The 144,179-nt window shown below is 44.7% G+C and overlaps 4 protein-coding genes across 4 annotated transcripts in view; all 4 read right to left on the bottom strand.

Annotated features, from left to right (window-relative positions):
- Window positions 1-9,395, bottom strand: part of LOC139649836 (teashirt homolog 3-like) — a 17,045-nt gene extending 7,650 nt beyond the window's left edge. Inside the window, exon 1 of the mRNA XM_071526341.1 lies at window positions 9,109-9,395. Coding sequence (XP_071382442.1) covers window positions 9,109-9,148 — 40 coding nt within the window. The 5' untranslated portion in view covers window positions 9,149-9,395. The remainder of the gene's footprint in view (window positions 1-9,108) is intronic.
- A 30,041-nt stretch (window positions 9,396-39,436) lies between these two features.
- Window positions 39,437-107,344, bottom strand: LOC139649991 (neural-cadherin). Its single transcript, XM_071526516.1, has 33 exons — window positions 106,345-107,344; window positions 88,680-88,877; window positions 86,476-86,701; window positions 84,814-85,018; window positions 83,091-83,202; window positions 81,390-81,639; window positions 78,607-78,749; window positions 76,880-77,052; window positions 75,364-75,532; window positions 74,461-74,631; window positions 73,665-73,837; window positions 70,674-70,841; window positions 69,240-69,489; window positions 68,321-68,448; window positions 67,713-67,899; window positions 66,100-66,243; window positions 64,305-64,588; window positions 62,131-63,739; window positions 61,241-61,334; window positions 60,250-60,434; window positions 59,010-59,239; window positions 57,991-58,268; window positions 55,504-55,718; window positions 52,999-53,126; window positions 52,617-52,744; window positions 51,830-51,953; window positions 50,597-50,780; window positions 50,118-50,284; window positions 47,326-47,590; window positions 46,355-46,538; window positions 45,096-45,346; window positions 40,923-41,077; window positions 39,437-40,021 (listed from the first exon to the last, which is right to left on the bottom strand). The coding sequence occupies exons 1-33, from the start codon at window positions 107,342-107,344 to the stop codon at window positions 39,437-39,439; spliced, it is 8,763 nt and encodes a 2,920-aa protein (XP_071382617.1).
- A 5,987-nt stretch (window positions 107,345-113,331) lies between these two features.
- On the bottom strand, window positions 113,332-136,801 carry LOC139649825 (protein MTSS 2-like). Its single transcript, XM_071526332.1, has 15 exons — window positions 136,733-136,801; window positions 133,676-133,737; window positions 133,473-133,546; window positions 121,459-121,543; window positions 121,214-121,305; window positions 120,960-121,034; window positions 120,457-120,465; window positions 119,592-119,749; window positions 119,324-119,431; window positions 118,655-118,752; window positions 116,972-117,104; window positions 116,174-116,248; window positions 115,209-115,385; window positions 114,882-115,047; window positions 113,332-114,729 (listed from the first exon to the last, which is right to left on the bottom strand). Exons 1-15 carry the CDS (start codon window positions 136,799-136,801, stop codon window positions 113,918-113,920), a joined length of 2,193 nt encoding a protein of 730 aa, XP_071382433.1. The 3' UTR covers window positions 113,332-113,917.
- A 6,371-nt stretch (window positions 136,802-143,172) lies between these two features.
- LOC139649933 (mitogen-activated protein kinase 12-like) overlaps window positions 143,173-144,179 on the bottom strand; it is a 2,628-nt gene continuing 1,621 nt past the window's right edge. The window contains exon 5 of the mRNA XM_071526446.1: window positions 143,173-144,179. This exon is cut by the window's right edge and continues 208 nt beyond it. The gene's annotated coding sequence lies outside the window, so the exon portion shown is untranslated.

The following is a 144,179-nucleotide window of genomic DNA, read 5'->3' as shown; positions in this document are numbered from 1 at the left end:
AAATACTGCAGTGCTGCTCTGACGATCAGGAACAACAGACAGGGCAGGGACAGGGGGTGATTAAGCAGGAAGGTGCTGTGGCTGCCTGTAAACCAAAGCCTTTCAGTGTCTCTCTCCGTCTCCCTCCTCCTATCCCACGGGTTATTTCTCTTCATGTGTAGTTAAAAGCATTGTCTGTTTTTGTTTTTTTGTAAATGGGCATCATACGCACAAGTGATTACACTGAGACAAAGAAAAAAAAATCAATCATCTGTCTCTGAAGTAGAAAGCTTTGCACTCCTATACTTCCAAGATTATTTCTGTTGAAACAACAGTTGACTTGGCATATATATATTTAAATATATATTTTTAGTGGATGGGAATTTGTGAAGGCGCAGTGTAATGCCTCTTCATCGAGCTACGACTGAGTCCTGCACCCCCCCTCCTTGACTCAGCCCCTTGATGACCTGAGTGCATCTTCCTGGTCTGGTCTCCACAGCTGGGGAAACAGTCTGGCAGCCAGATCACACCCAACAGCAGCGGGGTAAACAGGATGTGTCATTAAAACTCTACCTGAGTCTGCCTCTCCAACACCAATGGCCGCATGCTCTCAGAAAAAAAGAAAAAGAAAAAAAAAAAGGTACAACCTTGCCACAGGCGTAGTGATATAAAAAAGGTACGTCCTTTGTACGGTTATCATGAGTACAATGTTTCCTCTGTGCCTTCTATGCTAAAAAAAGATGCTGCGCAGACAGCAGATGTCTGTATATTATGGAATAAAAACGTACCTCTGCCTTTTTTTCCTCAAAGTATGGTGTAAGGATGTAGTGGAGGGTAAGCCTATTTAAACCCACTATATTTTAAAATGTGAAATAATCTCTGAAAATGGTTTTTGCCCACGTTTTTTTTTCTAAGCTGATGTAAACCTGTAAATTCACAGTGCACATTACAGTATACTATGCAGAGAGAAGAGAGGAATAACTAGTATCAGACTTACGTTACATCATAACAGGATCTTTAAGAAAATAAAACATAAATGAATACTGTTGTGAAAATAATGTTTTGGCCGTTTATATGGGCGGTTGTTTGCCTTGTTGTTTACCAACTGGATTTCATAGTTTGCCCGTGTCTTTTTTTACCACTTGTATGCACAGAGAACTGTACAGAGCGTGAAGAGACAACAGGAATTCAAGGAGGACTAAAAGGGAGTGATTCGACCAGAGAGAGGAAGTCGTCTACATGGGTGGTCCTATATAGCTTAACCTAAAGTTAAAAAAAAAAATATGATGCATTCAAGGAAAAAAAATCAAAGGAGAAAAGAGGAAAAAAGGAAGCAAAGAGATCGCTCTCTATTGTTGCTGCTGATTTAAGTAATCCTAGTATTACCATTCCATAACATGAGATTTAGTCCTATAGAAGTTCTAACAGTTGAGGAACAGAGGAGAAGAGATTAAATTTAGATGCCAGGGCCTTTAGATCACACATCGGTTGGGGATATTCTGAGTCAGATCGGGAGGGTCGGGCCCGAGAGGAGAGAGTTAAACTGTGTCACAACATGACGAGTGTTTCTTAGCCCTGACATGTGTACAGTACTTTAACTGGACCCTGACGCCCTTAAACCAACACGGCCCCTCAGCGGGGGGCTCTTACTGACAGGAAACGGCTCCAGAACACTGCAGGGCAGGAAGTCACCTCAGTCTCAATCAAAAAACCGCAAACCACCGACTTCCACTCACTCTCTCAAGTTTCCCAGCAGCCAAAAACACTTTAAATAGATTAGAATAATTTCAGCCCAAAACAGCCCCATTCTGTCAAAATACCAGCAGATCAGTAAGATACCTAAAATGCCTTTCTGCTGTACACATTTGTCAAAGTAACGCACTCAATCAAACTTAGTTCTCTCTCGGTTCCCTTTGATCCTTACAGACCCGCTCAGAGTCCCACGAGAAAATATGTAACAGGTGATCAGTGGTCATTTGAAAAATTAACATGACCTGACATAAGTCGCTTTTTCAAATAGAGAAGGCCATCTTGTGCTGCTCACATTTTGGGCCTTTACCGGCTATCATACACAGCATTGCAAATACACTAAGCTTATACAAGCTATCATGGATGTCATTGTCAGTTGGGTTTTTTTTTTTTATTATTTGTGTGTGTTCTCTACCCCCTGATGGCATTGTGAATACATTGTGTCCGCCGATTGTAGTGCAGGATGTGTGCTATGGGAGATGGGAAAAACAGAGAGATCATTCTGGCCCCAGGCAAAGCTTAGGGCTGAACCTTGTCAGTGCACATGGTGAGAAAAGAGAGAACGAGAGAGAGAGAGAGAGAGAGAGAGAGAGGGAGGGAGAGAGAGTCAGACGCACACCCGAACAAAGACAGACACTGGGTAGCTCCAACCCTCGGCTGATTGTTGTGTTATGACTGGACCTCAAAGAGCCAGCTGAACATACAGACCTTCAGGACCTGACAATCGCTCGTTTATCTGACATGAAAATAGCCACAAACATATAAAGGTCTCCCTCACTAACTCTAACATAAACAGCTATCGGGTGAGCAAGAGACCGACTCATAAAGTCCCGATCCCAGTGTTTGGAACTTGATGCAGCCACAATAAGTGATGAACAAAATGGAAACAAACGGAAGACCAACATACGCAGCTTCCACAGGTGCAGAACCAAGGGCAGTAAGGCCAGAAGCTTCATGGGGATTTACTCTGTGGGAAGGCTGTGTTCCAGTCCCACATTCAGCATCAAGACTATCTTGTCTGATGACATGTAGTCAGTCAAACTTCCCTAAGCTATCCCACATCTTTGGCCCCTTTCCTCCATCTCTCTCTCTCTATGTGTCTCACTGATGCAGTCCTCCAGCTCAGCTCCATGGATCATATCTTTTAACTGCTCTTTCTTTCCCCTGATCTCAGATTAATGAGGCCTCCTGGCGATGGTGTGACTCTGGCCCAGGTCACCAGGCTCTGCTGGGACTGGAGCTGGACACTGGGGGAGAAGGTTAGGCCGAGGCTAGGGATGAAGCTACGGTTAGGGGTGAAGCTAGGGCTGGGACCGAGGAATAGGGTTGGGGCTGAGGCTTGGATTAAATTTAGGGCTGGGAGATGGGGTTGAGGCTAAAGGTAGAAATGGGACTGAAGCTGGGACTACATTTGGATTTGGGATTAAATTTGGGACTGTGGTTTGGGCTGAGGCTGGGACTATAGTTGGGGCTGAAGCTAGGACTATAGCTGGGGCTGAAGCTGGGGCTACATTTGGAGCTGGGATTAAAATTGGGTCTGGGGGATAGGATGGGGGCTGAAGCTGGGAATAAAGTCAGGGGCTGTGGCTGGGAGTGGGACGACCAAACCCCTCTCACAACAAACAGCTGCTGCCATGATCGCCTAGCAACGAGGAGGTGATGGACGCAGCCTGAAGATGGATGGCCACCATAAATCACACCAGTGTGTAGGAGGAGGAGGAGGTAGGAGAGAGGGAACAAGGGGAGGACAAAAACAAAACAACCGTTTTTTCGCTCTCTTCTGTAGTCACAGCAGCGGCAGCAGAGCTGGCCTTGCCTTGACCTCTCACTGTACTCTTTTATTCATGATTGTTGGGGAATGACGTGGAACTGGGGACTCTTCTGGGCGAAGCTCAATGGAAAGTTCTAGGTAATCATTACAGTCAGTTATACTGGATCCAATAGATCATTTTATAATGTATAATTGCAATAAACTCCTTTGAGGCTTTTACGTGTCCTTCAATGTCTAGAAATTAGGTTTTTTTTATGATTCCACTAACTTTTTAAAGATGATAATAATGACAGACTATACCTTTCATAAAGCTACCCTCCAGGCAAAGCAATCTGGGTAGTGTAGTTGCGGGATAAACATCCCTGGGCTATCTGATTATGGCCGACTGCTGTGGCGCTGGTGTCTAGTAACACTCAGAGAGAGAGCTCAACCATCCATCACACAGTGAGTGTCTGTCTAAGGCTTTCCACCCTGCTTCTTCTCGTCCTGGCTCTCCAGTTACAGCCATACACGGCCGGCCTAAATAATATTCTCCATGATAAATGGCACTATAAGCCTGGTATCCATCATTAATCTGATTTTTAAAGAAGCATCCATCTTGGAGAGAGCCTGTTAGGGCCACGGGAGAGCAGAGCAGCTCGGGTTCATTTAGAGGCCAGCCTGCTGCATGAGTGATACCTGTCAGCCCCGCTCATCAGGGAGCAGCGCGCACACACACACACACACACACACACACGGACACACACATACAGCATTAAACACTGATGCCATATGGCCGCACGCACGCGCAGGCACACACCTCCGCGCGTGTTCGGCGTGCATACATTATGAGCGCGCAACGACAACAACACACTCACCAACTTGTATACTCACAAAGCAGATTTCTCCCCTTCATACAGACATCTAGAGACATGTCATGGAAGAACATTCTGTCACTCATCAAAACACAACTCAATGTAACTCAATCCTGCCTGTCATCTCGAAAAAATCTCCCCTCCCAAACGCCTCTCCTCGAGGGTTTCAGGCAAACTCACTCTTCCCTGGAAAAAGTCTCATACACACGCACACACACACACACGGCATTTCCTAGCTCTCCATTTCTCTGTCTCTCTCCACTGACTCTGCCCCTCTTTCCCCATTCCTCTCCTTCTCTTTGTTTCTCTCAGTCCCCTCTCTGTCTAGTTTTCTCCTCTTTCATTCTCCCCCTCTGTTTCTCTCTCTCTCCCTCTCTCTCTCTGCCCCCTATCCACCTCCCCTCTCTGTGTGTCTGGTAAAGCCTGTTTGATAAATGACACACGTCAGCGTGTCAGAAGCGAAGGGTGGGTCAGTGATAAATGACTCTGTTGAAAAGGAAATCGGCTCTCTGGCATGGCCAGGCTATTCTCCTCCTGGATTGGGTTTCAGGACCCCTGAAGACCAGAGCGGCTCAGTTTCACGAAAAGAGCACACATCCCACCAGGCTCTGACGCTCTCTACCTCTGGGAGGGGTGGCGGGGCTGGAGGGGTGGGGGGGGTGGGTGGTGGGTAGGGGTGGTGGGGGGGTGGTAGGAGGGAGCCAGCCTGCCCCAATTGTCGCCACAGTGCAGCTGCATCTATCACAACAGCGGTGGGACTATTTTTACAAAGCCTCCGACTCACTGCCCAGACAGCAGTCCCGGCTGAAAACCTCAGCTGAAAGCACACTCAACAGTCAGAGAAAGAGAAGAGTAGATGGCTAACGGTTTTCTATTTGTGACACTACTACAGCAGTTGCACTCCTCTTTCTCTCCTGGAGCCCAACCCTATGGCTTGACATCTGCCAAGTGTGTGTTAAAAAGGAGAGAAGGCCCATTTCACCGCCCCCGCTCTTCTCCTCATTACCCCCCCTCCACCACCTCCACCACCTCCTCCCCCTTTACCCTCTCTCTCTCTCTCTCTCTTCTCTCTCTCTCTCTTTCACTGACTCGTTGGCAGGGTGGCATTGTTATCATTACACAGGCAGGATTTATGGAGTCAGGGCCTATGGCAAAAACAAAAAGGCATCTGTCAATACCTGTGGGAAACACTCTGTCAGCCCTCCTCCTCCCCTTCCACTGGTGCTCACAGCCTCATTAGGTATGCACTTATCAGACACATAGATCACAGACGTGACTCAACCGCGCCGGAATCCAGCCACAGGACTTTCATTAGCAACGGGGCCTGCAACGCCAAAACATTCGCCGCGCTCACACCTGCAAACAACGCCAATGGAGGCTTATTGTTGTTTAGCTCGCCACTCAGCCAGTCAGTTTGTCTGTTGAACAATTAAGTTCCAACGCACGCTCCCCCGCCGCTTCCGTAACGACATACTTTTCACACATAAACAACAGGAAGACAGATAGATATAATAAAAAAACGGCTTACTTCACTTCACTTAGCGCTTTTACAACCCAGTCACAACATGTGTGCATGTGTCTGCAATGTGTGCTATAAATGCGTGGGTCTTTACTAGTCTCGCTGTTATGAGTGTAAGTGTTTCCACTGCGTGTTTGTGTGCTATGCCGGTCTTATCTGAGCTGGTATATATATGCTGTATATACCAGAGGAGAGGGGCGAGAGAAGGGAAGAGGAGATGAAACCGCGCAAGGTGGGAGGGCTTTCAGGGTTCAGAGAATTACGGCCTGCGACTGACTTACCCCATCAGGTGCTCTATGGTTGCAATTCCTTTCATCACTACCACTAGCCAAACCACAGATACACACACACACACACACACACACACACACACACCCAAACCCAACAAATCCAAAAGCGGATGCACACTGATTCGAGCGTACTGATGCACACACGCACACAAACACACACACCGACACATGAGTGATGGCTGCCAGTCTGGCATAGCTGACCTGGCAGCTATAATCCTGACCCTGCAGAAAGAAGAGACCGTTGCTGTGGAGCCCGGTCCAAACTAGACAAACTCCCCCACCCCTCTCCTTCTCTCCCCCTCTTTCTCACTCTCTCTGCCCCTAAGTGACACAGAAACTTCTGTACTCTGCTCTCTAACACACAAATGGACCGGACCACAGGTTATAGTAGAGCAAAGGGGGGCTGGATTGCACTATAGTGGCCTGGTCAGGAGACATGATACCCGGAAGAGGCAGCACACTGAAACAAGCTCCGGATACTGTAAACACATCCACAGCAACAGGCCGTGCATTCCCTAAACATGCTGTACATACATTCATGCTAATAGGCTTCACATTCCACCTAAATAGACCCGTCTTTACCCACATGCTGTAAAGCCTATGTTGACTTCCTGTTAAGTAGGTGGAGGATTTCAACTTTCTACAGTCATAGCTGCGTATCAGCAGCTTCGGGCCCTGGGCTTGTGGCGAGCCTGATCTCCAGTCGTGCAGGAGGGCGGCTTGTATTTCCACAGCTGTGAGAATCTCTTTCTCATGTTTGCTCGGCTGTTTACGTGGCCAGCTGCCCTTGGTTGTTAAGAGCACTCAGACCTGACCCAGGTACGCGGGCCCATTTGTCACCTGCAGCGGAAAATTGAGTTACAGCACAACCAAAGGCGAGCGGCTCTGTGTAATATCAAGTTGATTACATCAAAGTGGTGGCAAACCTCATTGGGCCGGGCACCCCGAGCTTGTCATCTCCAATCACAGGGGCTGTCAGGACTCCATCAGCCTCACGGCTAATTGGACCAACGCTAATGAAGCAGGCAAAACAAGTTTTCTACCGCGGAGAGAGAGAGAGAAACCCTCTCAGCCAGAGGAAAGGGAAGGAAGGAAAGAAAGAGGGAGAGCGAGAAATTGGAGGAGAGAGTGTGTTTGGGAGACAATGAGAGAGCGGGGGGGGGGGGGGGGTAGATTTTTCATGCAAGTCTCAAGGTTGCAGTGGGCTGACTCTCCCCCTAAGTCCCTAATCAAGGCCCATCATCTGTCATCCTTTTCTTTGCTCTCTCTATCACCATGCTCTGTGCTGCAATCAATTCATCATCACCCTTTGTGTGCCACTGAACAGTTGACAACTTTATAACTTGCAGCTGCACAGGCTGACTGACGGGGGTGGAAGGGGAGCATGAAAAAATGAAGAAATGAATAGATGAATGAATGAACAAAGAATTATGCTTTCAGGGAAAAAAAGTTGTTTTCTAAAAACACAAAACGATCCATATTACAGCCTTTTATTCTCCTTCGTCAACAGAGAAACAGCAATGTGGAAGGGAGGAGAGAGGAGAGGAGAGGAGAGGAGAGGGAGGAGGAGATGAAAAAAACAAAACATCCTTCTCGCTGATCTGAAATCAGAAAGCTTTCAGTCATTCTTTATGTGCTCCCCGCGGCCACTCTGAGCCAGTGAGCATGTACATTAGGCTGGGGCATTTTGATGAAATAAAAGCCCAGGCCAGCTTATGGCTAAACAGAATGGGAGCACTCACTCAGCCTGTCTCTGATTGACCATTAAAGCCATTGATGAATGGGCCTGTCAGGGGAGAGACAATTAAATCAAACATGAAACAAAGCCGTTGTGACGGCCCGGTCTGACAGAGCAAACCCATTCCTCCCCTCCATTACATAGCACACGGCTCCTTTTACAACCCCTAACCCACTCCTCCCGCCCCCTCGGCCCACTGTGCGTGTGTGTGTGTGTGTGTGTGTGTTCAAAGAGAACAAGTGAGGATGTGCACATGGGAGTGTGATATTCTCTGCTGAAAGTGTGTGTGTGTGTGTGTGTCTGTGTGCGATGTCTCACTGTGAAACCACTTTATCCACCCTTTTACTTTTTCGTGAGTCACTTGACCATCAGAGAATCAGAGAGAGAGAAAGAGAGAGAGAGGGAGAGAGAGAGAGAGAGAGAGAGAGAGAGAGTAAAAAGTACACAGGGCCTTTCAAAGTGGTTTAAACGTGACGTCAGGGGCCTGCAGCACATGGTGGGAAGTGATTTTCTGATGCAAATCGGGAAGGAGCAGATCAAAGCCGCATGACAGCCAATCAATCAACCGTCAAATCAGACATGGCAACTGTCGATTATGGCTCCTTCCAGTCCACGAAACCCCTTTGTCTGCACTCAAATTGTTTATCTTATCCCAAGAAAGGAAAAAAAGGGGAGAGGTAGGCCTGTTTCGCTAGTGCAAAGAAGTTATGCGCTCGGATCAAATGCGCACAAAGCCCGAGTCGCCCTTATGGCACGCCTCGGGCACTCGCCATAAACAAGAAACGCCGTTTTTTCCCAGCGGGTTTTGCTGTTAAAATGTACATTTAGACGGCAGTTAGGATCAGTAAACTATACGGGATTCAAGTTGGGAACAATAGGAAGCGAAAGTTTACAGCAGCCAACTCATCCGATAGGACTGCTGTAGCGAAACATACAGCGTGGAGAGCGAAATACGCAAAACACAACATCACAAATGATTGTCTACTAATCTAATTCCTGGTAATTATGCCTCAACAGTTTCTATTTCGTCTCGGTGGTGGAAAACGAGAGTAGGAAGGAGTAGCAAAGCGCATCGTTAGAGAGGAAAAAAAAGAAAGTGGAAACGGAAATGCAGTGACTATAAAGTGAGCTTTACAAAACAAAGGTAACAGCCACAGCTTTATCATAATAAACCTTTTTCTACGCACATAATAGTGAGATCCACATACCTGCTGCGCGCTTGGGCGCTTCTTGTTTCCTCCTCGGCATTTTTATTTTGGGGATTTCCGTGAAACTCTTCTTTTTTTTTTAATTTAATATACCCTCGCCGTATCCGGGAAGATCCACCTCTACTCAAAGATTCACGCCTTCATGTAGTAGACTACACAACATCGGGGAGTCCGATGGAAAGGAGAACTAAAAATCATCGTTGGGGAATAGAAGCGTGTGGAAAAGTCAGCGGAAAAAAATGGGAAATAGACGAGGAGGGGAGGGAGAAATGTGGTCAGATCGCGTAAGACTGTCAGTGGTGATAGTCAGCGTCCACCTCGGCTGCCTGGTCTGGCAACAGGCAAAGTTGAGGGATAAGAGAGATGATCGCGTCACTCACAGCAGGAGAATGGGCAAACCCACCGCTCCGTTAACTCTTTACTTCTCAGAGAGGGGCGGTCACCGCGGATGGGAGTCCTCCTGCCTCCCTGCTCTTCATGTATGAATCACATCCCCGGAGAGTTATTACAGAGCTATTGCTTATTACACACCGTATGGTAATAATGGCCAAACCTGCTTTATCGCATTCCCTATGACGAATGATCACTATAATATTCCAGTAATGATACTATAAGGGAGTTGCAGTATAGTAGGTGTGACAGTATAGTAGGCTCATAGTAGCCTTGTTTTTGTTTTTGTTTGTTTTGTAATTTAATCTCTTACTATATTCCCATTCATTCTAGTGTATATGGACTTGAAGTTTTGCTGTGATATTTATATAGTATCCTTCTAAAATGTCTTATAGAATTACTGTAGTTTTTTTTGTAGGGGATTATAGTTTAGTGATAATGACTATCAGACATAGCTAATTGTTCTAGAAATGGCCTTCTTATGCAAAATCCACCAAATTCCTAATAATCGAAATTAATCCAATAAGTGTTTTAATCAGGATGATGATTATATTTGGCTTTCACTTGTTATTGTGCAATGACAGAGTAAGCCTTCATGTATAAAAGTAAAATGTTTTTACAACAATAATTACTATATGCACTAGTGCTACAAATGTAGCGAAGCAGTTCAATTCTTACTGCTGAAATCATATTTATATTTTTATTTGTTGCCAAAAATAAGCTCTCATATATCTTTAAACTGTTAAGGAAATTTGTTGTAACCGTCCCCCCCCCCCCCCCCCCCCCCCCCCCCCCCCACACACACACATATACACACACAGTCCCCAACATGCATACACTCCATATACCCTTCCCTTGCTAATTTAATGGCAGCACTTTAATGTGAGCCTTCATCACAGTAAAAGCAGCACTTCTTCCATATATCCACATTAGGTAGAGATCAAAGCCAGTTCAAGGAAGAGGCGTTAAGTCTCAGTGCCAAGGTAATGATCACATGGTCGTGTTCATTTTTCACCCGCTCCCTGTCTTTTCTTTCGCCAGCGGTATCTCTGGAGAATGGGATGGTCCTTGGTTTCCCCTTGTGCCTCTGATGAGTGCTGACCCCTGCCAGCAGAAGACACATACAGATACCAAAACATGCTGCGTGAGAGCCGCATACACACACACACACTCACACACACATATGAGTGTGCACATAGTCAAGGACCCGCTCTCTTTCTCTCTCACACGCAAATGTGCGAACACACATACACACACACCTACACATACACACGCACACTTTTTGTCCGTCATTGACACATGCTGTCTAATTTTCCCACATATAGGCCTTTTCATGCTCTCTCTCTCTCTCTCTCTCTCTCTCTCTCTCTCTCACACACACACACACACACACACACACATGCACTCACAAAAACATACTCACTCAGAGAACAAGAATTAAAGGCCTCTCTGATCTGGTCTTGCCCCTGCCTCCCTCTCTCTAACAGCACAGAGGCTGGGTCTCTGTCACTTTAACAACATGAAATTACAACCCAAATGGGATGTCAGGGGTTAGCAGTGTCTCTAAGAGAACTATGTGAATATATTTCCTCCCATGGACTTACCCCCATCATGACCTCCCCCAGGAACAAGAAGTAACCCGGTGATTGGCATTTTTACAGCCAAATTAAACCGTCTCGGAGCCGGCTAAAGGCAGGAGGGGAAAGCAGCCTCTCCAAAATTAGTGAGCCATCGTCATGACAGAAAGTAGCGGGGACATGGTGTCATCCAGCTACTGTATCGATTAACCCATAAATAGTATATGGCCTCCACCTCACACTGTAAAGGGGAGTTATCTCTGCTGTGCATCTGTCTTACTTTGCTCTGCGCATAAAGCCCTCGACGTCTAAAGAATGCAACCTTGTGCGTATTGTATTGAGCAAAGCATGGAGAGGGACATTATGCATTAAATTAGTGAAATGCAAATTGTATCTCAGACGCTTTAAAGTGTGAAATGTGAAAATTGATTGTGATATTTAATATTATTCTCCTGAAGAAGGTGTGAAACGGAATGTGAAGTATTAAGGATTTAATTAAAGATAAAAAATTAAACAAGGCAAATTCACACGGACGTCACTACTCCGTTGTTTCTAGCAATATAACTTGTTACAGGAAGCGAGCGACTTTTTTCAGATGATTCTGATTTTTTTTCTACACAGGACTGTATGTGATTTTCTCGTGTGTCAGGTAGCCTCACTGCATTATTCTCTCCTCCTTGTTCCTGACACCAGGATTATCATAAAAGAGGACGTCTGTCGAGCCTGCATTGATTTGCACACAAGTTCGTTCAATCAATCTAAAAGTTGCGATTAAAAAGCACGAGCTGCTTCTTTTCTTCTATTGAAATCTTTGGCAAAAAAGGGAGAGGCCTTTCAATTTCATAGCCTCCAGAACACTCAAGTATTCATTGCGCTCTACTTTTCTCTTTCAACCTCTCTGCGGGAGGCAGAACTCATGACATGTATGCTGCTCCTATTCACGATGCTATTCAGCCTTCAGATGTGTGCTGCAAGTGATCCCTCAATACCATCAGATCTTTCTTATTGGCATGCACCCAGTTGTGGGCCTGTCCAGAAACACAGCACAGCGCAGTGTCAGAGTGCAAGCTGACAGCTCTGCTCTCATAAGGAGCGGGCGAGACAGTCCCATTTAGCAGCGCTCTGTCCAAACCAAAGAGCAATCGTCAATTGTGTGATAAAGTTTTGCCAGTTTTCACAAAAAACGTCTCTGCGGAAAACTAAAAAGGCAACACAGTGACATTGAGTAAGATTTTCATTTATTTTCTGCAAATAGATGTAATGCGTGTGTCCGTGTGTGTGTGTGTGCCCTGTATGCTGATCTGTGTATTCATGTGAGTGCGTTCATGTGTGGGTGTGGGTGCGTAATGCATGGCCCTGTTGAGAAGAGTGATTGCTTTATTCCTGCCTTGTAGGTGCTATGGGGGCCAGGGCCGTGTCTTTGGGCAGCTGTATGGATGGCTTGAGGAGGTCTCCATCATTCATAAAGCGCACTCCTACATGTAGAATTGATCTAGCAAAGAAACAGGGTGGCAATAGCAGTTCATCAGTCTTCCCCGACCACAAATCACTCGGAGGTGTCCCCCCAAGGGAGAGGTGACACCATTGTCAATGCAGCGGTCCCCTCGGACAACAGAAGGGGCAGGGCAGGAACTCTCCCTCATATAGTGGCCCCAAAGTGTCCCGTCAAATGTGAACAGCGTTTTGGTTCATGTGAAAATATTACAGGATCCGCGTTAAAGCACGAAGAAGATCTGTGCTATAAATAATCAGAGAAGACTAATACTATCCCTGCCAAAGTCGAGCCATAACAATAAATAATTGCGTGGTTCTTCTTCTCTTGACTATTTGATATACATTCTTTCTTAATGTAGTTTTGATGTTCGTATACAGTTGAATTAATAGGTGTAATTCAAAAGGGAAGGTGGGACAAAAACCTGTTTCTTTATTCACCCTCATTTTTCAATGATCTGATTAATGTTGGAAATGCACCTACATGCTGGGCGCTGAAGTCAAACAGGTTTTATAATGGATGCATAATTAAAGCTACCTTTACTCATAGTGTTTAATATATGCATCTCTGCCTATTAATAACCCAGGTCATTAATTTGTATAAATCAGCTATGTATGGCACAGAGTAATTTCCATTCTGGTAAAGAGAATTGGTGAAATGAAGCTCTTGCCTTTGGCCTTGGGTTGCACATTACACTCGTCTTACATTAGGGCATATGCTTCCCCTGTTCCTCCTCCTCCTCCTCCGCCTCCTCCTCCTCCTCCTCCTTCTCATACCGTTTGGACTTTGTCATTGATCTTCATTCTAAAATAATCTCTTATCATTTCTCATTGTAAGCCTGCAGAGAAACCTTTTCCAGATCCCAATTCATTAGCTTCACACTGAAAATAGAAAAGCTCAGGGAAAGGTGGACATGTGATGAGAGTTCAGGGTAAGCACTCTTAAAATATGTCCACCAATCCACCTTAAACACTCACAATCCCTTTTTTTATGCTTTTGACATCCTACATATTTCACTTTTTGGCCATGTGTGGCCTGAAGCATGAAGCACTCACTGTAACAAATTACTTTTCGCCTCTAATTTTGTCATTCTCTTCTTGGTTTTCAAGCCTTTTCCCCTGTTATCAAGCTGTATAGTTCAGAGTTTTCAGTTCATGTCTTCATTAAAAACATTAACATTCACAGACTGAATGGGCCAGGCATTGAAAAGGTCTCCTTAACATTTCTCAGCGGTTCTCCCCAGACAGCCAGCAACCAACTCTTTCTCAATCATTGTCCAGACAGAGAGAGAAGATGCATATGTGAGAAGAAAGTAGATTTTAGATTCATGCTGTAAATTATTATGAAAAACCATACTAATCTGACAAGGTTCATCCTTTAGGGGTACTAGATGACTCCACACCATTTCAATTAGCACACTTCTGATTGTAGAGGCAGAACTCAGACGATTGATCAAGTCTCTCTCTCTCTCTCTCTCTCTCTCTCTTTCTCTCTCTTTCTTTCTCTCTCTCTCTCTGCCTCATTGCCCAAAAGAACCTTTTTAAATATTCAGGTAGATTATGAATGGTTACACCCTTATCTATTTATATCTCTTTTATTGACAGAATTACATTTATATGGAGTCAAGGTGAGGGATTTAATTTAAGACTCTTGCAGAACTGCTCAGAATATTTAGAAAAAGACTGATTAAGGAACCCAAGATTTATACCATTAACACTTTTCAGAAAAAGTTCAATGCAGTATCAGTTGTAAGCCTAATATGCAACTTGCCAGGTTTGTGCCTGCATTGGCGATATAACATACAAATTCTGAGGTATTTTAATAAGTTGTAAGACCTGCGTGTTCATTGAGTGACTAATAATTGTGGTGTTACCTTGTTATGGAAATTCTGAGCTACGTCTGGCACATCGCTCCTCTGATGTCACGTCAGTCTGCTTAGTGCTGTCAGCTTGTGTTTGGGAGAGGGCTGATTTCTCTCTTTCCCCTTCCTTCTCAGGCGGGGAACATAAAAGAGAGGATGTTTATGATGGACGGGCAGCTTTTTAAAGAGAAGCATCACAGAGTGTTGGATGGGAGGGATCTGAATCGGGACGGCTGTGATGTGACGAGACAGACAGGAACATCCTTCTGCTCGTGTCGAGATGTCAAGCAGAGGGAGTCTTAGCAGACTAGACAGTATCATCACTCCTCCCGAGTGAAGCAGGAATCCACAGGGGAGGAGAGGAGTGAAGGGACAGTGGAGGAGACTGGACATTACCCCCGACGTTTTGGCCTGACTTTTGTGTCAAGTTGCCCTTTTTGTTTGTTATCCAAATATCAGAATAATATATTTAAAGTTGTAGAAGCATTGTTTAATTTTAATTATCAATATGTAATAGCATGTAAATGATAGTGTTTATTTGTAACAGCAATTCCACATGTAACCTTACCATTTGTGTACAGCAATAACACAGCACTATGGAATAACAAAGTACAGTATATGAAGGACTTTTAAGAATATTTTATAATATTAACAGGTGAGGTGGTAATCAGGAAGAGGATTCTCATGCCACATAGTATGATACTCATTGGATTCAGATTTCCATGATTTTCTTCAAAAAAACCAAAGGTAAAAGACAAAGCAGACGGATGCTGTTGAAGTTTGCCCGGCACGTATCCATGGATGCACTTCGGGAGGAATCTCTACCTCTTGAATAATGGCTGAAAGACATCCCTGTCTTAGAAATAATCTGCATAAATTCACACCCTCTAAAAATGTGAATTTTCTGTCTTTCTCCTCCCCTATCCCTTATCCTGTTTGGTAATTAGCCTTTGATCCTCCTGGGCTTAGGCAGGCGTGAAGACTGAAGGACGAAGATAGTTTAAGCGATGGATTTGTCATAGAAATATCTCATCAGTCTGAATCTGAGGGCAGAGCTCCCAATTTATTACATTACAGAGCACATCTTGTAGCACTATCACTTAGAAAGGAGGTGTCAAGCAGAAGCTGGCTTTGACTGTCGTGCCAACTCCATTTGCCTGGGTTTTACAGCGTGCCCCTTGACTTTGCCATGTGTGGAGAATCACTAGACGCTGGTGATGGGCGGTAATTCCCCTGCCTATATGAGTGAGTGATCAGAATTCATATTAGCATCTTTACACGCTGATGGCAGCCTGTCACTCCAGGTGCCAAGTGGTCTCCTTGGACTGCAGTCAGTCACTCACAGGGAGAAAGCAGCATCCCATTTTATCCGGTTGGCGAGAGCAACATGGACTGGGTTCCATCTGGATCGTAGAAGAGGATATTCAGCTCAGTCTTAGATTTTAGCACAAAGAAAAATGTTTGTACTGTAGCAGGACAATGTAAAAGTTACTGTTTTATTTTATTTCTCAATTCACATGAGGTATGTGACAGTGTGGCCATGCCGGTGGTGTCTGTAACCTATGTGCATTTACACAGGATATGTCCACAGTGGGTCTTACAGTGTGCATTTTCTGTTAGCAGCCTGTGGTTCTGTTGTATTGGTTTCTCTGTCTGTGATATCATGAGATTAATGACACTGTCACACACTTCTGAAGCGTCCTTAACTAAGATTCAGCGGCGTAATGTCCACTCCATCTTTGTTTCATTTTTCCCATTCAAAAGGCATTCCAATCAGCATTAGGCCATCTTGAATCCCTCCTCGTTCTGGCTACTGCACAGTGATGGTGCCAGTATTGGAGGGGGAATGTTTTGCCAAACAGATGGAAAAGCATCACTGTGTTGCACACACACACATACTTTCCTCTTGGTGATTTCACGGCCTGCTTTGACATTCAGTCATTCATTACAAAGTGAATTAATGTGCCAGAGTTGCAGTTTCCCTTTAAAAACAGATGTCTCCGGAACATCTAATTAAGCAACACACCAAATCGTTGCCTCTCGGTCATCTCCAGCCATTTTGTCTCCGCACAACAAAACAGTCCAAAACAAAACAAGGCCCAGTCAGATGCCTCTCAAAATTAAACTGTATCTCATCTGGATCTGGCTAGGTGTTGTGGCTGTGACCTCAGCGCCCAATAACCTAAATCACCATTTAAATTATTCACACAATAACGACCTCAGAGCACTCCATTATGAACATTATTGCTGAGAAATGGGCTCGACTGAGGTGAAGGATGAGTCTTATCTTTCGCTGTCAGTCGGGGCATTAGTCATGGTAACGGGTCCCTCAGACCTGTGTTCAGGGGTTTCATTGAGCTTTACATAGCAGATTTATCATAGATCACCAGCTGATGTCAACGTCCCAACAATGAGATGAGATGACCCTCTAAGGCTGTCTCCCCTCAGTGTTGTAATTTAAGGTCTGGCTGATAGAGTGTGTATGGATATAGGCAAGTGATCTGTGAGATGGTATTGAGTATATTGAACATATCCCATATGGTGTAACACAGCATGAAACACACACGCAAAATCCCACGTCATGGCTCCTTAAAATAGTAACGACACACACACCTAAATCCACCCGCTACACGACTTTGACATTAACATCTCAATCTCACACTACAGCCCAGGAGAAAATGAAACTTCACTGACAGAAAAACTTTCCAGTCGAACCAAACACGAAAGAAGAACGGAAAGTGTTTTCTCTGTCATTGCTCTTTTTTTCCCCTCAAGAAGCCAAACTCAATTTATGTCAAGCAAGGTTTAAAGGACCTTGGGATTAAAGCCATAAACTGGCTGCTGTCAGACCTGAAGCCCTGCTAACAATTTAGTGCCAAACCAGCGTTGTTCAATATCATTTCATATTATATCATGTCACGGCACAGTGACAGCTACACATCAGCCCAGTCACAGCTGGTTTGCCCTGAAGAACTCCTCCGATGTCTGCTCCAATCGAAGCTGACTCCACTTTGCTCTGATCTAAAATGGGAAATCTATCTGAAGTAGTCTGCGGGGAGCTGGTCCAGCTTTTGGTAACGAATGCCCCGCTAACAGGTCGATCAGGTAATGAGAAGAGATATTTGGGGGGGTGGGGGGTGGGTGTTGGCGCTGTAATGGGCCTGCCAAAAGCCTTCACTGGCTCCATTATAACGGCTGGAGACAGCGCTAATGGAGTAGTCACCTATACAGAGATACAAAATAACTGACGGCGAAACCAACAACACACACCACTGGAATGTTTCTCCTTTTTTTTTTTTCTTCCCATAGATGTGTTTGCAATGCCAATTGAGCGTAGTCCCATTTTAAATGAAGGTGTCTAAGTGCGTCTGCAACCTCTTGATCCACGATTGCTTTCTCTCAGCAAATATCAGGTAATCTTCTGGTTGTTTACATGATGACACACACTTCCTTTTGAAAAACTAGCAGGCCATTAGGATGTTGACTCAGCTAAATGGCCACAGTGGAGTCTCACACTGAACTGAACTCAATGTCTCCGTTCAGCTCACACTTTTCTACTCTCCGTTCAGTGGAGTGGACTTAGAGCAGAAGAGTAGATGCCCTTAGATGTTTATTGGTCAATAAAAAGTGGAGACTACTGACACTTGCTGAATCACTTGCTCTTGTTCTATCTACATCCCTGCTTCTGTCTATCTCTTCATATCTGCGGGTCAAGTCCGCATTCATCCGCACCCCGAGCAGAACCTCTTGAGTGAAGAGCGAAAGGAGAGACGGGAGACTGCAGAACTAGAAGGAAGATGGGACAATTTGAGCAATCGTCGGAGAAGGCAGAGAGGGAGAGTGACAGAGGGAGGGTGAAACCTCCACGTGTTTGATGGTGATTGGAGACATCACTTACACAAACAATGAGGCGGAGGATGACAACATCCCCTGCATGACGAGTGTGTTTGTGAAGGTTGTCCTCACACAACGAAGTGGCACTTTGAATCATCCTCACACCCAGACACAGACGCGCGCAAACACATATAAACACACAGAGAGGCGCGCACAAAGAGATTTCACTTCACATTTTCCAGCCCTGTGTCATATAAAGTGTGCGACTACTAGGAGACAGAGGGTCAGTGTGTAAGAGGAAGGGATATGCCCTGTTTGTCAATCAATATAAAAGCACTCTCTTTCAATTCAGCCAATGGTGGATTCCAAATGGTTGACGACCGCACTCCTCGGATGTTAAGTGAGGAGCAATAGAACTGCGAGAGTGAAAGGAGAGAGAGATTAGCGCAAACTTGATTTAGGTGGCTTGATCATTCCTGTGAGAAAGATGACCACATCTGTAACAGAAAAGCACTACTTTGTTGAGAGAACTCTGCCCTCCTCCCTCCATCTTCGCTTACTCTTCCCTTTCTCTCTTTCTCGCCAAACATAAATGGCTTTGACAACTCACTGGTCTATGGCCATTCCACAGCACTGTCCTTTCATTCGCCTTCCCCGTTTAGGCTAATATGATTTTACACAGCGGAAGTGGAGGCTCTCACACGCCGAGGATTGGGGGGGGATCAGTGAACTGGGCAGACAGGCCAACATGCTCCAACAGTGGGGTCCCAGCCAGCTGCCTTAGACATGGCTGGCATTTTAGTGGGGTACAAGCAAATGGAGAGTTACTGAAATCGTTCTTTGAATTGCCTGCAGTGATAACAAAACACAAGACAACCCAGTGACATTACAGGCTCTGATTCCCCTCCTGACTGAGATCCTGAGGCAGGATCCTCTTGGCCATTTTCACAAAGTGACCAAAGAATCATTTTTAGAAAGTTCTTGGACACCTAAGTGCAGTTCCCCAGTATTTTCTTAAGATTTGTCTAATCTCTTATGAACTTCTCTTGGTTTCTTTATCAGGAACTTCTTAAATAGCAACCGTGATGTAAACAAGCAAAAAAAGGACCAAGCATTTATTTTCAGTCATTTAAAGTAGGCTAGCATGTTTAATGACATTAATGCACTCTGCTAGCTACAGGAATATAACCTTTGTTGGTTGGAAAATGACCTTTGAGAAGAAAACGTTAACGTAACAGTATCATCTAGAAAATGATTTGGAGCAGTTATTTAGGGTGGCTATATTTATGGTTTACTTTAAGTAACTTTAAGTCGTAGAAAAGGCTCAGACATAATTGATTACTGCCATATTGGCTAAAGGCCTATTGAGCTGTCTAATTTTTAGCTACTAATACTGCTAGCTAATAGTGACAAGTTAAGCTTAACAATGTTAAGCTTAAAAAGAAACATACAGTAAGTTAAACTATTAATACTTTGAAATTCTCAATTGTCTCAAATGTGTGTTTAAATGAATTTATTTAGAGGCTTACCTTTTCAGTTCAACAATTTTAAAACGATTGCAAGGTTAGAGTTAAGAAAAAAATTAAGAACAAATTTGAGAATTTTGCTTTCAAGAATGCCATTTATTCCTAAGTTTTTTCAGAAGAATGTTAAGAGAATACTACTACCAGTTGAATTTGAAACTTGATGACCCTTGAGTCCCTTAGTGTTAGAAAATCAGCTGTTACAAAGACAACTTGCTATGCTATGACAACATTTTTTATTTACAACTAGACTGAGCTAGCAGAGCAGTTATTTGTAATAGCTGTAGAATTTATAAAGTTTGGACAATGCTAATGAAACATTTTGGCTAACAGGCAACTATGATACTGAAAGTCAGCTAACCTCCTACAGTGTAGCTGCATAGTAGAGTGAATCTCTTCTTCTTGACAATACTTTGGTGAATGATGTGGTTATCCTGATTATTCCAGGACTGTAGGAACTTCAGCTACAACAGTTGATGCTGCCTAGCAAGGCGCTGTGGGACTGTACAGCATCTAGACTTGTTTATGTATTTGTTCGCCTATGAAAAAGTAGAGTGAGGCAGTCCTCTAAGTCAATTCTCCACAATTCGCCGGGAATTGTACCCAGGGTCCGGGACACAGAATAAACACTTAGAAAGCAACACAGAATAAAACAAAAATTCACAGCGATTATCTAATTTTTTCTACAGCCATTATACTATGCTATCAAAATTTAATTTGAGAATGATATACTGAGGTAAACATTCTACATGTAGGGGCCTTAACTATTTTGATTAACTATTTTACTTTGTTTAGGCTTTGGGACGCCCTTCCTGAGAAGCGTAGGCTCTAAGAATCAGTGTCACTGTATAAATTACTTATTAAAACAAGTATTTACACATAGGCATTTCTAAAAATTGTTTTTAGCTGGTTTATTCTTATTGTATGTGCCTGTTTTATTCTGATGTAAACTTGTTCATGTTTAGCATTTCTATTGTTTATCTTTTTGGCTTTGTTATATTATTATTTTTTTGTATTATTCTCTCTCTCTTTTTTTGCCTGCCCCTTCCACAGGGAGGTCAAAGTGCAGGGTCAGATGTTAGGGTGTCTGTGCTCATGGGTGCTTCAGCAGAGCAGAGTCAGCATATTGAGTTAACTGATTCAGAGACTATTATTTTGTAATGCATGGTAATATGGATTATGATCTAGAATTGTATCTTATTTTCCTTGCCTAAATGTCATATACTGTGTGGTTACTACGCTGCTACTGTGATGGCAACACTGTGATTACACTTCTAGTCATTACCACACAGTGCAGTGCTGCTACACAGGCTGTCCTCTACATTTATGAAGCCAGTCTGACATATATCCTCCTCAGGTGTGGTCCTCCCAGATACAGACCATCAGCTGTGCAATCCACCATATTCTGCTGCCAGGCTAATAAATGGCTTGTGTCAGAGGCAGTGTCAGTCTATTGGTTGCTCATTTTGAGTTTGTCTAGGGGTTGGAGAGGAGCTTTGCATTCTCTGCCGCTCTGCTCAGTGACTGGCAAAGTCCTGACTTTATTGATTTCTTTCTTCAGTGCTCTTTGTCAAAATATCCAACTGCAGACCTTAAAGACCTCCGCGGTTGCCAGACATCTACAGCCACACACAGCTCCTCTTGTAATGGTCGGCTCCAGCACTTTGTTTTTGAAGGGGGAGGAAGGGATGATAGGCTATGTGAGTGGAAGATGATTGGAGAACACAGTCTAAAGCCTCAGCAGCTCTCTCTCTCTCTCTTTCTCACTCTCTCTGTATCTCTCTCTCCTTCTCTCTCCTTCTCTCTGTATCTCTCTCTCCCTTTCCATTCTGACACAGAAAAAATATTATACACTGACTGGCTCCCATTGAATCCACGTTGTGATTCATCGCCCAATTTCAAACTGCCAAGCAGCTAAATTGCACCAGGTCTGCCAAAATTCATCCCAGGAACACGCAGGAGATGTGAAAAATTAAATGTCATCGTGGCACAGTGGAAAACTTTCACCTCTCATCGAGCAGAATATGCTCGCTTCATTCTGTACTGATGGATGATGGCCCGGGGCTATACTTAACCTACTTAGTAATGTCATGTACCGCAGAATGTGTTTACTTTTGAAAAATAGCGAGAAAACATAAACTCTATCAGAGCTTGACATCTACGCATTCTTCCTCCAAATAAAGTGGCTTTTTATGTTGATGCAGGAATGAATTTTCCCCCTCATCAGACTTGTTTGCTGTATATCATGTACTAACGCTGGAGGTGTAAAATAATGTAGGCAAGGGAAAAAGACAGATACTGTTTCTAAATACTAAGGGGTATCTGTTAGACTTCACCGCTAAATATCTGGATAGTTTACAAGCTGGGAGTGATTATTATTTTTTCAGATGGCAACTCTTTAGGTGCCAAGTTCAAGTTTTATCAAGGAAAGTTACACCATCCAGACATTTCAAAGTGAGAGAGAGAGCATGCAAGAGATAAGGGTGCATTATCGAGCGTGAATGAGAGAGAGGGTGAGAGACAATGGGTTGAAAAGCAGAGAAAGGATGAGGTTGGGAGGCAGGGAAAGGGTAGGAGGGCTGAGCGATGACTGGCTACTTTAGCAATTAAAATGTGGGGCAAAGACACAGCGGCTTGGTTTGACCGAGAGACTGCACCATTCATCATCCCAGCTGCCATAAAGCAGCAGTAGATGGAATCTTTGATTTGAGCTTCACAGGAACATAAATCAAAATCCAAACCATGGCCTGTCAGGGCCATCGCCAGAATAACCCATTTGAGAGAGGGAGAGAGAGGAAGAGAGGGGAGGTAAGGTTGGAGAGAGTAAAGGTAGTTACTTTTCTGGTTTTACACTCTATCCCACACACATGCACACATGCACACACACACATATACACATACACATACACACACCTTTGTCCCTCTGTACCTATTTGGAGTTCAGATGCAGCTGCCTCACACCCCGGCACAATATCGAATCCAGGGATCATTGATCAAGTGGCTGGGTCCTGTCAGTGGCCAGTGGTGTGCCTGACCCGCCCCGCCCTGCCAGCGTCTCCCGGTCCACCCCCCTCCTCTCCTCACACCCTCGAATACAAGGCAGAGAACAAGGAAGTGAGGTCATGCCGCGTGTACACCCATCCATCTAAATACCATGACAACGACAGCTAATAAATCATTCATTCATTGTTTAATCTATTGTCTGCCCGGGCAAAAGTCATGCGGCTCATATGAAGACAGATTTACCCCATGCAGGTGGGGCTCTTTGGAGAGGGACTTTTAGTGTTACTGGTTTCCTTATCAATTAGTAATGTGTTCATTATACCTTGGAGCAATTAAAACCGCTAATGATTGAAATAACACGGAGAGTCTTTTATCAAGTCAGTGCCAAAGTAATTTAAGCCAATTTGGTCATACATTTTATTTTTAGCTGGAGGCTTCAGGGTTTCAAACGTTGTAATTCACTGGTGCGTGGTGGAAGTTGACTGAAAGATGAATGATCGCTCATCTACAAAAATTAAAGTTAATTCAACATTACATTCACCTGCACATAACCAGGAGTGGCTCTACTTATATATTAATTCGGGGAGGGTGGGGGTGGGGTGGGGTGGGGTGTGCGTGGGGGTCTTGACTCACTAGCGAGGTCACGGAAGGTTCACTTTAAATGCAATGCGCAATCCCAGAACGATGAATATTTAGGTTCGTCTTTCCGCTGTGAACCATGTTTAATTTACTGTAATTACAGGAGGTCTGAGTGAAGGTAGCGTGTTATGAGCAGAGGTAACAACCCTGGTATAACCCTATTATGGGGATGAGGTTAGGTTTCCCAAGTGTGGAATCAATGTAAAACTCATGACCTGAAACAGCTCAGGACAGGTTAATGAGGCCACATTTGGGATGTGCATCTCATTACCGCAGCCAGGGGGAAGGTCACTAAACACCACTGTTTACCTTAGCCAGACTCATCCTTGAAAAACAGGGCAAAATGTACCAAAACACCAGCAAATCATCACGCTGTTATGGTAGAACTAGGACACAAAAAATGCACTAAACACCACAGCTCACATTCCATTCGGGAGAGGTCGTGTGCACGTGTTCCACGGCGAACACGACCGCCATGTTGACCTGTTATTAAAGCAGCACTGGCAATTGTTTCACGCCAGACGAGTCTGATACACAGTATGATTTAGAAGCCATAAAAAGCGATGAGGTAGTGTTGATCTTTCAGACAGCTATCATCTCTGATGAATGATTGAGCCAGGGAGGGGCTGAAGCCGACAATGGGAGGCCATGTGAAGGTGCCTGCTCATTTCTGTGGTGGTGTAACAGCCAAAAGCAGTGTGTGGCACTCCTGTCTGTGCCCGCATGCGGAGCGTGGCATTAGTCAGAGTGTGTAAAGCCCTACCAGTCAGACGGGAGATGGGCTGAGGGAGATGAATGGGAGGCAGGTTCACTTTATTACTGTCACTCTGCTCTCTCCCAGTCTGCCTCAACCTCCCCACTACCACCCATCCATTAATCACATGTTACTGCCTCCTCCCTTCCTCTCACCCTCTCCCTCCCTCTCTCACTGTCTATTTCTCCTCCCTCCACCTTTCTCCTCCTCCTCCTCCGCTCCGACTATCCACCCCTCTATCGTTCACAATTGCATCCCTTTTTTTTTTTTCAAAACTCTCACTTACTTTCTCTTTCGCACACCCCCTTTCCTCTTATCCTAGCTAAACCTGTCAGTTTCCAGCTATCCACTCCATCCCTAATCTTGGCAGAGCTGTGACCAGCGTAGACCTTTCCATCAAATCATGGCATTACATGAGAAAAATGAACCTCAGATATGACTTATACCAGCATCAATAACAGAATGCCTATTCTCTGGTCCATAAACATGTAGACTGCTGCGGTGAAGGCGCTACAGATCAGCGTGAAACAGCAGCATTAGCCCTGCAGTGATGCCACCAGCTCTCCCTCTGTCCCAGCAGCTATCAGCCTCTCTGCAGCTCCCTTGGGCCACACGTCAGACAGTACTGCTGTGTTGATGCTTTTGCTACATGCTGTATGTATATATATAGCCAGCCAGCTCTCTCTCTCTCTCTCTCTGGGGTACCTGGATGAGCCGTGCGCTACGTGGATACCAGGGCGGAGGGGGAGGAGGAGGGAGGAGAGGGCCCCCATAGGCTGGCCACGCCGCTGCTCCCTGGATCCTATCGGCTAATGGGTCGGCAGGGATTTGGGGAGGGGGTGGAGGTGGACAGAGACGGATGGCTCCTGACAAACTCACACTGACAGCCAGTGAATACAGGGCAGCCTAGCAGAAAGGTCAGAGCAGGGATGGATAAAGGACCGCTTGACTTTCAAAGTTTCACCCTGCTTGGTGCCACCGCACTGTCGGCATGGGGAGAAAAGTGTTTACGGCTCGTCAGTTGTTTTTCTGTCAAGTTAATCCCACGTCTCTGGAAACTGCAGTTACTTAATAGACCAGAAATATGACATTCCCTCAAACATGTGCATGGTATGTGGCACACAAATAGTCACAGGCAAAAAAAAGCATTTTTCAAAATTCTTATGTCTTTCAAATGTCCAATTCCAAGTGCAGCACACATACAGAGTAGCACTGACATTTCCATGACATTAAGTCTTTAGTAAGCTGTGCGCCTTCAAGGAGAAAGAATCAAACCCCTTCTAAATGAACTAATCTGGTGTGTACCCTAGAGGCCCAGTTACTGTGTGTGTGTGTGTGTGTTTGTGCGTAGGTGATGTGTTTATTGACTCCAGTAGGAGAGTGGATAAGAGGAGAGCCTCTGACTGAAGAACACTGATCCAGTCAGATGTCACAGGCCCTCAGAACTGCCTCTAATGGGGCCCCAGGGAATCTCCTTCTCTCTCTCTCTCTCTGTCTCTCTCTCTTTCTCTCTCTCTGTCTCTCTCTCTCTCTCTCTCTCTCTCTCTCTCTCTCCCTCTCTCCCCCCCTCTGTCCCTCTGTCTCTCTCCCTCACTCACTAGCTCTCTGGCCTATCTCTAGTGTCTGTTTCCCCCTGGCATTCTGCTCCTATTACATGTGTGAATCTGTGTTCACAGATTTTACACTGAGTTGAAAAGCAAAACAGCGTCTCCTATGCAAAACCAGCCATCAAAGTTGCCACCAACACACTTGACTACTGATTCTCTCACTCAGGCTAATGTTTACTACAGTGCTGTCACTATGGGCTTTTCAAGAGCCAAATTCAGCCAGGGCAACTGGAAGTGAAACACTTCACTCTTCTATAACTGGGCACTGTGGAACTTCATCATGATTTTGTAAAAATCAGCTCTATTCTCTATTAAGCAGTATACTATTAATACAACAAAAAGTTATATTACTGTGCAAATTTAACTATAAATCTTCACACCTTAACTATAATTTGAATCTCCCATAATTATCTTCGCGTGAATAGAGAATATACTGTACTTCTGGGTTCTTCGATTAGTTTGCGTGGAAAGCCATGATACAATGATGCATTTAGAGATGCTACATTTTCTGGTTGATTTTCTGGTTTTCTGGTTGTACGACAACACAGATTCCAGCATGTTATAATAAAGCACATTGTTGTGCTTCTATGTATGTATGTAATATGCTACTGTACGTTTGCTGACAGTGTGGTTGCTAACATTACTATAACTATCAAGCCAGGTATTACTGTATTCTTGAGAATACAGTATTGAAAAGAGATGAAGGCAGCTGATCAACTGAGATCACGTTCAAATAAAATAATAATTTGTTAGGTCTATATGTTGTTGCTACGAAAGCGCCATGGGACTGTGCAGTGTGTGTGGGACTGGTTTGGGAGTAATGTAGCTTTATTGCATTTTGGTGGCCTTATCTCACCATGTGAATAATATCTACAAAATTTTAGCAACTTTGAAAGCACCAGCGACAGCATCATGCCTGTTCCGATTAGACGTGAAACTGTCCAGACTTAACTGCATTTGATTTGCCTACTTAGCGTGAGCCTCATCATCTGAGATCAGCGAGGACACCGCTCGTCAGCGGGCCGGAGGAACCGGAAGGGACAGTTCCCGGCAGGACGTCCACCCCTCCCACCGCTCCCAGAAGGCCATGCTCCAGCCATGTGTCCATCATCTCCGTCGGGAGGCATCCATTTTGAGTCCACGCATTCCCCGTCTGAGGCACCCCTGTCTCCCTGACGAGTCGTGTGACCTTTTCCCCACGTCAGGTGTCGCGCTCGGTTACGTCAGGGCCGCGGCTGAGTGTCAAAACGTGGTCCTGTTTGTGTCTGTTGACTCTGTTAATGGTTTTACCCAAAGAGCACCGCTTTGGAGTGAAACAGGATCTGATGTGAGATGACAGCGGTGACACAGACAGGGCCGGCCTGGCGGAGGTCGGCGAGGTGGCCCCGGCGCGGTGGGAAGCATCCCATTAAGACGCGCCACACACTGTTCATTATCAATGTGGTGGCGAGCAGATGCCAGGAGTAATGCCAAAAAAATTCTGTGTATATGTGTGTGTGTGTGTCTGATGCACCCAGACTAGGGGAAGACGCTGAAGACGCAACAAGGGGGTACAGCCAGTCAACACAAGTTAGATACATCAGACAATTCACACAAAACAACCCCCAACTAAAAGAGGAAGACAACCTCCTTTGTAGCCATAGTCTCTAGCACAGTCAGTGTGAAGAAGCACACATAGTGACACAGCAAACATTCACTGATGAACAAGATGAACAACTCTTTATTTGACAACAGAGGAGCGATGGCAGCAATTATGCATCTGTATGGGAGTAAGCATTCTAAGTGTCCAAGTGTATGCACACTTTTGTGTGCATACACTTGGACACATGTGCACTCTGTATGTGTGTGTGTGTGTGTGTGTGTGTCCATGCATTAGTGTGTATATGTCCAGCTACACCCAAGTGGCTGCATCTAACGTCAGACAGACAGTGTATGTCCCTGCAGTGTGTCATAACCCTTTTTCTTCTCCCTCATTACATTTCTTAGGGTGGACAAAGCACATCGTGCTCACACACCATTGCCTGATCATGTTAGAGTTGACTGGGACACCCTAGCTGGCGTCCAGTGGCCTCCCCTGAGGCTTCTTACCCCCAACTGCTACCGTACAGGCACTGGAGCAAGGGTCAGTCCAACCAAGCCTTTAACTCTGCCCAACACACACATACTGTACAGTATAAACCCAGCGTGTATGTTTTTCCTGTACATTAGCAGCCCACAGTAACATTCCTGTCAGAACCCTGAATGAGGTTGTTGGAAAGTTAAACAGTCAGTAAAGTCTGTGGCAGACTGTTTTGAGTGTATCTTCATCAGTGTGTCATGGTTTCCTGTAAAGCACATTAACAAAGAATATAACAAATAGATGTTTGTTTTGGAATTGAATCAGCATATGGCCAATCTTTTGTACACTGTATTTGGACCCATATTTGCTCCAGTGAAACATGTCTTAAATGATGGTTTGTTCCAGCATTTAAACCTGTTTGAAAGACCTTTCAGAAGGCTGAAACATCTGGTGTTAATAGGGCAGAACGACGGGGTGTATTTGATAACCACAGCACCTACAGTATGACATCCACAGCCAAACGATGGCTACCAGCTCTGCAAACAACCACCACACCCTCGATCCATTTTTATTGTATTTGAGCAGCAGTGTTATATTTCCTGGCCTCCCCTTAGCACCACACACACAGGGCACTCCAAACAAAAAATCCATACTATCGACCCGCCAATGTCACCACAATTACTCTTCCCAAACAGCCATTGAGGACAAATTACATCTGCACTGCCTTTTCACCCGGTCACTATGGCTGAGCAGTAGCCCCCCTCCCACCACCTCCTCCTCCTCCTCCTCCTCCTCCTCCTCTTTTCCCTCCATTCCCCCTCCCCGAAGTCTGCAAAGACCTGGACGGAGATAGGGAGAGAGGGGACAGAACAAGGGGGACGGGACCGCAAAGGAGCCAGGGGCCGAGACTTACCGTTACATAGCACCGCTCCATGAAATATAGCTTCAGCTTATCACCGATCACACAGTTTCAAGCCATCTAGGCAGCTGCGGCTAAATATGCAACAATTATTCTGCGTGAGTGCTAGGTTATCAAAGCAAGATTATGTTCCCTAGATTGAGATGTAGCATGTGCAATCAGAAAAAGCCGCCTGGTATTTGCATACATCGTATCGGAAGAGGTGATGTTCAAATATCATCTCCGCCCGCCAGCGCCGGACTCAAGCTGAGAGCTGCGTCTTCCACTGCAGCGGGGCAGGCCTCCAGTGGTGAGAGGTAATCTCGCTCAGAGGTGTGAGGAAAACCACTTCCCATGTTTACATGAATACAGAAGCCCAACGCCACAGAAAACCCTCTGGTATTGATTTCCCTGTCTGGATACACTGCCAAAATCATTTATTCACTATTGGCAGCAGTGCTAGCAACAACCAGCGTTTAATGCTCTTAGCTATTAAGTTTCTTTGCGAGTAATCTCAGGGAAAGTTGTCCCTCCTCCAACAGCAGACAGGGTGATTGAATTTTCGTGATGTTACTATGGCCCAGGAGGACATTTAAATGGCTTCTGGTGCAGGTGGCGTATACCTGCATGTCGGAGTTTGATTCTGTTTTAGACAGTGTGTAGGTCTGCTTTCTGAATCAGGATCATCAGTCACCGCCCACACACACTAGCACACACACACACATACACTGCCCTTCACCTTCATCTTAAACAATGAAAGGGGCTATACTGTTTTAACACTAATAGCTCCACTGCCATCTACTCAGTTTTTCACCGCATAGCTGCTCTAACAGAAGCCCTTTCCTCTAAGGCGAATCAGTGGTTTTTCAGTGCTATTTTTCTGCAAATATTTCTAAGGCTTGGACTCAAAGCATGTTCATTCCAAATGTTTGCAATGAGATTTCCCATATCTAAAGGCACCATCTGAAACTCCACTCAGATAAATCATTCATAGGTTTAGCAAATAAAACATATAGGAAATACTCTTTTTCATAAACAAATACCATTTTTGAAGAAGAAAAAAAGACACATTTTTAATCTTTTCCCTCAATATATTTGGATACAGTTGTCAAAAATAGCTCTTCATTAGCACTCATTCTTAAAAGTCTGATCGGCTTGTACAACAGATTCTAGCTTTAAGAATATAAACAATATCCATAAACATAACAAAAGAAAATTTTTGTGTGCCTACAGGATTAGAATGTGAAAGACGATAAGAGATAACTGAAAAAGAGAGATAAGTGGGAGAAACAGATCTTTGTCTTTGTGTTTGTGGAAAACAGGTCATACATCAACAAAATCTAATATTATTTCTGCACGAAACTGTAAATTTGAATGACAGAAGATATTTGGCGCTGACAATTTGAGGTAGTCACATGTATATCACCAGGGAACTCTCAATTTTCAGTTGGGCTGGTGCAGTGGGGAAGAAAAATAAAATGACACAGAAGAGATGAAACTTGGGATTATGTTCTCCCCAGGCACTTTTGATGTGTTTTATGTGTTTTGACACACTAAGTGAGATAATAGAGGCATGCAACCATTTTAAACTGCTTTATAACACTTTTGCTAACAAAACAATAACAGAGTTTGATCCAAATAAATCAAACGCTGCATCTCCAATTTGCACGACGGCCTATAACACTTCCTCTCTCTCCATCCTACATTAATGAACAAATCTGCATTATAATATTAAAGCTCCACCTATCAAGAGCGCGCGCACGTGTGTGTGTATGATATATGGTGATCAGTCACAGGAGGGGTTTTTACTGCGTGATTATTTCTGCTGTGACACTAACGAGCTTCGGCTGCAGATCCACTGCAGACCAATTACACTGGAGAAGGGGCTGGCTGCTTATTACACTCAGATAATCAGCAGGTTTTACCCTCGCATGTTACAGCCCCGGCTACACACATGGACATTACATTTTTGTAGGATGTGTATGCTTGCGTGTGTGTGTCTGTGTGTGTGTGTGTGTGCGAATGTGTATGTGTCTGTGCGTGTGTACTGCAGCCCTGCTATTCAGATGGACAGCAGGCTATTGTCTGTGATGCTGTGCTGTCTATATTGGGGAGCTTCAGCTTGTTGATTTATCACTTCTGCATTGTGTTGCTAGCGCTCTCCACTCGATTGTATCTTTGGTGCACCAATATGCCACCTCTGCATGTGTCAGATTGTGGCTGGGCTCAGTATGAGGGATTTGTGACTGGAGGGGAACCCTGCGAACAGGAAAGCTATGAGGAAAGAGAAGATGAGGGGAGAAAGAGGGATCAAAATCTCTCTGTATTCAGTGATTGGGTTATTCCAGACAGCACTGTCAGCACTTTCCACAAAGAGTTGCAGAAAACCAGGGAGGGCGGTGGGGGAGATCTTTTGATGTATGTGTGTGTGTGTGTGCGTGTGCACGTGTGTACGTGTGTGTGCCTGTGTGTGTGTGTGTGTGTGTGATGCACTCTAATCACCTTAATTATTTCCTCTAATTACCTGCAAACAGCTAATGAATTCCTCAGGAATCCTATCATGTTGTGTGTGCGCTCACATCATCATCCGTTTTGCACGGCTGCCATTAATTTGCTCATAAACAAATACAATTAGCATAAAATGTTTCATTACAGACTCATATATCTGGTTTAGTCTCCAGTAAGGTTACGGAACGGCTGAATCACACGCACAAAAAAAATGATTTTCTTGTGTTTCCTCTCTTGTATTATAAATGGTATGATGGAATGAACGTGTTCATGTTTAGGAAGTATTTTATGGTGTCTGTTTGTTGTCCTTGGGGTGTTTATGCATGTGTGTGTGTTTGTGTGCATACGTGTATGCATGTTTGCGAGCGGCCATGTTTGCATTTGTGTGCATGTTTGTTATTTTTTCTCTTTATAAATGTTTCGTCCAAGGTCGTCCGGAGAAGCGGGACAATGGAGTCGGTCCTGGGTGGACTGATGATGAATGTGTACATTTCATGACAACAAAAGCATAATGACCTTATTCTATAATGAATGGATTCATCATTAAAAATCTCTGGCCTGCGGCAAAGTCTTTTTTGCATATTCTGATGTCACCTCCTCTCTGAACATCACATGCATTTCTAGTCTGCGCCTCTGGTGTAGTGTGTGTGTGTGTGTGTGTGTGTGTGTGTGTGTGTGTGCGTGTGTGCGTGTGCGGTTGCATTTTTGTTTGTGTGGATCTGCATGTGTGTATGTGTGTGGTCTCTGTTGTGCACCACCAGTCCAGACATAGCTAACTACACCGCCCATTAACACAGTCAGACATACTAGCTTGAACAGACTGGTGTTCAATCACTCTTGTCACAGACATGTTTATGGAAATAGTCTTGTTTACATAACTAATGCCCTCATGAGTGCAGAGAGTGTATGCAGCATTTTTCCTCAGAGAACCAGTGATGAAAACTCATGACCGGAGTCCCGTCCTACACAATGCAACCAAAAGCCAATGGCGATAATTCCTGTTTATCAAGTCATACAACACTGGGATAATTGTAGTATGAAATTCCCACTGCACAAAGTTCCTGGTATCTGAAAAAAAAAATTTCAAAGGTATTAAAAAACAGTTTTCATTTACTCTGAAGGTTGAATGTACACATGACAAATTTTCAGGCAAACTACATCACACCCCATCGCAACACAGTGGCATTGCTTTGATAACAGCAAGAGGCTGAAACCTGCGGCAGACCGCTTCAAACCGCAGATGTTATGGATGTCACTGTTCTCAGAATAAATGTTGTGAGAAACTTAATATATATAGGCTATATCAGTGGAAGGTAGTCAAAGACACTCGTGCACAGCCACTTATAATCAGGTGCTGGTTGGTCGCAGGAATCCAAAATAGTCCATATAAAGAAATTATCCAACCGCACACTGTTAGACTGGGTTGGATAATTTCTTTATATGATATACTGTATATATATATACAGAGTATATATATATATCAAGGTTCTCTTCAATCCCCTGCCTGCCCACTTCCTCCCCGTCTTCCTTCTCCCACAAAGAGACATTGGCAATGGCCCAAATGTAATGCACACACACACACGCCATTGATTGATTGACAGCGGTCAATTATCAGCGTCTCTCTGTGCAGTATTGATCCCCGGGTGAGATTAGTATCTTTCTCTAGCTCCCTGTCCTGCAGGTCATGTAACATGCTCTGACCCTGCCATGGATACAAATGGCACATACATCTCCTGCACCACTCCAAATGTCACCTGTCAGACAAGAGCACAGAGAATGGGGGCAGAGAGTGGTTTGGGGTTGACTAAACACACACACACACACACACACACGACACACAGACACACACACGCATACACAAGCTTAAAGGTACAGGATCACAAGCTACAACAATGCCTCTTGTTATAAAAATGACCATTATGCTATGTGACAGGATTCCTAGCCAACCCTTCCCACTGTTTGTCTCCTCTTCTTGTGGGATAACTCACTGCTGATGGACCGTACTGTGCATGCCCTCCAGGTATAAATTTTCAGGAGGTGAAGGAGGCAAAACTGCTTGAAAACAAATCGCCCTTTCACAAAGTAAACAATATACAATTGGAATATCTAAACACAGAGCGACGCTGCTACCGAGTCAGTCACCAGGCCGATGCGTTTCCGATATAAAGGAGCTCTTGCTAAAGTTAGAAGTCACAATGGATGTACTGTACAGCAGCCGGCAGGCAGCAGGGGAGTCTGGGTGCCAAGTTGAGAATTCAGAGCCTCCCCTCTGTCTGTAGTCAGGTGGGATGACAGGGGTGCGTGCTGGTAGGTGGCTCTCCGGCGGCTCTGACAGCCTGTCACAGGGAGATCACTGCCACATGCCTGTCTGTCCACAACACTGACGGCTGACCCGTCCAACACGGCCCGGCCCGCTGGTCATGCCATCCCTGTCTGCTGTCGGACGTCTCTGACAGCTGACAAGACACCTGGGACACGGCAGGCAGGGGCCAGAGCACTGCTACCTGTATAGACATCAAGATTTACTGCTGCCAAGGAGAAGGGAAAAAGGCTGGAGGAAGAGGGGAGGGCGAGAGAGAAAGAGAGAGGGGGGTAGGGAGAGAGAGAGAGAGAGAGAAAGAGGCCACGTACAAATTTTCCAAAAGGATCACATACTTGCTAAATTCTGTAATTATAAACAATAGGGATCCGCTTCCAATTAGCAGCTTTCTGTCATCAATTCTTGTCTAAAATACAATTAATACAGCATAACCCTTCTCTGCATTTTCCTGGCCTTCAACAAAAAGCCGTGTGTTTGCGTGTGCGTATGTGTGTGTGTGTGCGCACGTGTTTTGTTTGTGTGTGTGCATTACTCTTTCAAAGCGTAACTCCCTTTAGATGTGGAGACAAAGGAGGCTGGCGGCTAGAGTCTAAGCTGCTGAAACATATGGGCCATGTCATTTATCACGTCTGCTGGTGAAGGAATGAGAGCCCATCAGTGGCCTGGCATTGATCCCTGTATGGCCCAGCCATTGTTTCCAACAGCACCTGGTGGAGTTCTGTCTGCAGTAATGGGGAGGAGGAGAGACACAATGAGGAGAGAGGATTGGTTCTGGAGAGAGAGGTGTTAACATTTTCTAGGCTACTGCTTTTTTCTGGAGCACAAAATTTGAAACAAAGACTTGAGATGTGAATTTTGATGTTAGTTTTTCTGTTTTCGTTCATTTCAGCCACATAGAGTTTTAGAGCTTCTCTTATGCTCAGTGAGGTAGTGGTACAGTAAAAAAGACAGAAAAACAATTATATTTCCAGAAATGCATTATTTTGTTTTTCCTTAAAAGACCCCACCTCCGTATAACTTTGACTTAAGTAGTTTGCTACTACTTAGTATGGTGTATACTATGATTTTACATTAAAATTGATATCAAAGTAAATCAAAAAGGAAGATGAACTACATTTAGCTTCACTAAATCCTGGTTTATACTACTTGCACAGATATATTGAACCTAAAAGACATCTTCCAAGAAAACTATGTTGCAAGCTTGGCCCTACAGATGGCAAGATAAACAAAAAACACAAAGAGCATATGCAGTACAAGTTACATTTTGATGTCTGAAGCTTGCAAAAGAAGGCGTAATATTTTTTTTGCCCGGCTTTGTTAAAAACACATTTGCTTACTCAGCATTGTTTGTCTGCAGTAATTCATCACACAGGCTTTGAGCTATTGATGGACCCAGCATCCGTTAGCAGGCCCCTGTCAATGATTCACTCACTAAGCCCATCTGTCAGGCGCCCTCTGCTTCTCCTCTCTTCCTCCCCTCCACTGCTGTTCTGCTCCTCTTCCTCAGTGATGGATGGATAATGTCCATGACCGCCTCAAACGGCTACATTCGACACAAGAACATCTCACAGGTTGAGCCGATATTATGTAACCCCTCGGAAATTCATCCCATTATTGCCTCAGCGTCACCTGCAGTGCAACACCATAACCGTTTACAACTTTTGAAAGGAAAGGCTATGTGGGAAGGTGATTTCTAGAGGTGATTGGTAACTATTTGAGTATTCACAGCTTAGCCGAGGACAGTGATCAATAAATCAACTGCTCACAGAATCCATCACGATTGTGCCATTAAATGCTCCCAATACAGTCAATGATAAACTGCGGCCAGCGCATTTCTGGAAGGCGGCGTGGTGCATCCTTGCAGAGCAGAGGGCCGGGGCACTGAACCACAGAGGGAGGGAATGAAGTATCTAACTGTCTGTGTCTGGGAAGAAACTTGAGGATCTTGATGTGAGCACAGAGCAGTGGTGTGTGTCGCTGCTCAGGTGTGGCAAAGAGTGCCATCTGTGGACTGATGGAGTGAACTGCATGTTGGGATGGAGTGAAACAAATCAGAACTCCCGGTAAGTTTTAAGTGCATACTATACTGAATCTGTCACCTCACAATTATTCAAGAGGAGAGGGAAAAGTGTCACTTTTTTTTTTATTACTGATCTAACATTTAAGTCCCAGCAGCTCAGTCTGATGCCTATATTATGATTATCTGAGCTTATCTCATCCCTTTCTTTGTTTCCACTGAAACTATATATTAAAAACACATCATAGTACTTAAGGAGGATGGGCTGTCTTCACTCCACTTAGTAAAAATAACAGGTTTTAAAAAAAAAAAAAAGTACTTCCACCCTTTAAAGATGCTACTTCTAGCATTTCTAAAGATCAATATATCATCATCAAATTAATTGTGATACCTTTGTTTTGTTTTGTTTAGGATTAGCCTGTGTCACACACTAGTAGTAATGTAAGTGGTAGTGTTTCTTAAAATTAAGACCACATTTCCCACAAACCCTTCTACTTTCTGTTGCAAAGAGTGTGTTGCTACTTGTCCCCCTCTCCCTCCCTGACATTTTGCTGTTTGCTGTTTAATTTTACTCTAAAATTGTCTCTTTAGCCTGTAAAAAGTAAAAAAAATAAAATAAAAAAATAAAAAAAAGGAAATCTGAATCTGAAGAGGACAAATGTGTTAAAAGTGATTTTTCCATCGGCCTTTCACTTGTTCCACCATCTGCCACTGCGAGAAAGCTTCATCTCCGTCCCCCTGTTTTGTGCCGTAAAGCAATATCCCTTTGTACTATAAAGCAATAAAGAAGATTCCCTGCAAAATCTAACCCAGTGGCTCACAATGTAAAATGCAATATGGAGGCCAGTTGAGTCTACCAATCATACTAATGTCTCAAAATGAACATGGTAATGATTTATTGATGTTAAATGCTACACGTAGCACCTTCAACCATGCTAGTCCATCACTGACAAACAGAGGTTTATCTTACAGCTCCAGTATTTAGAAACAAAAGAGTGTAAGTGAGTCGCAGCCCGGTCGCTGCTGCATCTCCAGCTGTGCAGAGATCACCGCGGCTCTCAGTCACCCTGCGAGAGCCCGGCCCTCGTCTGCGACCCCCTCACATCAAACTTGACTGCTCGTGTCCTGTCTGCGCGCCCAGTTGTCGTGTAGGCTGTGTCGCTCTGTCACAAGACATGTCCCACATTTGCAGCCGCCATCGCTGGGCAGCAGGATGAGAGCGTTTGTCAGGAGAGCTGACATGCATGCCACTTTACTGGGCGACTGACAGAGGGCAACGCCACACTGTCACTTCTCCCAGATCTATTGCCTGAGGATAAACACAGCAGCGCGCGCGCGCGCGCGCGCGCACACACACACACACACACACACACACACACACACGTTGATGACACAAGGGTAAACAGAGCTGGAGTTTGAGAGAATGACTGACTGACAGACTGACTGGCTGACTGGCCGGGGCTGAGGAAGCCGGGTCTCTGTGTCACCCCTCATTCTCACAATCTCCAGCTGTCACATCAAACACTCTCCTCCTCCGTCGCCCCTCCTCCAGACTCAAGCTTACCCCCCCCCCCCCCCCCCCCCTCCCCTCCCCTCCCCTCCCCTCCCCTCCATTCTTCACTGAGATCTCATCAGACTGACTGACTGAAATACATCCTCTAGCTCAAGAGGACACACAGATATAGTATCACCCTCCCAGATCATCCCTGAATAAATATTGCCTCATGCTGTTGTCACTCTCTTGCCGTCCCGCTGAGATGTAAATATTCTGTTAGGCAGCGATCACAAAGTTAATCTTCAGGCATTTTTTTCTTTTTAAATTTCAGCGTTTTAGATTTGTTTGAATCCTTATAGAGCCTAACCTCTGATATATATCACACAGAAGATTGCCTTTCAGGGATTGCAGCAGTTTGCTCCAGTCTGCCATGCTGCTTTATGGACTTACAGTGTCCTCTAATGGCGAAAAGGTGAACTACATCAGTTGAAATGGCTTTTTACTGGCAAGATTTGTGTCTTGTCTTATGGACGTATAATTTAATTTCTCAGATAGTATTTCTACTTAAAATTCACTATTTCACTTTGGACAGTTTAATACATACAATAGTTTCCCAGCCTTTATCATGCCAGGGAAACCCAAATAGACACATTCAGCTCCAGACCTCCATTTGAAATGTTGTACAGTAGTATGGCCCCAATCCAAGATTGTTGTTGTTAAATGTGATTTAAATTAGATTACATAACTGCCTATTCTGTAAAAAAAAAAAAAAAAAGAGTGGAAGTGATCAAGTGGCCATTTTTATTGATACTATCATTTTTCTAACTGTAATGAATGGAATTAAATTGTCTTTCATCTTGCCAGACCCTTATACAAACTCTCTGTGGGAGCTTAGACCTACTTTTGAAGCAATCAGCAGTTATTTGTCTCAGTTGGATGTGGTGCTATTAGATTGCCAATAGGTGGCAGTATTTACTCATACAACAGATTTGTCTTGGGGATTAATAATTATTGAACCATTCACAACATTGGATCAATATCATGCATCTAACAATATAGTAATAATAATCCAGAGAAGCAGATATAGTGTCGTCATGAACGTGGCAATGATCTTGGAGCTCTTCCCCCTGCTCACTCTGTTATTTCAAGTTGCTTATTAAATATATTTATACAGTACCAGATCTCATAAATGTGAGATGGATAAATGTGGGGCTGCTTAAGAAACTAGAGAGAGTTGTTAGCATTCTCTCTGTCGCTTAACACAATGCATTATGTAAGGGGGAAGATAGACAGGCGATGCACATATCAAGACCATCAGCTGCATGAAGCGGCCCGGCCCGCTTCCCTGGTGGCTCGCTCCAGTGTCACAGCTGTTTAACTCCAGTAATGCCGGCCAATTAAGTATGGAGGAGGGCGGCCTGCTGGGAGCTGCGTGCTTCTGAGTTCATGTTGGAGGCTCCCAGAAGCTCAGGTCAGGAGGGTATGGGTTCTGGACATGAATGATTAATCCTGAAATTGACTTGTCCTCCTCATCAGAGCCTATTGTTGCTGAGGCTGGTAATAGCTGGCTGAATAAGACAAGAGCAGCTGTTCCGAGTTTATTTCACAAGTCTTACTCATGAATTTTGTCCTCCAACACACCGCCAGGAATAAAAGTAGACAAATGAACTGGAAATATATAGAACACATTATTGTAAATCTGTGAGATGTTTTACTTTACTTTGTGTCTGTTAAGCAGTTCGACTGCCAAGAAAAGCAGCCTTACTATTTTCCATTTGATGATGAAAGTTGGTTTGAACTTCAAAGATCGGAGATGTGTAGATCACAAATGTGAACTCAGGCGTGTTTGAACAAGATCAAGCTCAAAATATTATCAAAGATATTCATTTATTTAAAAGGAAATAGATAAAATACAAATGAAACAAAATCATTTTTTCACATAAACGATTTCATGATAGTCATTAACAACAAAAAGAAACCAACTCTGTCAAAGGAAATTCATTTGCCTTCTTACTTGCACACATTTCTCTTGTGACTTTTATGACATGAATAGTTTTGACACAGGGCTCTTCCAAAAGTGCTTTCTGTGGAATATATACTGTACAGTGCAATGCCAAGTAAACAATACATCACATCTGATCATTCATCAGTAAACATCTTTTATATCAAAGAGTTGAAATGTTCAAAGTTTCATCGATACAGTACATTTATAGCAGACTTCACATACACCCTCGGCAGCCTCCCAGTCTCGGAGTATCTCACATTTAATTATCTCCCTTTGGAGTTCCCCAACCGCCTTCTGATTAACGTTGTTTTTCACAACCTTCGGCTCCGTTTCTCCGAGCGCAGCCTTACCCACTCTTCTCACAGTTCAGCTGCCCTCTGCTCTCCTTCAGTTTGTCCCTCTGGCCCTCGGGGGTCTTGGAGCGGCCAGCAGAGTCTCCTCTCAGCTCGCTAACCGCAGCTCGGAGGGATTTGAACCTGTCCAGCCGGGGGCTCTGGGCCCCCTGAAGCCTGACTTCTGAACCCTGAGTCGCACTGAGGGAGCTGAGGGAGCGCACCGCCGCCAGGCCGCGCTCCTTTCCCGAGGGACGGCGCGGTGTGGTCATGGTACCGAGCTCCCCCGGGTGCTCCATGTCCCTGATGACCTCACACAGGTAGCGGGCCAGGTCCTGGCTGGAGAAGGACAGGCTTTTCTGGGAGCGGCGGAAGGTCAGGGGGGACGGCAGGGTTTCTGTCTCTGAGGGGGGAACGGCCAGGCGCAGGGCGATGGCCGCGTTGCCGTTCCCGTTCCCGTTAGGCACCCCCTTCTTGTTGTTGTCCTGGGGCGGCTTAGTCTGCGGGTAGGAGATGATGCATTGTGGGTAGCTGTACCGAAGTGACTGTGCCGGGCTGGGCTGGAGGGAGCGTTGCAGCTCCACCATGTTAAAGGCATTCTGAGACAGAGCAGAGAGAGAGGAGAGAGAGAAGATGAGAGAAAAAGAAAGCGAAAGGGGGCGAGGGAAGAGGCGTAGAGGAGACAGGAGCAAAGACAGAGGAGGCTAGAGACAAAGGGGAAGGTGTTTTTTTTGTTTTTGAGTATAATAGATAATGAAAAACAACATTGCCACATGACACCAATCAGTGCTCAGAGCAATGTTGCTCAGCTAATGCTGCTGCCAGCAAATGAACCTCTTCCTCTCACTGAGATGGAGATCCACGGTCTAGGAAGAGATGTTGGCAACAACAGCATCATTGATTGGCCAAGTAATTAATTATCTGATTGCAGAGGGGGGAAAACTGCTATTACCAGCACTATTAAAACAAATAGAGGCATTAACAGCTATTGGTATCTGCTTGCTTAATTTCCATTAATTGAGTCCCATTCTAGATCTCCAGGGAACCAATATTTGGTGTTAATTTCAAGGCACCCACAAACACCATTCTCTGCTTGGCTGCCAAGCACTATCAAATGTTCCTGTTTATGTTACCGTCTTGTTTTTTGTGTTTTTTCATCCTACGTCTCCTCTAAAGGTGCCACAATATAGTATGATGCCAAAGAAATAGACTACTTGCCCTGATGATTTCTTAATCAGTGAAAAAATACAGAATTTTTTTATTATACATAGATCACGTAAATGAGAACCCTTAAAAAAGTGCAGTATTTGTGCTTAGTACTATGTGTGTGTGTGTGTGTGTGTGTGTGTGTGGGGTGGGGTGGGGGGGTTGTATGTGTATGCACATGCCTCCTTCTGTGTAGGCAGTAAGCACATATGTGAGCAAGTGTGTGTGTGAGCATGAGCGCAAATGTGTATCAGAGTCTCAGTGTGTGTGTGTGTTGCTGCCTCCGTGTCATACCTGATCCTGCTCCCCTCCACCTTCCTCGTCGTAGTTGAGCACATTTTCTCGGATGTCCTCCCACTCCCCGTGGTGCGCGGACACGTGGTACACGCCCTCCTTCAGGCCCTTGTGCCTCCTCCAGCAGGAGTACAGAAACAGGCCCAGCATCAGCACTGGGGGGCGCCAGAGAGCAGATTAGCACAGCCGCTAAAGGGGGAGCCCTCTCACATAATTAAATTGAGATTCCGAGGTGGAAAAAAAGCAACAACAACATATCCTTGGGTGTGAATTAAATGTATAACGTGAGTGGAAAGTGGCAATGAGACACTGACTGTATTTTGTGTTGTTGTTTTTTTTTGTCCCTGACAGTCTGATATAACACCCCAGTCTGCAGTGTGACATTAATACATCCTTCTAAATACTTAACTCAGCATGATAATAACAGTTAAGTGTTGTACAGGGAGCCTCCATCACATTGCTTTAGCTCATTTTGCCCTGCAAGACACATTAGTACCTCTGACTGTACAGTTAGGACATACTAATGGAACATACTTAGAAACAAAAGCACCGCCTTCCCACCTATTCCCTTTGATGTTTGCTCTGTTTCCTGTCTTATCAAAGACCACAGTTCCTCGGAAACCTATTAACCGAATCTGCACTCGTCCCAGCTTAAACTCAAAGCCTCAGTGGCTCGGCTGAACGCAGAGAGGAATGCTGCGGGAGCAGAGAAGGAAAGGTCCTAAAGCATACACATCAATCACAGCTATTGTGTGCTGAATTATACAACATGCTGGACTGACCTTTAAAGTCCATTAATCTCAACCAATATTTTTCTCCCATCTGCCATCCCTCTTTCTCTTTTTCCCTTTCTCGCTATCTGTTTTTACTAGTTCACACTGACTCTCTTTCTTTTTATCTCTTTAATTCTTTTTTCCCTCTCTCTCTCTCTCTACATTGGAAGTTCCCACTCTGCTTCTCTCTCTCTCTCTCTCTCTTCCTCTCTCACTCTCGTTAAGTCTCTCAGTGTCTCTATTTCTCAGCCCCTCTCTGGCCTCTGTCTGGCCTCAGCTTTTATCTCTCACACTAGATGGGATCCATTTCAACTGGAATACTTTATTTGGTGTGTTGTAAGTATCAGTTTAATTGGAAACCCTCTGAGAAATGCAGGGTAATCACATTAGACTGAATTTTTAAAGTAATGGCGTAGAAAGAGAATAATGTACCGACTGCTCATTGGGGTCGCACAAATAGGCAGGTATTCAGAGACGAAAACAGAAAAACAACTCCCTGAGACAAACAACCTACAGAGCAAAGCCCCACCATAACAAAAGTCCCCTCAATTAAAAATCATAATGTGCTCTTTATTATCACACCGTTCACTCCCGGGAACCGTGCTGTAACACCGCAACTGCTGTTTACTACCCTTTCCATTTCTATGCGACTCTCATATCAGAGAGAAAAGTGAGATTCTGAGCTTCCCCCCTCAATCCTCAGCCAGCCATCCTCAGTGTGGGGTGGAGGCAGAGCAGTATTGATCAGCTGACCCGGCTTCTTCACCACTGTGCCGGGGCGATTCGGAGAAAAACACCAGAATCTCGATGAGGCGGCAGCCCAGCAGCGGCCGTCCCCCCCTCACCCCACCCCCCCACCCCCCACCTCCAGCATTACCTGCTCCAGGTAATTCATGAGAGCTTACATACATACAGCACAAGCGCACACTAACACACACTAACACACGCACGCACACACACACACACACACAGACGCACGCACAAGTACAGGAATGCTCAAGGCCAACTACATGTTCAAATACATACAAATGCACAAGCAATTCATTAGAGCTTGCACACATAGCACACACATAGCACACACACTAACACACACACACACACACACACACACACACACACACACACACACACACACACACACGCTCTGAGCCCCCTGTGCCTGCAGCCACTGCTGCCCTAAGTTGGGTGTGCAGCGGTGTGCAGCTACATCTCCAGAAAGATCAATATCAGTCAGGGTGGAGAACAAACATTGAAGTCATTCATCAATCCATAATGTTGCTGCCTCCTAGCCCTCCACCCACTACCATGAACACGGTGTTACGATGTTATCCCGGGCCGGACCGCGCATTATGAATGAGCGCAGTGTAAACAGCTACAACCCAGCTTGATGAAAAACACTTTACCCCTTCGCGGTGGCACAAATCTGAGGTTAATGAGGAATAGTTACAACAGGAGTTCAGATAGAATGAAATGTCAATGGAATGTTGTGAGAAAAAAAAAATGAAAGGCAGTGAAGGATATGAGGAAATTGAAATGAGACAGGTGAGAGATGGGAAGAGTTGAGAAATAATTTATTTATCAATTTCGCAAAGGAAAAAAAAAAGAGAACAGGCACTTTACATCATCATTTGGTGTCCAGACTCCATGTAGAAAAAAATAATTTCTTCCATTCTTTGAAAGTACAATATCCGAGTACAATATCAAATTCATTGGTATGATAAAGAGGGTGAACCTTCTGTTTTCAATAGGGCTAATGAAGCATGGTGAGACATCGGCACGTCTGGCTCTGACAGTGGCACATGCTGAACTCACACATTCTGGCTGGTCGGTGATGGCTTATGTAAAACTCAATAATGGATGATCAGTTTAACTTTTAATGCTGGTTGAGGCGGAGTAGGAGTCCCACTTTAATTTAGCACCCAGCCAGCAGTCCCGCTCAGTGTGTGCAGTGTGTGTGTGTGTGTGTGTGTGTGTGTGTGTGTGTGTGTATTTATGATAGTGGTTGCAGTGGTGATGAGGGTCATCATTAAACAACTACATATAACTGGCTGTTCATTAAAGCCCACAGCTGGATTTATTTCAGTTCCAGACCCAGCCATAAGGACTGTTGATCATAAGGTAGAACTGGTTTGTGTGCTTCTCTTCGTTTTTGCTTTAAAATTGAGAGAAGATTTTCTTTTTTTACGAGCTGTGAAAATGTAATAACAGTCTGCAAAGCCCCCTATTTCCAATCTGAATTATATTATGGATTAGTCGGTGATTCTTGTTGAGGTGAAAAGTTTGAGCCTTGAATATAAATGCCTCATCAGCGACAGTGGGCAAGCTTCAAATGCCTGCGCCCCCTTTTTTATTTAGCATGCAACACATGAATTTTCATGAATGATGCCAAGGCCACACTTTATCATCTTTGAATTCATTATCAAATATTGAAGACCGCTTTATAAGTTTCACTCTCAAGTGTCAGGATAACTGATGTTCCAATACTAGCCACATGCCCTGGGGGAATGTTGAGTCAGTTATAGAGGTAGGGACACTGTATTGAATTGCCCAAGCGTTTTATAAGCCTGCCTGTGACAGAAAGACTCATAAACAGCAGTGTGGCTCTACAGAGGGTAGTGAGAGCTCCAGACGCTACAGCATGCAAGACACACACACACACACACACACACACAAACACACAGAGCTCCAGACACAGTACACCACACTAAAGCTCAAAATGTGTCAGCAGTGATACGGACACATTTAGGTTGGCTGGGGCAAAAAGAAAATGACAAAGAAGTATGGATGGAAAGATAAAAACAGACAACAGGGGAGTGAAATGAGAGGATGGTGGGATATAAAACAAGTTGGACAGATAAAAAAGTAAGGCTGAGGGTGAAAATGACTTGTGTAGTCGTAGCGGAACATCGGAACAGACAGGGGACGTTAAAGTGATGAGAAATATAAAGAAACACATAAAGAAACTCCCTGATCCTCCGGGGACTTTTACAGCTTTCCTGTGAATCGCAAATTAAGAAGTACAGTGCTTCCCTCCCCTGCTTCTCCTCCATCGCTATGCTTTGTTTCTTGTTTCCACTACCTCCCATGGAGAAATCACATCCTGACACAGCTCAGGAGATCAATACAGCTGCAATACATGTGCATGAATAGATTTCGCAGCACCAAACAGGAAGGGAAAACAAATCAAACAGTAGATGTTGCAGATAAACAGGATGCGAGTCATACAGCGTGAAGATGAAAACAAACAGAGATGTTGCAGAGACAAAAACAAAAGGCGGCATAAGATGAAAAGAAAGGTATTAAAGATGAAAACACTTAAATCAGGAGACAAAAACACAGAGATGCAGACAGACGGCGTTCGGCTACCACAGGTAGAAGATGACGTAGTCGACATAGCTACCTAGGAAGGCCAGGACACAGATGCTGATGGCGAACATGGAGCTGACGCTGAGGCTGTTGCCATCCTCGTTATGAAACATGGCCAGCGTGACCTCACAGTGTCGCCCCCGGTAGCCCTCGCTGCAGTGGCACGAGTACCGCGAGGGAGAGTGGGCCACGCAGGTGCCGTGGCGGCACGGCCGGCTGGCGCACAGCGTGTACACACACACTTTGCCCAAGGAGCTCTCTTTGGTCATGTGGCCCGGGGGGCACCTGTGCAGAGACAAGACAGGAGACGGTAACTAACTAAAGCACGGACAAGGGAGACACTGGGGAACCTGTCAGATACAAAGCGCACCGAATTCAACAGAGCTATGAAAGCTAAGCTGACACCATAAAAATAAATCCCTTAGGTGCTACACCACTTATATCAAATACAAAAGCTGCGCTCTCTTGAGTCTACACTGTCTCGATTGTACGATAACCGAGAAAGAGAGACAGAGACACAGATTGGCGTTACACTAGCAGCCTCTTAAGCAAGTATTTGTACGAAATATCCCCGGCATATCATTCGCCCCCGCTCCCCGTGTCTCTCGGTGCATCGTAACCTGAGGCTGTGCTGCGAGCACAGAAGGTGGACATCCCACTGTGCTGCAGAGCCCCAAACTGGTTGTGAGTCTTAGATCACAGCCAGGGAGGAGAGGAGACATACCTGGTCCTGGAGAGTTTAAAAGAGGCAGCCAAGAGACTGACGGTCCCTGCTGTTACAATGTGGTACGTATTCACTAAGGCTGACGCACCATTAGACCTGGACAGTAACAGGAGTGAACTTGGCCGAACTGTGGCTAGCCGCTACATTATGCCATCTGGTGGACACTTCCATCTGAAGTGTTACAGGATATTGTGTTTTTAGCTTGGGAGGCTGCAGTAGGAAAATACAGGACAATGTGCCCATATCTAACCAGTCAGAAATTATTATATACAGTATGTGTTCTATGCATATAGTATATTATTTGTAGCCAGATGTATGTTTTTATTTTCTTCTTTTGCTGTGGCTTCCTATGTGTGTATTGTGTACTGAATGTCTTTATATCTTTTGTTAGGGCGATTTCTAAGCAGCCATTGTACATTTTATCAAGAGCAGGGCTGCTGTGTGCAATGTGTGTCTCTGAATGTCTGCAAGTGAATATGTAGGCCCTACAATACATTCCTGCATACTGCGAGTACTGTAAGCCCTCGTTACGAGCCCGGGTTATTATTTATTCTTTATATTTACTGCACCTGCACTCGTGCTGCCTCCAGAGATCCACGCAGATAAAGGGAGGAGAGCAGTGGTGTTTTCGGCAGGCTTCTGAAGGGCAGCCGAGGGACACGCCCTGGGAGCTGACCACCTGAAGGCCCTCTGACGGCTGCTGCTTGTCCAGAGGCATGGAGCGGCCGTTAAGCCTCAGATCCCGCAAACAGCCTGGCAAAGCGGGAGAGAAAGTTCAAGGGAGAGAAGCGGGGGGGGGGGTGGGGGGGGTGGGGGGGGGGGAGAGAGTGAGAGACCGTGGGAGGGAGAGGTGGAGAGAGAAAACTGAGTGTTTACCATGGCAAAAGAGACACTAGGACACCAGTCCTCAGGCAAAATCTTTTATGGACACACATTTACACAACGGCAGTGGCGTAAACTCGAATACACATACACACTGGTTGATACACATAAACAAACTTGCTGACACAGACCAACACACACACACATATATAAATAGCCCCAGGCTAAGCTGTCAGCATGGACTTCTGTTTTGCAGGATATTTTCTCTGCTGGTTAGTTTGCTCACTCTGTGGGGCGGATAAGGTGTAACACATCATTTATATACAGATCAGTGCCACTGACTCCAATCCTCCACACTTCATCTGCTTAAAACTAAGGCATCAAAAATACCTTTGGGCCAAACTGTGAACTGTTGAGATACGTGGGTAAGGGTAACCACTGAATCATTTATCAGTCCATGAATTTTAAGAGGTACATAAGTTATGCTGCGAAATCCACTATTTTGTCAATGGATATACATCCAGATTCAGATTCGTCCATCCATAAATTGATCTGTTAATTCATTCACTCCATCCATCTGTTGATCCATCATCCATCGATTTGTTCATTTGCTCATTCCTCCACTCAACCATTTATTCATCTGTCCACCATCTTTCATCCGAGTATTTATCCATTTCCATTTCTTTCATTCTCCACCCAAAAACAGGTGAGTACCTACCGAGGAAGCTACGGTTGTATCCTGAGGGGAAGGAGTTTCCCAGCATCACCGCCGACGGGTCAATGATAATCTCCTGGCTCCGCCCAGGAGAGGCCGTTACCTCCCGCCGCCCGCCCCCTCCGTCCAGTCGCAGGGTGAACTCTCTGCCATAGCGATCCATCTCCACTTCGTGCCAGTCTCCGTTATCAAGGTGATGGAAGGGCAGAGTGAGGTTGTAATCTCCATCTCCGAGGTTGTAGAAGACGGCCAGCAGACCCTGAAACACCTAAGACATACAGCCGAAGGCTGCTCATCTGAAATTCAGACTTCCAAACAGGCCAGTGAACCGAAGAAGCATGCACAAAATAAGGAAAATTCAATCTTTTGGTGACCTCCATTCTTGAGGAGTTTGGATTAGCAAAGCTCTGCTACTGTAGAAAGTCTAAACCAGCTGATATGAGCCGGCCTGCTTTGTCATCAGTTACAGTATCACTATCTGAGCTAGTGTGGTTTCTAGGGCTTGATACGGTTGTGTGGAAAAATAGTGAAAAGGATGATACACAAAAGCTATGAGCAGCAGTAATTTCTAAACTGACAGACTTTGGCTCCTGCCATACTATATTATATTATATTTTGTTGATGGGCAAAAACAAATTCTGAGCACAACAACATTACAAGAAGTAGGCCGGCTCCCATGGTGAAGAAAGGACGCTAAGGTGGAATTTGTAGTTTGTGTAGTCAAGAATTGTGAAACTGAACTATTTACAAAAGATTGTCTACAGTTAGACCTGCCAGAAAAATGCTATGAGAAATTCAGCGGAAAATATTAATTCAGCAATTTTGCAACCATGATGCTTAGCAAAGCTACCGTACACAGCACTACATGGCAGTAGCAAGAGTCATCCCGAAGGAGGGTATACAAGAAACAACAATTATCTTCAGCAGTTAAGGATGAGCGAACACAATGGACTGAAGCAGGGAGGGGTTCCCATAACTGCAGCTTGTACATGTCCAAGCCTTAATTGGAAACAGTGGGGCAAGATAATTCAATACAGTGTGTAATGCATTCAGCCCGGCCTGCATTAACTATTGCTCCCTCAGCATGGGCATCTCAAATGCACCCTCCCTCTGGACACACACACACACTGAAACACATACACACACAAACCGAAACACACACACACACACAGTAATAGTTGACTGTGCTCTCCCCAGTGCCTCGTCTTGCCCTCAAGTCCACAACAAAAATGAGCAAAGGACAAAGGACTCAATCAATACTTAGCAAAGAATCTGATTACAAAAACTTTCTGCAGTGCCACCAGAGATCTGCACAATCATCGCTAAAGCACAAAATGTTCTAGCGAATTTCTGAAACCTGAATTTCTGAATTTCTATTAGGCTTTTCAATGTCAAAGCGTATTTAAAAAGAAATAATACAGAAATAAAAGTGAAAGTCTGTTAGAGTTATGCTGTTGTTGGGGTTACTGAGGTTTGACAGAGTAATGCAATCCAGTGGCTTTTGAACACCTCCTTCAAGGACTGCATTAATAGATATATGTTTTTCTATATAGAGACACCATCCTCCTTCGAAGACCGCATGCTGTTTATACCCAGCTAGCCCCTGGTAACCTTTGTGTGAATGTCTGGTTATTTATTCAGTGTGCACTCTATCCCATCTCTACCCTTTAGAGAAAAAAGGGTCGAGAGACAGCCCTTTAAATTAGGGCTTGTTGTCGGCAGACACACCAGGCTTGTGCTCAAGTGTTTCTAAGAGCTTTGAGACAACCAAGCTGAAAACGCTTCAGCATGCTGCCGCAGACAGACATCAGATGTTTTATACAGCTCACCAACTCAGCTCCAGAGAGGGTTTCACAGAGAGGCTTCACAGCCCACATACAGTAAAGGCTACAGCCTTTTCCTTTCCCTGTCACTGTGGGAGTGCTACGAGAGAAAAGGACAACAGTGTTTTCTCTCATGCATTGTAAAGACCCAAAGAGGAACAAGTGCTTAACCAGTGCTGTCTAACACATACAAGCACGCACACAAGATGTTTTCAAAGACGGACCACTGGCGTGTGAGATACCATAAAGGAGACAGGTTCACTGCAAACAGATGACCTGTGAGTTAGCCAAGAGTGACAGTGCGAGCAGAGCCATTTACTCCCAGGTGCTGTTCACACTCTGCCTGTCAATGAGACGAAAGGCTCAGACGAGAAACACTAGCATCATATACACTCAGGAATGTGTCGGGGGGAGAGGCTTGCTATTATGGAGTTTTGGCAAAGTGAGGCAGGCTTGTCTGCTGAAGAAATGTTCTGTCAATTGTGTGTGAGTACCACTCCAGTTTTGGCAAGGCAACCAGCATGCATACATGACTTTGAGCTCCCCACTTAAAGCGAGTGTCAAAGGCTTGAAGCACAGAGCATGGGATTTGACCTTCTCTTAAGACCACTCTGCCCTCGAAACACAAGGGAACATTAACAACAGCACACACAATTGCTTTCTTGCCAGACTGAATTGTGCTTGCAACATTAGGCAGAGACAGAAATAACCTTGAATAGAGTAGGCCTAATTTTTGAAATCGCAGCCTCTCAATAGCAGCAATCTGCAGACTTGCTGAAAGACCTTTTTGAGAACATGATGACAGATGTCACTCATTAGCCCCCTCGGTATCCACCCCTTTGTCTCCAACCCTGATATTAGCCACTCTATCAGGCCGACAAGCCTTCACAGCATTCATTTGTCTGGGCCCTAATCACTGTGTCGGGGCCCGCAAACAACACAATAAGAGGGGAGTGACCGGCCGTGACTCACCTCCAGACGCAGGTATTCATTCTGCTCCTGGGAGAGCAGGCTGAGGATGACACCGCCGGCGGCACGCGTCCGGACCCCGACCTGGACCTGGGTCTGCCGCGCGGGCAGAGACCACAGCAGCTGGAACTGAACGTGGCTCCGTCCGTCGAAGGAGAACTCCGGAGCCGCTTGTCGATCAAACAGACAGAAGGCGTGTTCAATTATTGCTATCACGTGTTCAATTAAATGGAACACATACGCAAACATACATAAGGAGATTACAGCGTGTGCTTGCTGTTCTGTAAAGGCAATTTATGTAAGGCAAAGTTATCTTCCAGGAAATGCATTGCAGCAGCAAAGTGGGGTGGCGGAATTCAAGATTTCCCATATCACCCATTTGGATTGTATACTTCGTGAGGTTTACTTACTATTACAAAAATCCATAGACATTTAACAGGTACTTTTCCATAAAACATTTTAAAGCAATTTTATAAGCCTACCTTGGTCACATTGTGGCCCTGTATACCCCGGCTCACACTGGCAGCTGAAGGACCCCCACTCTCCGTGGCAGCGACCCCTCTTGCCACAGGAGGGGAGTTGCTCCATGGTGGTGCAGTGGCCATCAGTGAGAGAGCATCCTGGGACACTGTTGAAGGATTCAGCTGGGGAGCCAAGGTCATACAGCTGAATGGAGGAGGAGGAGGAGGGGGAGGAAGACAGGAAAGGAGACAGAAACAGACAGGGTGAGAATCTCAGTCTTTAATCAAAGTAGATGAGTGAAAGGAAACGTGATCACAAAGTAATCAACCGGAGTGAATATCAGTCTTATATAATACCTTTAGAAAAGAGAGAGGGTGAGAAAGAGAGAGAGACAGAGAGAGAGAGAGAGAGAGAGAGACAGAAACAGTAACAGTAACAGAGAGAGATAGAGATAGAGAGAGAGTCTGTTTTGTGAGACAAATGTATGTTTGCGTTTCTTTCATTTTTCTGGATGAGCAGTGCACATTTGCTTTGGCAACATTGTTACACAACTGTCATGCCAATAAAGCTTATTTAATTGAATTGGATTGAATTGAGAGAGAGAGAGAGAAAGAGAGAGAGAGAGAGAGAGAGAGAGAGAGAGAGAGACAGAGAGATTTGCTGAACACTGCCTGTGGAATACGATTTGCAATGTCTGATTTTCTTTAAAGACACAAATGAAAAGTCATTTTTATAAACAAGTTCTACAGTATGTTATTAGATTTAAATTAGATTATTATTATTACAATGTTAGCTTTAATACACAGCCTTTTAATAAATTACAAATATTGGCTTGAACTATGGGCCTAGAGAACTGCAAAAACAGAAGAAGATGTGAAGGTGTCTTAGCTGCAGACTCACAATCCGAGAGGGAGAGAGAGAGGGAGAGAGCGGGAGAGAGAGAGGGAGAGAGAGAGAGAGAGAGAGAGAGAGAGAGAGAGAGAGAGAGAATTTGACTAGAAGAGAAAGTGATGAGTGAGCGGCATCAGCATTCACCGGGTCTTCCAGCGTAGCCTTGAGGCCACATTTACATTCCTATTGAAGTGGAGTCATCCAGCACCCTTGCAGCCGGGTATCCAAACAGGTCAAGAATGAGGAGTTACAAAGGAGAACTCTTATACTGCAATCTATTCATCCATAACAGGCTTCATAAACAGGTCTCTCCGTGGCAATCTGCATGCGAGGCTGAGACGTAAACTCTTCTTGCTCCATACCTTGCTGTCAACAACCAGGTTCCGCATACATCCAGCAAAGTGTTTGTGCTGAAGCTGTGGGTATTCATACGATATGTTCTCGTTGATCCCTCCCAGCTGCAACACATGGCTGCCATTCAGGTACCTGGGGAAGAAATACAACTGTGAATATAGAGAAACAGAAAAGGATGCAACTAAAAAAAAAGCGAAGGCGGGCACCATATAAGGAGATTCCCCATTCATTCCTCTTACTGAAACTGTCATAACCGTTGCTGTTTTCCGACAACAAATATGACAACTTCTTCTAGTCCTTTGTCACAAACGCTGAAAACAAATGCATGACCATTAAATTCCACTTGTATAAAATGATTAAAATACGAACTGTCTGTCAGCACACAGCAACTCTGGCATTTTCAAAACTGGCTGCAAAAATAGGAGACAAAAACTCGCAGAATAATACAGAGTGCTAATGGTTGGATTATTTATATTATGTTATATGTTTCACTGAAACTCAGCAAAAGTCAAATTAGCAGCAATTTTAATGGTAATGGTGTTTCTATACATTGTACAACATCATAAACTCCTACATACATCTCATTTACACCACAAAACAATGAGCATAAAAGACATTACAATAGCATTTTAAAAAGTGATTCTTAAGGATTCATAAACCCTGAACCTCTAACATATGGGGGTTCATCAAGATTCTTATTGGCTGCCACTGGAACTCAGAAGAACCTCCAATGAACCCTTAGTTTTCTAGTGTGCAGCGTTGATCACACTTGTCTCATTTGACTGTAGATCATACCTGTCCCTATTGGGCGTGATCCCTCGGATTTCACAAGACGAGCGATCCTCGGTCATTGCCCACGAATCCACGCCTTCCGTTTCCATGACGATTGCACTGGAACATCGATCGAGAGTGAAGTACACTTCCTTTAAATTGGAGAGAGCAGAGCAGAGGGGTCATAAACCGCTGTGCATGTGGGTGTGTGAATGTAGGCTACATTTCTTTTTCACCTTTTCTATGGTCAGACAATCACGTCAGATGGACTACGAAGTACGCATGTTTGAGGAAGGAACTCACCAAATTCCAGCATTTTAATGTGACGTTCTCTTCCATATAAGGAGAGAAAAAGAGAGGGAGAGAATGGCAGGTAATAGGGCTAGCATGAGTGTGGTTCTCTTACTTTGCTATTACTCCTCACATCAAGGCGATGCCAGCGTCTGTCAGCCACCCCAATGTTGTTTGCCAACTGGAGGACCAGGGTCCCAGAACCATGGTTAATTTTCAAACTGGGTGTCCCGCCAATCAGCTCTGAGGAAGAGAGACATCAACATTAACACTCACTATATACTCTGACGTAAACAAAGGTCATTATTGTGCCCGAGTGAAAAGGTTAGTCAGGAAAAGTCTTTAGAAAAATTCTGTAGGTTTTAGAATGTAAGACTCATGTTTGGTTTACTTTAGTTTACATCCACGGTGTCAAAATATAGAAGCAATGTCAGGAAAAAAACAACAAAGCTAAAAAAACACAGAAGAGATGCAAATTACTAGTTTGTGCAGGCAAGATAAAAAAAACCCCAAGGGGCATATAAAAGCACAGACAAAACAACGACAAAAAATGAAGATGACAAGATGACACGACTAGATTGTATGGGAGAATCTAAATGACACCTGGAACAACATGGTGGGAAATGGCGGAACAACAATTGACAAATGACAAGGGAATTAAAAATAAAAAATAAAAAGCTCCAATGAAGGAAATGAAATCATATGGGAAGAGAATATAATGAGTTGGAGGCTGCATGTATGTGTATGTGTGCGTGTGTGTGTGTGTGAGTGTGTGTGTGTGAGAGAGAGAGAGAGAGAGAGAGAGAGAGAGAGAGAGATTGAGCATGTTTGTCCCTTGACGGCTAAAGGATTATCAAAATATTATTGATTCGGACTGGACTCATATTTTAGAAAGAATTGTACAAGAATTGCCTACTGGACTACTTAAATCATCATCATCATCATCATCATCATCACCACCACCACCATCCTGGGTCAATACCTACAACAATAAGTAGTGGTAGTGAGAGTGTGAGAATTCACTCATAATCACTCAGCCAAGGTCTACCAGCTTATTTCAAAAGATATCGCTGTCCATCTCATTCTATCAATAAGTAACATGAATAATGAAACGACGAGGCTCCTTCAAAGTCTCATTTGCTTTTGATCTCAGCGCACTTAGGGAAGCACTGAAATGTTACGCTTAAGACATCCTAACAATATTTGGGTAACACTTTACAATAAAGGTCACAAATAAACATGAATTAATACATGAATTAATGTATGAATCGACGTGAATTAATGCATGACTTAATGAATGAACTATCACAGAATTCATAAAGCTCGACACCGCCAAACGAATGAGTCATACCTTGGTCACCATTAGTTACTTGTGGTGATTTAATGGCTTTGTATATAATGATTTGGCATTAATTAATGGTGTCAACAAACGATGTAATTAATATATGCATTAAATAGGGGGATGAAATGGGCTATAAATCAGCCAACAGTGGCATATCATTCCCCTCTTCGATCCTCTTCAGGCTCAATGCGGGTCGCTGCCTGCACAGATCCACTCTACAGCTACAGCACAACACAAGCTCTCTGCAGGTTGTGTGTGTCTGTAAATGTGGCTGTGCAGCTCAATTACATGCTGTATGATACACAACTATGGGCTGATACACAAACATTTGTATTTGTCTTTTTTTTTGTATTTGTATACTTAAAATTTGTCCTCTGCATTTGACCCATCCTATACACACACTAGGAGCAGTGGGCAGCCGCAGTACAGCGCCCGGGGACCACCTCCAGTTCTTTTTGCCAGTGCCTTGGTCAGGGGCACTGACAGGAGTATTAACCCTAACATATGTACATGTCTTTGATTTGAACATATGCCTGATGATCAACTCACACACAGTTCATGGTAAGTTAATTGTTTTGCGCCCCCTCAAGTAAAGTCATGCAATGATACAAAATTTGGTAATGATTAGCAAATGAATCATTGATTGGGGGTAAGCATTCACTGACCATGAATTCACTATTACCACAAAGTGAGTTAACAAAGGTTTGACTCGAGCTTTGTGAATTCCTGATATTTCATTCATTCATTCATGCATTAATCCATGTTGATTCATGCATTAGTTAATGTATTAATTCATTAATATAAGTTTATTTGTCTACCATTATTATGAAGTGTTAACCATTTTGACTACTATACTATGGTCATGGTCTTAATTAGCATCTACTAAGCAGGTTCAAGACCCCCCCTGCTGAAGTGTCCTTGAGCAAGACACTGAGTCCCTACCAGCTGCAGGGCTGCTGCTCTGTAGCGCAGCCTGACCTCTGACCTCCTTATGAGGAGCAAGAGAAAAGAGAATTTCCCTACAGGAATAAACAAAGTATTACGTTCACATTAAACATTAAAGCAGGGTTGCCCCCGTAGCAGCGCATTAGGTGCCTATACTTCTGTAGAGTAAGTGCCCATATCCCTTAGCAGCACTCGAGCAGAGAAAATTTGCCCCATATATCTGATTAGCTACCATCCAGTAATTAAACGCATAAAATGAAGTTCCAAGCTTAAGCACAATAACAGCCCGAAGGCCCCATGGCACACATCTAATTATCGTGAATCATTCTTTACCTATGGCCATGTAGTCCTCGGGGTCTCCAGGCAGCAGAGTGGCCAGTGGGCCGGCGTACAGCAGCAGCCCGTCATCGTCCTCCGTCATAAACTCCACTGAAAGATGGCTATCAAAGCATGGCCTTATGGGGGGAAACCAGGCATAGCCGTTGCCAAGGAAACTAAGTCTCGTCTGCTGACACTCGGGACCATCAAGCTGCGGGGGGCACTGGCACCTGTAGCACATCGGAGTAAAAAACATTAAATGATAAAAAATGTTTCTTAATGGGAAAACATGGTCTGTTATATGGCTTCTTGACCCATAAAAATTGTATTTGTAATGACCATTTTGACAAATAAAAAGTAGGTAGCTGAAAGCAAAATAACAAATGCAGGGAAAAAACAATCAATGTTTTTCCAATCATATTTTCTGCTCTTAGAAATCTTCACAATGTCCTATCTCTGGATCGTTGTGTGGTGACTTTTCCTGGTGGACGTGACAGTCCTATTGATTCACAGCGGCGGGGGCTTTGGCTTGCCAGAGACTCAAACACACTGGCTGTCAACAGTCAGCAATGAACAAATGCTGGCTAAACTGAGTCGGGGGTGCCAAGCTTTAATCTGATCTTTTGCATTAGCCATGAAGCTCTGAATATTCAATTCTACATTAAATCAATTAGCTATGAACACAGCATTCCTCTGCTCTATTCTTTATCTACCACAGTTGCCTGGGCTGAGCCCTCTGGAGACGGCTCCTGCTCCGCACATCACATCTCCTTTGTTGGAAGATAATTAATTCCATTTCTCTTACTTTTCTTTGCACCATACCACTGCTGATTTCTTGGTCTCTTTCTCTCTTATTCTGTCTGTCTGTCTGTCTCTCTCTCTTAAAAGGTATTATGAAGGGGTTAGGCATTTCTGTGCGATTGCCTCTTCTTGTTCTTATCTACTTTGATGAGAGACTGTTAAGGATCGCTGCTCTCGCAGAAGTATTAACTAGAACAAAATGAGTGGTTTCATGCCTGAGTGGATTTGTGTGTACAATGGGTAAGTAAATGGTAAATATTGATAATAAAAAAAAAGAACTAAACATCATATATCAAGAAAGCGATACACGCCATGATGAAAACCCTTTCAATCACTGTGATGAAGGGGATGGAAGGGACCGGCTGATCTCATCCCGTCCCCTCTGCTGCATGAGGCATGTGAGACGAGCTGGCTTTGCTGATAATGTCAAAGCCATCTATTTTCATGCAGTGTCTGAGGAAAGCTCTGTGTACTGAGGCTGTTAGGGGCTGTTTCTCCCCAACGCTGTTTATTCTGCAGAGGGGCTACACATGTCAGGAATACTGATCCATACACAGCGAAGGGACGGCTTAGGCGGAGTGTAGCGTTATGCATACATATGCACACACGGAGTACAGCACCTCGCTCTTTCACTGCTCTTTCATGTGACTCATGAGAGCAATGCCAATCCAAATCGAGCAGTGCAGGGCATGTTTTTCTCACTTCTGACTGACAATATCTGATCAGCCGCTGTCTGAGACGGCCTGTTAAGCTCTTTCTGCAGAAGCTAGAACCAAAAATTGGATTCTTTATGCTTGTACTGCATTCACATGAGGGTCCATATAGCACATATGGGGAGATATTCTTCTTATGGTACAACAGCCTGCAGATCAACTGCAGCAGAGACAATATAGGAAGAAAAAAAAGACTTCTGGAGATCCCCCTCTCACAGACGATGCCTTGGACAAAGTCGCATGTTCATGTAAATGGTATTAAATGAGATTTTGAGAAGTGGTGAGCATGGAGGATGGCAGGAGTTGTACTAATCCCGCTGCCCTATATTTATTTAATCTGGGCATTAATATTTGCGTGAAATTAACTGCAAACTGTTTCTTCTGTGATAACCTCCCTTGTGTTCCTCTATATATTAGGCGAAGGCCTTTATATTTATAGTCAATATTCATGCTTAACACTCAAGGTCCTGCCTAATGGGCTTGATTCAAAGGTTATAGCAATTATTTATTATAGATTCCTCACTCAATAAAAAGCATGATAGAAAAGTAAAAAATTTATATTATAGTCAAGAATGTTATTTGTAAGCATAACCTAGAGCGATATGAATTTCTATCCCTTCAACCTACTTCAGTCTTCAGAATGACTTGCACATGCATGTACATCCTCTCCATGGCAAACAGACCAAAGCCTTTTGAAAGCACACACATCCTGCTCCTGTCTATTCAGCTGACAACAAATCACAGCGGTTCAGGCAAGTCAGGTCAAGTTACAGGTGAAGGAGACGTGACTCCTCATGCGGGGCGCTGTTAGGAATTCTGCGCTCCTTTTCCCAGATGTCACTCCTGAGAGTCTAACAGGAGCAGACACGAGACTGCAGCACCTCAGGAAAGTCCTGGCCTTGTTGACCTATGTTTTTTGACGCTTCCTCCAACAGTAGCCCTCCCGAACAATAACCACCTCTCTCCCTACTTGCTGCATGCCTCTCACCTGTAGCCATTGTGGGCGTCGACGCAGGTCCCCCCATGCAGGCAGGGGTTGCTGGGGTAGGAGGAGCAGGGCTGGTGGGTCATTTCCCTGGCGGCACAGCCACACACCGCCAAGGACGTCACCTTGACTGAGACCAAGGATAGACTTCCCGAGTCGACCAGGGTGGGCGTGTCACTGATGCTCAAGTGCGTGGAGCAGCCACCCGCTGCCTTGCAGTCCGCGTACACACACTCATCCACCTGCACCTGACTAACATTCACACGCAGCAGTGACTGCAGCTGCAGAGAGTGAGAGAAGGGAAGAGGGGCGTCAGGGATTGGTGACATTGGTACAGAGACATGTTGACTGACAGGGTTATCCAGCAGACACTAACATACATGGTGGAAGGACAACAGGGTTTCACATACAATGCAAAGGAGCAATGCAAGGCATACTATACATATTACCCTACATAGTTGCTTTCAATTAGAGCTGAACAATTAATAAAAAATAAATCCAAATCGTAATCGCAGAGACTGCAATTAATTGGTTATAAGAGAGAGGAGTGTGCAAAATGGATTCCAAAAAAAGGTGTTTCAGTGCACCAGGTAATCTTTGGTCCATGAATCAAGCACAATATTTTTTTTAACGGGATCACTTGTTTTTTTTTTAGTCAACATCTTTCAGCCCTACATTCAATATTCTATAACTGTGTGTTTTAAAGTAGAATGGCACACAGTTAGCAATGACAGAGGAAGGAAAAAATTATATAGAAGAATGAGTTATTTAAGTTAAAGGGTTAAAAGACTCAAAAAGTGGAAGAGAGGCAGTATGTGGGAGTGAGGAAAGAAGAGATAGACAAGAGATTGAGGGGAGAGACAGAGAGACATGACAGGGCCAGGTATTAAACAGGCAGAGACTTGGTGGGAAAATAAAAGGGCAGATAAAAGCCCTGTTATCTCTCCCCCTCAAGCTCCTCAGTGTATCACTTGATGTATGAGCACTGATCTCTATCTATAAGACGAGTTGCTATATAGTACCTTCTTTTTATGTGCGGCGAGGACACCGTGCAGTTTCTCTGGGTGCAGGTAGCCGCTGTCGGTTAGCACAGAGAAGTGGATGTCCAGGGTCTTCTCCCCTCTGTCTGCGATGCTGAAAATGTTGATGCTTCCCGGCCTGACAGACAGGGCTTCAGACAGGAAGTCCCAGAACGTCTCCAGCCGACTCTTCCCCTCGACATGGGAGTCGATAAATTCTCTAGCTGTGATGCCTTCAGTAGACAAAAAGAGAGAAGGGGTTCAGGCAATAAGAGCTACTGAACTGTCAATGACAGCTAAAGAGTTGATCAAAGTCTACCGCGTTCCCGATTCCATTAGCAGCCTAACATCTCCTCTCATTGATCCATATCCTCGCCGAGCCTCACTGACTCCATCCATAAGCCGAAACAGCCGTGATGCATTCAAATAAAATCCATCTTTTATTTCCCTTCTGAAACATATTTCTTGTCTCATGCATGAAATATTTTCATGACCCCGCCATCAATCAGATTTGTGATGCCACCTTCCAATAATATCGGGTGAATGGAGGAAGTCATCTTTAATCTCCAAAAATGATAATGACTTGGAGTCACAGGCATCCATAATAGCCTTCAACTCTATTCGCAGAATGGCTTTTTAAATGTCAAGGACTTTACCTGACACTTCCAAACTGACCTTTACAACTATGATTTGCTCCGAGAGACTGATAGAAAAATGAGGACCCTAACATAAACTTCAGAATTTTGAAGAAGAGTAAGGAAACCATTACCCATATGCAGCATGAATGGTCGCTTTAGAATGCTTAGAAACATTGAATAGTGCAAGTATAAAACGTTCTCATGACAGCCTATTATTTCAGCGTTAACTGGGTTGACAACCTGATAATCATCCAATGAAAAGTATCAATTTATTCATGCCTATGGCAGATGCTGTCTTTTTCAATATTAGCCTCATAAAGGCAGAGTCACCATAACAACAACAGTAGCGACAGCAAGAGAAAGCATGCTCATTGTGGACGGGAAGATGAGCGAGACGGGAGAAGGGAAAAACTAATTGCTAATAAACTAAAATATTCAATGTTTTTTCAGACTCAGAGAACATAGTGAGAGATCTTACAGGTCAAACTCAGATATAATGCATCACTAAGCATCACAACGACATGAGCCCAACTGCTGAACCGCAGACATTGTTTATTCCAAAATGTTTAGTCCATCAGGTGTGTTACTGTTACTGGTAGAAGTACCAGTCAAACGCAGGGAGGCTGACGACAGGATGGCCTTTTCCTCCAGCTCTCTGACATGAACTCTGACCCCTGACATCACGTCTGGCCACACCCCATCTGACACCCCCACCCGCAACCAGTAGCTGCCAGCGGGGGTGTTCTGCCGGATGGTCAGCACTCCTGAGCTCTGGTTCAGACTGAAGTATCTGTGAAGAGGAGAGAAGAGGGTTGCTTCAGTGGAGGATGAGTGACAGATGGTCAACGGACGAGGACAGAATTGGTCAGACGCACCTGGGTTTACTCCCACAGGGAGTGAATGCAAATTAATTTTGAAAAAAAAAAACAAAGAAATGGAAAAAGAGAAAAAGCCAAGATGAAAAAAGGCAAATTCTTTGGCTCCAAAAGCTCCTAAAAGAGCTCGATAGTTGTCATAGTAACTGTCAGAATTTGTTACATGAATAAAAAAAAATATGCAATTGGTATTTCTAATCTGATCTTGAGGGTATGAATACTGAATAGCTGCACAAGGTCCCTGACAGAGCCAAGCTGTGCTACTATGGCTGTTTCATCTAGGAACATTATACAAGCATACTGAGATTGCTTAGTTTGTTTGAATCTGATTGCATTTTCCAGAGCAGCAATCACTGTTGACTGCTGTGATTAAAGTCCCCTTGGAAAGTGTTCCTTATATTAGAGGCCAGGGAATTGGATCTAAGATTAGGAGAAGTACCTGTTAGGCATGTCTCTAAAGGAGCAATATCATTGAAAAAGCTGGTTCAGGGCCTTGTTGGAGAAATGAGGCCTAAACACTTTGAAACACTTTGAGTTCACATTTTATTTAGCAAACTCAGCATTGTTGGCAGTTGTTCTGCTTGTATCGCTAGAAAGTCACTGTTTTAGCATTGTTGCCTGAAACTGCTAAAGTACAAGTTGATATTTACAGCACAGTTGTAGCTACATTTCAGCATTGCATTAAGGAATACTAAGTGCATTTAACAGAGAGAGTTCCTACTTGGCTGCGCTCGTCTCCAAGGTGTAGGTCTTGTTGTCCCAGTCATCAGGATCTGGGGCATACACCTTCCCCAGTGCCGCAGTGGCCATCCTTCCTGTTCAAGGTAAACACGGGCACACACACACACACACACACACACACACACACACACACATGCACGCGTGCACGCACACACACAGACACAGCACACATTGATTCTGTCTGAACAGAATCTGCTGATGCCAACACTTATCTTTTCGTCCCTCTCTTCTCCTTATCTTGCATTCTTGTGTTCTGTTCTACTTATTATGCTCATAACTGTGGAGCCCCACTGCTGGAATGAATAGGCTCTCAGTGCTCCACTTCAGAGAGCGTGGAGCTTAAGGAAGTGGGGCTATCTCAGTATGGATTATGTTATTATCGACCTGCAGTGCCAGAGTACTGTAGCTGGGTAAACAATGGCAGCCTGGATGAGTCACGCCGCCCCTGTTTTCCACAATTACCAAAACTGCTGTGGAGCTGAGTACGCGATCAAAACACTAACAAGCCTACATACCTAACCAACTTACCCGGAGGATAAAATAAATAAATAAATAAAAAAACCATGGTGCTGATCATAATGTGATGCTCAGATGAGCTTCAGGCATAGACGGGGTTGGCTGGGGAAGAATGTGCTGAGGGCTCGAGAGAGGATTTGACAACGACATTACCATAACAAAACACTGTTAGAATGAAGGAGGAAGAGCACAATTATGAATTCCAGACTATACTGAACAGGTATGGGAGTGAAAACTTCTCCCTACAGCTCTACCCTCGGTCTCCCCCCTTCACTCAAGCTCTTCCTGCAGTACAAAACTCTGTAGTGAAAAATAAGTGGCAAGGAGAATGAAATGAGCAAGTGAGCAACTCACCCTTGCGGCTATGCACATACACATCCTTCTCCCCGGCCTGATGGGCATTATCATTCTGGTCCCCAATGGTGATAGTGAGCGTGTTTGTGGCTGTCATTGGTGGATGGCCGCTGTCAATCATTATCACTGGCAGGTGGAACTCCCTTTGCCTTTCCCTGTCAAATCTCCGCAGTGCCGTGAGCGTGGCAGAGCCATTCCCGTGATCCTGCAGGTGGAAGTCAGTGGAGTAAGGTGGGGGCAGGGAGAGGGAGAAAGGAGGCCCATGCTCTGGGGAGTCTCTGTCCACAACGTGCAGCAGAGTTGAGGTATGGTTGAGCCACACCACTTGAGGGGCTGGGGTGTTCTCCCACAGCACAGGGGTATAGGCTGCCTCCAGCTCTGGCCCGTTGTCATTCATGTCCAGCAGCGGCAACTGGACCGTGACACTGCCGGTCAGCGCTGGGGTACCCCGGTCGGTCGCCATGACGACCAGCTCATATCCTGCCACTGTCTCCCTGTCCAGCGGTCTGGCAACTGTGACCGCGCCAGCTCGGTTGACTGTAAAATGTCCATAGGGGTCAGACTCGGGAAAGATGCTGTACAAAATGTCCCCATTCAGGCCTGAGTCTGAGTCACTGGCTGCCACCTGGATGATACTGGTTCCTACAGGTACATCCTCAGGCAGAGGAGAGAGCAGGTGGGAGCTGGGGTTGAACACGGGGGCATTATCATTCTCATCCTCCACTAGAACCAGACAGTGGATGAGGCTGGAGTAGTCAGAGTCCTCCACCTTGACAGTGAGGTTAAACCGCTGCTCTCCTGGCTTCTCGTAGTCCAGCTTCTTCTTGAGTCTCAGAGTGCCGCTCTGCTCCACCCGGTGGCTGACCATGTAGAACCTTTGCTCCGGGTCTCCTGCCACCACGGTGAAGGCCAGCTGTCCGTAAGTGCCGGCGTCCGGGTCCACGGCACTCAACTCCAGAACAGATGCGTCCAGATTACTGCTCTCAGACACACGGGCCCCGCACCAGTCCTCTCTAAACTTTGGCACGTGATCGTTGATGTCTGTCACCACCACTGTGGCGGTCGCTGTGCCTGTCATGCCCCCGCCATCCCGGGCCTCCACTACCAGCCGGTGGCTCTCCGCAAACTCCCGGTCCAGACCCTCGGCTGCCACGGATATTGTGCCGGTGCTGGAATCGATAGAGAAAAGGTTGACACTGTTTGCGTTGCGGGCATTCTCAGTAATCCGGTAGGTGAGGATGGCGTTCTGACCCACTGCCGCATCATCAAGGTCTACCGCTGTCATTTCCACAACAAACGTTCCGGGTGGGGAGTTCTCTGCCACGCTACTGTGGCAATTATCAGGTGCACAGGAGAAGGTGGGGGCGTTGTCATTGATGTCCCACACGTTGATAATAACATCTGTGAAGCCGGTGAGTCCCTCGCCTTCCTCGTCCGTTGCCATGACAACAAAGCGCCAGACGGCACGCTCCTCGCGGTCCATGGTGCGCTGGGCATACATTTCCCCAGTGATGTCGTTGATCATGAAGTGGGACTCTGCCCCCTGGCCGTGAATAGAGTAGCGTATGGCCCCCTGGTCTGCATCTTTGTCTGGGTCAGTGGCTGTCACCTGGAGAGATAAAGACAAAAAGTAGAGCAGAAATTCATTCATCCACCCACCCAAGGTATAAGAGGCTTCTCATCTCTTCTCAGCAGTCACCAGGGTATTCCTTGCTTATGACATTCTTAGGCAGCCCATTTATGTGTTTTTTTTTTATCTACCTAAATGAAATGGAACGAGTTCCACTAGGGCACTTTGCTGCAAATGGCCTCTGAAAAGGCTCCAGCAGCCCTAGATTTGCTTCTGAATGTTGCTGAGAGTCCATCCCCAGACAAGATCCATCACACTGGCAATGTTACCTCCTGGCCCTCTAAGTAAGTGAAAACCCTGGCACGCTTTAAAAGAAAGCACAATTCTGCAATCATCTAGGTTGCTCTTATGATGGAGTAGTAACAAAGAAACAATTTTGTAACTGTATGGTCACTACAGATTAACAGTAACTAAACTGAATTACTGTGAACAAAAGTTGAGAAGTGGCTGCTTTAAAAAGAACTCAGATCTCTAAACAGACAATAATTAATGAAAGACTGCAGTGTCAAAGGTCTTATTAGCCACTCACATCTCACCCACTCACCTGCAGCACAAACACTGGTGACCCGTCCAGCTCCTCTGTGACTGAGCCATAGTACTCATTCATAGAGAACACAGGCGCCTCGTCGTTCTTATTAACCACGTTGACCACCACCGCAGCATAGTCTTCCCACTTTCCGTCCGAGGCCAGGACCAGGAGCTTGTATCTCTTCTGTTGCTCATAGTCCAACGGCTGAGCAATAAAGATTGTGCCCACCTCCGGCTCTATGTCAAAAACACCGCCTGTGTTGCCAGACGTGATCTGGTAGCGCAGCTTGGCATTGGCCCCTGGGATAGGAATCAAGAATTGCATGATCGGAGATGTGAAGTCAGAGGCCTTTAATTCTGAAAACCAATTTTCCTTTTAAGGATAATAAAGTTACTGAAATCTAAAGTGAAACATGAGCAGACCAACATTTTGGGAGGGTAGAGGAATTTAAAGTAGGCTGCTAGCATCAGTATTCTAGCAATCCCACAATGCTGGCTACTTCAATAATGTCATTTTGGGAAGAGCCTTTCAGCCCAGTGATCTCCTGAATCTTTTAGTGGAATCACATCATTGCTGGAGCGTTGTCCCTAGATTACACCTGCAACAACATGCTACCACAAGGGTATTAAACCTCACTTCTTCAAGGACCTGTGCCTTAGTGGGTTTTCATGTATCCCTTACTTGTTTTGATTACTTAATTAAATGGAAACTTTGTACCTTATCTTCCCAGACTTAATCAGACACTAATTAAAGAAAGAGTGAAGAAAAAAAAGTAAAAGAGAGAGAGGGAGAGTGAACAGCAGCATAATGCACTCTGATAGTGCCCTCTGGGGAATGATTTTGAGGCCTGAGAGAGGGTGGGGGGATGTAGTCTAGCAAAGAGGAAGTCAATATCTGAACTTATCTAGTGTGTCTCCATGGAGACCGTCCAATCTGGTGGTTTAACATTGGAATAGATAAGATAATCTTCCTGGAATGTACAGTCTCCCTTTTCAATCAGTCTGTTGGGTTAAAGTAGCTACAATCCCATGTAAATACACTAATCTGTACTATTAACACAACCCTGGCTGACAAAGTGCTCCCTGCCTCCCTCAGGGATCTGACAGGCTTACAGCAGTCAAGCCCAGGATGGAGTTTTTAAACAAGACAGATTGAGTTTAGCCTCTCAGGCACGAGCGCAACAGTATTGTAACTTTAATGTCGGGGGTTGGTGTTATTCCAAGGCTATTCATCATTAGCGCTGCAGCATGGCCTAAGCCGCACCCCCGCTCACCATAAATACTTGATTAACGGCCCCAAACATGCCCGATAAAGGGATCTTAGGCTACTGCTGTACAGAGGATGAGCAACTGCTTTATCACTCAAATCCCGCCCACCCACTGTGTGGGAGCGTGTCACTCTTTTTTGGAGCATATGTGCGACGTGCAGCAGGCAATCAAAATGACTACTGCTAAATCTAGCACACTGCGCTCGGCTCAGCATGATTTCAGCAGAGCTCAGTCCAGATTGGGGAGCGCTGCTCACAGGGTCACTTTTTGCATATTGCAACTATTGCATGCCGTCTCGCACAATACAGTGCTGGGAAATTGAAATGATTGATTGACAAATATCGTTCCTGGAGGGAGAGCCTGGCAGATTACGGAATATAAAATCTGGAAACTTCCCTAAACTTTCAAAGTGGCTCATAAAAAGTTTTATATTGGTTCTGGCTGGCTAGCTTCCTTAACCTTTACTCCCAGGAAGCGGCATCAGAAGAATCTCCTTGGGACTTCGCCGTTCCCTCCCCCGCCTGCTGCCTCATCAAGCATACCTTCATCCTCGTCATTAGCGCTAACGGTGACAACAGCCAGGCCCACATCTGCATTCTCGTCAACGCCAACTTCATACAGACGCTGAGCAAAGACCGGTTTGTTGTCGTTGACGTCGCTGATGAAAACCCGCACATACGCTGTGTCTGCAAAAATGACAGCAATGGCAGGAGATTAAACGACGCAGCTCACAAAAACACACACACACACACACACACACACACACACTCATATTCTCTTTCCATCTGTTTATCAATCCTTCATTTCATTGTCACTGTTTAGTGGGAAGAGGCACTTAACCCGACGCAATGTGCCTCATTGACATGGAAATCAGACATAACATTATTCACAAAGATGTGCTGTAAATTACATAAATTATTCATTTTGGCAAGAGTTTATTGTTTTAGCAGGGGTAACTGTCTTCAGCGCAAAGAACAGCACTAATGGGGCTAAACCTCTTCAACAAGCTGCTTTTTCCCACAGAGTAGATAAAGAACCTCTCCATTGGGAAGGTTAAATATTTATAAGATGACAAGTGTTTATGTCTTATCTGTGCCCTCCTCATTACGCTGTTTATTTCTTTAGTTAGAAAGAGTAAATTATCTGCTCACACAACACACGGGTGACATGTTAATTTGGAGCTGCTGCAGCTAGAGATGATGGTGGAATGTGGCTCTATTTTCTCTGCTTCTTTTTACATTTCGCTCCTCTCCTGGTGTATCCCAGGGGTGACGCAGAGAGACAGGTAATGTTTGCAGAGGAGATGAGCCCTTCTGGATGTGGGAGATACGTAGCGCAAGACGCAGCTAAGGCTCATTGCAAATGCTAAGCAGCTCCGACATCCCTGGAGAGAAGGCTTTGCTGCTCCGAAACATCACCCTTTACCCCTAATACCTCCTTCACAAACATTTGCTAAGACCCACATCTGAATACAAACGTCTTATTACGTCACCCCGGATACAGACAGAGGTTTTAAGGCTGCCAAAATGTCACAAAGTGAACATGCTAAACAAACACGGGGGCCATATTGGTTGAATATTGAACAATGAAAAAAAAAAAAAAGGCTTGTAAAGAGAAAGAGAGCGCCAAGAAATCTCTGAGCTATTTTCACATGGAAGAGAGCAAGTGTCTGGTCATGGTAGCGGAATAAATCAAATTAAGATTCACTTTTCAAAGTCTGTCCCAGGGTGTAAATGAATGTAATGTAATGCCAGTGCAGTCTGTTTTAAACACAGCGCACAGAGGAAGAACTCCTCATAGTCTAGGTTTCAGTATTGCCCTCTGGGCTTGGGAAAAGAACAATGCTGCTTTTTATGAATGAGACATTGCAGCCAGGGCGGAGGTCACCTCAAAGTTAACGGCAACAACTCAAGAAGCGTCTCAGAATTTAACGACGAAAAGACTTCCATGTGAAAAAAAGAATAAGGCTAAAACAAAACTTAAGCAATTGCAATTGATATTTACGACTGAATTATAAGAGTTGTACCCCGGGGCCGGACCCAGCACTGAGCTTTCCATGGCCACTTTCAAGTTTTCTTAATGAAATGAAGCAAAATAAATTCATGAAAGTTTAATGCTCTAATCTGATGTCATTATTATTAACATCACTTCAAACCTGAGTTGGACTGCTTGTTCTTGCCGGGTCGAGCCGACTCCTGGCCGTCCTCCGACTGAACCTCCAGCAAGTAGGAGCTGCGCGCCTCGCGATCAAACACCGCTTCTGTGTAGACCGTCCCGAGCTTTGGGTCTATACGGAACAGATGGTGGTCCCCACTGCTGTCACTCAGGAGAGAGTAAGTGATCTGTGGAGCGCGGGGAAACTGGAAATTAAGTTGCAATCTTCTTTTTAACAATAACCTGCAGAAACAGCAGAAATTAAAGGCTTTGTGGCTGAAAATGTCAACAGGTCTCTACTGTATTCCTCAAGTCCGTCTTTTCTCCATGCAGCCAAAATTCAGATCAATACACTGCCCACTGATACTGTCACAGTCAGTCACGCAGCTGCAAAGGCACAGTTCCTGGAATCACTTTGACAGCGCTGAAACAAAAGCTTCCACACTGGAGGGATGGTGCTGTGATGTGAATATCCCTCTGACTTAAGATTGATGGTTTAGCAAGGGAATAGCAGTTTGCAGATGTGGTTGCAGTGATTTCAGGTTTTTGCAAATCTCTTCATTTTTCTACCTGTGCAACCTAACCTGAACACAAAAAAATACCACAAACCTCTCCATTAAGACCCAGGTCTTTGTCATGAGCAGACACCTGGAGGACCGAGGTCCCTATCTGGGCTCCCTCTGTCACTGAGGCCTCGTAGATGGAGGAGGTGAAAAATGGCACGTTGTCATTGACATCTTCAGGGAGAGATGAGAGATGTATACTTTACCTAAGACATATGTAACAACTGATGATGTAATAATTGCCAGATAATGTAACAACTTGTTAAAATGTGATAAAAATGTCCCTCTAAATGAGTCTAAAATGTAACTAGAAAGCACTTGGTAAAGCACAAACCGCTGCCAACAATGAACAATTTTCCAACTTGCAAAGCTGCAGCCTCCATAATGGTTTATGTTTGTTTTCCATTTGTCTTCTGGGTTTGATTTTCCAATAAGATAACATGTGAGTGCAATGCTGTTTACACAGCTGATCTGTGTCCGAGATCTGATTACCAGATGTCCGACCTTCCCAGCAGCACATGAACGCTGCATAACAGTTATAGCTTACAAACAATAATTGTCTAATAGCAGAAATCTCAGATCCAGATCAGCGCCAAAATCTAATCAGCTGATCATAAGGCCAAGGGCTTTTTGTCCAGCAAATTTCAGCCAAATCTGATTGTTGCTTTTTGAGATATCTTGCTAAACATTATTACATTAACTGGCAATTACATTACATTGCATTATCTGGCAATTTAGTATATTAACACATTTTATTACATTTTCAACCCATTTAGAGGGACATTTTATTACATTTTGACAAGTTATTACATCACCCGGCAGAATGAACGACAGTCTATTTAAAAAATACCATAAAAAAACACAAATTATAAAAGATACTAGCTACTTATGTAAGGTATAGTCGGTCAACATTTTTCCTATCAAAGAACAAACACTGGTAAATGTCAGTACAGTACAAATCATACCTGTAACATTGACATAAACAGTGGTGAACGCCGCCAGAGGCACTGCGGCCACGTTCTGCGCCCGAACCCGCAGAGAGAAGAAGGGCGTGGTTTCGTAGTCCAGCGGCTCTGACACCAGGATGGACGCGGAGCCGTCTTCCCGGTTGGGGGAGAGGTAGAAACGCACTGGCATGTTGGTTTCTGGGACCATCCCATCCTCCAGGTTATAGGTCACCCTCGGGTCACCCAGCTGAGAGGTCGATTTGATAGTCTGAACGGGACGACAGGATAGGTTAGAAGTTTCCTAAAGGCCTAGATCTCAGGTTCTGTTAGAATTAGACGCAGTGTGACGCAGAAGCTGGAGGCGCACACCCAAAAATTTTTAGGCGAGGAGCAAACTTTCTGAAAAAAGCATCAAATGGAAAAAAAAGGTGTGAGAAGTTGTACAATCATGCTCCCGCATTTCATTAAAATATGGGAGCATGATAGTGTGCAACTTCTCACACCTTTTTTTGCCATTACTATTAGGCTAGACTCGTGCAAAAACACATGCACAGAGCAAACCAACCACCAGTTCTTGGTCCTTGCCCCCCCCACACAAAATCTCTGCAAGTGTGCCATCTGCTTTCCTCCAGTTTAAGCCCATGTGCTTGACTGACTGCAAGCGAGCCGACTCAAGCCTTGTGATGGAATACGATCGACATTCACGAACCAGTCGACTCTCCTCCTTTTGATTCTCTTTGATGGAGGTCAGGTAACATCTGTTCATACAGTATGTGACAGCCTGAACCCCATAGAGAACAGGTCAGGTTGGTGCTTTGCTAGTCTGGAAGGAGCGCAGGTTATGTCAGATTCTGATCGAATGTATCTCGATGATTATCTGAAATGGACGTATAGGAGGATAAGGAGGTCAAACCTATTGTCCGAGCCCTGGGACAACCTCTTATCTCTAAATGAGTCCCCCTTTTGAAGACCTTACAAAAAGGATTTTCTTACACCCCAGATTGACAGCCATATATTTTTCACTTCAAAGGAGACGTTTTGAATGGATTTAATTAGCCTGGAGTCATGAAACTTGCTCAGCACACGCAGTACAATGTCAGCATTCACTTAGAGCATCAAACCAAAAAAAGGTTTAAAGATTTTCAGCACACTGACAAGCTTTCAAAGGTGTATTTTGAGCACAAAAAGAACACGCAGTGACTGAACGGCGCTCCGACTGCTCACTAATCCAGGAAACTAAGCAAAGAAACATTTAATTGATTGAATTACAGCAACCCAAATGCCGAGTTAGAGTAATTAAAGCAGCATTACAACAATATTCACCCTAATCCATCAGCATCACATCAAGTATTGATAAGAGTGTAAAAAAAAATCAGCAATCAAAGTTGCACACACACACACACACACACACACACACACACACACACACACACACACTCTCTCTGCCTGTACCACTATGGGTGTGTCCCTGGCGGTGTTTTCGGGTATGACCACGCTGTAGCTGTCCTTTTCCCACTGCGGAGGCTGGTTCTTCACATTGGTGATGGTGACCGCCAGCTCAACAGAAGTGCTCTGGTTCCCCCCATCCGTTGCTATTATGTCCCGCGTAATGTAGGTCCTCTGCAGTAAACAATTACAGTTAGGAAGTCGTTTAATTAGGCTAAGAAGAACAAAAGCAGCAGCATGAGCCTCGAAAAGGTTTATTAAGCTGTAATTCACACAGGCAGACTGCACAAAGGCTGGTCTAGTTTTGTTATTGTGCTACAACTGAACCGCTAGGAATTAAGGCGGGTAAATTTGATTGAGGAACTGTATTTCACCAAAGTGAACACTGCAGGGAAAGTAGAACATTTTCTTAAGAGGTGATTAGAACGTTTTATTATGTTTATCTATATTATTGGAGGTGTAACGTTAACGATACACTCAGTCAGAAAAGACAATCCCTCTTTTAAAGGGGCTTTTTTGCCACAGTGAATGTTTTTTTTTTTTATTCTAACCACTCACAATAAAAGATAATGCAAGTCATAATTATACCACTTTGTTAATGAAAAACTGCTCGCATCAGCATTCAATTGTTAAGAATACAATTTTCACTCAAGTGCATTATTCTATCAACGCAAATCATGGCAGAGCAACTCTATTATTGTGGTGCACTGGCCATTTATAAAGAAACATCACTTAATTTAAGAATTTACATATTCTATTCTTAGGACAATCCAATTAGTATTTGTGAGCAAGTGCAACTCTTTTCCGAAGCTGGAAACCGGAGAACAAAGATTCTAATCTGTGATGTCCGATGTTCACCCTGGAGCCGCTCCATTTACAATAAATGAATAACTGACTTTGTGGACTCATCCAACTAAGTTTTAAAAATTAAATTTGCAGTAATGCTGTCAGATCTGATCCAGAAAATATCCATAAAATATTCTGGTCTATGCGGTCACAGCCACCTTTTCCATCTTCTCCAATTAACTTTCTATAGAGCTGCACTGTACATGACATCACATCTGGTAACTCAGTTTTGAATGCTGTTGCTGGACGGCTTCCTCCTTTACCATCCACAAGACAAAGTGGAGCTATGCTGCAACAAACACAAGTATTGACGTGGAAATGTTAATCACTGTGATGTATGGCTTCAACACTTTGGCCTTAATGCTTGTTCACTGCAATCAGAAACTCTGATCAGAAAATCAAAACGCAACAACGTCTCAGACAAGTTGAGGCATTTAACATTTAACAAAGTGCTTTTATAGACATAGTTGGAAGATTGGGAAATGGCTCCTGAAACCGTTCTGAAAAATGCAGCAGCTTTGTTCAGCAAGGTTTTTGACTTAACAATTTAAATTTTCCATGAGGTCACTGGCTAAATTGCCAGAGACGTCTGGAGCCACTGCAAGTAAAGGTATGCTAAATAATACACAGTGCTATAGTGCTACTAGATTACCAGCCAAAGAAAATGTCTTTATTTGACCAAGCATGTGTCTGAGTGAAAGAAGAACTTTGATAAGCTACAGAAAACTTAAATGTCTAAAACACACGCATGTATATACTGTATATGTAAAACACTATGGAAATTTAGGAACATCATTAGCATAATGAGGTGTTAAATGACATAACTAACACTGACACAATTAATCACTTTACATCAACTACATCACTTCCAGTGGAAGTCAAGGATGTTTAATAAATCTCATTTGAATTCCTCTAGAGCTGCAACGATTAATCGATTAATCGATTAGTTGTCAACTATTAAATTAATCGGCAACTATTTTGATAATCGATTAATCGGTTTGAGTAATTTTTTAAGAAAAATAAGTCAAAATTCTCTGATTCCAGCTTCTTAAATGTGAATATTTTCTGGTTTCTTTACTCCTCTATGACAGTAAACTGAATATCTTTGGGTTGTGGACAAAACGAGACATTTGAGGACGTCATCTTGGGCTTTGGGAAACACTGATCCACATTTTTCACCATTTTCTGACATTTTATAGACCAAACAACTAATCGATTAATCAAGAAAATAATCGACAGATTAATCGACAATGAAAATAATCGTTAGTTGCAGCCCTAAATTCCTCTATAAATCCTCTCAGTAGCACAGCAGAAATGTATGTCGCTACTTTTCAAGTCTCACATGTAAACATTAAACTGATTAATATAATTAACATGATTCACCTTTTGAAGAAACTTGTTTATTCTGTCGTGAAGGAATTTATCTTTGTGGTAGTTTAAGTCTATCCCCAAGCACTTGACTCAGTGTTTTGGCTGTGGAGAAGCTGTTAGCATTGGGGTGCTGCTGCAAGTCAAATCACATGCAGAACCTTCCACACAGTTTCCTTAATTATTCCAGTTAATAGCCTCAAAATATATGACTCATCTTAAGCTGTCACATGCTGTCAGTCTTTATATCAAAATCTCCAACCATAAATTTCACAGCAAAAAAGTAAATCATGGATCTTGGATGGACAAAGGAGTCTCAGTGCGCAATAAATTAGACAGGCTTCTTAAAAACCTGTGACATCCATTTAAAAACATCAGATCTTTTTCGTCAGAGATTCTCAAGCTATTCTGGGTTAGATATTTATGCATATTTAAAGGATAGTCATTAGAAACAGTGCAAAAAAAAAACTGAAGTGTTGTCATCGGATATGACCACGGGAATCCCAAGATGTTTAGATCTATTTTTAATCATTTCTTCAGCGCAAATTAGAGTCTCCCTCCATCCTCCCTCTCTATGGTCTCTCCACATGCAGCACCTCTGGGAGTACACATACCCCAGTTTGGGAATAGCAAGCGCAGGCACTTTGACGAGGCTCACTCACCAACTCGGTTGACACACACCCGCAGGCCGACATGTGATATCGGCTGACTGGTTAGTAGACCGCGGCCTTTGATCCTGCGTGCGCCGGCTGACAGAGAGCCTGTCGATAAGTGCTGACTGACCTGCGATATGGGCTGGTTAACGTAGACCCATCCGGTGACGGGGTTGACCCTCAGGTACTCGGGCTGCTCCACAGACATGGAGTAAGTGATGGCGGCGTTTGTGCCAAAGTCGTCATCGTGAGCCGCCACACGCAGGAAACTGGTGCCGATCATGGTGTCTTCTCTCAGAAAGTCTGGAGGGGAGAGTAAAATTGACACCATGCAGTCGATTTGCTGGTCAAAGAGTAGAAATGTGTAAAGCTGAGGGTAACCTTGAAGAAATGTCAGGACAGTAAAAAAGAAGGGTGGTAAAGTCACAACGAAATTTTGCATTTTTAGAACATCTTGCTTCCTTAAATTGATGTATTTCATGTTGAAACAGGATGATGGGGCAAGACATATTCATTCAAAAGTGTAAACCAAGGGGATTTCAGTTAGGGAGAGAAAGGCAGTATTATTTGACAGGAAAAAAAAAATCTGTACTGTTTTGATGGGTGGAATTTACTACTACTAGGCTACTAAATACTGGTGTAGCATGAGGTCACCATTAAAGATATGCTGTTTTACAGAAAGTACAAGTAATTGGATTTTGATATAAAAAAAATACAAGAAAATAAGAATTTTGTAAATTTGGGGGGCATTTATTGTTAAATAGGTGTATATTACGGTAGGGGAAATGAGCTAACAAGGCGAAAAAGTCATTTTTCATTTCGTTGTGACCTTACAGTGGTTGATATGCAACAGTAGTAATCAGGCTTAAACCATAGTAATATTTTTAATTCATTTTTTTAATGATATTTTCTAATTTAACACTCACACTCATAGCGCAAATTCTCAAACTTGGGGCTGTTATCGTTCTGGTCCAGTATTTGGACGTTGAGCTGACAGATGCCGATGAGCGGCTCCTCCGCCCAGTCAGTGGCCGTTACTGTAATGGCATATTCTCTCTGACGCTCCCTGTCAAACCGCCTGGCTGTCACAATCACTCCTGTAAATACAGCACAATAATCAGGCAATTCCCCAACCCACCCAACCAACCAATGCATGCGTCCATATATCTATTCATCCATTCAGTGATTCTCCAATCTACCCATCCATCCATCCATCCATCCACCCATCCACAAACCAAGAAAAAACAATTAAACGAGCAGCTATAAATTTATTCAGAGAAATGTCAAGTGTTCTCTTCAGGCACAGTGATTTTCCAATTAAATGTGTGTTTCACAGAACACAAGGCTGAAATGAGTGCTAGAATAACATAATGTCTCCATGTGTTACGTCTCCATTATGGAGCAAAACTATTGGCCTATTAATCTTTCATTCATGATAAGCAGTCACTGTGTGTACTGTAGCACCACACTGCCCTTGACCAGATTAAATGAAATGATGATTAATTGACAGGTATGTAAAGGTTAACTGGGCTGGTGCTTCATTCCAGCAGGAAGATAAAGATAATTGAAAATGTCCTTTTCTAATGGCTTTTTGGCATTGGGCTCATGCTGTTGAGAACATGAGAGCAGCTTTTTGAATTCTGTGAAAATTTCAGCTTATGCCAGTCTATTTGCCTCTTGTCCTCTCAGGATCATTTTAACAATTTCACTGCAATGGCCCTTACCTCTGCACAGGTGTCACTTAAGCTCTATGGTGTAGCACAGTAAACTCTGAGGATCAAAGCCTAATTGAGACCTATTCTACCCCTGGCAGTTCGTAGCCACTCTACCTGTGTCTGGATGAACTCTGAAGGCGGGCATGGCGCTGTCTCTGTGCATTAAGCCATATCTGACTTTTCCATTCGCTCCCTCATCTGCATCCACAGCGTGCACTTGCAACACAAAAGTCCCCGTCGGCTGGTTCTCCAGCACCGAAGCCTGCTCGCGGTACTGCTGACACTGAGGCAGACGCAGGGTTGGAGGAGGAGGAGGAAGGGAGGAAGAGGTGGAGGGATTAAAGGGAGTAAAGTGAAGACACAATGAAGGAGAGAGGGGGAGGAGGTGGAGAGAAGACGGATAGGGAGCGATGAGGGGTGAGAAGGAGAGGGAAATGGAGACGGAGGAGGGTAGAAATCCGAGGTAGAGAACACACACAGGAGAATAGGAGTGAATAAGGGCATGTCAGAATGTGTTATATTCACCGGAGCACAAAGATCACAGAGAACTAATCAATTAGGAGGCCACTTCACCCACCTCACATACCGCACAGTGGGTACATAAAACACAATGCGTGAGCTATACATACTGCAGCCTGCTTCTATAGAAATGAAAGCACTTCAGCTGGTTTCCTATGAAAACCAAGCAATGCCCAGCTTTCTCTCAGCCGGGTATTCAATCCATTTCCCCTGATGAACACACGCCCCAGATAGAGAGCCGGTCCCTGGAGCCCTGCTGTTTCGTAATTACATATACATGCTAGCTACTCTCTCTGCAGAATGACCATGAGAGAGAACAACAACAGAGTGGAGGAGCCGACACAGACGAGAGAGGGAGAGAGAGACAGAGACAGAGGGAGATGGATGAGAGGATATAAGAGGTAGAAAGAAGACTAAAGCAAGTGTTTAAGGGAGTGTGATGACAGAGGCAATATGGCCTGTAGGTAATTGTTCATAAAATCACATAATATCAAACATAAGGTCATGTTAGCCCAGATGGTTCTGAGGCGTAACTTGATATTTAAACACATCAAGTTGCCAAAGCTTGCCGGCCACCCACAAGACCTCAGGAGTGACAGCTTGGCATGAATATATCTGAAGTTCAAGTCATTCCTAATTAAGGAGGAAGTTAATTAAACAGGTATGGTATATTGTGATGATATTGCACTTTTTTTCATAAATTAATTGAAATCCCTATGGAGCGCCTAAAGATAGAGTGGGTGTGCAGGCTAATCAGAACTCATGGGAAAACAGCGGAAAGAGAAAGGGAGGACAGCGAAATTAGATCGCCAGGGCAAAAAAAGGAGAGAGGGAGAGTTGGAGAAGGGGAAAAGGAGGATAGAGTGATAGACAGATGAATAGCTGTAGTACACCGAGAGGATGAGCGAGCGAGAGAGACCAATGCCATGGCCGCAGAAGTGAGAAAAACGTAACATATTGTGAAAGCACATTTTCTGATTTGAGGCAAAACAACCAGCTGTCAGCTGTTAATTAGAGTGCTTTTTTGTGGTTTACATGTTGAACCACGTTGACAGTGACAACAGCATAAACAAGTTCCGACGCTTTATATTCACTAACAGGCTCGCCTCACCTTCTCAAATATGGGTTTGTTGTTGTTGACGTCATCGACCCCAACAATGACGCGGGCGGTGGAGGAGAGAGGGTGCGGCCCCCCGGACGCGTTGTCATCTGTGGCCGTCATGTTCAGGACATACTCCAGGCCTTGAAGCTTGGGCAGGGGTGTGGAGCGCAGGCGAATCAACCCTACAAAGATCACAGGCCCAGTAAATTACATATCATTAAATGGTCCCATCTAATTCAATGAGTAGAACCATTCATCAGTCATCAACACCGCAGTGTTTAGGGGGGTGACTCCCACTGGGGCCACCCATAGTAATGTATGTGGTATCTTAAGGTAGTTTCACAGCAGACACACTGTATGTTGTTAGATTCCAGGAGTTGAGAGCAAGATAGGGAGCGGTGGAAATGTACCTCAAAAGTCCTCAAAGAGGTAAAAATCTGAAATGCAGACTAAATCCGAAAACCAATTTCACAGTGGTGATTTTCCTGAGTGATTTTGTCACATTTCTAATCTAATAATTGCATGCTCTCCTCTACAGACGCCCGTCCGGCTCAACCAGTTGAGCGAAAACATGAGTAGTAGGTGACTTGGGTTAGAAGTTAACCCGACTCAGCAGATGCCTATTACTTGCTGCTCTCTCCCCCTTTGTCTGTGTTCATGTAACAGTCGAGATAAAAGGTGGGATAAAAGGAGGCAGCATCTGAGTCAACATCTTTCCTGTCAACAGACATACAAAAACATCAGAGGTTGCAGGATGAGCAAGCAGCCTGTGATGTGGGGAAACCCATTGAAGTGAGAGCATGGGGAGGGTTTTTTTTATATTCTCTTGTTGTGTTTCTATTCATCTCTTTCAATGCTCTTGATTAAAGACACCACAGCATGCTGATACACCCAGATGCGAGTGCCTGACTCTACTCTATTCCCATTTACTTGTGATTTCCGTTGCCCACGGAGGAGAGAAGGGCCTCAGCTCCTAATGACAATGCGTGACACTAACTGCACTGCGCCACTACATTGAAATAAGTGAATGGTGCGATGTACACAGTGATTCTCCCGGCTTAAATGTCAACCTTGTTTACAAATGTGACACGAGCTGTAGCAGTTATTCAATGAGCCAGCACTTCATGTAAAGTGGGAAGGCACATCGTAGGCTTCCTGCACCCGAACAATATTACCCTTCGCATTTTCTTGCTCTGAAGATACACAGAAAGGCAGCAAAGGAACATAAGAGGACTACACAAAAGATAGAGGAGCTGGCAGAGTGCAGGCTGAAGATTGTGAGCTATGATAGAGCGGTTGTTGTGAAATTGAATTGAAAGGGTTGGTTGACAAATGTCACAGTGTCTGACAAATGTGCCACTGGTTTCGGATCAAAGGGTAAATAAAAAAGATAAACTGTGCAGTCACCAGAGCTCGGGAGCTCAGAAACAAGGAACATTCCTCTCTGTACCTGCCAAAAGAAAAAGCCCGCTGTGGAAAAATTCCCCAATAACATCAGCGTTTGTATTTATGACCCCAATAATAGAAACAGCGCCGCTCGTATTGAAATTACCGCTTTTAATATCAACTTTCAATATCTTTCCAGATTGACTTTGAAAGTAGAGGGCATTCACTGCGCACACACTGTATAGCGGGATTATATTAGAGAAAATTGAATGTGTGATTTGAGGGAAAGCCTGTCAATTAGAGTGAGAGCTGCAAATGTAAAGCCTGACTGGCAAATTAAAAAGTATCACCTTTCTGGCTGTCAATGACAAAATTGCCCTCTTCGTTGCCTGCTGTTATTGAGTAGATTATTCCGTCGCCATCTGGGTCTTTGGCCAGTACTGTGGCGACGAGGGTGTTGGGGCCGGCGTCCTCCGAAACAAAGGTTCGATATCTGCAAAGAGGTGCGATAGATATCAGCGATAGAGACACGCACACACGCATATTCTCACACACACAAGAGAAGCATCATTCACACAGTTCAAAGCATCAGCAGGCTGATTAGACTTATGGTTGTGGCTTTTCCTTGTCACTATGATTTAACCCGGCCTCTTAGCTGGCCGGCCCAGAGACAAACGATAATGTCTACTGGGATGTTGAAGTCATTGAACAAATGGTCCTTCCGCACTCTGGGCCATTTGATCCAGTGCCTTTTAAAATGTCAACAGTGATTTGCTTGCTCTGTGGCGTTGGGCACTGAGATACCCGGCACAGAGACACAAGAGACTGATATACCGCTGTGGTACGCTGCACAAAGGGGCGGAGATGAACTGTGTGACTTAGAGGGCCACGGGATGAAGAGAAATGGCAACAGAACGAGGAAGAGATGGAGAGAGGAATAGGTGACGGAGGAGAGCAAGCCTGGCACTGAAATGACAGGTAAAGTGATATGTGGGAGGGAGAGAGAGAGAGAGAGAGAGGAGCAGGGGAAAAGAGCAAGGCAGATAGACGGAAAGGAGTAGGATGTAAGAGGAGGGTGGTGTTCGGAGAGAGTTTGAGTTGATTCGTCAGCAGAACTCATCCCCTGCAAGATTTTGTGCTGTATCCTCTTCTAGTGTGTGTGTGTGTGTGTGTGTGTGTGTGTGTGTGCAAGTATGCGTGTCTATGGCGGGGGTGTCAGTGTCTGTGGCAAGGAGTCAGAGGTGATTGATGGTTTACAGAAGAACGCTGATGGGTGATTCATCTCCGCCAGCCGTGGCAGTCTCGGTGGCAACATGAGTGACCTGTAATCTGTCACCCGGCTCAGAGGCCACCTCTCCGCAGCGCTGTGGGATGAGACATATATACTCCCTCCTCTCCTCTCCTCCCCGCAGCAGCTCCCTACATCTCACTGAGCTGTGAAGGCGGACTGTCTCACTCCAACAATAATTCAATAATTCCTTAAACATTGTAGCATCTGCTGGTCAACCTCTGTGCCTTCTATATAACTGTCTGTGCGCTGTCCTCCTCTGCCCTTAAAGCACTTCTCTCCATCTCAGCGAGCTACGAAGAGCAGCCCAAACTGACCCCACCTGGCAGCGCGCCTGCATATCTAGCTGCATATCTGTCTTCCGGTCTGGCAACGGTATTTGTCTGCCTGCCGACAGCCTTCTCTGTTCATCTGCATATCTGACTGCCTGTCTCCTGTCGGCTCGTCGTTTGTTATTCTCTCCCTTTTTGCCGACCCGTGTTTCAGTCTGTTCCTCTCTCCGCTTGCGTGTTCCTCTGCCTACGTCTCCGTCTTTCTGTCCGCCTGTCTGTCTGTTTGCACCCGCGTCCGTCCGCCCGCCGAGGCAGACACCCAAACAATAGAACGAGAGCGCGCAACAGGGGTCTGCGGCGCTTCCTGTGAAGGTCGCTGACACTTGACTGACAGGACAAGAGGCTGACTCATTTGGGGGAATAAATGCGGCGGAGCAGCTGTGACAGTTGCTGCCCACCCACTCACTCAGCTTTGCCAGAAAGACTCTCCAGGACACAGTGGATTGCATCCCTGTGTCAATTTACTTCATACTTTTTCGGGAAAAGGCAGAAAATAACCCCAAGGAACCGTGTGCAGCTGCATGGTTTTACTACGATATTGAACAAGAGAAGCTATTAGCGAACCTCGAGGAGACACTGTGTAAGTAGCATTACTATACCAAAGGAGCAAAGTGTCACGCTGTGTTTGTGGCTAATTTATGAGAAGTGAGTAACAGATTGTATTAATGCCAGATGGCTGTGATTAACACCTCAAGTCATATGCACTGAGTTGCTCTTTGAATGGCCTTGTGCTACTACAGCCCCGCAAAAACAATCTGTGCAGAGTTTACGTGGTTGAGATAGCACTCCCAGCATTAGATGTTATGAGATGAATAGCCTGAAGGAAGGTGCTGTGTGATGTAACTACCTGCATGTCTGTGATGCAACTGCCTCTGTCTGCTCTGAGAGCAAAGCTTCACTGAGAATAAAACTGGCCAACTGGTGGATGAGAGATGTACCAATACCAGCAGCAGTTGTATTGTTTTTTTTAAGTTTGTATCAGGGGTTAAAGCAGGATTGTTTTCAGCCAGGATACCAGGAGCCTCCAAGATGGTGTGGCAGTAACTAACACTCACACACACTCACACACACTCACACACACACACACACACACACACACACACACAAACACACACAAACACACACAAACAAACACACACACACATACACAGACACTGACTGCTTTTTATAATAGCATATTGAGCTACTCACAGCACTATTGTGTCTTTTTGTGACTGGGCTATCCTTCTTTATATCTCGATATCATAATTCTCCAGATGCTATATAATATGTTTTGAGTCAATCAATATCAGTTTCAACGTTCTCTTGCAGATCACTTATTGGTCCTTATTCTGCTTTTTAAGGAGATATTATTTGTACACCCACTCTTTGATGGGTGATGAAAGGACTCCCAAATATATTCTAAATGAGAATGGCTGAGATCACCAGGAGAAATAATGGAGGAAATGGGGAATGAGGGAAAGGATTTTTAAGGGTGATTTGCGGTTTGGGGTGAAGAGAGAAATCTGCTCACACGGGCTGGGAGAACTCTGGGGCCTCGTCGTTGACGTTCGCCATCCTGACGCGCACGGTGGCGGTGCCCGAGTGAGGCTCTTCCCCGCTGTCCACCGCCATCACCACAAACTCGTACAGATGGTTGGGCCTCTCGTAGTCCAGCCGGCCCGCGGGGAAGATGGTCCCGTGGGGCGAAATGCTGAAGTCTGGGCTCAGGGTGTAATAGGTGAGCTCGGCGTTTAACCCGGAGTCACAGTCCGTGGCCAATACTGGCGAGAGGTAAAACAAATATCACACAAGAGCTACCCGTTAGCCAAATGAGCTGACGGCATTGGCTGATGAATATGTTGACATCTGTGCAGATCATTATCTCTTTATGGCCTTCCTAAACATGTAATAGATCATAGGCAGTGGCAGTTGCAATTAGCAGCGCACACACTGTACAGCGCCCTCCAGAATTATTACCATCCTTTGCAAAGATGAGCTTAGAAGACAGCAAAAAAGACCCAATACAAGTAATGAGTTGCATTTTGGGCTGAGAATGTTTGTAGAATTATTTTATTCAGGGGCAATTGCACAGAAAAAACTATATATTTGTTTCTAATGTGCGATAAGCTTTATTCTAAAAGACTGCCGCCACAAATATTGACACCCTTGGTTACAAAGCTAATTTAAGTCTGACTAAGTTTGCTGTTTGGTAAATTTCATTTCACTTAAACTCACTGCTTCAAGTACAGCCCCTCTAGCTCATAAGACTCCTGCATATTCCTTTGATGTGTATATTTCCTCTCTGTCAAGCATCAACTACCATGTATAGTTTGTATTACATGACTGATTAAATGTCAAGGTACTGAGGAAGTAAATTTGCCTGAAACTCCACCTGCACTACTGTTCCACCATACATCAAGATGGAGGTGCTTTAATTCAATATTACATTTAAGATTACTTCTGGATTCTTTCCCATCAACTTCTGGGGGGGGAAGTGGATGTGAAAGCCTCATTATTAAGTATCCATCTGTATTTTTATGCCCAGTTGAACAGGGATTTTGCTCCCTTGGGGCCACAAAACTTTAACGTTTTATTAGTTAGCCATGTAGTCCACACTATCCCAGAGTTTTTGAAAAATTCTCAAAATCTTGCAAGAGTATCTCAGAGGAATACACCATGAATCTCATGATCCAGAGTCATATTTGAAACAGTTATACTGAATGCTTCTGAAGTGTAATTTTTCAAGCAGCAAACTTATGAAGACTTAGGAGGAAATTTTACTTGGTTTTGTAAGAAACAGTGACAAAACATTTTTAGAACAAAGGTTATCACACATTTGAAACCAACAGCTTTTCTGAACAAGTTCCTCTGATTAAAAGGCTTGTAGGCTTAGGTAATGTTCCTCATTACGCGTGGTGTTTATTTTTACAAACCTTATCATAACACAATGCATCAAAGCAAAAGCATGACATCTTCATAGCAGCTAGTATAAATGCAACAGTATAATTGGAACAGATCACAGAGAGTTATGTTAGTGCCTTTCAGCAGGCAAAGACGATGTTACAGGTCTACAAGCCAATAAAATGATTCCAAGTTTGCAGCCTTGGCTTTCTGCCGAGAATTAAAAGAAAGCTGTTGTATTTCTGTAGAAAAAAGTGACTTTTCTAATAGTTGCCTCTCCGTTTCAAAGAGAAACAGATGGATGTGAAATATGGGGTCAGAAGAGTCTCACCCTGCAGCAGGGACGTTGCCGTGGTTACGGTCTCAGGGACTCCATCCACGCTGTAGATGGACTGGAGGAATTCTGGGACACAATCATTCTCATCCGTTATCAACACCTGAACCTGATTAGCGGCAAGATGAGGTGATGAGAGGACAGGAGAGGGAGAGGAGAGGAGAGGAGAGGAGGGGAGAGGAGAGGAGAGGAGAGGAGAGGAGAGGAGAGGAGAGGAGAGGAGGGGAGAGGAGAGGAGAGGAGGGGAGGGGAGGGGAGGGGAGAGGAGAGGAGAGGAGAGGAGAGGAGAGGAGAGGAGAGGAGAGGAGAGGAGGGGAGGGGAGAGGAGAGGAGAGGAGAGGAGAGGAGAAGAATGGAGAGGGAGAGGAGAGGAGAGGAGAGGAGAGGAGAGGAGAGGAGAGGAGAGGAGAGGAGAGGAGAGGAGAGGAGAGGAGAGGTAGAGGGAGAGGAGAGGAGTGGAGAGGTAGAGGGAGAGGAGAGGAGTGGAGAGGTGAGGAAGAGGAGAGGAGAGGAGAGGAGAGGAGAGGAGAGGAGAGGAGAGGAGAGGAGAGGAGAGGAGAGAAGAGGAGAGGAGAGGAGAGGAGAATACAAAATCAGCGTAGAAGAATACAAAATTAGCATCTCTTTAATAACCCTTAAATCCAGGAGACAGCCGCGGGAAATTCTCTGTACAGGAGGCTGACCTCAAAACTTAATCTAAATTGCATTTTATAGTTTCTCAAGTTGCCAGTTCAACACATCCTTTATCTTCCGCTTCATGATTTTCCTGAGTCAAAAATAGAAATGTTCTGAGCATGTGATGTGTGTGCCTCACTGTGTGTGTTTTCGACAAAGGCCCTTAGCCGCCCTCCGCCCTACAAGCTCCCTGTCACCACTGTGTGTAAAGTGTGAAGTGACAGCTGAGTAATAGTCCTGAAATAGCTGGGATAGGGTTCCCAGGCCCACACTCTCCATCCACTGGTCCAGAGATATTCAGCTGAGCAGAAAGAGATTTTGCCTGCTAAATCTGTGGTGTGAAATAAGTGCCTGACATGATAACTGGGTAACAAAATCTTTGAATTAATAATTTAAGACACTGAATACATGAACAGTTTAACGAGAAATAGTCTCTTTAGTGAATAAAGTTTTAGGATTATGAGTTCTCATGCCAAGTGCCTCAGAGTGTGTTGTATATTTTACACGGTGCGTCTCCAGATCTCACACTCCAGATCTTACGAAAGCACTTACTGAGACACAGAGACGAAAGGGTGGAAACAAAGCAAAAAAACAAAAAAAACAACAAAAAAAACACCATCATTTGGGCCCATGGTCCACTTGTTAACTTTTCAAAACCAGTCAACCATGCGTTTCCTGCAGACAGTTACAAACTCTGCTGCCTCTCTATTGTGGTTCACTCAAAGCATCGCGGTGCCAACAGGTCAGCGCTGAGATCAGATCATTCCAGTTAATGCTGTCTTCTCTGGCGATATCTGAGCCGCGTAGCATTTAGGTGTAATTGGCCTGTCAGAGAGCTTTGTGAGAGTCCAGCAGGATAGCATCACACCACCGAGCTCCACAACAAAGCGGATTTCCATTCCGTAAATTCTTACATGACTGATTCAGTAATAAAACATCATAGTGAACCTCGGCTCTGCTCACCTTGGATTGGTTGACACGAGTGATTAAGCTCTTAACGCGGCTCATTGACACTCTCTCTGTCACTTATTATAATTAAACTAACCTCTATGGCGGCGCTCAGGCTGCCGGGCTCCTCGCTGGCCCGCACCATCAGCAGGTAGCGCCGCTGGTCGCTCTCGTAGTCCAGGGTGCGGGTCAGGCTGATCTCTCCGGTCTCCTGCCGGATGCTGAACAGGCTGCTGGGATTGATCAACAGGCTGTAGCTGATTGGCTGCTTCTGGAAGGAAATGGCCAACACCACCAGGAAGCTGCGGGACGAAGCGGTTTAATCAGGCGGCGCTGTGGGGTTAATGATGTAAAAAAAAAGGGAAAACTGCACACCCACAGCAGTCTGTTCTCCGTGTTGTAATGGAATCAATTACTGTATGGTCAATTGGTCAAGTGTTGAAAACGTGTTCAATCAATACTAGTAATTCTGTGTAGTAATGTGGTACTATTATGCTGTTATATTTGTGTTGTTATGGGTAAGAGTTTGCTTTGCCTAATGGTGTGCTTGAAAGCATTATTATTATGTGGATTTATGCTTGAGTGCACTAGTGTGACAAGATGAGTATTCAGCACATCAGCAAGTTTCAATAGGTAGCCGCAACACCAAAGTAGAGTGTGTGCATTTGCATGTGTACACATTAGCTGCGATACTTGACTGTTCAACTCTTTGTTCACCCCCCCCCCCCCCCCCCCGTCTCCACCACCCAACCTCCACCCAACTAATGACTGCTTGTAGAACTTCACTTATTAGTCATTATTGCTTCAGAGCTTCACGATTCAAGTAACAACAATAAAAATTCCTCCAATTAACACGACACATGGTTATAATCCCTTGACCCACCTCCAGCTTTCATTATTCATTAGCCTTAGAGAACCTTCCGTCTTGTGAAATAACATAAAAAAACATAATTTTTTCCAGCAACTACAGAGAAGCACTAATAGCACTAATGGTAGTAAACAATGCAAATATATATCTTTACAAATAGAAAAAATGTATTGGAAGATGACAAATAATTGTTAAATTCAATATTACAGTACAATTTACAGAAATCACGGCACAGTTGATGGGGCGCACAGCATGAGCGTAGGAAGGGAACTACTTTGAAATTGATATTATAATAATAAATAAAACTGCACCCTGTCGCTCCTAGCACAGCGCACGGCATGAGCGCACAGGAGGGAAATGACTTTGAATACAAAAACAACCGTAACAGCGCTCTGCCACAGTGTGCCGCCCCTAGCCACCTGCCGCTCTAGGCCATTGACCGCCACTGGGTGTGCGAAGTCATGGCTGTATGCATTTAAGTTTTTAATGTCACAAACACAGTTGAATATAGAATATTGTATATGCATATCATCACTTGTATCTCCAAAATGTCAACTTTAAAGGAACTAAGAAAAACAGCCTTGTTTTCAGCTTGACCGCCATGCATTTTTGACTTTATCCAATGGGATCTGAAAGGGTTTCAAAAGCACGAGTCTCGTAGGATTTTCTCAACCCATAGAAGAGCATGTAATCCTTCAGTTGGAGAGAAAACATGAAAATCACCAAAAGTTACAAGGTTTCCCCGGGACAACAGCGATATGTAAGAAACAGAATGTGTTTGTGTGATTAAGTGAATGACTGAGTGACTGATTGTATGCAAACATACATTCATCCCTGCTTAAGTGTGTGTCCTTGCCTGTGTGTATGGACATGAGCATGTGCAGTACTCACGGCTGTCCTTCGGGCGTGTTCTCCGGTATGGAGATGGCGTAGGTGGTGTTGGTGAACTGCGGCGCTCTGGCTCCTGCCACCACAGAGAGCATGGCAGGGGCACTGCGGCTGCCCAGGCCGTCAAGGGCCACCACACTTAACAAGTACTCTCTGTCCCGCTGCAGCACCAGGCCCGTGGTCGCCACCTGGCCTGTCTTCTTGTCCACCACAAAGCAGCCGTCTCCTCCTACAGGGTGATACACATGACATTGTCCAACACAGGATCTGAACCCGTAAGAATATCCGATGATCTCAGCTTGAGCACTAACTCAGAACTGTTATTCAGATGTTAAAGGGAAGTCGGTGATTCTATTTTTATCGAGCAGGTGTCTCCCATTGAAGGCATTTTGCTCAATAAAGCCCACAACATCTCAAGACGTTTCATCATTGTCATTCAAGTTCAAGTTGCCATGTACACTCATTCTTTCCATGCAATGCTTTATTTTCATACTATTGTCAAGGCTCTTGCCATATGAATAGCTTGGATAGTACTAGAACCATTTTTGTTTTCTATTAAAACCCTTTAGGAAAGGTTATTATGCCATATGGATATGCCAAAAGTTTGAGCAGGTTTCATCATGCTCATACAGTTCACATACAATACACTATTGTGCTATAGAATAAAATAAAAGCAATGCATGACATGTTACAAAACAACTGTATTAATACAGTTCCAACATACTGTATATTATTATATGTAGGAACACAGCATTTTGTATTTTTTATCTTGGCAGTATGGTAGACATTCAATAGTGAGATCAAGCTGAATTTCAGCCTGCGTCATCAATAGCTATCTCCAAAGGCAGATACGTAATGAGTTAATTATTATGAATTATGAATTATTCTCTGTCAAACAGGGAAAAATCATTTTCATCTGTTGGTGTTTCAAACTATCAAATAAAAACCGCTAAAGAAACATTTGGTTCAGTATAGAACTACCAGGCCATCTTTTATTTAGAACGTGGAGAGGAAAGGAAAACTGACTCTACCGATGTTTTATTAATATTACAACATATGCACTTGTGTCCATGATCTATAATACATTTTATTCTCCACACAAAGGCAAACAAAGAAACACTGAGCTCTCCAAAGGTCATAGGTAAAAAGCTTATTCATCGAACAGCAAATATTACCATCTTATTCACCAATCATAACACAGCAGGCTCTGCATGTGCTGTAAATACTAAAGAACAAGGTAAGGCTATATAAGCCAAACCTCTCTCACTGAGAGAGAGGTCAGCTACTCTCATCCTCTTTACATGTTTAAAGTTAAGCACAGGATATATTTGAACAGGAGGATTAGATAAAATATATTTAAAATTTATAAAATATAAATTTGTTCTGGAATACTTTGAAGGTGGATTATTTTTTTGTTTAGCTTGTACTCTCTGTACCAGTTGAACCTTACTGCCTACAAGAGATCAGGCAGAAGGAGGACGGAGAAATCCACTAAAATTGTGGTAATTGTGGTTTAATTCACATCAGGGGGAAGGGGGGTGGACTAATGCGGGTCAGAGGAACGTCACTGGCGGAGTGTAAACCCCCAAGAGCGAGATTAGCACAACCCCCCGTCTCTGACATGGCAATAAACCTCTATCCCATCAACCACCAGGGGGTCCACTACTACTATGGCAGACTTCCAACAGCCCACTCTGTGTGTTGGTGTGTGTGTGTGTGTGTGTGTGTGTTTCTCTGTGTGTGTATGAGACAGAGAGAGGCAAAGAGAGAAGCAGACACACACACAAGAGTGCATGATGAGTGCATACACAAATGTGTGAAAGCCCCTGGCTGTCTGTGAGTGTGCGTGTGCGTGTGTGTGTGTGTGTGTGTATGAGAGTATGTGTGTGTGTGAGAGAGAGAGACAGAGAGAGAGAGAGAGAGAGAGACAGAGAGACAGAAGCAGAGAGAGACGGGCAGAGAGACAGGTAAACTAATAGAGAGATGCATAGAGTGTATGAGTGCATGAATGAACGTGCGGCTGCCTGTGGCTGCCTGTCGGAGCGACTGTCAGTCTGGCTGTGTTTATATCCAGGAATCCATAGTCTGCCAGCCTATTTTAGTAAGAGAGGAAGAAGTAGAAGAAGTATTCCACCTGTATACAACTCCCTTCATCTCCATCTCGTGTGTGTGTGTGTGTGTTTATGTACGAATACCAGAAACCTTACCATCAGACAGAAAGTACTGCACCTCCCCGCTGTCGCCCTCGTCCCCGTCGCGAGCCTGGAGCTGGTAGACCAGCGTTCCCGGAGGAGCCTCGGGGGAGACTACAGCCAGGTAGGGGTACGGCTCCATGTTCCACTCAGGGACGTTGTCATTGACATCGGTGATCTTCAGCTTCACCTTGTTCAGGTACCAGTCTGGGCCTGGGGGATAGTACAGAGATAGTGACGGCGCTGTGGTTTCCGAAAGTGACAGCTGTCATGTAACTGTGTGGGTAGAAGGGAGACAAGCAGCCAGGGGAACCCAAAGCGGAGACAGGCGGCAAGTCAACCGAGGGTACCGAGGGGAGGCTTGTGAGATATGAACCAGCTACAGTAGATGAAAAAAACCTAATGCTGCAGGATCAGAATAAATCTGAATGCTTATTATATCCAGAATGTAGAGCAGATACCGACATATTGACTTATTCTCTTCTTTTTGGGCCCAGAGTGCTGGTCAAAGCCAATTGCAGCGCTATCTTAAAGTCGCATTTTACCAGCTATCTCTCTACTTTCTTTCCACGTTCCTTCCCTTTGTTACACAGCTGCCGGGCTTGCGAGATTATTGGAAGTGGGTGTCAGGGAGGCTGTCTGGGCGCGGGGTGGAGGTTGGTGGAGGTGATATGATCCATCCATCCTCCATCAGGGCTCCCATCCAGCCATCCAGACACCCAGGTTCCCGTGGGAGAGTGTCTCAGCCAGGGTCTCATCTAGCAAGTCTGTGTAAAGCCACCTTGATCTTCCCACAGGGGCCTAGAGATGATGCCTCATGACTGCAGGCATTTTGTCGCCTGCACACAACCTCACTGGAGTGAATAAGAAGATTCCTGGAATCCAATTACCAACTCTCTCACCCTGAGCTGGGCTAGACAGCAAGAGAGCACAGCAGTGCCCAAGGAGGGCTGGTGTACGACTGCATTACAGTTGCCGTGTCAGGAGCCCAGCGTGCCTTTAACTGGAACTGATAGCGGGGATCGTTATCCACATTATTTCAGTAAAGTACTGAGGAAACACGACGGCACAATCTAGCAACTTATGACAATAGAGCCAGCAAGGGGTAGATAAGACAAAGTGCACAAAAAACTACTGACACTGTTATGGCCCCAATCTAGGACACGTTTTGTATGGAATCTATTCCTGCAAAGTGGAACAAGTCACAGAATTGTGAGCTAAGTCACTATTTCTGCAGATATTGGCTGTGATCCAGTGTCAACACAGGATGAAGGAATGTCAGAGAGGCTGCCAACCAGTTCAGTAGACTGAGATCCACAGAGGCCATCTGCCACACCCAGGAGAAGAAGAACCCCCCCACTAGGACACACACACAAACACATAAACATACACAAACACAGATAAATACAAGCACAAGGATTTGACATGCAGGCCTGTCACGGTCACACCCACACACATGCTCACACACTTGACATGCACATGTCTCAGTCGCTCTCTCTCTCCTCTCTCTCTCTCTTTCTCACATACACACACACACACACACAGGTTAGTTACCTAAGGGATAAAAGTAACTATGGGTTTCAAATCCCATTATGTAACAGGTCTCCTGTGTTTGACCAGGGGCTATATATGTACTTTTTAATCCGAGACAAAAGCAGCAGGAGTTTCTGATGCATCCTTTCGCTACCTGAGGGTTGACTCAACAGATGTGCTCTGTCACTGTACAAAAAAAGCTGCCCTACTGGTTTCCCTAATCTTCCGTCTCTACAAAGTCTGTTATAGCCAATAATGAAAACTATATATCCTGAAATAAAGTCTTCAAAAAGAATGAATTGCAATCATAAATGTTTAACAGCACCTATGGTTTGCTCAGCTGGGTCTGACAGCAGAAAACAGATGCTGAGATCACCTTTCCTATTTCTTTTTAACTGGATTATAGTCCAGATACCCTGCATTTTGATGAAAAACACAGTGTTGCACTCTAGACTAGCTCTGGAGTGTTCATGACTGAAACACAATAGCCATAAAGTGTGTGACAGCTCCTAAAAGGATTGTTAGAGGGATAATAACAGAGGGAGGAAGAAGCTAGAGGAGAGAATTAATCTAGCTTTCTGCTCAGGCTTTAAAGTTGCTCTGTGGAGGGAAAAGTTCTGACTTGGATCCGGCGATAGCTCGTTTGGATAAATAGCCACTGTATCATGGGGGCAGAGAAACTAATCAATGCGCAGATGCTATCGCCGAAAATGTCGACAGCGGCAGTTTATGCGGTTTTAGCCAGACCATCCCGCTCCGTAAGAAGGAACAATCCTTTCGTGATGAATAATGGGAACGGATAAAGATTCTATTCCAAACTAGAGGGTTTTTAAAAGGCACTTAATCAAAGAGAAATCAAAGCTCCGCTACTTAACATTTAGTTGACTATCAAATCTTTGCGGGGAGTGGAGCACGCCACATGCCTTGCCTCCTGCTTGTTGGTGCTTTTCCCAGCCATGTCTCTGTGGTAATGGCAGCGATGATTTTACAAGGCTCCGTCTAATTAGCTCGTTACAGAGAGACTAATCAGAGCCAAGGCAGATAATTAGAGCCCATCAGCTCTAGAATGGTAATGAAGAATGTACTAGAGTGCGTGCGCGAGCGTGTGTGTGTGTGTGTGTGTGTGTGAGTAGGTGAGGGGACGTTTGAGTGAGTGAGTGTGTTTCGAGGCTGCGGACGCGTGCGATTTCTCTCTGATCCGGAGAATTAAATAAAGTACGGCTGCGAACGGGCGGCGAAACCTGACACTTCCCGCCGCACCTGACTGAGACAAGAGAGGTGATCAAATAACCGGGCAAGGCAGAGGCTCCCGGGCTCCACCGGATGGTTCAAAGTCTGATGTGTTTTCTGCAGCTCAGCCTGATGAAAAGCCGGTCTATACACTACAATCCCTTAAGGATAAGAGCATCTGCCGGATGACTAATATAATAATGTATCATAAAGAGGTGGATGAGAGGAGTATTCTGTGTGTGCTTAGCCAAGGCTCAGTGAGTACAATGAGTGTGGAGTGTGTGTGCATGTGTGCGTTGTGTGTTGTGTGCGTGTGTGTGTGTGTTCTATATCACTGCAAGCCATTCTGTTGATGTTTCCTGCTGTTAATCCTCTCCTTGGGTAGTTGCTATATAAAGCTGCTAAGTGGCTTGCCGGTGTTAAAGAAAAAAAAGTTGTCTCAAGTGCTGCTGTGCACATATACACTGCCCACAGTACAAGGACACTCAGTGTGTGTGGGAAGGGGATGAGAGGGAAACAGAAAGAGCGGGAGAGGCAGAGATGCAGAAACACAAATATATGCTATATACATACAGTATGTAGAAATCTAGAGAGAGAGAGAGAGGGAGAGAGAGAGAGGGAGCGGGAGAAGGAGGATGAGGGAGGGAATATGGTGTGATGCTTAGCCGACAATGTGAAATAATATTATAGAGACAAGAGCACAGGGGGAAACAAACAACAAACAGCACAGCACAACAATGGACTCCAGGAGCATCTGTGTTTACAAAGGAAACATACAGTAGCAAGAGCGCACAACACAAGAGGCGAAAATTTGAGATAGAAGATATAATTAAAATCAGGTTTGTTTTTTTTTCCTTATGGATCCCTTGTTGCACTTCCAGAGTCCAGCAAGGAGGGGAATTAAGATCCGAATATTCCAGCGTGGAATTAGACGAGCGCAAATTGCGTCTGCAAGCATAAATATCAATGGCCCGTGTGAGACGGGGAATTTCAGGGGTGCTTTTTTAGCAGCGAGTGAATGGAAAGTGAAAATCGGCTCAATGGGGGAGTAATAAGGTACATTAGCCAAATGTTTGCAGTGTTAAGGAGGCTCTATTCTGAGCCGCCCACCCCCTGCTCTCTGTGCTTAAAGCAGAGTGTGAAACCGTCAGCAGGAGATCAACACGCTGAAAGCACCAGGGACGGAAATCTATTAACTCAGGGATCCCTGCACTGCACACTCTGGACTCAGTGGCTCAGTATGACTGACATGCTAACCACACACACACACACACACACACACACACAATCTCAAATGGCAGACATTTCCACATTCTGCACATTTTAGCTCCATATTTCTATCTCTACAATAAATGCACATAGGACTGTTCCATTAAAGGGGCTTTTAGTAAGTCTATGATTTTTATTTAACCTCTATCTGCGACCAAGAAATTGCAACATGGACAGTTCACAGTGGCCTGTAATTGACATAGATAATAAAATCACACATTCATATTCAATAGAGGTGAGTGAGCTAGCTAATCAGTGCAGAGAGCCACCAGAAACTATATTATGATGCAAAATACTGCAATAATAATACTGTCATTTGTCTCATTTGCTTTTTTGGTCACCAGTCACTCGTTCCTAGCACTGTCCTCCACCGTTGAGCAGTTGAAAATGTGTGTGTGCGTGTGTGTGTGTGTGTGTGTGTGGGAGGGGGTGGGTGGGGTTGGCAGGCTGGAAAGTGAGTTTTTAAGCCAGGAATTTCAGCAAATGATGGCTGAGTCACTGGTACTGATCAGCAACCCCCTCAAGATACATTATAGCTATTTTGTGTGAGACTGTAAAAATCATACTTAATGCACCTTTAAGATCACCAGCTTAAAATCTGCCCATGTCTACGATGTATCCTCACATACTTAAAAACAACAAAGGGGAAGATTATGTCTAAACGCAGCAGCTGCCAGCTTTAATTTGCATTCCACCAAAATGTTTGGCTTTCTCTTGAGTCATGTGAGTCATGTTGTCATGGATTTTTTTTAGTCATGTTGATATATTCATGATACAAGTCACACACACACAAACAAGCCACTGTCATGAGAAGATATATGCTGTTACGGTTCGTTATATGTTGACAGAATTCAAATGGCGTTGTCGTTCTCAATGTCAGTGCTGAGAATTATTGCTGAAAGATTTTGTGCCTGACGTTTTGCAGCACGAGCCAAGACACAAACTCTCATCTTCTTCCATCTAGATGAAACTATTTCTCTTTCCCTCTCAGTGTCCTTCACAGACAAAGGACACATAATTGATTCCTTGACTTTGACGGTGGATAATCAATATTACGCTGACACGAAATGTCTGAAATTTTGCCTGAAAGTCTGGAATGTGTATTAATTCATGGCTCTGCCTATTGTACAAAAAATAAGGTTGTGTGTTTACATAAACTGATGTGAACATATTGTAACACTGACTCTCTAGTACCACGTAAGAGCCACATTTTTACAGATACATACGTGAGTCTCCTAACAGTTACAAAGTGCTGTAGAAATGAAACAAAACTTGGATGTTACCAAACCATCCGCTATAATAAAAGGAGCGGTCACGCTGCTGGCTCCATTAACACCCATGCAGCAGAAGAGAGCAAAAATCAGTGTAACAGTTATATTGTCAATATTAGCAACACAAATACAATTTGAACTATCAATACAACTTTCCACAAAAAAAAGACAATGCTATGGGCTTCAAAGTCCACTCGATGCTAAATACACCATCAAAGCCAATAGGACCCAGCACTCCCAACAAACAAATCAATATTATTTCTATGGCATAATGAGAGCAGTAACAAGTTAGCAGATGAATCCAATATAATGGAGTTTTCAGTTGTGTCTTAAAAGAAGATACAGCGTTGCTGATCGTATTTCCTCAGGCAAGTTGCTTTAAAGTTTAGAGGCCCCGATAGAAAATGCTTGATTGCCTTTTGTCTTTCATCTAGACTTTGAAACAGTCCAAATGGCTTTGTCTGTACGTCTGAGATTTCTGAAGATTGGGAGTTCATTAAAGTTCATAAAAAATAAGCTTGAAACAAGCCGCTTGTCACGTAAGAAGAAAACGTTAAGATTTGAAAATCAACAGGAAGCCAACACAAGGTAAAATGGGCGCTGGGCTGTATCAGCTCTCTTCTTCGCTCTAGTTAAAAGCCTTGCTGCTGCGCTCAACAAGCTGCAGACTAGAGGAGCTTTTGATGGGTAGGCGAAGATAAAAAACACATCTAGAGCTGTCTGCATGATAACACTTGAACAAAATTAGAGGGAAAATGACTGTGTGACCCAGCACTACATCTGCTGTACATCAGTGTTGTATCAGTAGTCAAGTATTGTATTTCTGTATTACAGTTGGTGAAGTACACTCTCTATCCTCAAATCTGTGATGGAAGATATGGCTCCCATCCAAAAGGACACCTACTGTAGAAATAGCCTTTTATACACTCAGTCATACATGCTGCACCCATCCACCCACCCACAAATGACATGAATGCTCAACAGCACACGTGCACACGCCGTCTCACAGTTCACAGCAGAGCACAGTTATTTAGAAACGTGGAAAAAGAACGTTGGTCTAAATGGGTTTGCACATTTCAAGATGGAATATTCCAGCAGAATCACTCAATCCTCTCTTCCTGCCCCTCGCTCCGGGCTTTCATTTTCCTGCCTGAGTCTGGAGTGTGTGTGTGTGTGTGCGCATATGCATGTGCACAAGCTCGTGTTTGGTGATCGAAATTGTATCGAATTGTGTGGTGTCTGTGCATTCATGTGCGCATGTGTATGTATGTATGTTTTGTATTGTGTACTCATGTGTAGCTGTGTCCATCTGTGTGTGTGTGTGTGTGTGTGTGTGTGTGTGAGTCTCCAGTAGTAAGCAGACTGTTAAGATGCTCGTATGCACTCCACCGTTCAGCTCACACTAGCCTGAGGTTTATTGGGAAGTGCAAGGAGTTCGAAGAAACACAATTAAACTAAAAAAAAACAACACACTATTCCTCTGGGAATGGTGAGTTTGAAGCACATGGGAGGAGAGGAGAGGACAGGAGAGGAGGAGAGGAGAGGAGAGGAGAGGAGAGGAGAGGAGAGGAGAGGAGAGGAGAGGAGAGATTAGAAGAGAGGAAATGGTGGATGCTGCCATGTTGCTCTCTTCCACTCTAAACAGGAAGGGGTACTGTTCATACCTGAGGCTTTCATTTGGTCATTAGTCTCTATCAGTACCCGTCTGTTAGTGTTAGTGTGTGTCAAAGAGCTATCTTTCTTTCTCTCTCTCTCCCTGGCTTGATGATGGAGAGGTAATTTCAGTTTTATGATGGTGTGACTCTAATGATGAGGATGGGAGAGCAGAGAGCATGTGAGGTTGGGAAAGAGAGTGAAAATAGTGTGTGTGTCTCTGTGTGTGCTTGTGTACATGCGTAAGTGCACATCTGTGCTTTTCTGTGTATGTGCACGTGTGTGTGTGTGTGTGTGTGTGTGTGGACACAAGCGGGATAGGGTCCAACTCCTACTGCTGTCCCCAACACTGAATGGGCCGTTAATGGAGAGTAATGAGGGAGTACTTTCATGGCAGATGTGCCCTCTCTGCAACTCTGTCTTGCCCCGAGACTGTAAAAGTGACCCAAGCGAGACATCAACAGTCAAGCAGCCGCTCCACGCTCTGATTAAACTCTGTGTGTGTTTCGGGAATTTAAATGGTTTGTTCACTAAGTTTGCCTCACGCTGCTGTACCCCTGAAAGTAACAGTAAGTATCATTTCGACACAGCACCTAGAGTCACATTAAATGACAAAAGCCCTGGCAGTGTCAGCCTGGCCCAAAATCTGTTAGAGGCCCATCTTCTTCACTGGAGTGTGAAATTATTTTAGCTCTCTGCTCATTATAGGATTTTAAAATGCATTATAGTTAGGGCTTTTATGGTGTGCCGCGGCATTAATTCAATTTGCCCCATTCACGCTTTCTTATTATCACGCTCGGTTCGAGCTACAGGGGGAGGAAGCTGCTGAGCAGTGCGCCCCGGCCTTATCTCTAAAGGATATAAACTAGACTACCCAGCTCAATCAGAGCCGGCCCGGACCGCTCCATCCATCCATCCATTCTTCCTCTCTCTCTCTCTCCCCCTCTCTCATCCCCTGATGCTGCCTGCTGTGGCGACCTCCATCCTTCTCTTCATCCTCCATCCCTCTTGCCATTTCCTTGTGAGTTGGTGATTGATGGGGGTTGTCCTGAGAGCCTTTTCGATATCTTTCCATAGGAACACACGTATATAGTCACACACACACACAACTCACGCACATGCAGAGACACACACACGCAAGCATCCACACACACCCACACTGACACGAAGAAAGACCGGGGCCAGGCAGAAGCAACAGAGGGAGCCGCGCAGGTTTAATGGGAAAACAAGCCACAGTGTATGGGTTAGACAGCGTTAATCTATCACTGGAACCAGAACCTGGGTCTGTGTTTGTTTATCACACCAGAGAAAGAGAGGGATTCTGGGAAGGCCCTATCCCTGTTTGCCTCCCCCTGTTATTGTTATAAAAGACAATAATGCCTTGAACATTGCAAATGTATTGCTGTGGAACAACTGCAGGTGAAAAGATTAGCATGGAGCAGTAGGCAGAGTGTGAGCGTGGGCTCCGGCTCTGACGACGCTTCCTCGGATGTGAACGCTGTGCGCATGCATGAATGCACACATGGATGTAATTCTGTCTGTCTCTTGTCTGTATCACACACACACGCACACACATACACAGACACACACACACACACACACACACACACACACACACACACACACACACACACACACACACAAAGAAACGCACACATACACACAGGCACACAAAACATGCTACACAGTACACTGGTCACATGCATCTTACTGTATTTGAGCATGTGACTGGTCTGGCACAATGTTAATGGGGAAAGAGGAGAAGGGGAAGAGGATAAAGTCCTCATTTAGAATATCTAATCCAGTGAGCAGTCTGTCCTGTGTTGACCATCATCTCCCGCCTCACATCCAGAGCGGCATTAGCAGAAAGCCAGCAAGATTAAGCAAGATCAATGTTTATCACTCCCAGTATGTGTGTGAGAGAGAGAGGGGCTAACATCATCAGAACCGAATGACGAACACCCCCGCCTCATCATCATTTATCACAATATCTGGTATCAAAAACACATTAACAACGCATATCTGTGATTATCTCTTATATACATGTTAAATAGAAATAATAAATGATTTAAATGCCCTATCCAACCAATTCATATTGGTTGGATATAGCCTAATCTCATATTTATATCTCACAAAAGTAATGCTTCATCAGTAGGATTTGGTGGTGTAAATATGCGATGATCTCGCAATCAATCCAAATATTAAGACAAGCTGAGTGACTCATTTATGACTTTGAGCAGATGATTATTCATGGGGTACACCAGAACGTTTAGGGACAGATCCTCAATTTAGGGTTTGACAGACGCAGTCAATTCTCAGTCAGAGATATCCATCAAAAGCAACTTAACAAACATTCATGCAATTAATTATTCAAATTACTCGATTAAATTGCAGCTGCACTGCCGGGGCAGAAAGGGCAGAAGTAATTACGAGTCGATAACTTGTGAAAAATGGCATGCAAAGCAGGCTGGCAATCTTTCGACGGAGTCTAAACACAGATACTATATATAGGCATAAAAATAGGATATGCAGAAACTTGACTTTTCATTTTCCCAGCCTGCTCTTTTCTTTGTTTTCATTTAGAGGCACATGGGCGATGAGGACTGCAGTGAACCCTGCGCTCTCAGCTCCAGGTCTTGATCCTTATAATGTGTGGCGGTGGCGCGTGTCTGTGTGTTTGCACGGCAAGGCTGGCACTGCTAATGACATAGCATCCCCATCCCGTCCTTCTCAGCACATCATAAGACCGTAGAGAACATATGGTCTGATTAGTCCGCGGAATTAAGCCCTACGCTGTCGACGGAGAGAGGAAGAAAGAGAGCCGCGCACGTTCACCGGCTCCGCTGAGAACGGCCACAAATTGGCAGTCGAACCACAGTTAAAAAAAAACAAAAAACGATCACACACGTGCTCACACACGCACAATAGTCTAGTTTGGAGCAGGCATAACAGACGTGTTCAACCACAGATGGGGAGAATATAACAAAAGCGTACAATATGCACTCCGACTGAGATGACAAAACAACAAAGGAATGCAAAGCAGGAACAGAAACGGTGTTTTGCACATCCTGCTTTTGTCTCAACCATGCTTTAGGCCCTCTGTTTACGTGTCTATCTATCTCTCTTTATCTGGCTCTCTCCCTCTCTCTGTCACACACACACACACACACACACAAACTCACATGTGTGTAAATATCCAAATAACAGCCCGTGTAGCCCATTCTTTCCCCTAGGTGTCGTTCATCAGCCTGGAGAGACACTACATTTCCTCCGCATCAGACACCTGCGACTGTAATCAGTCATCCTCTGGCTAAGATGAGGTCGTAGTCTCTCCATCTCCCAGAATTGATTAAATAACTGAACCATGAGATGGACATCATCTTCAAAAGCATTTTATTATCCGAGCTGTGATTCCATTGGCCCCAGTGTAGTCTTTTTTGATCATCAGTCAGACTCTGAATGAGTGAAACAGTCTTTCTCTTCGTTCTACCCTCTCTTTTGCATGGCAGTCATTTTCATCTTTTCAACAAAAGCCACATTCTCACTGTGCAAATTGGTGTCGTACAATTACTGCAATTTCTGCTCTTTTCTCCACAGCAAAGTTCATGGCGTGTCAAAACATCTCACTAGGCGACTTGGCCAACCATGTGATCTTTTCTCCTGCACTAAAAAATCCTCCTTGTTCACAGTTCACCCGGCATAACTTTCAAAGTTGTCTGTGCCTTGTGTATTTATCAGTGCCTCCTTGGGCCACCGAGAGTTGGGCTGCAACCATTGTTATGCTCAGTTAATTGGACCTTTGGGTACAAAAGGTTGAGAAATTCAAGACAAAGTAGATAAATAAACACAAGGCATCGAATTCCCACGGAATATGCTCGTGCCAGCTCCAATTTTCCTTGCTCAGTCTAGCCTATAGGCGGGCCTGTCTGAAGGGCTGATTCATTAGAGTGCTTTAGGACAGTTCTATCAGCGCGTCGACTCAATCACACACCTACCTCTCCGCCAGTTTGTAAACTATCAGCAACAGTCTGTCGCGGCCTATTCCTCGACATATAAATTGTTGTTTAAAGCGATGTTTTGTGACTGGGAGCAAAACAGCTCCTGGTTAATCAATAGCACAAAATCAATTGCGCTCTCTGGGGAAATGCCACAGAGAGGCTATGGAGCATGCAAAGGTGAAGCCAAGACAAAAGTTTCAGATGGACAGGGGGGAAAATGGCAGGTGGAGGAGGAGAGCAGACGTTCAGTCGGTGAAATAAACTCTCTGTTATTGTGTTCATTACAAATCATTCTAAATTTAGACAGTCGCAGCAACACACACAATGGAGGCAAATTAAATCAACGTCTACAAACCTTCAAACTCAAATCTCTGCCTCCCACTAAGTTGGTGTCAGCGCATCACGGATGAGATTTAATAACCGCGAGACCTTCTCAGCTGGTGATAAGTTTCCTGTAAAATGTACAAGTTGTATTCATTTATCACACAGGTAGACAGCAGGTTGCGCGGAGGTGTTTCTGGGAATCTGTGCCTTTGGAGGTCAGCGAGACATTTTACCTGACAGCGGCTGCCGCCCTGCGATGTCTGGACTTGACAATGTCTGTGGTAATGGACATCAATAATGCAGACCCTCGGCCTGGTAAAAACTCCCTGTCCCCATGACTATACTCACAGTCAAATGCAACTGTTCCCACTGCTCTTGGTGTCACACGCACACACACACACACACGCAAGCTTGCTTAATTGTTTATGGGGTTCTATCGTTAAAATTGCTCCAGTAATAAGATAGATATTGCTCATGCAAGCAGGCACACACAGACACACACACACACACACACACACACACTCATCCCATGCCTCTAGCTCTACCATTTTTGTTTTTGGCAATGGAGGGATACCTTATCCTGCTGTGACCCCAGCATAGCAGTACACACACCCACATACTCTCTCGTTCACTCTCTCTTTCTCTCTCTCTCCGTCTCCCTGTCTTCCTCACTCTACATATCTCTCCCTATGTCTCTCTCTCTCTCTCGACTGTTTCGGGGAGATTTACAAAATATTCTCTCTTTCTTTCTTTCTCTCTCGTGCTCTCTGCGCATGCCCTTCCAAGGGGCAGGTTATACTTTTCCTCTCATCTTCCTTCCATTTGCCCTCCAACAATTTTCAGACAAACACTAGGACACCTTGCCCTATTCTCTGCTACATAGTATTATATTTCTCTCTCTCTCTCTCTCTCTGCCCTGAAACCATCCACTCGGCACTACAGGCTAGAGCACATGCACACCTCATTCCCCTCCTGCACTCTCACCACCCCAATGGTTTCTCTCCCTTCTGCCCTCTAACCATCTGACAATTAGTGTCTCACCGAGCTGACCTCTTATCAGCGGTATACAACTCCCTGCCTCTGATCCGTCTGCCCTTTACTTATCTTCAATAAACACATAGCTAATATGCACACGTCCAAACTCACACGGAACGCACGCAGACATTTACACACTCCTTTCATCATACTCATTCTTTTTCATTCTCCTTCCCTTCCCTTCCCTCTCTCTCTCTCTCTCTCATTCATCCTCAGCTTTCTGTCCTTTGCGTCACCGAACCTGCTTCATCTTAAAGCCATGGTGCTGTGGCCGCATTGGCCTCAGCGGCGGCACAGCTCCCCCTGACCTTTCTGTGCCCCGACTAATGGCGTGTTTTGTATCCTCTTTAAATATCTCCCTAACAAGTCCAGGAGCGCTCGCCTCCTTTCTCCTTTCCTGCTCCCGCTGCCTACTTAATCCCATCTTAAAGAAACTGTGGCTCTTTCTCCCTCCACCCCCCCCCCCCCCTTCCCCTCCCTCCTACTGGGGCATAAGAATCATGCTAGGACAGCGGAGAGAAGAAGACTGCAGGGGTGTATGTTCCTTAGACACATTCATTTGCTATCAGAAAGACCACAGAGCAGAATATCAAATGCTTCAGGCGAGCTGCAGCATCACAGCACGGCATCCCGAGCAATAAATCTGAGAATCTCTTCTGTGGGGAATCTGGATACTGTAGGGACCATCATAAACATTTACCACATGCACAGACAGATACACAAACAAATTTACACAACGCCACTTGGGTATGTAAAACCGTACCAACACGCGTGTGCATGCCGCCGCACACGCGCTCACAAGCACACACAAAATAAAACACAATCACCACAGGCGTCTTCTCCCTAAATTGAATAAATGCAGACAGGCTTTTGTGGAATTGTTTTCTACTTAAACAAACAGCCCCACAGTCACAAATTACAAATAAAAATGAGATCGAGTCTCTTCTCAATTCATTTCACATCACAAGGGGAATATGCAAATATACTGGGAAAAACTAGTAGGAAAGGGGAAATTGGATTAAAGACAGCATGAGGCAAGACATTGACTATGAGACAGACACAGAGAGGGAGACAGGGAGGGAGAGAGAGAGAGAGAGAGGAGAGAGAGAGAGAGAGGAGAGAGAGAAGAGAGAGAGACTAGGGAGCGAGAGAGGGAGTAGGTTCTCTGACAAATCAGGCTGAGCCGAGGTGATTACCACAAGCTGAATGCCATCCTGCCCACAGATACGGAAAGGCGGGAGAAAGCACTCCAATATTCCCCACTCCAACTCACAAAGGATTGCACCACTTGCTCAATACTTCTCCTAACCCGTCCAATACCATTAACAGATTTCTGCTCAGGTGCAGAGAAAAGGAGTCTTCAGGAGGGACAACCAAAAGCAAAATTCCACTCCAATACAAATCTAAGCTGACGTCCTCTGTGGGGCCAATACAAATCTAAGCTGACGTCCTCTGTGGGGCAACAAAATCCTTTACAGAAACAACTATAGAGGTCCCTCACTCCCTCTCCTCCAAAACACCAGCATCTAACCAGTTTCTGTGAGTCATGAGTCATGGCCTACTTCCATTGCTTTTACCACTCTTCATATACGACTACTTTGATACACAGAGACGACGTCAAAAAAGTACAGCTGCATTGTTATCTCTGGGGCTTTTCACTGTACTGAAAATAGTTTAGAAGGCAAACATCTCTGCAACATCAGCAGGGGTTCACTAGTATTGGAGAGGGGGATACTTTCATGGGGCCTCAAGCTAGACAGGGCCATTCAGACAGATGAGGTGATACTGGACTGAATTTGATGCATCGGGGTGGGGGTGGGGTGGGGGGGGGGAGGCAGTGTCACATCCTGTCAGGGGGTCTAGAAATGTGCACTTATACTGCCAGGATGTTGCTGTATTTATGTTTGCTTATGTGTTACAGTCAGTGTTGTTTGGAACAATACTGTTACTTTTCCAAGTTTCAATCTCAAAAATAATATTAGTTGCCAACAAAAAAATATAATTTGTTATTTTTGTTATCATCCGTAACCCTAAGTCACTAAATATCAGATTAAAGTCCAAATTATCCAAAGAAATGATATCCCGCGCCCATACACTGATTGGTTTTCATCATAATTAGTTGACTTCCTTCCACACTGAGCTAGATTAGATAAGAAATAGTGACTCTGAGGTCATTAAATTATCCAAATTTTTTAAGGTAAAAGCAAAAGCAGTTACCAATTTGAGGAAGGACATGGGGGGTGTAATGGAAAAGAAATTAGCTGTAACAAGTAGGTTAGTTTAACAAATCTAACAAATCACTTCTCCCAGGGAGTAATATGTAAAATAATATTATTACTTTGGAAATGAATAGTAAGTAATGCATTACATTTTTTGAGGGATGAGCCCAACACTGGTTACAGTCAATGGTAATTGTACACATTGAGCAGTCATATGTGTAAACTGAACAACAATGATGGTAAATTTCAGCAGAAAATACCAATCACAGTGATGAAAAATTACATCAGATCTGGATATCAGCAGTCTAACCTTTAACATGTAATTGGCTTTACAGTGATATGGTAGATTATTTTAAATGATATGCCTGATTGTGAGCAATAACCATCTTGGTGTATGTACATATTTTTATGCATGGATGACAATGCTGTATTTCAAACTGTATTTCCTGGTTAATCAGGAAGCAAAACACTGAGCAGTGGCACATTGCTCTCAGTCCTGATGGTGCTACATTTTGTTGTGGATAGACATAACCCAGTTTGGTCTGCCACAGTGTAACATTACATTAATTCAGAATGTACTCAAATACATTTGTTTTTGAGTAATACAAAGGATGAAAAGTAGTATTCAAATGTGCCATATCTTACAAACATGGGGGACAGAAGATTGGCTTTTGCTATGTGCATTTTCATACGGGTAAGTGTGTCTCCTGGAGTGAGGATGGACCCAATACTGAGGGCAATCCGGTACTGCTATTGCATTTCCTCCTTATCTGTAGTGTGACAGAATAATTTAATCTAATATATCTAAGTGTCAAACTAGCCTTTTTAATCTCCATTTCAACAGCTCAAATGACAGCTCTTGTGATGGCTCTAATCAGAGCATTGTACCCACAGCAAAACTTATTAACATGAGAAAGGCTCGCACCGCTGTGATTAGCGTCTCACGCCCACATTAACCAGTTAATGGACACATTCACATTCACCACACATCTTTTTCCAAAATTGACCGTAACATATGTATGCGTATGCTTGGAGTAGCTGGAAAATACTATCCAGGAGGGATAGTGATAAACAGTTAACTATGATGCCTTGTAACAGTAAACCAATCCAAACATTATATATAGGCTATATAGGACAGAATTATTATTATTATTAGAAGTAGTAGTAGTAGTAGTAGTAGCAGTAGTAGTAGTAGGAGTAGTGACAGAAGTAGTAGTAGTAGTAGTAGTAGTAGCAGTAGCAGTAGTAGTAGTAGTAGTAGTAGTAGTAGCAGTATTAATGTTGTTGTTGTTCAGAAGAAGAGGAGGAGCAGAAGGCAGACATGCGTCAGCAGTGGTACTTAAGTGTTATAATGAAAGTGACATGCTGTGTATGTATGTGAGTAATGTACTAAATACTTGTAGTAGGAAATCTATTACATGCTAATAGATTAGAATTCAGCAAGCTCCTGTAACCTTGAGCCACAGTAAGTAGACTATTTCCTGACTGCTCCCTGTCTGGCATGCAGCAGGTGACGGTCAGCACCATGGACAGCTCTATGCTACTGGGAGCTCACAGGAGTAAAATGGGGAGAGACAAAGCAACACCAAGGGGTCTTATTAAAATGGTTTTTAGGCGCACGTACCTGGGAACGTCAATTTCAGTGTGCCTTAGTATGACCATGTAGTTTCACACTTACACATACGCATACACACAAACACCCACACAAACGCCCAGGTGCACACAGTAAGCCTTTCTCTCATCCTTTCTCAGTCTGTAATGTATGAGCTTGCTTCTCTTTGCATGAGACAGACCGCGTATTTATTGCAAAACCCAAGCAAACCCACATGCAACGGTAGCAGGCCAATTCTAGTGGGAGAAGATTAGGGTAAATCCCTCAAAACCAGCTAAAATGGACTCCATCACTCAAAGAGCCATGTATGCGCGGATTGGGAAAGAGACAAGGAGAAGAAAGGCCCGCCCTCACAGACTCGAGTCAGGATTCTGTCTGGAAAGCTATATTCGCAGGATAAAGGACATGCCATGCCTTTGATCAGGAGAGGAGAGTTTGGCAGGTGAGAGAGGGAAAATGGAGGAAGGTATCTGAATATCTGTCAGACTAGAGAGGCTTATTTCTATTATGCATCTATAAAAAAAGATAGAATTCCGACTATTTTTGCTCCCACTGAAAAGCCTCCACATACTTCCCCACTAGAATGTGTCCTAATCAGGCGTGCAATTACAATCTAGAACATGCTGTGCATTGTAACAGCAGCAGGCTATTCAAATGAAAACAGTGCAAGTTTCCTGCATGCTGTGTGGCACAATTACAAAGCAAATCATTTAGATTCCATGCCACAAATGTTTCTTTGTAGGATACCAGGAATCCAACTTCAGGAGTGGCAAAGCCAAAGTTAAATGACAGATACGAAGAGTTTCTCTCTCCCTCCAAGAATTTAAGAGGTTGCCTGACTGTGGCAGCACCACTTCAAATCCCTGGGACTAGGGAGTGAATGAGAGGAGGATTAGAGAGCTAATGCCAGTAGATGAGAGAGAGAGAGAGAGAGGGTCGCAGTGGTTTGCCACTCTGCAAGGATTAGCACTGAAAACAACTTCACAGCCACAAACCATGTCAATCATGGCCATAATTCATCCAGTTCACAAAGACCCTGAACATATATTGAAAAGATCAACTTCTGCCTCCCACGAATGAGCGTGAATGATGTTAATCCATTATTGAAACATCTTGCCAAAGTGTTCAAATCATTGTAAATTGGAACACTCTGGAGATTATGCCACGGAATATTGTAATATTGATGCGCAGAGTTTCGGATAATATTTCAGGCGTGTGGATGGATGGATGATAATGACGCACACCTGTTGAATGAGGCTGTACTGCAGCTACAGTGACAGCCTTGTATTGATATGATGTCAGGCCTTTTGGGTGGGGGGTGGGGGGGGGGACTCTAGTGATGAAGGGTGAGCTGTCCAGATGGCGGCACAGTTTTGCCACATCATGCATGCAATAGCAGCATTCCATTATAGGGCATCATCACAATGCAAATATCACCCGGTGGAGGGGAGGGGAGGGGAGGGAGATAGAGGATGGGGGGTGGGGGGGTATATGACCTCACTTAAGTGCGGATTAATAGTGGAATAGACTACACACCTCGTTTATCCTGAATCTTAACAGTGAGCTCCATGAAAGGCTCTGTCTCCCTATCCAAACGCCTGGCTATCGTGATATCTCCACTGTCGCGCCCCACGGTGACCGGGGAGCTCTCTGACTCCGGGTAGATCAACTCGTAGGCGGCCGACTGAAACCTGGTGGGACTCAGGTTCGTTATGACCGAGCCGATGCTGGCGTCTTCGGACACGTTGAGGGAGAGCACGGTGCCGGGCTCCAGCAGAGCCCTCGGCGACCGTCCTGCCCTCCCTGACTCCCTTAATTCAGCAGGACGCGTCGCCCACCGGTGTGGCGTAATGGTGACCACTACACCTTTACTGGTCAGAGAGGGCCATCCGTGGTCTTTGGCATAAACATAGAATTGGACTTTAGAGGGGAGCCCCAGGATAGAGTCAACCAGCAAAACTTCGCCTGTTTTCGGGACAACATAGAAACTGCCGTTTTTGGGGATGGAAACGTATGCCAGGTCTGCGTTCTTTCCGCTGTCTGCGTCGACAGCCTCGAGCCGGTAAACCACGCTACGGAGAGCGGTGGTGTCGTCTAAAGTTATGTGAACGGTGTCTGCACTGCGAAAAGTGGGTTCGTGGTCGTTGGTGTCCAAAACGTCCACTTTTACCGACGCAACCTCGAAGACGACGGGCTCCGACACGCAGGTCTGGCAGCACAGACCGACACTCAGGAGGTATTCTGCGCGAGCCTCCCTGTCTAAAACCCGGGAAGTTTTTAGCAATATATTCCCCCGCTTGTGGTGGGCGAAGACGCGGAAATCTTCGCTGCCGTTTCCATACAGTTTCAAGTGCATCCCGAACTCTGGGCACCATTTTTGCGCGTTGATGCGCCTCACCGGAATGCTCAGTCCGTTCACTTTTGACGCCGTCGGCGAGTTCTCAAAAACATGCCCGTGGAAGAAAGGCAATCGCTCCTCCGTCTTATATCCGAAAACCAGTGTCAGGAGGCAGCATAGCAAAAAACCCCAAATCATGTTGGTGACAAGTTATGTTCCTCCGAGTGGCTCAGGAGTTCTGACAGCAAATCATTAAAAACAACAACAACAAAAATCCCAAACTTAAAAAAACATTTCCCTCATACTTCTCCACAATATGATCCTTTTCAAGTGACGCCTCTGAACTTTAACCTCTTTTCATCCTGGGGAGATCCGTCGCGTGGCTCCATTCAGCGCCGCTGCGTGCAGCCAGTCCACAGTGCTGCAGGCAGTTGTTCTGTTTTCGTACCCAGCGTTCAGCACCGGAGCACCGGACAGCGCCAAGCGCGGGGGCGTGGCGCGCGGGGGACGGTAGATCCTCGGAGAACCCCACCCTGCGTGATGGTCAGAGGGGTCCCCGCCTCAAACCCCGAACAGCTCTGCCTGAGCGACTGTAGTCCCCAGCTGTGGGAGACTGTCTGCTACAAAGCCGCTCTCAGCATAAAGAAATGTTGATGGAGCCAAAGTCACTCATCCTTTTTTTTATCCAGGGAAAGTCGAGGGAGCGCATATGCTCTTTTCCCAGCAACGCTCTGCTTCACATGCACGGTTACACATGTTCACATGTAAGAGCTGCCCAGTAGAATCAAAGTCTCTCATTGGCCACAGAGGGGCTCCACTGAAGCAGCTGGGGGTGGACTGCCTTGCTCAAAGGCACCTCAACCGTAGAGAGGCATTACTCATTCACTCATCCACTCTCCCCCACATTTCCCCTGCCTGACTGGGGAACTGAACCTGCAAACTTCTGGTCAGAAGCCCACTTTTCTAATCATTAGGTTACTGCAGCCATATGCAACCTATTTCCATAATCACATGGCTTTGTTTTATTTACAGCTTGCAGAAAATGCGAACAAGTCCGGAAATACAGCATTATGAAAGCATGAAAAACCAGTGAAACAGCTGACTGAGACCTAAAACTGAAAGTCCTATGATTTGGGCTGTTAAGCTGTGTAAACATCATGGTATCAGAGTGTGAGACAGCCTACGCTGCGCGGCCCTGCGTATCTGTGCTGCAGGTGTTGTATGTTCAGCAGAGTGTTCAGAATGAACATTGTCACCCCGACCGCTCTCCCTCTCCCCTCCCACTCTGCTAGCGTGCCAAGCACCGTGAACACTCTTAACAACCTTATCTGTGGCCTACTGCTGATTCGCTGATACACTTCCGATTCCCTTCACCTCCCAGTCTGTGACAAGACAGAATGTTAAATTTTACATGGACTGGAATACTTTGAGTTGTCAGAAAGATAAGGGAGTAATGCAATCTGCCAGGGTGAGAACACTGCTGCACTGTCTGTTGGGTTTGTCACTCATGTCGTATTATTTTTACTTTACTATGGAGGCACATGGATCAATGCTCAATTCATTGGGGTGTGTTGTTACGCTAGATATGTAATTCAATGCCACATTACATTCTACTGCTCCTACATCTGCATTCAGTCTGAAAGTTCATCAAAACTCCCGCTGTCAGACATCCTTATCAATTTGAAGCCACAATCCATCACTGCAAATTCAGCTGGATTCATTTTCTGCAGGAAACTGTTCTTTTGAAGAAATAACTTTGGTAACTGGCAGTGAGCTCCCAGACAATTTTAAATCAAAGCATGCAGCTGTTCATATTGGAATAGATAGCTGTAGTCTTTTATTTGTTGACACAGCACACAATATATACCTCACTGGTGTCACTCACTGGTGTTTTTACAATCTCTGACCTAAGAAGGAAATTACATTTCAAAATATGTGAACTAAAGGACCTTTCTCCAAATTATGACAAGAAAGCCATTTAATGGAAGATGCCTTATAATGTTAAGTTTATAAGTTTATAATATGAGTTATGATGAAGGAAATGAGCCAAGAAATTTATGCTGAACAACACCGGTGTTTTCCTTTAAGGTGAAGCTAAAAAAAACCCTAAAAATAGACCGTCTGAATCTGGGTGCCCAAGTTTACGGGCTTTTATCCAATTCTACTTCAGTGTTGTTTTTTTCTAAAGGACCTTCTGTTCTCCTCTGCTCTACTGTACCATGTAACTTCACTTTGAACTTTCTAAGTGCTTACCGAATGCAAATCAAGTCCTGTCTTTTATCATGTTGTGTTACATGGTGAAATGCACCGTGACTGCCAGTGTGAGAGATAGCGGTGAGTGCTAATTCAATCATTGGGTCGGTCCATACACTAGTGAGAGGGATAGTTGACTTGAGGGCTGCAGCACTTCTATCTGCCCGAGATGAAACACCAACATACACCACATAAAAACAACAAAGCTGTAATGAATAATAAAAAAAATTGCTGAAACCTTTTCATCATCCCTATTTTTCAACAGATAACTGAGAGCTGCAGGGCATTAAGAGGAAAAAAATCACATCCAAGGAAGTAGCCAACGAACATTAGAAAGCTTCATGCTTAATGAATAATTGACAAAATCCATTCCCTTCACTCAAATAGAAGCAGGCATGGCTTCTTAAAGGCAAAGGTTGTAGCCTTGGCAGCACTTAAAACTTTCGTACCTTTGTCTTTACCATCCTCAGAGACAGGGGATGGTGGGGAGGAGGAGGGGGATGCTCTCCTGTAAGTTATAGGTTCTGTAAGTTGTAAGTTGTCCATTATTTTCCCTGGAAAAACAGAGCAAAGAGGGAAATAATGGGAGGCAATGTTAAGGGGATTCTGTGGTGCTGGCATCAGTTAATAGTCCGTTTGTGCCACGGCATAAGTAGGGTGTTAAAAAATGTCTTGAAATAGGCTGTTCAGCAGAAGTCAGTGAAATAATTGGCTGAAACAGGCAGGTGTATTAAAGAATGACAGGACAATTAAAATGGATGACTAAGCATCCGGCTCTCTGGTTGCCATTCATCTGTGAACATTTATAGTGAACATTTATGGACGCCCTGCCCCACACACACACACACACACACTCACACACACACCCCTGGAAGAGCCATTTCTGGAAACACCATGACACCAACAGCAGCAGCTCTGTAGTGCAGTTCACTGTAGCGTTCCTGACTATACGGCCCCCTCAGGACATTTTCCCTGAACAAAACCTGAAGGCAAAAAGCAGTTAGAGGAGCTGGATAAATATAAAGACATTTCCCTCATGTATTAGGTACGGCTAATTAGATTTGATCTGTGAGCCCCTTGAGGCTCCTACCACCTACTGTACTATTTAAGCCGTGCTGTAGCAACCCATCACAGTGTATTAATATGGATATTAATTATGGAGCAACGCATGCAACCAGGTTCGGTCTTTACCTTCATCAATAATTATGCAGCGGAGTTACTACCAGGTTTTGAAAATGTCACTTATGCACAAAAAGTACCAGAAAAACCAAACTATCTAATTACTGAGTGTCACTTCAGCCTTTGTTGCTCAGAATGCCACTTCTCCTGGAAGCTGGCATTTGTTCACTGAAAGACTCACTAAGAATAATAAGATGAGAACAACATTAGCCACTTTGAAAGAATAAGCCAAAAATAATTTTATGATTAATGCATGGCCTGTTGTTCAGATAGAAACAAAAACCTGCAACTTCAGGGCCACATCTTGTCTGAGGAGAGCTTTTATAATATCTACATTCTGATTAGAGCAGCCTCAGGCTGCCTAAGTGATTAGCGCACTCAGAGATGATCATTGATTTGAAGAGTATCTTGTTCTAGCCCTGAAGAATCATGACTATCTATTAGCACATTAAAAGATTTCTCATACCAACAAAAGACACAGGAGATAGTCACTGAAAAATAAAAGCAAATGAAAATGAGCACAGCTCAGTGGCTCAGCTCAGTGTCTAGCCTAAATAAAAGGTGAGATGTGTGAAAGAGGCAGTGATGATGTTCTTTTTGAATTGCTGAGTTTAGAGAGAGAGAGAGAGAGAACACAATGAAACAACTACTTAATTCATGTTTTCACTGCAGGGAGAGTTAATTATTCCGCCAAGCCCCGGCCATTAGGCAGGTTTCCATTACCCGACCAGTTCATTCAAGGCTATGAACTAATAGTATAAATTCAATAACGTGCTATTTATGAGGCTGAGAGGATTATGACAAACCCATTTGGGGAAAATGGGAAATGTATTGTAGGCTTGCTGAGTTGAGCAGATGATTCATTTCTTCAGACTTGGTGGTCCTGCAGCATAATATGCTACATGTCTGACATATGCATGCATACCTGTAGGACCCCCACCCACATCCACACCCTCCTGCCACCCTGTTAGCCGGCTGGACCACTGATCCAACTGTCTGATCTTCGTTATCTCGTCTAATTCAAACTTATTAGCTTCCATTTTCCCCACAAATCAGAGAGCTTTGTCAGTGATGAGTCAGTGTCATTGAGATAAAAAATAGGTCATTTTTATAATTTTTTTTCGTTTGCATCTCTCTCTCTCTCTCCTAATTTCTATAAACTCTATTGCTCGTTTGCTATGTTCTCCTAGTCATAAGCGCGGCCCTAAATGGACGTGGTGTTCATAGATCTAAAAGCCCTTTAGATAGGGGCCCCTCAGGCAAAGGGCCTCAGTCCATCACTATCGTCCAGGGGGAAGCAGTTAGCTTTATACACTCAATTTACTGTTTGTCTTGTTTATAGCCTAATGAGAGGGAGTTTCTTGCATTCAGTGCAGCTCATTCTGCAGGGAAATACGTTTCATATACTTCAGAATATATTTAGAGATATGGTTCAAAATATACAGGAAACTGGCCACAATGAATTTGTACATTTGTAGATGACAGATTAATTAGGAATCAATTCGAAATATATCTTGGGCGCTGGAAATGTCTTCGTTGCTGAGAGCATCTGCAAGTATGTAAAATAAATTTTGGTGTACAGGCTATTTTAGAATAAATGTCATCCACGTGGATAGTTTTGGTCATTTTTTGTGTCCTTTAAAGCATAACTATTCTGAAATATGTGTGTAATGTTTATGTTTTATACAGGTGGTGTTGATTCACTGGTTTAAGTTCAAAGCTATATCGCTCATGGAAGCTGTAATAGTCCCTTACCTGTCTCTCGTATTTATCCCACTTATCATCCATTTTACCAGTCTGCCCGATGTTAAGTAGGCTAAGCAGTCACATTGGTACAAATCCTCCATCGCTGTTCCTCTTGGCTCCTCTGTGGCAGCTCCGCCACAGTGAAAGATCTCTGTCGCCCCCATCTGTCTCCTCAGCGGATTGCAGTGTTGAAAATAGCAGCAGCGTCATACAATGTAATGGTTGTAGGTAAGGTTACAGTGAACTAAACCTAATATTAATGGAGGAAAAAATAGTTGATTGCACAGGTATGAATGCCCCCCTCATAATTAACTAATGTTGAAATCAAAAAATATTATTAGTTTAAGTTTTTTTGCTGCACAGCTGTAAGTAGCACTGGGCATATAAAATAGCTATATTGGAGATTAGTTGTTAGCTGTAAACATAATATACCGAAACCTAAACTGAAATTAAAAACAATAATATAAATATAAAAATATAATATAAGAGGAAATTAAGGAAAAGAAATTAAATATAAATTACATGAAACTGATCATACATGTTGTTAATGCTGTTTGATAACTATTAATATGCTATTAATATTGTGTTAATCTTATTTTATTTTACTCTATTTTAATTATTTTTTTGGTTCATTAATGGGAGGGTTTTTTATTTATTTTTTTGTTTTTGTCTTGTTTCTTTACTCGGTCAAAAAAAGAAAAAAGAAAATGGATCACATGTTTTTATGACGGCTACTACGGTATTGTTTTAGATATCATGTTTTCCCATAAAAATACTCATGAAAAAATTAATATGCTATTAATAACTATTAATATATGTCAATAATAATATGTAACAATATATTTCACAGCACTGCAGGTGCACAGGTTATTTGCATCCTGACGGTAGCTTATGCATATGATACTTCCCAACAATGAGAGTCAAGTCATTTTACAGTAAAAAGCCTGTTTAATTGCAGAATATATTGACAGTACAGTACAGCAATAAAAACACTGCCATATTGCTCCTATTTTACATGACTTACACAGTTGGTGTTCAGCTTATGAAACCAAACAGTAATACGGTACACGTACAGTAATGGTGATGAAACACAACATACAGACAGGCTCACAGAGCACTTCAGCCCGTCACCTTCCACTGACGGGTGGCTGTGTTAATTAAGAAATGCACAATAATAATAATGATAAGAGGAAGAATAAAGACACAGAGCATTGGATCCCTACAGCAGTGATCTTCTGGCCACTGGGTCTAAAGGGACAAGCTGGGCTGAAACGACCGGTCACAGGGAACAGAGAAGCACAGCCACAAAGCCCACAGATAGAAAAAAAGAATAATACAACCAAAAAAACATGGGTTACTTTGTACGCAATACATACATGACATGAAATGACATGACATGACATTGTCCATGGTCATTCATTTTCATCCTCTGTACATTTCCTCTATCAACTGGCCTTCATTCACCGCATATTACGTCCTCTCAGTTAACTGAGTTCATGTATTACATGAGTGTTGTTGCATTTCACTACACAGCTTCGGTTTGTTAATAAGGACACCGCAGTTGTTGCACCGCAGCCTTTCTTCTCCCACCGGCTACCGCAGGATCCTGGGGGCCGACCTGTCATCGGTCATTGCCTTGCGGAGCCTCACCCCGCGGCGTATGGACACCAGCATATCCACGTCCCCCTGGGCCGCAGAGGGCGGCTCCTGGGGCACCGAGTGGGCAGACTGAGCCAGGTCTCCGAGCAGCGAGCTGGGGAAGGGGAACTGACCCTCGCCCAGGGCGTGGGCGCTGGCCGCCAGCTCTCCTATCTTCTCCACCAGGCTGTGGCGGTTGGCGGCGAGCAGAGGGTCCTCCTCGGCGCCGTGGGCGGCCGTGCCGGGGGGCTGCTGGGCGTAAACGGTCCTGTCCAACCCCGCTCCGCAGCCCCAAGCCGTGTCTGGCAGGCTCAGCCGCTTGGGAGAAGCCCTCATGTAGTCCGTAGCGGACGGGTCGTCGCCGTACAGAAACTCCTCGCTGCCAGAACGCTGCTGGGTCGGGCTGGCGTACCCCGGGGAATCCGGGACTGTGGGGGTCTTAACTGGGACGATGGGGGGGCGGATGGGGATGGGGCCAGATGTGGACGGGGTGCGCCTCACCCCGGTTTTGGAGGATGGTGTTCGGCGAATGGTGGCTGTGCCGGAGGCGACGGCCCCTGAGCCCCCTCCCCCTGCTCCGTTTGTAGTTCCCTGAGGGGTTTTACCAGCAGGCAGGCCCGCGGTGCTAGCAGGCCTCTTGGTTTGGATCATGCGGCGGTAGTTCTGGGCGATGTTGCTGTGGCGCGGGATCGTGGAGGACTTGTCAAAGTCTGCCTGACCTTCACTGTCAGCGTCCCCGTTGAGAGAGTAGCACTCATAATCAGAACCTGAAAGTAACAATATGCCATGAGCATCCATTTTCTCATGATATTCCACACCAAACACTGATGGGAACTACATATTGAAGATTATTTTTTTATGGCTTTTCAGCTTATAATGTAGATGATGATTGGGATGACACCCAAATGGGCAGTGTTACCTTGTGAGGGGATGGTGTCCTCGGAGCAGGACGGGGTGTTGGTCTGGGTGCTGTAGCCACTGGAGTACTGCAGGGAGTCTCTGCTGCTCTTCTGCTGCTCCATGCTCAGGCCTCTGGTCAGGACCATGGCCAGAGTACTGGCTGCTGGGGAGATGGGCTCACAATGCTGAAGCGCGCACACACACACACACACACACACACACACACACACACACAGGCAGGCAAGACACAAGAGACATACATAAGGATTAACCCTAACCCCACATACATAATTGACCACAGGACAGTTCCCAAGGCATGCCGCTGTATATACCAACATTCACTTACCTTGGCTGCAATGGCTCCTGGGCCAATCCTGGACCGGTGTGGATCGTCTGGATGCATCCCAGAATACCCCTGTGGACTGGGCGGAGCCTCCTGCTCTCTCATCCTATCCAGAGATTCTCTCCTACGCTGCAGAGTGGTGGCCAGTGACGGCTCATAAGAACTCGATTTGGCCCAATCCTGTGGCATTAGACGTAACAATGAGACTGTCTCCCAGCAGCATATCTCCAAGTAGAGGACTTGTCTACCATCCGACAGTTGTACAGTTTTCCATTTGTTACAAAATGGAAACTGTTAATTTGGCTCATGAACTGGTTAGATGCTACGGTAGATACCAAGATGTCAATGGCATTACAATGGGTTAAGCTGTCTCAGTTTAGCAAACCTTTGTAAGTAAAGATTTGAAAACTGAGCTTAATGGGTAGCAGCAAAATGGTGATTGTGAGGTTAATCTATACATTGCTTGATATGCATGTGAGGCATTGAAAAAAACAAGAAGCAAAGAAGCAACACAGAGAGGTTTTTTAAAAGGAGAAAACCCAAAAGTAAAAAATTGCAAATGAAAACAAACCTTCCAGCTAGGAACCTTGGATGTGGGTGAGGGGGTGTTGGATCCGGGGGAGTGGTTAAATGTGGGGGACGCAGGAAGTATGACAGAGAGAGGCCTGATGGTGCCAGTGTGAGAGAAAGCAGGGCGGAAGGTACCGAAGGATGAGCATGAGCCAAACTGCGGAACGGACAGACAAGTCTGAGTCAGAGTGCTCAACATCCATGAATAGCTCTCGTCAAACTGTACTGCGGTTGTCAGGAGAGGCCCATGAGCCTCCTTAAGCTATAGATAACAATGAGCGAAAAGCACTGCATTTTCTGTGTGTGTGCGTGTGTGTGTGTGTGTGTGTGTGTGTGTGTGTGTGTGTCCACCAAAGCAGTAAGTAGATGGGCGAGATGTGTGTGCATGCAGTACTAACCGCTGTGGGAGAGTTGCACTCGCTGACAGACTGGCAGGTTTCTGAGGCCTCAGAGGAGGCTGAGCTTGTTGATTTCTGCAGGAAAGTGGAAGATGGAAAAGAAAAAAGAAAGAGTGGAGGGGAATGAGAAATGGAGACAGTGAGAGAGAGAGAGAGAGAGAGAGAGGAGGGAGGTGTGAGCGATAAGAAATGTATAGAAAGGGAGTGAGAGTTGGAGAAGAGGGGTGGTACGCTTTAGGAAGAGGGAGGTTTTTTTTTTTTTTTCGTCTATGGGGATCTAAGGCTAGATAGAAAATAAACTCGCCCATAAGATCATTTATTCAGCACAGAACATTGCATCAGTTGGTGTATTGCTGCATGCGCGTGTGTTCTGCGCGCTGTGATCCTTTCAGACAGTGGGAGTAGAATAACTTCATCATTCCTGTGGGATGAAAACCCAACATTCAGAACTGATAAAGCTCTATTGCAGCGGTTAATACAAAAACTAAGAGCTCTGTCTGGGCCTGGGTACCTGTCTCCCCGAAGAGGCTATGGGTGTGTGTCTGAGATGAGAAAGGAAAAAAAACATGCGATACAGTATCTCAGGTCAGCCTGAAGTTGCCAGATGGGGGAGAGTTTGTAGTCTAAAAAGAATTAGATCTACCGTGACCAGAAAGTGGTGTGTTGTTGTTGTTGTTGTTGCATCGCTCTGTCCTGTGGTGTTATTGCCTGAGGGATCTAGGGATCTAACAAGTCAGCTACTTTCTGGTTTTGCCATGATAAAACGATCGAAAAGATTAAACCCGCCGAGGGTGCTACCTGGCTGGTGATGTCAGAGGGCATGGGTGAGGGGGGCTTGGAGTGGGTGTTGGCGTCCTGGGAGATGAAGCCCGAGTCGTGAGAGGAGACGCTGCTGAGGCGATGGGCGCCGGCAGAGGGCATCTGCAGGAGACTGTGGACACAATATCACATCAGTATGTATTTAAACATTCACATGCACACTACCAGTCATGTTTTTCATTATCTTAATGCTTAAATGTTTGAAATGCATTTCTTAGACAAATATAAATAGTGAAGTTGATGCCTATGTATGAATTTCCTTCCAAAGCCTTTGCCTTTCCATCAAGGCAAAGGGCGGCTACTTTAAAGGATCTAAAATATAAGATAGTTTTGATTTAACGCTTTCCATTTGTTTTCATTTGTGTTATTTCATAGTTTTGATGTCTTTACTATTATTCTAAAATGTGGAAAATAGTAATAATAAGGAAAAATCTGGTATGACTGGTAGTGTGTATCATAAAAAAAGGAACGCCGTCAACATCCAAACATTTTTATTCTTGTTTTTTTCTTGTTTTGGGAGGAATTATGTGTCAGGCCGAAACCAAAACATAAAAAGCAAAATTAAAAATTGATCACAACAGCTACGAACATGAAAACACTATAAATTCTCCATACAATACGATGCCACTGCTCTAATTTGGTGCATCAAAGAGCATTAAAAAGTGATCTGTTCTTTGATTTGTCTTTCCTTCTCAGCATTACAAGCTATCAAATTGCTTTTTCTTTCTCGTTATCTCCCTCCCTCTTATTCATTCTCACTCAGCGTCTCTCCTCTTTGTCACCCACACATTTGAAGATGTGCGCCTTGTGCTTCTCACCTCCCTTCTGTTCTGCTCTCCCACTCCTCCCCCTCTCCCTCTCGAATACATTTGCAGTTATTATTCCTCCTTCATCCTCTTCCTCCTAGCTCCTTATTCTCTCTCACAGCAATCAACTTTTCAACTTTTTTTTTTTTAAATGGCAAATTAATTAATATTTCTGTAAATGTTCTACAACTAGAAAAAATGGCTCATTATCCTTGAGCCCCAGGCTAGGTACTCAACTTTTTGATTTTCATGTTTTAACTTCAACTGAATTATTACATGCTCCTCTGTGGCAAAATAAGTAGCGTCCAATGCACTGCTGCAGTTTCTTTTAGGTGCTGGGAAAATACAGGGGAAATAAAATCCATAAAAGTTGCCACACACTACATAACTCCTCGACCGACTTGATAGTTACTTATTTTTAATAATTCCAAGTCAAAAAACACAGGAGAGAACCAACAGAGGAGCGATAGGTCGCTCTGCTGTGGGTTGAGAATATTCTGTGACGTTGGGCTTGTGAAACCCTTTCAAAGCCCAGAGGAAAAACTCCAAGATGTTTTTTTTAGTTCCTGAAAAAATGGGAGATATTTGGAAGATGTGAGGTTTTCACCCCACAGCAACAACATGCTATTTTGATGGATGCTTTTAGCCAAAGCACCTTGTAGGTCCAGGACTGCACTCCCTTTATTGTGGATGCCCCAGTGGAAATCAAACCCCTGACCTTGGCACTCTATCCACTAACCACACAGGACCAAGCACTGCTCTCTACTCGCTCCGTCCCATTCTCCCTCTCATGGTGTGTGTGTGTGTGTGTGTGTGTGTGTGTGTGTGTGTGTGTGTGTGTGTGTATATGACTTACCTGCACATGCTGCTCTTCCTGGAGCCAGTGCTACTGGGGGAGGAGGGAGGAGTCTGGTAGGACCAGCTGTAGTCGGAGCCCTTCAGGTCCCGGATCACCTGGAGCGACACATGAGCACATGGTGATGAGATGTGGCCAACGTGGTGAGACAATGGACATGAGCAACATTGTTTTTGTAAGAGATAGAGATAGGGATTAAAAAAACAATGTGGATAATAGAGCGGGTTATTGAATGGCTATGGCTATACCTGGGTTTTGCTCATTTTACCATTGGAAAAAAAACAGATTCAGAAGCAGTCAGGGTCACATTGTGATCAGAATTCTACAAAGCCTGGACACAGTCCTGAGATAATGTGCATGTGAATAATTTAGAGAAGGAGAGGAAGAGCAGAAAAACATTTGCAGACACACAGCCACAAGAGATGTGGGCCTATATCAGGTATTTTCAGGCAAAGTGTGGACGAACACCAAAGTCATCTCATAACATCCAGCCTTTATAATTCAATCTCAGAAATCACACTGCAGTGACAGGCGTAACTGTGACTAATGACAGTAAAATCTGCACATTGTTTAGAGAGGGCTTGTATCCAATAGTAGAACGTGGTTTGGTACATAAATATACATGCCCTGGTATTTGACTGTGTTAAAGAGTATTACAGTGAGTGTTACCTGCTCGCTGGCTGGTGGCAGTTTGTGTGGGTCTTCAGTCAACACAGTGAGGTCATCAACAATGGCCTGCAAGTGTGTTACCTCTCCCAGCATGGCAATCTCTCCATTCTGGAAAGAAAGAAAAGACGGATTGGATTGGAGAAGAGAGTTAATGTAACCGCAAGCTGAAATATCTGTTTACATCAGTGACATCTCCACTGTTTTTCTACAGCTGCTTTGGGTAGATGATGTATATATAGATATGAAATCCTCAGGTAATGTCCCTCACCACCACAGGCTGCAGCAGGTTGATGAATGTACAGTAGCGCCCCCTCTCTTCCAGGAGGGCTCGGCGCACCGCCTGCCTCTCCGTCTCCTCCATCAGCAGGTACAAGTCGCTGACGTCCTGCATGGCACTGTCCAGCTGGGGGCGCAGGTTACCCCGCCCTGGAGAGGACAGGGGTCAGAGCACGGAGAGAAAGAAGAGGGGAGGAAGGATAGGGGGGAAGGTGAGGAGAGCAGGGGTTGTTGAGGAACGACAGGCAAAAAGGAGGAGGGGAGGAGAGGAGAGGAGAACAAAAGGGGATTGGAAATTGAAGGGGAAAATTGTTTGAGTGAGGAGAAAGTGATAGTTAGGGACGGGGATGACGTGAAGGGAGAAAAGAGGTAGTGCAGGGGAGAGGGAAGAGAGTAAAAAAAGAGAGATGATTAGAGCACTCACTATGATAAATTGCTAGTGCACTAGAGGTCAAACCACTGACAAACACTACAGTTGGTAATGGTTCAGCAGGTACATGAGGATGAGAGGAGGCCAGACACTGAAACATGTCATCGCTAACTATTCAGGTGAGATGATGAGATGATGCACAGCGACTGGTGGTGACTTGAAGGTCCTGAAATGGATGTGATTAGATACAGGCTATTACTACAGAATACCAGTCATTCAAGAAGGCATAGCACAATGAAACTGGATGATGGGTGAGGAAAAGCAAAAGAATGAAAGGACGACTCTATAAATGATGACCAAAATCGTAATTTTTCTGATGATGTAGACAGACATAACCTCAAAGATGATCATGATGCCTTTGTGAAATATCTCATGCAGGAATATCCCACTACTAATTCAACATCAGGGCAAAACGCAGCGCACATACCTAGAAGCTCTACAGCCAGGGAAATAGCCAGAAAGAAATAGAGGGGTTGCAGAAATAGGCAGGGGAGGAGTATAAGAGAAACAGAAGGAGAGGCAATGTTAGCTATATCAAATAAGGGCAATTTGCATGTATGACTAGCCCGTACCACTGGTAAGAGTCTTGTATGAAAATAAGAGTCAAACGAGCAATAGGGGCTAAAGCAAGCATATCCAGGAGAGAAGATAATTTTGTCTGACTTCTAGGGTAGGAGCTGATAAATCATGCAAAGTTGATAAAAGGCCCTCTGAAATTCTGCCAGTCACTTTGAGTCAACTGAGTTGTGATTTCCCTTTCTTGTCACTAGATGGCGCCATCTCAAACTGACCTATTGGTACAGACCAGTGAACTGTAACCAAGCAGAAGGTCATAAACATCAACCCTAAAATTTCTACAGAGTTATGATAAACTTCATCACAGTTCCGTTGACAAATAAGGTCTTGTCGCTGGGGAGCATTTTTTCTCACCTTTTCTGGCTTTTTTCTGGAGTTTCATGGTGTCTGACGACTTCCTTTTGATCTCCTGACGAGACCGCTTGTATTCTGTGGAGGGCAAGTGAAAATCACAGAGGTTTCAATTTCTATTCTGTTCATGTGGTTAAGAAAATATGTCTCAGTGGTACCCAGCATCCATGACAGCAAGTGTTCCTATTTTATCTATTGTTAATAAAAGCTTGTAAATGCTGGGTATTGGTGGGAGTTTGTGTTTTCTGGTCGTTCACCTTTGGCATGGTCTTTGTCCAGCTGATTAGCCGTCTTCTTCCATTCCTCTATCCTGTCCTGCAGCGGCGTAACTAGGCCTTCCATAAGAGCACTGCAGAGAAGAGGAGAGAAAACATGCACAAAAAAACAGAATGAGAGGAAGGTCAACAGAAAAAAACTATTAGACCTGTAACACAATAATTCCATGAAGGCAAAGGAAGAGAGAAAACTGAAGCAGACAAAAAATACAGCAGGTGCCACTTACTTGGTGAAGTGGCGTAATTTAGTCTCAATGCTGCGGTGTCGCATGCACATCCTCGTCAGAGCCGAGCCGATGTCCCTGGTGGCACCTTGAAAAAAATAATACATAAAATGAACAAAGAAATTGTCAGCAAGGACATAAAAGCTTGGCATTAAAAATGACAGATATGCCTCTCGGCCCAGCGACACATGACTCTCTGAGAGGAGGCAAGACAAATCAGGAGACCGTTTTCTGAAAGGCCCAATTCACTCCTGTCAGATGGATTCATCAGGGCTTCATTCCCTACCAGAGAGGAAGTTCCAGCTGCAGCCACTAGATGGATGAGTGCTGATGGTAAAACCAGAGCCCACAAATGTCACATTTTGTTTGCCGTATAAACCATGGGGAAAGCAAATATGACACACTGCCTGCAAGCCACATCTCCCCCACAAAGGTTTGACACTTCCAGATTGCGTGCGTGATTTTTGCCCTAGTGTTGTAAATAACAGCTTGTGAGACTTTGTTACTGTACTTTTCCTCTCTGCTGAAGTGTAATTAAATGGGGTCTTAAGCCCTAAAGCCCAGGCTGGCCACGGCCCACTGTCTCACTGATGGTTCACAGGCCAGTGTAATATGTGGCAGCACTGATCCTGTTGTAATCTGGGCCACATAGGGCTAATCTGAGGGTCTCTGAACACACACACATACACATACACACACACACACACACACACAGAGAGAGAGAGGGAGAGAGAGAGAGAGAAAGAGAGAGAGAGAGAGAGAGAGAGAGAGAGCATCTCTCAGCAGCAGACAGACCTCACAGAGAGGTGGCATGCACCGTTGTGTTTGTGTTTGGGAATGTTTGTTTGAGCGTGTATGTGTGTGTGTGTGTGTGCGTGTGTGTGTGCACGCGCGGCTGCATGTGTGCAGGCCCCGTGCATGTGCGTGTGTGTGTGTGTGGACAGGTGGTGTGATTTACCCACCCCCACCCTTTCCGAAGTTCTCACCCCCTCTATCCTGGAGGAAAAAGGAGGGAACCCTGTAAGGGGATATCCCTCTATTCTTCCCTGCCTGCTCTGCCTTTCCTGTTCTCTCTGTTTCCTAAACACCATTCATACAGGAGGGACACAGACAGAGAGAGAGAGAGAGAGAGAGAGAGAGAGAGAGAGAGAGAGAGACTGGCTCCAACATTCCCTGCTAAAACAGGCAGAAACCGAGAGACAGACATAGACATTGACACGGAGAGATAGAAAAACAACGCTAATACAGCTGGCATGAAATCAGACACTGTCTGAGGAATGCTGCGGATGGTTGTCCGGTGAGATCTCCACTCTATTCCATTTATCACACAAAGAAACTGGGTTACCGATCTCCAGTCAATATCACATCACAGTGAGAGACAAAGACCATTTCACTCACACAGTATTCCCTTAGCTGTCAACTGCAGCGCCTGTTGAACCAGTTCAAAGGCAGTCAGCAGAGTATCTGGTCTCCATCTCACAGAGACATCAGTGTTGGCTGGGCAGATGTAGAATAACTTGTGTGTGAGTGAGTGTGTGTGTTGTCATGTGTCTGCATTGCTTTTCCAGGTGACTGAGGGGGGCACAGGTGAAAGGTCATCCAGCTGTGTCACACACAGGCGTTAAACACCAGCGGGAAGTGATTGTGTTAACATGTGGAACCCATACACCAAGCTCATGTTATTAATGGCAGAAGAGGTGTCCATCTTCAAAGGAGTTTGTGTTCTAAGTGTGTAATATTGGATAATTTCTGTATAATATATATACTGTATATATATATATATATGCAAAGACCAATGAGATACACAGACAGGCAAACTGACGTGGAAAAACACAAGCACACACAAACACACACGGGACACGTGCGCGGCGCAGGTTATGCATCACTCCGTTTCGCCTTTCTCCTCTTAAAAGCATTACAGGAGGCATCCACAGCTGCAAATCAGCTCTTGGAGGGTAAGTGGGCAGGATGGAGGGAGGGAGAGAGGGAGAGCTGGAGGGAGAGAGGGAGCAGTGTGGGCTCTTTTATCTCTATAACAGACCTTCCCAATGTCACTGTCGGCCAGCCTCCCCGAAAGCCCCCAACCCCCACGCTCCTATCCCATCCACACCTGCCAACTTCCCTTCCTCTCCCGCTCCCTCTCCCTCTCCCTCCCGTCTCCTCCTCTTCTCCTTCCCCTCCCAGAGGGGATCAGCTGACAGCTACATCCTGGGGAGGTCCAGCGGCTTCCTGCCCATGTCCAGGAGCCCTGCTGGCCTCTGGCCCTGACCGGACGGACCGGGACAGGGTGATTCGCTCCCACAGCACCCCTGCGCGTACACACAGGCATGCGTCAAACATACGCAAGCGGAGCTGGGAGGACGGTTCAGGTTGAGTGGAATGACAGATAAATCAGCAAAATCCTCTAGAGGTGAAATATTAGAACTGAAAAAGTAAACTTAAACTTAAAAGTACACTTAGTAAAAAATAATGAAAATGCAAATGCTTATCTATCTATCTATCTATCTATCTACCTACCTACCTACCTACCTACCTACCTACCTACCTATTTAAGTATCACTCTTTCTCCTCTCCCTCTCTCTCTGTTATTATGTCTGTGTGGGAGGGAAAGATTCAGAGCACCTGACTCACTTGCAGCTTGAAACCTGGCTGGAAGTGAGTGGGAGCTGGGAAAGTTATTATTTAGCAGACCTGGACCCCCGGGGGTGCAGGGGGAGCGGGGCCGACCTCATAGCGGACACCCACACACATTCACAAGAACGGAGCCAAAGGCCCTCGGCGCAGACCAGAGTGAGGGAGAGGCGTTATGCAACCCAGCTGTATATCTGAAGACGCGAATTAAACAACTGGGAGCAACTAAACGATATTCCAACAGCGCAACAGTGTGTGGGTCATTATAACGCGACTGCTGTGTATGTCGCTGAGGCAGATGGTGCCTCTTTCAATATATATGACATACATAAACATAATGGCCACCAGATCTGCTCGGTTACAGCAGCATTGGGGGTTATTGGTGGGAAGGTCGTGCTCCACTGTTGGGTATTGGTGGGAACCTTGAGTCCCAATATCCAGCACCAGTGTAGTGCGGTCTAAGCGTTTAGCGAGTGGTTCCTTCCAGGGCTCTGGTTCTGATTAACTAGCCTGACTCCTCGGGGAAGGAGGAGCATTTTAATAGGCCTGCTTTATAGGGGGGTCTCCTGCCAGGAGCCGGGAGCCGGGAGCCAGGAGCTGTAGTCTAACTGCCAGGGGCCTCACTCCCTGATGTCTTCAACATGGGAGCTTAGCTTAACCATCTCCCTCTTTCAGCATCTAAACCCTGCTGTTCGGCTCTGATTTCCTCCGCACTCAGACTACCGAGCTGGAATGAGAAGCAGCTTCTACTGGAGCGAGGCTAGAATTAGACCGGTCTGGAAGTTATGCCCAGTTCTACTGTTAGAGCTCCAGTGGGTGCTCCCTCTCTCTCTCTCCCTCTGCTTCCTGTGTCAATAAAGCATGTTTATGTGGGCTGTGGAGCAATAAGGTACAGAACATCCTCGCCGTTACGGTTCCAGGAATACAGAGTCCCTTGATGTGCTGAGCTCTTATACAGCCGCTGCTCAGCTAAGGAAATTCCATCATCCATAAGACAACAGCTATTCCTCACGCTGGCACCTTGGCCTGAACTGACCACGGCTGGCACAGACCACTAAGCCTCCCGCCTTTACCCTCGTTCTCCCCTTTTAAGTGCTTGAGAATGTGAACTGGCAGGGACACAGCGGAGGCCAATGATGGATGAAAGGGGATAGGGATGAGAAGGGAGGAGAGGAGAGGATGAAAGAGGGTACACACTGGCTGGGCTCGGCCAGTGAAGGGACAGAGGAAGCGCTGGCCCCGCTGCTGCAGGTGCAACTACAGGGCTGCCAGGCCCAATCTCTGGGAAAATGTGTGTACATGTCTGTGCATTTGCCCCGGTAAATGTGTCCATTGCTCTGATAACGAGTGTAACGGCACAAAAACATTTGAGTTGGAGGCACAGCATGAAAAGTTTATTCTTGTAATGATTTGAAATATCATCATCGTTTGTCTTTTCCGAGGAATGAAAAACATCCTGCGAACGGTAACGGAGTCGAGGCTATGTGAGGAGAAAACGCTTTGATTCTATTATCTTCATTGATCTCGTTCAGTTGCCAGTAGAGCAAATACGCCGCTGATATTTCTGAATTCAAAACCTGAAGAAAACATCATACTTTCACATCATCAAATATTTACTTCAAAGCACAGCTTGAGTTGCAGAGGTGTGCCGCAGCAGGAGCAGTCGGTCTACAAAACATTGGAAAAAAATCAGCATCCATTATGTCTGCTGGTTAGGCAGCTTCCCTGTTGACAGCAGTGATGATGGGGAGAGTGGTGGATAAAACAGCAGCCGCATGTGGACATTGATTGTAGAACAGTGCAGCAGGCCTGGAGCAATAGTTAATTTGTTAACAAGAGCTACAGATCTAACTGAAGGTCTATGAATTCTGGATGACAGCCAGAGCAGAGGCAGTGTTTAACATCCTAGGTACTGTTTCAAGAAACCATCCAGAATTTATTTGACTATCTAAAATATGGGTTTATTATTTAATATGGGAGTTTGACTCGGAAATGGAAAAATAAGCTTTTTAGAACATTCTTTGTTCATTGTAACACTAAATACTAGTCTGTTTCACTCCATTTTTACATAAATTACAAATGTAATGCAACCTTTTACAGCCTCAAAATACATGTAGAATGATACACGTACAATGTATCAAAAGCTCAGATAATAACCTTACAGAATATTTTAAATCAAATAAATCACTATATAAACAAAGCCAGAAGTGGATGACAGTGTTTGAACAGGGGGCTTTGTACTGAAATTACCTTTAATAAGTGAAAATTGTGCTTTAATTGAAGAATAGACCATCAGTGTTTGTACTTCTTCAGTGAGAATTAAAACCAAGACCCACATTGTGTTTTTACAATTAAATATTGAAAATTCCTTGAACTACATATGCAGTCAATCCTGGCTCCAAAACCACAATATACATTAAACTGTGATTTATTTTAAACCCATTACTCCCCATTCTGTAAAGTAGGAAAATGGATGAAAGTGTGTATGAGATTCATGAGACTCCTGTGGCTTAATGAGGAGACTCTTTAGTGAATGTGCTTGCACGTGAGTGTGTGTGTGTGTATCTGTATGTGTGCACATGTGTTGCGTGTTTATCAATGATATGAGTCCACAGTAGAAATAAAAACAGCATTCAAAACCTGCGTGTCACTTCCTCACATGTGGAATGTCTCTCATGCTCTTACCAGCAACAATACTAATGGAAGACAGAGGAAACTGCCCGGACATCAATTGTCTTAGTCACACACACGCACCGACACACACATCCCATTGTTGTCTGCCCAGACAATACACACAGCGAGCTTCACCTCACCGCCAGAAACACCCGCAGACAGCAGACCTTGGAGTGTCTTAATGTGGTGTAAACATGTTCTGGAGTGCATTAAGAAGAGACGGGACAGAGTTTAAAGGAGGAGGAGGAGGAGAACAGGGAGGAAGCGATATTTACTGTTGAAGGAGCTTCCTGTTGAGGGACAGAAGTGCTGCTAATAATAAATACCTCCCCTTGTCCATATGTGCTTTTCATTAGAGGTGGAGGAGAGAGAGAGAGAGAGAGAGAGAGAGAGAGAGAGAGAGAGAAAACAACCTTACAAGACAGGAAAGAAGAGAATGCAAGTGTCATGAGTCAAAAATGGAATCAAAAACGGGCTGAACAAGGATCAAAAATGAGAAAAATGCTGGAAAGGGACAGCAAGAGAGAGAAAGAGCACTTAGTGGGAGGGAAAAATGAGTGAGGGAGAAGAGTTACAGAGAAACCCTGAGCAGGAAAGACAGTGGAAAGGAGGTGAGATGTCGTCCTGTACAACCCTGACAGGGGGAACTTAAAGCTGAGAGATGGACACTGGAGGCTCCTCCTACATCCGCTCCACTGGACCCCAGCTGTGACCAGTGTCCAAACACAACAGCAGACAGACTGGAGACGGAGAGTACTGATCTGTGACAAGTTTGCCTCAGTCTTAAAGCTTATAACTGTGTCCACTTTCTATTTTCCCATCATTGTTGACCAAAATGTCTTAAAATGCTTCACTGTAGAGTTGGAGAGAGCATCAATATGTTGAAAAAGAAAAGTTTTGAGCGCTTTGTTTTTTTTTTGTTTTTTTTTAAATGTCTGTTAGCACTATAGTACTGTACTGGAGAGCTGCTCACCCAAGAATTGATTGGCAAGACAGAGAATGATGGGAAAATAAGCTACAGGACAGTCAGTGTTATGCTTTAAATGATGTGAGGCTTGTGTGAGGCTTGTGTGGTCTTGTGTGACCCGACCAGTGAACTTCACATCTCAGCAAATGTCTCTATCAGCCACTTTAGTTGAGTGAAATCATGTATGTATTCCTTCATTCCCTCCATTTATGACCTCCTTCTTGCATTCCTCTATCAGAATCTCCCTCTCATGTTTTTCCCTCCCCTCTCCAGCTCCCTTCCACCCTGACTGAGCGTTCAGGACTGAGCTGAACACAGTGTTCTCCTCGAGTCTCATGTTTGTCTTCTCGGTTTGGTATTTGCCCGCAGAGTCAACGTTATGCGGGGCCAACAGATTTGTTTTTCTCTCCTCATTATTATCCCCCTTTTCCTCTAGTGCATCTAGTCCCTTCCACCCCACATCCCCCATCACCCTTCACTCCTTGCATGTAGTAATAATAATTACTGGAAAACATTCATTTGCAGGGCGACCACATTAAGCTTTTAAGGTTGAGGCTCATAAACCCATAGAGAGGCAGTAGGAGAACTGTGGTGGTCACACACAACTCTGTTCGGCTCTGACTGACAGACAGGCTGGGCAGCTGAAGGAGAAATAAGAGGCTCTGTCTATACTTAAGGTGACCTTAAAGCTGCAGGTCGTTTAATACCTGCAGAGTACACCACACAATCAGCGGTAATGGCTCAGCAGAGGGGGTGGAGAGACCATAACGCGTCGGCATCCATCAAAGGTAGCCCACGTGACCGCGCGCACACGCAACATACATGTGCACATAATCCAGTGTCAAACATGCTCTAAATCCACGAGCACATCTTATGACATCAAACCCACATGAAATGCAGATGTAACCTCCCTGCCCCATTACAGTACAATACAGGCTCATGTCAGCCTCAGATATGAAAAGCCGGGGGTGGTGGATGTCAGCGCCGGTCACATGGGCACTCTCTCATTATTTGACATGTCCGTATAAATAGCTGCACTGCTGGGATGGCGAGGAGGACAGTAATCCCCTGATCTCGCTCTGCACTAGGCCACGGCTGCATCTCGCCCATGCCAGGCGGTCCAGATGGCGGGTAGGGATATCCGTCCCATCTGCCAACCCAGAGAAGCACAGCGGCCAAGCAGATTACTGCTTCGCTGACACACTGATCTACAGTACTAGCGCACCTCCACGCCTCTACTGTATGTACTGTATGAGTATGAGGAGACCAAAGACAGACTGAAAGAAAGAAAGAAAGAAAGAAAGAAAGACACACAGAGAGGAAGATAGACAGAGAGTAAGCATCGGTATGCAGTGATCCACTGGAACATGACGTCTGTGTGTGTAATGGTGTGTGTACTCTACTAGCTCTGGCACACAGATGTGAAGGGAGAGCGGAGTGTGAATGTGTTCATGCAGTGTTGAATACAAACTCGCAAAGCATCCCAGTCTGCCCGGTGATCCCGCAGTGTGAATGCGTGGTGTTAAAGCTGAGAGTGGCTGACGGGAAGGGAAGTGAAGAGAAGGCGGTCTCTGTCTGTGTGTTACAGAGTGCGGCTAAGAGGATTAGCTAAACGCCTCTGCCTAGCCCGGCTACACAGAGCTGTGGAAATCCCACTGCAATCACAACCCCCACCCCAGCCGGGCCCTAACCCACCCCCACCAGACTCACCTCACTCGCCGAAAATATGGAGCAAATATCTCATACCCTGATGGACCATTAGCCCTGGACTCCCAGCCCTCTGACCTCTCTAAACACAGAGGATATAGGCGAGTCCAATTCATCCATGTCCAAAAATGGGAAAAAATGAACTCAATCTTTCATGAAAAAAACATATGGGCCTGTTTCAATCTAGCCTAGCAACAACAAAACACCTTAACAAAACACTACCCTCCACATCAGTTAAAAAAAATGCATGAGTCTGGTGTGTGAATGAAAAAAATGGCCTAGACGACACACCAGAAACCATTAAGCTAACCAATATAACAACAAAGCACTCCATAGAGCTGCAGGGCCTCAAACTAAGTCCTAGGAAAGATGGGTGACGAAACATGAAACATTTATCTTTTTACGACTAAATTCTCCAAATACGTTCATCCAATACGCGCTTTGTGGTTAGCGGACCTTTATTGGACCCAGATGCCGGCCCCCGCTTCATGGAGACAGGCAGGCCCTTAGACATAGATCCGTCAACACGACAGAGAACAGCTTAGAGCAACACCGCTGTCGGACACATGCCAAAACGCCTGGCATCCGACCCCTCCAGCTGCTTCATAAAACACAGACGCTGACGCCATGACTATAAACTCTAAAAACGGACAACACAGGCGACTGGGAGCCCAAACTTGAACCCAGACCAAGACCTTCTGATAGATGGACATGCAGAGAGAGAGAGAGAGAGAGAGAGAGAGAGAAAGACAGAGGGGAGAGAGATTGTATGTGGTGAAGAAAGCGGTAGGTAGAGAGAGTGGAGGAGGGTTGCTTTCTACTGTAACACAGTTATTATAGGTACACTCAAAAGTTTGGACACGCCACATTATTCTTTATTTTTACTATTTTCCACATTTTAGAATAATAGTAAAGACATCAAAACTGTGAAATGACACAAATGGAATTACGCAGTGACCAAAAAAGTGTTAAACAAATCAAAACTATCTTATATTTTAGATTCTTTAAAGTAGCCGCCCTTTGCCTTGATGGAAAGGCAAAGGCTTTGGAATGAAATTCATACACAGGCATCAACTTCACTATTTATATTTGTCTAAGAAACACAGTTCAAGCATTTAAGCAGAAGCTTTTAGATCCAAATGGCTTTAAGATAATGTAAGACATAGTACATTCAATCAGGTGTGTCCAAACTTTTGACTATATATAAATAGTTCCCACAAAAGACAACACAAAAATCCATAGCCAGGAAATAATGAAATCCTCTCTTTCCTACACTGTCCTCTCTCCCTGACTTGCTGAATCTATCAAGAAGCACTGAATAGGTAGAAATGTTGCTTTCCTTGGCAGGGAAATGCGTACAGCCAAAAGAGTGTGTGTGAGACAGTTTTGGAGACTTAATGGGGTGATGGGGTGAGTGTGTCAAAGGTAGATTAGAGGAAGAAGAACGTGATGAAACCTCCAGCTGTGCCGGCAGCTGCAGCTCGTCCCTGACCAAGAGAGGGGAATCGGGGTGACAGTGTTGATGGCCAACAGCACTTTGCCAAGGACCTGCCCCCTGCGGTGCAATAACCCCTATATGGCCATACAGACACTGAGACAAACACACTCACTGCAGGCAGACAGACCCACTCAGACATGGAGAGAGAGAGGGAGAGGGAGAGGGAGACTTACAAGACAGCAATTTCTCTGCTGTTGTTTTCCTGAAAAGTGCCTTTACACTTTCATGCGGGGAGTTGTAAGTGTAAGAGTACAACCAAGCAGAAAGAGCGGAACGTCTGGATGCCAATATGTATTAGGACGATAACTCTCTGTTTACATCTCTATTGCTTCTATCCCTCTCATTTCTATCACTCCCTGTCTCTTTCTTCCTTTCCCTTTGCTTCTTTAGTCTTACAATTGTCGTCTATTGACACACTAGTCCAGAACACACACAAATCCTCGGCTAAAATGACCCAAACTATATCCATGCAGCACGCAGACTGGGGTTCAAAGGTTATCCCAGTCCACCACAAGCCAGCTCCAATAAATATCGACATTCCTCCTGCCCAATTAATTGCTGGGGTTTGGAACACACGAGGGCCGAAAGGGCTCCCAGAGGACAAATGTGATGGAATTGGTCCGCTGATTAAGAGTGCATAAAGGCTGCAAGACTTCTCGCAGATTCCTCCAACTAATTAATATCAAGTCCTATTCAAATTGGAGTATGAAAAAAGGCTGAGAGCAATGGTGTTTTTTTTATAGCCAGACCTACTAAATTGTGTAAGACATCTTAATAAGTGCTAAATCTTGAAATCATCTAATGGTTTTCTACTATAACACTAATGACCCGGAACGGCACACTCAGTTTCTGTGCACTTTATCTCTGCACACAATTTGTAACAACACTGTAGAGAGAATAATGTCCACTCCTCTAAACCATGTTTCATTACGTTCCTATTTAATCTGTAGAAAATCTCTCGGCCCATATTGTTTTCTGCGTCTCTCACACGAATGGTGGCCTGAGAACGATGACTTTAATCCTAAAGTAAATGTCGGTGGAGAGGAGTAGAGGGGTGAGTGGGCGTATGACACACTTAGAGGGATTTTATGCATCTATAGCTGTAAAACCAAATCGCCCTTCTCTCTCATCTCTCTCTCTCTCTCGCAGTCTTCCTCCAATCATTCTGTCGTGTTTTACCTTCTCTTAGTGCAGACTCACTTTCCTTTGAAGTGTTGCCCTGGCATAGTCTATATCTCTGCTTTATTGAAGCAGTCAGCCAGCTGCTAGCAGCCAGTGGATTGACCCAACTGTGTCTTGCGCAGTCTTGCTGAGCTCATACGCGCTCGCATCAGGAATCTATTAAGGTAACGTGATGTAGGTCTATAGCAATGAAATTTGGCACAACTGAAGAGGCCTTAGGAGTAAAAGCACTGCTATATTTGGTTTTAGGGGTGAGAATGTGTGAACACTGTGTTGAAGAAATACCTCTTTCGTTATTTTCTCCAGCAGGCGGTGGTCAGTAAAGGGGTCGGCTACTGCAAACTGTTTTAGAGCATGTTGGCATGTGACCTAAGGTCAGGTGGCCGGCTACCAGCTGTCGCTCTGTGAATGTGTGTGTATGTGCGTATGTACGCGTGCATGCAGTGAATGTCTCTACGCATGTGTGAGTGAGTATGTGTATGTGTCATGAGCTGGTGCATGCTCGTCCGCGGGGCTTTGCAGGTTTTTTTTGACCTACATACTGCTCTCGACGATCAACTGCACCGAAATCTGTGTTAATCAGCTGCCTCTCTAGCCGATCCGTCTGCTGCCGCTAGCACAGTGACAAAGCAGATCAGCAGACCTCATTAGGACCCAAGAAACAATAAGCTCAGATTTTCACTTCTCTGAGCCGTCTCCCTCCAGAGCCACCCCGCTCCGACCATCTTAGAGTGTCACGACTCTGCCTGAGGGGGCGGCAGGAGGCGGGGGGGGTCAGACTGCCTCCCCGCTCTCTTTCTTAGTTTATATATACACAGCAAATTCAGTTGCCAAAGGAAAAAGAAAAGACCCGTCTTCATCTGTCCATGCTGTTTTCACTGTGGGGTGAATTCGCTAGTAGTCCTACAAGATGTGTGAAGATGTGTGAGGAAATGTGTGACAATCACACGTTTTCTCAATCACAGGGAAAATGTGTGTGGTTGAAGAATAACATTAATAAGTTGTGTTAAGTGTTTTTTGGTAGGTGCTTTTATCCCGAGCACCTTACAGTACTGTGAGTGCATACATTTTAGTACAGTAAGTGTTCTGCCATGTTATACTGCCATTGAGCTACACAGGACCACTACACAAAACACTATTGTGGTATAACTCTACTATACTGCGGAGCTTCAAAGTACGTGAATTTTGTTTGTTCCAGTAGGGAAAGAATATTCAGCATGCAACACCCCCAAAGACAGAAACAAACCAAACTGCCCATAAATAATTGGCAAATGCTCTCTTTCTACTTTTTCCACCACTTCTTTCCGAGTGTAGCCTCGCTGTGTGTGGGCTTGAATTAATTGGACAACTTCCCCTTACCTCTGGAGTTGGTAGCCATGTCTGCCACCTTCTGAAAGGCATCGAGAAAGGCCACTGCTGCCAGAATGGTCGTCCTGTAAAAATATTGGCACACATTTATTGCGCCATTACAGTATAAAAAAAAGTCTGTAAATATTGCACAGACAGGAATTTATCACTAAAGGTTTACCATTCTTGGAAGGAGGTAGCGAGCTATTTCTCACCTGAGTTGAGAGTGCAGCTTCGTGGCCTTGGCACTGAAGTCTTCCCACACAGGGTAGGAGCTCTGATAAGAGAAGGGGAAAGAAGATAGTCAAGTCAACCAAAAATATCTCTCGGAGGTTGGCATACACACAAGCATACAGTACCAGGAACTAATCTCACACACACATATTGTGTTCAAACATAGTCAAGAAGACGTGATGTTCTCCACAATAGGATAGACTCTGGCACAACTTGATAAACGCTCAATGTCAAGTTTATTAGCGATAAGATACAGAGTCCAGAAAGTGAAATCCAAATAAAGCTGGGAATAACTCAAGAAAACCTGGCTTCTCGCCTTGGGCTTGGAAACAGGTTGGTGTGTGCGCTTCTATGTGCTATCACTTGTCTTTAAAAAGGACAACATACTCTCTCTACGCCCATGAGTTGCTGTAGGCGGGTATGTGTATTAACATGTGTGCATGTGTGTAGTGCATGCATGATCTGTGTGGGCTCGTGTAAGTATGTTTATGTGCACGGGGCAGGTAGTATGCCTGGTCTTTGAGGAATAAGGATCAGATTTAGCCCAGGATCATCACATGCCTGAGGCTATCAGAGCAGCAGCCAAAACACAAAACACATTCAGGACTAGATCCCATTAGAACAAGAGCTTGAGCCTTGGAGAAAGGAGAGGGAGGGCACACCCCCTATGTGCCTCTTTTGACGGAAAGGAGGCAGAAGAGGCCACACATTCTCACTATATATACAGTAGCATGCAATCTGGAAACACTCTTCTTCATCATAATATCTTCAAGTTAACAACACGACTGCTTCGGGGTCGTCTCTCGGATAAAGTCTCCGCCTCGGAAAGTGATTTAGTGACCATCATCGCTAACAAAATGTTTGCCGTGAACCTCCCAGCCTCGCTGTCTTCACTTGGACTCCAACAGGTGGCAAATTAGCTTGCGTGGCCCGCGCCTCCCAAGGGCAAGAGAGATGCGCTGCCAAGACAGCTGAGGGAGGAGGGTGAAGACGGGAGGTGAGGAGAGCCACACGCAGCGCAACAGGGAGACACACACCAGGGACAGGGAGACACACACCACTCCCTTCATCCACACTCAGCAGCTCCCATGGAGTCGAGGGGGGACAGACATAGGGATAGACCTAGATAGATAGATAGATAGATAGATAGATAGATAGATAGGGCGGTCTCCCTACTCTCTATGCTACATCGCTGGCCAAATTCATTGCTGATTTCTGTTCAAAACCAGCCAGATATTTTGCCAGATCCTTCTCCTCCTTCTCACCATCTGCCTCCTCTTCTACTACCTCCTACTCCTTTTCTTCTTATCCAATGCCCGTCATCAATTCACCAGGCAGTTATATAACTCCAACAGGTGCTGCTTTTATCAAGACATTTTGTGTGTGTCTGTACAGTCTATAAAGAGGCTGAGCAGTGTACGTTCTTTATTTCCACTGTATGTGTATATGTGAGTGTACATTATGATTTGTTCACTACAGCAAGATCAGCCACAGAATGCACAGAATAGACACGCTGCTAGGTCGCTCTAAGGGTTAAAGCAGGCCTGATGGGCTTCCATGGCCCAGCCAGGCAGCAGGAATGAGGTCAGATGTCTGTCTCAGACTGTGGACATCAACACTGTGCTGACTAAGGGCTTCTGCCTCCATTCATCTGCACTGCTTATCAATACATGGACCGGCTCTTTGTCTCCCTCGCCCCTGGCATGACCACCACACAAAAGGAAATATATGAAACCACCGCTGCCAATAGCTGGGAGCTGATTTCATTGAGCCTCTCACAGAGAGTCTGACAAATGAGGGCCCATAAATAGTCAGTGTCCAGCGGCGCCATGCTCCTGTGAGCAAATGATCAATAAGAAATTTGTTAGGTTGAAAGTGGCGCCTGATGCTCGGCTTATATGGTGTTATTAACGCTTTGTAGGATGAGCATCATTGACAATGATAGGACTGTGGGCTTCTAGCAGGGCTGATGAATACGTTCACACTTTCCATCTGTTGCCGTGAAGAACAACAGACCACCCTGGTTCAACTTACTTGACCCCCTCCCCCTACACATGCACACACACACACACACACACACACACATTTAAACAGAATTGGAGACATCAAGCATCACCAGAAATCTATCTTTGCTCATGTTATACACAAATACGATGCAACACAAAAAGGAAAAATGCCACCCACATACACACACAGAAATATTGGCCTAGATGACTACATTCAGTTGAACTAAAGTCTTATTATAAGCCTATTCAATTTAAATAAGGCCTACATTTTAACTACATGTTGCCAAAGCAGTGACTTCCTGCCACAAGGCCAAACATTAGGAAGCACCATAATCAATATCCTTCCATCCCTGGTTCTGTTGAGAGGTTGAGGTGATGGAGCCTAGCAGCTGTTTGTCATGTTAGTCTTGTTAGCTTTAAGAGCATCCTTCCATCCCTGGCATTATATCTTGAAAACCTTTGAGCCTTGGATAAGAAGGACTAGTTATTTGGGGTCAACTGGAACACCCAGAACATTTGTACTGTGCTGTGACAGATCTTGATAAATCCACACAATCAAAATAATCAAAGTCACTTTTGATTGCTGTTTTTCCATCCTTTTACCCAGCTTTCCTTTAACAAAACTGATTATTTCATTGAATTGGCTATTTACTGAATACTAAAGCCATGATGAGGTTAGGTTGCAACCTCTGGGCCAAATGCACATCACCACAAAATAGTTTTTTTCACAAAATAAACATCACGCTCAGCTACTTAATAGCATACAGGCGATTAGTAAATGATACACAGATTGACACACTGACCAAATTAGTGTTAAAATCTAAGCAGTGCCTGACAGACCTGCTGCACATTATGCAAATAACACAAAGGGAAACATGTTTCATCTCTCTATTTGTCCTGCAGCGCTGTCTCTAGTGGGGGAGGACTCGGTGAAAGAAACAAAGGCAGTAAAAAAAATAAGCGTCTGATCAGCCACCATGCAATAATAAAGGTCAGGGGGGGAAACTGTCTACTTCAATGTAGATGTGCTACCTTCATGTCGTTCACGATGGCCTGGAATAATCCACCCAGCGCTCCACACTCCTTCTCCACCGACTCCATGTTATCAAAAACAAAAAAAGCGTCTGGAAAAACGATGCCAAAAATCAGACGTCCGACTGTTCAAATGTTTTCAAACATCAGAAATCAAGATGTTGTTTTTGTTCATTCGCCCTTCGTTGTCCTCTCCTACCGTAGCGAGCAGGGAGAGGATGGGAAGCCGCAAAGCCCACAGCCTGCTGCCTGCGGAGCGCACAGACAAAAAGAAATGTGCTGCTCAATGGCACCGGCGCTGCTCGGTCGCTGGTTCTCGCCTCGGAAGCAGCGGAGGGATGGAGAGAGAGAACGAGAGAGAGAGAGAGAGAGAGAGAGGCGCGCTGCGGCCGCACGCCGGCTCAAACTACAGCCACACAACGTGGAGGATGCGTGCGCTTTGGGTTTTCATGATCTTCCGATGATTCCAACTCAAACAACGGGGAGATCACAAATCTGGGGAAGAAGGGGAGTGTATGTGTAGGGGGGAGAGAGACCACGGGAGACGGGATCGGTCGCAGGTCTGAGACGCGGGGACGCGCTCCGTTGTTAGTGGTGGAGCAGATGTCTCGGAGCTGGAGTCTCCGTAATACGATCCATGGGAATGGAAAGGGGGCTGGTCAGGTTTTTTTTTTGTCACATATAGTGGATGAGGAGGAGGGGACAAGGAGGGACCCCCCCCCCCCCCCCTCCCTCCCTCCACCATGCAAACAAAAGTGAAGCCCGGTCTTCTCATTCAAGAATTCCCTGACATGCAAAGGAGGATTTCCCCAGTTTCTTACATGTGTATTCACGCACACGCCGGTTAATGCATCATTTGCATCTCTGTGAGTAGGTCTTAGTTGTTACACGTGGGTCGTGATCGGCCCACTTTACGATACATTAGTTCATCTTTTGAAATGAATCAACATGCCCAGAGAAAGTGAAAGATATTTCAAATTAAAAGGATTTCTTGTGCCTTCAAAGAGAGCCAATCTAATTTTGGGTAGATGAGCAATTCAGTCACTAAAGTAGTAAATAAGCTTTCATTGATTTATGTTGCTCCTGGAGTCTGTTACTTTCTAATAATAGGTCAATAGGTTTAGTACCATGAACCACCACATAAGTCCTTCAGCCTTATGTGAAAGAAAGACAGAGAGAGAGAGAGAGAGTTAAGAGGCCACCAGAGTGTTATGTATTTTAACCACATCATCACAGGTCTGTAATGGAGTGGCTACAGGGGGCTGGGGTCACCCCACAGCATTCCTGATAAACATCCTGTCAATTTATAACCCCGCACATCTGCCACACACACCTTCCCCTCTCCTCCGCCAGCTTTTCCCACAGGAGAGCAAGTCTTCATCTGCCTCCCATCCAGTCCACCAGATGAGGCATGAATCAGTCCAGCTAAAAACGGCACCTCACGTCAGCAGACGGTGGTGTAAACTAACTCAGGAGAGGGATAATCAGAGCCAAGGAAAGGAAAACTATCCGTATTTGCCACAATTCAGAAAGATTATTTTATCGAACATGCCTCTCCTTTACCACAGCCCTTCCTCTCATTTCCCCTTAAGGTCAGGTCAGTAAGGTTTGCTTACAAAGCAATTACATGATCATTTCTGTACCATGTAATAATATCCCAATCAGTTCTTATTGAAAAAATGTGACTTCGACTGTGGGTATTTATAGAGGAACAAGATACCCAGTATCCTGTCAACCACAGCAGACTCATAAACAAGAGCAGAAACAGACTCTCGTCCAGGGTAAGCTTGTATTGGACAAAAAAAAAACTGATAACAACACAGGAAACATGATCAAACTGTCTGTGTATTAACTTGCAGTGACTATCTTTCAGAAACTATGTCTGGTTTGGCATTGTACTCTCCTGCCCACGTGGACAGACATGAGGTATCGAGGCCGGGACTGCAGCCCAGTCCCTCGCTCTCACCACAGCGCTCACTGGCATCCCTGAGAAAACAACTATAAAACAGAAAATATCCCGAACACTGACGCTGCCATTCCTCACCACCACCATCAAACCCCCCCAAAGCTCCTGGCCTATTCTGTTCTTCGCCGTCCCACTGATGCATGTGTGTCTGCACGAGTTTCCTTAATTCAGCGAGGATGGGTTTTAGTAAGGGGGAAAAATGCAAAGGTTTCTGTTTCTCCTCGCTCTCCCAGTAAGGCCGTACAACTGAAAGCAATCATCCACCCTAAACACATCAAGCTGGGGAGACTTAGAAGACTGTGAAGGCTTATATAACCGACTTTAAGGGGCTTTCGACTTCTGGGTACTTTTTCCCCTGCCGTTGTGCGATAATGCCCGTTTATTTTTCAGCCTTCAACGCGGCTACATGTCTCACCTCATTCACGAGAGGCCAAGGGAACGCGAGTTATCGTTTCGCGAGCGGGGAAGACACAATAGAGACCATGTAATATTTACTCAAGCAGAAGATAAGTCGTTACAATCGGGATAAAATTAGGTGTTGGGTCAAGGTGTTATATTTTAATGTTCAGTCAAGTGAGGTTACGAGGTAGGAACTTTAAAGCACTCGAACTCCTGTTTATTTTTCTAATCTAGCCTACTATCACACAGCGAAAGTCTTATTTTCTGCCTCTTTGTTCATTTCCTATTCCCTCTGGACGGCGTTCAGAGCATGAGCAGCTCCCTCAACCTTGACCCAGCCACATGAGCGGCTCCCCTCGATACAAAAAGAGAAGCACGGTCCTCCTGATATACGGTGAACTCTCACCCCCGAGCCAGCTCCGACCCATGATTCTGCCGGACCCCTTGTCACGCCTGGTTTATCGCCCATGGTGAGGGATAACACATAGGGAGCTGAGGTCTGCGCTGAGGTCAGCAGGTCTTGTGCCCACTTGACCGTAAAATCAATCAGGATTTATCATCCCGGTACCTAGGGTTGATTCTTGTGGGACTGTTATGTAAGGGATTATTGTAAGAGTTACGCAAACATTAAAGAGAGTTGAGGACGCACAAATGGACATAGGCTGAACTATGTTTACTGTCTAATCCCTGCTTTTCATATTCACAAACATGTAGTCTTCTTTAAAGTCCAGAATTAGAATTGTGTATCGAAGTGAAAGATGGGCCAACAGGAACTACTGTCCTCATTGTAAGTGCAAAGGTCTTTATTATCTCCTGCAATGGAAGAGGATCCAGAAGTGGGATGGGTGTCATTTTTTAGTTTAAAGAAGATTTAGCTTTATTTGATAGCTTAGAGAAGAAAAAAAGATCAGGGATAGTCTGAATCTTCATTTTCATCCCAGGCCCAACTTCTGCCCCGTTGCATGTTAAGTCAAGTGGAATCTTGTCTCTTAATGTGAGCTGACACCAAACACATTCAGTCTTCAGCTAAAAAGTAAACTACAGTACCTCTTCTCCTATCAACACATGCTCCCCCCCACAGGACTCGCTGCTCCCATGACTCATTGGGGTCTGAGTGCTCTTCAGCAGCAGCAAAATGCCACCCTATATGCCCCACACCACAACCCCATACATCAACACATCACAGATGGGCCGAAAGCCGCCCTGAGAGAAGGCCGGCCTAACGTAACCGGGGATCACAATCTGACACAGTGGCATGCACTCTTGAGTGTGTTTGACAGAAGTCTTCAAACAGGGGGGAGGAGGGCTTATGAATGAGCTAATGTAAACAAAACTCCCCATTGTCGTGGAGATAGGCCCTCCCTCGCATCTCTCGCTGCTTCTCCCTTCATCTGCCCTTCCTTTCATTTCGACCTCTTTTCTGTCCTTCCTCCACTCCTAATCTCTCATCTACATGCTCCTTCCCCTTCTACCCATCTTCTCTTCTTCCCCTGTTACCTCCTCTCTCTCATTACTTTTTGTCTTCCAAACCATCATATCACTCCAGATATTCTTTCCTTGTCTTACACTACCCACCCACGTCCTGCCGGAGGATCCCCTAAGCTTCGACACTGGGCTCCCCAGCAGCATGTGAGCCTGTGGAATTTCCTCCACGTTGCCTGGCAGGTCCAGGCTTCCCTCTGACGGATCCCACAGACACGTGCGCTTCTTCTGTATACATCTCCTATAAAGATCAGGGAAGAGATAGAGCTCAGGCACGTGCAACGACAGAGAGGGTCGGAGGGGTATAATTTGAAAGAGGGAGAGAAAGAGAGAGAGAGAGAGAGAGAAAGGGGAGAGAGCACTTTTGCCATGCCAGGCCGCATGACTCGCGTTATTGGGAGATCTGTTTGACCTAGACACAAACAAACACACCCACCCATCCGTACACACGCACACACACAAAAACACACACATTGGTCCAGACACATAAACAAAATAATACAGAAAATGGAAAGCTAAACACACTCTCAACACAAGTATTCATTCCCTGAAACAAATAAATAGAAAACACATAAACATGCCAAGCCTGGGAAATGATTAAGCATTCTTTCCTCTCTTTAAGATCTGGAAAATATATTTTGAGACTTGTTAAACGGCAGTCTGTGCACGTTCCATATCAACTTGAGCACAAACAAGTAAGACTAAGTCCACAGTCTGTGTACATTTGAACAGCTTTGTCTTGGTCACATAGGCTTGTGGAAAAGGAGTGTCTGTTCTCGTTCAGAACATCAGTCAGTCTCCCTTCAGCGATGTCCGTGACACATGTAGTCATGTATGAGGAAATGCAGACCACTGTAAAGCAGCCACAGAGCAGCCTGACTGCTGCACATCCAGATCCACTGGTTAGAGCCGACATCTGGAACCAAGCAAGCAGTCGCATGGTGAACATCAAGTACACAAATACCCTGCAACACAAAAATATAAATATGTGTAAAAACCACAAATGGAGTTGGAACAAGGACACTCAGTAAAGTTTGTACATTTTCACGTCTCCTCCTGGTAAACTTCCGGCCGATTTATCTCAGCTGAGCCCTTGAATTCAAGGCGTTTCTTTTATCTCCCACAAGGACAGGACAAGCCAAATTATTTGAGAATAAACACTGTCACCAGCTTCAGATGCGTTGATGATATTCTGTCCTTGGGCTCCGACTCAATTAAAACTGATAAACTAGAACGAAAATAAAGAGCTGACTTTGCTGGTATGGGGAGAATGTGGGCTCCCATTTATCTAATCATTAGCTATCAGAGTTCCTGCTGTGAGACAAATGAGACAAACTGAAGAGATTCCAAGCCTGACTGTATCTAAATAGCGCTCCGCCTCAGTGTTAGTCACTATGAAGTTAAATGCATACCCAGCAACCAAATTAACTCTTGAGTCTCTTCATTATAAATATCAAGACCACTGCCTTCTAGCAAGAGTGTACTGTGCAGTGAGGAGTTAGGAGTAAACCCCATGAAGAATCCCAGGTCTTTTTGAGACCTAAGACCGTGTTGGTACTCTCACCATGGTGAGATTCCCAGTGATGCGCCTCCCCAAGACACATAAAATAAACAGAGTTATAACTGGCATTCCGCTTTAAGAAACGAGAGTGACCCAGGTCAGCTCGGTGTTTGGGCATCGCTGCCATTCCACACATACTCCCTCCTGAGTCTGTGTCAGTCTGTGTGTGTGTGTGTGTGTGTGTGTAGTGCATCCAACTGTGCGTGCCATGCGTATCTGTGTACACGGGTGCATGCATGTGACTGTTTTGTATGTGCGTGTTTTAGGAAATATGCTGCTTAAATCCAACACACTCTGAAAATAAACCGCAGGGCTAACAAACAAGAGGGAGAGAGAGAGGGAGGGAGGGAGTCCATCCATGTGCTGCTGTGTATTACAGAGGAGGGGTGGTGGGGTGAAAAATGTGCTTTCCCCTCTGTTTTCCTGTCTGCAGCGGGAACAGAACTCTGTGACTTCTGAGTGAACTATCCAGCAGCACCCCGGGGAGAAGGGGGGCGGCGGGGGGGGGGGGGGGGCACAACATGCACCCAGTTTTAGGAGGAGCTTCAGGCCCGGGGAGGAAGCTCATCCTCTGGGGAGGCAGCCTCGGAGGTCAAGGTCCTGGAGGTCACTCAAGACAAGCTTGTTAAATTCTACACCCGCAAGTGGAGAATGTACAGAAGAGCGAGCAGCATCCAGGAAACAGGCCGTCTCCAAGAATGTTTAAACATTTGTTACTTAGAGTCATCCATCACGTCAGATTAAGGAATAAGGTCGTTGGTGATAACTGCAATACAGATAAATCAATGCAGCAGCTACTCCTCAGCTCATCTCTTGTCAGTTTAAATTTCTCAAATGAGAACAAACATACAGCCTGGACAATGTGCAATGGCTTGTTTATGTGCTGCCACCTAGTGTTGCTTAATATGTATAACACAGAAAAGCAAAAGGTGAATCATACTACTTTGCGATGAACCCCTATCCAAGGTTTTTACCCTGAATCAATTTGGTTGAAAAATAAACAAAACATACTCATACTCATAGTTAGTCATCATTTTTCACGAAGAATCTTTAATAAAAAAAAGCATGTCTGGTGTTAGAAATATTATTTCACTAGTCAACATAGAAATCAAAAGTGTGCTTTGTGCAATTTGCTCTTTCAAAAACACTATCCGATTTAAATAGGAGCATTTCTGGCATGAAATCAAAATGTGAATGTTTGTGCGTACCCTACTGAGTGATTCTGTATGACCGCAGGCTCACTGGTGTTGCTCTTTAACCATTATCTTTAAGGCCATTGGGAGGAATGACAAGGTTACAACAGACACGTGTTCAGGTCACACAGACATAGACTACACACACATAAACACAAGGACACACACACTAGTCAGTTATTCCAGTCAAATATCTCTCAAGGACAAGTAGTCAGTGTTGGGGAGGTTACTTCAAAAAACAACATTATTACCTGTCAAAGTAATACATTAAAACTCAATACTGTGTTTATTTGCAGAGTAATGTATTATACTCCTAGCTGTGCTATTTTTAAATTATACTTTCACAACCCACAAAACATGGCTCTTGCAAATAAGGCATGTTGGTCAAATTTAGTGATGTAAAGGATCAATTTGGCTAAAACATATATCTAATTCATGCGTATTTCCACAAGTAAAAGATTAAACCGGGTGACATTACTATCATCTTTTGACGGCATGTATTTGGTAATTTCATTCTGAAATAACCTTGCATTACTAGATAAGTAACTGCAGTAATACAACCCATTTTTAAAGTAATGCTTATATTACTTAGTTACTTATTAAAGTAATATTAGTACCTGACTTGTGGTTATGTAACTGAGCTATCCTCAACACTGTAACAAGTGTTGAGAAGGACTACTGCTAGATTCAGGAAGCAACCTACTGGACTGGAAGGCGGCCAAAAACATACAGACACTAGAAAAGACACCTCAAATAAATTTGAGCACTTTATGGTGAACAGACAAACCCACACATACAGTAGATAAAAATGGTTACGAGATCTAAAAAACAGCAGCTTGCTCTTAT

Source organism: Centroberyx affinis, unplaced genomic scaffold (assembly GCF_046629955.1).
Source record: "Centroberyx affinis isolate AG114_WGS23_722 - 3 ecotype Tasmania unplaced genomic scaffold, CSIRO-AGI_Caff_v1 ptg000111l_1, whole genome shotgun sequence".
Lineage (NCBI taxonomy): Eukaryota > Metazoa > Chordata > Actinopteri > Beryciformes > Berycidae > Centroberyx > Centroberyx affinis.
This window is presented reverse-complemented; position numbering and strand designations above follow the sequence as displayed.

Bases quoted from the DNA above. Each gene is read 5' to 3' on its own strand.
- LOC139649991 (XM_071526516.1), bottom strand. From the start codon at position 107,344: ATGATTTGGGGTTTTTTGCTATGCTGCCTCCTGACACTGGTTTTCGGA. The intron at 70,842-73,664 runs GTCAGTCAGCAC...TGTTTACTGCAG, and splicing joins TTAACCAGCCCATATCGCAG to AGGACCTACATTACGCGGGA. The intron at 52,745-52,998 runs GTAAGAGAACCA...TCCAATTTAAAG, and splicing joins ATGTGAGGAGTAATAGCAAA to GAAGTGTACTTCACTCTCGA.
- LOC139649825 (XM_071526332.1), bottom strand. From the start codon at position 136,801: ATGGAGTCGGTGGAGAAGGAGTGTGGAGCGCTGGGTGGATTATTCCAG. The intron at 121,035-121,213 runs GTGAACGACCAG...TGCCCTCCACAG, and splicing joins GGACAAAGACCATGCCAAAG to AATACAAGCGGTCTCGTCAG. The intron at 115,048-115,208 runs GTAAGTGAATGT...TGCGCGCTTCAG, and splicing joins CAGGAGCCATTGCAGCCAAG to CATTGTGAGCCCATCTCCCC.